At 41.3% G+C, this 115165-nt stretch overlaps 3 protein-coding genes and 2 non-coding genes across 6 annotated transcripts; 3 read left to right on the top strand and 2 right to left on the bottom strand.

Moving 5' to 3' along the window:
• The first annotated feature begins 11661 nt into the window (after window positions 1-11661).
• Window positions 11662-59991, top strand: TEX2 (testis expressed 2). The gene is made up of 12 exons (XM_034067500.1): window positions 11662-11774; window positions 32016-33667; window positions 40450-40650; window positions 42284-42620; window positions 43775-44022; window positions 45587-45736; window positions 47117-47216; window positions 51762-51894; window positions 55848-55970; window positions 57206-57415; window positions 57645-57765; window positions 57983-59991. The coding sequence occupies exons 2-12, from the start codon at window positions 32042-32044 to the stop codon at window positions 58103-58105; spliced, it is 3372 nt and encodes a 1123-aa protein (XP_033923391.1). The 5' UTR covers window positions 11662-11774; window positions 32016-32041; the 3' UTR covers window positions 58106-59991.
• A 915-nt stretch (window positions 59992-60906) lies between these two features.
• On the bottom strand, window positions 60907-61041 carry LOC115946048 (small nucleolar RNA SNORA76). Its single transcript, XR_004080194.2, has one exon. It is a non-coding gene; the product is annotated as a small nucleolar RNA SNORA76 (small nucleolar RNA).
• Window positions 61042-61220: 179 nt separating this feature from the next.
• Window positions 61221-61286, bottom strand: LOC115946047 (small nucleolar RNA SNORD104). The gene has a single exon (XR_004080193.2). It is a non-coding gene; the product is annotated as a small nucleolar RNA SNORD104 (small nucleolar RNA).
• A 2174-nt stretch (window positions 61287-63460) lies between these two features.
• Window positions 63461-95641, top strand: ERN1 (endoplasmic reticulum to nucleus signaling 1). Of its 2 annotated transcripts, XM_034067450.1 has the most exons (22): window positions 63461-63595; window positions 72633-72744; window positions 81232-81265; window positions 82293-82365; window positions 83363-83435; window positions 84505-84627; window positions 85461-85562; window positions 86071-86332; window positions 86978-87056; window positions 87604-87766; window positions 88101-88219; window positions 88533-88724; window positions 89233-89488; window positions 90267-90357; window positions 90697-90886; window positions 91330-91429; window positions 91843-92042; window positions 92283-92430; window positions 92848-92975; window positions 93318-93441; window positions 93610-93677; window positions 93891-95641. In XM_034067450.1, the coding sequence occupies exons 1-22, from the start codon at window positions 63518-63520 to the stop codon at window positions 94095-94097; spliced, it is 2922 nt and encodes a 973-aa protein (XP_033923341.1). In that variant the 5' UTR covers window positions 63461-63517; the 3' UTR covers window positions 94098-95641. The 2 variants fall into 2 exon arrangements, with proteins under 2 accessions (XP_033923341.1, XP_030902224.2); XM_031046364.2 differs by lacking the exons at window positions 63461-63595; window positions 72633-72744; window positions 81232-81265; window positions 82293-82365; window positions 83363-83435 and having other exon boundaries at window positions 84526-84627; window positions 85442-85562.
• Window positions 95642-97675: 2034 nt separating this feature from the next.
• On the top strand, window positions 97676-105463 carry LOC101868474 (sterile alpha motif domain-containing protein 9-like). The gene is made up of 3 exons (XM_034067645.1): window positions 97676-98065; window positions 99462-99506; window positions 100039-105463. Exons 2-3 carry the CDS (start codon window positions 99503-99505, stop codon window positions 104688-104690), a joined length of 4656 nt encoding a protein of 1551 aa, XP_033923536.1. The 5' UTR covers window positions 97676-98065; window positions 99462-99502; the 3' UTR covers window positions 104691-105463.
• The last annotated feature ends 9702 nt before the right edge of the window (window positions 105464-115165 follow it).

Raw genomic sequence — 115165 nt, 5'->3', positions numbered from 1 at the left:
CCTTTCCACAGCTCAGGGAAGTGCTTGCTCACACTAAGCAGGTTCAGGAAGAGGCTTACTCACCCTACAGCCTTGCTTGCTTAACTTTACGCTGTCTTTACTGTTGCAGAACAGAGGTCTTAGGGATGAGATACAGAAATGCTGTAAATCAACAGACTCTTCCTTCTTGCCACTGTTAATTTTGTTTTGTTTTTCATTTCCAGCAAACTAAGAGCTGCTTATTTTCTTGTCTAACTTATCTCTGTGTGCCCTTTCGTGGAATTATCATTGACGATGTGCTGTCTGGTTCGTGCTGGAAACTACCTGAGGGTACTGAACAGCGTGGCCGTCTGTCTGCTCCTGCTTTGGTGTCACCAGGCGAGAGGGACCCTGCCCGGAGCCCATCCTTACTGCTGGTCCCGCAGCACCCGGCGCTGATCCGGTGCTGACCCCTGGTGGCAACTGACCTTGGCTTCTTTCTCTCCCTTGTAGGTTAGTGAGTAGTTTATAAATGCTGGGGGACTACTTCTGTGCAGAGTAAATATCCTGCTAGTCGGTGAGTGAATAAACCTTAGAGTTTATTTACTTTTCTGGGGTGTTATGTGCTTGTTCTTACTGCTGCTTTTGTGAGTGTGGTTCAGTTCAAGTTCTTAATGTTGCAATTCATCACTAAGCTGTCTTGCATCATAAACCCGCAGCTTTTGGGGGCAGGGGTAGTAATGCTGTCAGACTGGCTACAGCTGATCTGTTGAGAGGGAGAGGTCAGCTACAGGGAAAAGAAACAGAGTTTGAGAAAAACAGAAGTATTGAGTGAAACACCCCCCCCTCCCCATCAAACTAGAAATCAAACAGAGTAATAAAGTATCAGCACAGAGTTAAAATGCTAGTGCATTTTGTTATTTGGTATTTGAAGGCCTTTCTGAATAGGCTGGTGAAAGCAGAAAAAGCATCACTTTTACTGTTATTTGGGAGGTAATAAGCAAGTTGTCATGTCTGAAGAATGACAAAGAATGGGGCTTATTGCCTTTGAAATTTCCACTCTAAATCACAGGTGCTGCCATTAGAAAAAGCTTAGAGTCTAGCAATCAGGAGAAGGTGGATTGCCTGGGAGGCTTCAATTAAATGCATTTATATTTATACAGGTAATTTGTTTTCTCAGCAGCCGCAGACCTGCCGAGTGGGAAGGCTGAAAGAATTCTCACCACTGCAGGAAATAATCACTGTAGTTAAATTTTAAATTTAATAGCAAAAGAAATCACAGTTTCCTCGGGGAGGGAGTCACCTGCAAAGGCTGATGACAGGCAAACAGAAGAGCAGCATGGAGCTGAAATGAAAGATTTAGCCCAAATCAGCAAAGGTCTAAGCAGCCACTGCAGAGGTGCTCCAGTTGACTTGGGGTCTGCAGTAGTACTGAACTGTCCAAGAAGACAGTCGGTTAATTTCAAGTGCTGCTGCCAGTGCATCCATCCTGCACAGGGACCTAAGGAGCCTGTCTGATACCCACCTGGTCTGACAGACTGTGATATCGACACTGGGAATGCACATCTCCAAAGAAAACATATTAAACTGTTGGCATAACCCAAGCCCTGTTCAGTGTTTGCAGAGGAACTGTGGCTGCTGAAATAGCCTGTTTCCACAAAGCACTTATCAACACTCACGCAGGGAGAGCTCAGCTTTCAATCCTCTGCACTGGCTTTTTGTTTATTCATTTTTTAACTACATGCAGAGCCAAGTCTCTACCGCAGTTGACACAGTTTCACTTTGCAAATCGAAGAGACCCTGCTACAGGGGCAGAAAAGTCTCACCTGTGAACTTCATGTTGTTCAGAGCAGCCAAACTGATGGCCCTGACTCTCTGTGGTCTTCATGGAGCCAACCTGTGGCTCTCACCACCCACCAAGGCTGTTCCCTAGAGGGACCTTCTGTGGTATTTCAGACTCCAGACAGCAGTAAGTTGTGGAAATGTCATCTCCCAAGTGCAATCACCACTTCCCAGCCCTGCCTTTTCCTTAGGGAACTCTGCTCTGGTTGGGGTGTTTCCAAGGCAGTGAAAATGGGAGCTGCTGGTCAGTCCTTAGGGGTGGTGGGGACAGGGAGGTTGACATCAGTGGGACAGAGGTGAAGGCTTTGTCTTAAGTGGGCTGAGTCATGGTATTACTGGAAGGAGTGAACTTTGCTTGGTGATGGGCTGTGAGAGCTAATGGAAGAAAAAATTGTCAAGTGTATTAAGATGCGGTCAGAGTGTAAGTCAGTTAATGATAATTACAGCCACCAGGTTATTAAATTAACATGAGATTGTCAATAAGAAATAGAGATTGCTTTGGAATCATTTTAAATTATTTAAGGCATGGCAATAGTGCAAATGTCACAGTCTCCATTAATTCAAAACTTGGTTTTGATTTTACTACTGTTTCAGTTGGTATTTTATATTGTTGTTTCAACTTCATGATCATTAAAGGAACAGGAGCTTTTAGGAGCAGGACATTCTTATTTAGGAATGTGAAAAGCTGATATGAGGCACAAGCTCAGAGATGGCTGAAGATGAGCTGTGATTCTGCAGTGTGATCCATGGCAGGGCTGAAACCAGGTAAAGCCAAGAGTGTCTAAATGTAGTCCTTGCATGCAAAATGACAGATCCAATTTTCCAGCCACCGATTGTGTCCCTGTCACTGTCAGGTGTTCAGCAGTGGACAGCCTGAATTGCTTCACTTACTTAGGCCATTACTTGTCACAAGCAAGCTGGACCTGCTGTGCCTGATGCTTCTGTAACGCTGACCACGTGGCCACTGCCACTTGAGCTGTGGCCTCTAGGTAAGGATTTAGCATTTTGCACTGCCCTGGACTCCTGGCAATGCCTGTGTATAGACCAAAGGAGCAGCAATGAGCTAACTCCCTGTCTGCAATTTCCAGAGAAATTTGGTGAGCAGAGCTCAGTCTGACTCAGGGCATTCCTCAGGACTGGAAGAACAAACCTGAATGTGCTTATAGCATGTGTTGGCACTCTTGAAAAACTGGTTCCACCTGTGGGTGCTGAGCCTGTAACAGCCTCTAGACAATCTGTCCTCCTTGGCTGGAAGTCAGAAACCTTAAGGGAGCAGAGATGGGAAATATGCAGGCTTGCAAAGAGAGATTCACATTCTTCCCAGGGACCCTGGGGACTAGCTGATCTCTGCACAAGGATGGTATGTTCAGCATGACTGAGAGTATTAGCTGGTTCAGCCCTGGAACCTTGGAACATTGTGTACACTGCTTAAATCCAGTTTAGTCATTGCTGGAGGGAAGCAAGGCTGCCCTGCTGGAAAACAGCCCTGACACACACCTGTGCTTTGTCAAACAAGAATACTGGAAGGGTATTCTTTAACTAGCTTTACTTCCTTTTCCCTTCTTTTTCTTTCTATTTTGTTTTCTGAAGCTGATCCTCTCCCACTGACTTGATTTCTTCCTGACTGCTTCAGGATGAATCACACCGTCCCACATGTCTGTATTCTGAATGGGACTGTGGAAAGCAGACCTGACGTCCCCTACAAGCCAAGAATGAGGATTGATGCTTTTTAATTACAAGTTTCCTGCATATGGTCTAGTTTTTCAGCTTATAATCATGAGCAGGGTAATAGAGACTTAAGTAAATTGCTGCCTTTTCCTCATCTGTAACATATATAGGTCAGATTTTAATGTTTAACAGTTATTATCTCTGACACTAATTATTGCACCGAGTGGCTGGCAAAGGTCACATCTGTGTTTTCTTCATCACATACAAACACGGATAGGGCTGCTCACACCAACTGATTCTCCTAATTGCTGTGTCTTCTGGAGTCATTTACACCAGCATAAAAATCACTGGTTTTACTTGGTGACTGCTTCATGCCTACTTTGTGTCTGTGAAAGACAAGGTTGAGGGCAAAGGGGTGTGAGCAGCCATCACACCTACAGCACGTGTTCCCTGTGCTGTGCACATGCACCTTGTTGATGCAATCACACTTCATGCATCCTTGACTTTTCAAGTGCTGTGCCATTGCAAAAGGATGAATTTGTTGCCTTTCCATGAGGAAATGAATGGAGCTTTTATACCCTGTCTTTGACCAAAGCACTTAGATGGTTTCAGGCCCAGTAGATGGTTTCTAATAGCAGGCAAATTGATCACTCAGGTGCTTTGATGCAGCCCTTTTATTTACAAAGAAAGTACAAAATCCTGTTTCCTTGAAGAGAGGAGGGATCAGACAATAGGAGACACTTTGCATGCAATTTCAGGCCTTTCAGCCAGCACTTTCCCACTCCACCAGCCTTTTTTTCTCAAGGTCATTCTTGTAGCATTTACCTGGTTCTGCCTGGTTTTGAGAGCCCCCTGCTCCTGTCAGACCGCAGGAGCACACAAAGCTCAACAGCTTCAAAGCTCAACGTTTTTCAGCAGAAAGAAACCTTGAATGCATCAACTTCTCCAGGTTTGCCCTTTTACCTGTTTCAGCTGCCTGCTTCTGTACGAGAGTGTTTGTTTCTTATACAAAAGAATATCCAGTGAAAGCCAACATTAAACCTGTTGGGGTCATAAGCTTTTGTCTGAGCACTGTCTGGATGGCATTAGGGTTGGATACCCTGCATGTGTCCCTGTGCTGATGAAAAGTAAGACTTTGCACACTAATTGTCTGTGAGGAATAGCAATATGTGATGGAATTGGGGCCTGGTGAGATTCTCACTGCCCAAATTCCAGAGTGCCTTCCCCTGCCTCTCTGTTGAGCACTCTCACAGATGGAGTTTTAGGTGGCAAAGCAAGGGTGAATAGCCATGGTGGTGGCACTGTTCTGGAGCTCACCGTGTGTAGGTGATGCCCAGCACCAGCTTTCTGTCCTGGCACCTCAGGTGTGGGAACAGGGGCTGGGTATTTGGACTCTGCAGAATACCCTGTTGATCAATAAGCAGTATGCATTGCTAATACTGGGTTGAATTTCTCTGTGTTCCTTGCCCTACTTATCATATTTAACCTTGGATTTATTTGTAGAGAACTGCACAGAAAGTCCTGTTTAAGAAAGGAAGAAAGAGAGAAATCCTGGAGATGGTGTGTTTTCTTGCAATATTTTCCTGGATAGTTTCCAGTCTCTTAATGAATGAACACTGACATCTAAATCATCCCCAGGGGAGGTTCAGGATCCATCTGAGTTCAGTAAGAGGTTCCTAAATAGCTGCAGCAAGCCCATACTTCAAAAGAAATAAATTTTGCTATTTTTAGAACATGCAAGTTTTGGAAGGCTTCGAATATCCAGATTAATTCTCTGTCTAAATGCAGTGGAAAGCAGCAGTGACTGGTGAGTTGCACTCAAATCTGGAAGGTTTCAATATTGTCTGGAATCTGGATTTGATGTTCTAAAACCTTAAGCTGTGTTTAGTGTACTTTTTTTCCCAGAGCAGACTGTCCATGTACTTACCTGATTCCTACTGTATCTCACTGGATTTATGTGAAAAGTATGTTATCTGTCAGTACTTGGAATTTTGACTCAGGGATTCTGATGTGATAGATTACTGAGCAATGTTTAACTGAAAGATTTAATGATACTCTGAACAGGACATGACTCATTCTTAAACAATAGGGAACAGCTCCTCTATATGAAAAAACCAAGGTCATATGGAAACAGGTATTGCCCTGCACGGTGTCATTCTATCTGCAGTAGGTAGCAATGTAAGATGACTCTGGAAGCTGAGCAGAAGGGTCAGGGCAGATTTGGAGACTGAATTATGCGTCTGGTCACTAAAATCACAAAGCAAGGCTGAGCAGAGTGTTCACAGTGCCTGATGTTAGACATCTACCTTGGATGTCTGAGCTAAGAGGCTACTCTGCTCTCTAGTAAGGTCACTGAGAGTCCTATTAGGAACTGCCCTTTGGAGCTGCCTGGTCCTTTCCACTACCTCTAATACATAGTCTAAGGAGCATAGATATCTTATTTAGCTACCTGAATGATTATGACAGTGAGATTGTATTTAATACATCTCTGAGCTGAAGTCCTTATCCTAGAGTGGTGAACAGTTAATTTCCTTTCCTCCAATAATATTATGAAGTTCAGAACAAGAATTCAGTTGGGGGGGCACTAAGAACACTTGGCTTTGGAGGCTGGGTCCAAATCTGTTACAGAAATGGGTCAGCATGGAGCTGTCACTGGCTTTTGGCTGATTGTAGGGAGAGGAAGACAGGGTTGAATCTTGGTTGTGATTGTTCTGTGTGAATAGACAAGCAGTTAATGGTCTATCAGAAGCAGTTCTTTAACATGAGAAAATGTCAGTCCTGTGTTTGCTTTCAGAGTTGTGCTCTTGTTTGTTCCGGGGTGTAACTGCACCTTTGTGTTCCCATTGTTTAAGCCTGGTCTCCTCAGCAAAGCTCAGTGTCTGACTTGCCCTGTTTAAAAGAAGACATTGCCTCTTGTCTTATTCCAAAATGTTGGACAGAGTGGCATAGACACTTGGGTTTATTCTATGACATGTGGGTGGGGGCCACAATGATGCTGCTGCTCAGTTAAAGGTTACTGATTACTGTTACAGAGATTGCAGTTCCTGACACCATGCAAAGTTCATGTAAATGAAGATTTTAGCAAAGTTCAGATTTTAAATTACACTGTCTATATCTGCACAACAGCCTAAATGGGATCAGCCTTATGAAATAATGTGTGTTGCACCTTCAGAACATGGGAAATGCCCTGACAGGCATCCGTCTATGCCAGTTCTCCATCTCAGTCAAGAAAGCAAAGTCTCTTCAGTGTTTTATCCCTCTTTTGTAGCTAAGGACTCACTTCATGCTGCAACTTCTCATTCTGTTTTACCAGGTATACATTCAGCTCTGGATCAAATGTTAATCCTCTCAGAACAAAGACACCCGAGCAAGATTTGCTATTTTTATGGTGGTGATGTTTTGACCTCATGCCAGCATGATCCAGGAACAATTCCCATTAAATCTATTGATGCGAGTCTTTCCTCAAAGAGGGACATTCAGGAAACCCTACCTGAATTATCTCTTAAAATAGATTAGTTAAATCCTGTTAAACCCCATGCAGATATTCATATTCAGAATTAAGTGTCGTTAATTGGGTTTAGAGTACTTCACTCTGAAACTGAAGAAAGCTAAATCAAATGAAGACCACTTTAATTCTGAGTAACAGCACTCATGCAGGACTCCAGTGTAACTTCACTAACCACTCTCAGGTCACACTTGTCATTCATTCAGATTAATATTTCTGACTTCCCCTGCAAAGGGAAAATAAAGTCATTATAGATGACTTGACCATACGTTCTGCTTCTCCCCCCAGAAAAACTTTATGGACCTAGCTCCTCCTGAATATTGGACAGTTGGGAGTTCTGGATCTGAAGGTTGCTGTTTGTTTCTAGTCCATAGTCAATGCTCTTTTCCCCTTACTAACCAATTAAATTAGGAACATCAGTGTGGAACCTTAGCATCTGTCCAGGCAAGAGCAGATGGGTACTGCTGGCTGGTGTTAATGTTCCTGTTGCAGAGCTGTGCATGTGGAAAAGTTGCAGTGTATGTGCCTGGTTTAAATATGTAGCTTCAGCTGTTCTGTATCAGGAGTACTAAATTTACTTGTAGATTTAAAATAGGTGAATGAGTTCGCAGCTGAAAGGTCAGGACATGTTGTTTATTTTGTGCTTTGCTTTTCCTGATTAATATAAAGTTGTCTGTAGCATCTGATGTTATTGTCAAGGACTTCTGGTGTAATGCCTGCGGAGACAAAATGTAGACTACTGCCAGTGTATCCCCAGCACCTTCCCCCAGCTTTGTATTTTGTCACAGTTGTGGTCTGAAGTACTCCAGCACTCAGCCAGCACATACTCTAACTCACAGAGGTCTCTGTGGAGGGAGGGGTATTGACTTCTCCATCATGTGCAGATCAAATTTCAGGCTTTTAGAGTTTTGTGCCTTTGCCAGGTACACTGAAATACAGATACCAGCTCTCACAACCTTCATGTGACTTTGGCAGCATGCACGTGGCTGCTCTGCAGGGCAGACAGAGTCACCTCTTCCCCAGGGATGGATGGCATCGCTGCTGTAGGTATGCACCAGCCATTTTCCCTGTGTGGGTTCAGTGCTGGGACGGGAGGTTGGCCTGTGTGAGAAGCATCAGGAGGGTTTTTTGCAGGTCTGGGGAAACGAGTGTGAATTCACAGCGTTCAGAACGTTTGACCTAGGCTGCATTGCAAAGCACCTTCCCTGGGAACAGTCTGCCTCTGGGTGACACCTCAGCAGCACAGCTCTAGCTCTGCGTGCCCTGCTGACCTTGCTTTAGCTGGTTCTGTGATGCCACTTGACAGCCACTTGGGCAGCCACAAGAGAGGCTGTGCTGCTGCCCAGCACCTCAGCCCACAGCTGTAGGGAGATAGGTGGAAGTTAGAACCTCCATGGCTCTAGAAATGTGTCTTTCCTGAGACACATTTCTTGATGTGAGGAGTATGATGTAGCTGTTCCTCCACAGATACTTGGCAATCTAGAAACCTTTAGTAAATTAAACATAAAATAAAGGACAGGGGAAAGAGGAAGATCACAAGGACAGATGAGGAGGAGAGGATCTATCTTCAGCTCAGCTTTAAAAATGAAGCAGCAATACAAAAAACAACCCACAGAATCATGTGCTTTAGCACAGGAAGCAACAAATGCTCAGAGCTTCTGAGGATCCCAGGGGCTTTTAGAAGTCAAGCTGAAGCTAGGCCCACATACCCAAGGAGAGTAGGACCTAGCTGTGCTCCTTTGTGCCAGCAAGAAGCCAGGCAGGAGCACTGCTGGTCAGCGGCTGGGATCAGCTGGTGGGGAGAAGTGATGGGTTGAAGGCCAAGATGGACAGATGGGTGACCTACTGAACTCAGGTCCAAGGCAACAGGAAACTATTGGGCAGGGAAAGAACTGGGAGGTGCTTAGGACACTGTTGCTTCAGTGTCTGATAAGCAGAAGGTAGGCACACAAGCACAGGAAGGAGTGTGGCATTCAGGAAGTTCAAGCTCTTCTCAGTACCCATAGTCAGAACCAGCTGGAGCCCACTGGGAAATGTTGCCCATGCAAGTGCTTACTGGGTTGCTGCACACCTTGAGTGGGCTGGGGGACTTGTTTTTAACGTGGTAAGCATCTTTCCATTGCATTTAACATTGTACAGATAACAACCAACAGTAAAGCTGTTCTCAGACATGCACACAGGACCACGTATGCCAAAATTCACATGTTCAGGCACAGCTGCTGCCTCATTCGTTCTAAAGCTTCTCAGCATTAAATTGCAAGCAGGTCTGTCCTGCAGCTCTCGGGTCTTCCCCAGGAGATCTGATGGCAATGAGAGGTTTGTGAAAACCATTTGGAAACCCAAATCTCTTGTAATATTCTCTACCCACAAAAGCACAAGCTTTAAACTGTCCTGAGCTGTGAAATTCTGATGGGGGCATTAGAGAGAAATGAACTGAGCCTCACAACAGCTCTGGGAGAGAAATATTACTTTTTATTTTACAGCTTGCTTTTAAAAGGCATTTAAATGTCTGCCTCACATATTCCAAGTGATTAAAGTAATTCTTTTCAAAAGCAGCTCCTGAGTACAGATACCTGTTTCTAGAACCTGCAGGCCTGTTGTTCCTCAGAATGACTGCATATTTATATGCTGGATCCTGACATGTTAGAAGTAAACATGCATTACTTCATATTCTCTTGTCTTTTTGTAGGATGGGTGGAAGATCAATTACCCAACAAAAGAATTTCCTCATACAGCACCGAATGATTAAAAAATGCAGAGATTCTTCCTTTTTCTCTCTTCCATCTGACTGGGACTTACCTTTAGAAGAGGATTCCCATATGTGCCACAGAGCTCAGAGGCAGGTAACCTGGTCAGTCACAGCTTGTGCCCAGTTCTTCCTAGTGGCTGGTTCCAGCCTCTGCTCAGCATATACCCCTCTATGGAAGAAGCCTCTGCTGAACACCTAAATTTAGGTACAAAAATATTCCTCTTGAGGTCAAGCCTTTAAGGCCACATGTTGCTCAAGTCAGGTGCAAATGCAGGGCAGGAAGAGCTTCAGAAACTCTAGTGAATTGTTTATGGTTTAACACAGCTAAAACCAAACCATCAGCAACAGTTTCAGCCACAGTCCCTGTTCCTGTGGGGAAAACCTGTTAAGAAACCAACCGTTATCTTCAGCCTTTGGAAACGTTAACATCAGCTTTGTGTAATGATTCAAAGGGCTGCCTATATACAGTGACAGCTATGACAGAAACCTATGCTAGATGATTGAATGCACTTTCACATATGTTTTAAATATGTTGTCTTTTTAATTAAAGATTGCAGGATATATAAAGGTGATGTAGTGATGCTCACACAGTGCAGCTTTTTGTTGGGTTCCTTCAGGTTGTAGAGACTCAAGACTGCCAAGTTTACAGCTTGGACATCCAACGGCTTGAAGGATTTGGCACTCCATGTGGTGAGCTCAGGCCTTTCCCTGCTGGAGCAGGCTGTGGTGGGCGCTGGCCACTGTCAGTACCTCTGGTTTTACAGCCACATGCAGGAATCCTGGTTTTAAAAACAGCCTTGAAGAACTCCAAGATGCTGGGTAATAAACCAGCACTGAATTGTCCCTGAAATGTAAAGGGAAAAGCAGGATGAGTGCTACTTGCACCTACTTTAGAACTAGGCAGCAAAACCTACTACCTACCACCTATACAATGCTTAGTGTAGTAAGGGCCGTGCCTGAGCTGTAGCTCTATATTTAACTTTTAACATTAGCTAATTTGGAGCAATTTGAATGCTGTGCACATATCCCACTAAATGTCAGCTAGTAAATAAATTAATTTTTGCCTCATCACCGCATAAAGTGTCATAAATCTGAGCACTGGTGTGAAATGAAGGGGGTCTGAAAGGTTTTGAGTGATTCGTCATGGTTTAAGTTCAACTGAAATTGTTAAAGAGGAACAAAGTGACATGACCAAATTAATCCATGGGGTGGCTAAAGAAACCCGGCTAGCTAAGGCCAACATCCATCTAACTCAGTGCAAATGTTGTAATCTCATTATTAACTGTCTTAGGAAGCAAGAGCAATTAAGTGAAGGGTAAAAGCAGTGGTAAGGCTGTAATTTATTGCACAGACCATTACTGGGGAAACAACCTTTTGACAGAGATATCTCTTTTCTTTCTCAGTCTGCTGCAACTTGGGAAATGAGGAGAAAATAAGAGTTCTTCTGGCACGGTGTTTCCTAGTGTGGGGCCTCGCTGGTTGGGGAACAGGTAATTTTTGGCTATTTGTATAAAAAAAGCTATTTGTATAGCAAAAGCTACCCAACAGCTGCATTTTGTGTGCTGGAGCACACATCTGCAGGCAGCAGCTGCAGTCAGGGATGTCAGTGGTCAACATTTGCCTTGGTGAGACCAACGCAGCCAAAGGCAGCGCTCCCTGGACCCGGCTGCTCCCTAACGCGGGGAACGGGCAGGTTGAACGCGGCCGCCGTTCTCCAGGCACGGGGGTGCTCACGTTACCAACACGGCTCCGGACCGAACCGTCACCGTTCCCCCGAGCGCCTCCGCGCTGTGGGGACCGTTCCCTTGCGTCCCCTGCCTGAAACTTCAGCAGCGGGGGGGGACCGGGCGGCTCCTCCCGCACGGAGCCCCCCCCGGCCGGGCAGGCCCCGCCCTCCGCTCCGTCCGGCGCTGCGGCGGCTCCGGCAGGCCCTGCCCACCGCGGGGCCCGGATTGGCGGCGCCGGGCAGCCCCTCCGCTCCTCCTCCCGCTGCCGCCGCCCGGCGGGGCCGGGGGACGCCGGGGCCGGCCCGGGCAGTGCCATGAGCTGCGGGTAAGGTGAGGGAGGCAGGGCCGGCCCCGCCGCGCAGCCTTGGCCCGCTCCGGCCGCGCCCGCCGGGCCGGGCAGCGCCGCTGCAGCAGCGGCCGGTGTGAGGCGAGGGAGGCTCCGCGGCGCTGGCGGCTGGAGGGGAGCCGGGGTCTGGCGGTGAAGGGAAGCGGGCAGGGCCGGGCCGGGCCGGGCCTAGGGCGGACAGGGGGCGGGTGGTCCGGTAGGGTCTGATGGCGGCCGGGAGGGGCCGGCGGGCGCTGCTGCCGGTCCGGCCCCGGGGCCCCGGGTCGGTTGTGGTGCTGCGGGGCCGGTTGTGGTGCTGAGCGAGCCTGGGTGAGGGGTTGTTTTTACTCCGGGCAAGGTCCGGAGGGATGGAGTTACTTCCCCTGCCGTCAGGGTAACTGAGCCGGAGGGTTGGCTGGGGGCAGTGTGCGGTCTGGCAGGAGCGCTGCTGGAGTAGACGCTTTACCTTAAACACACGCAGCAGGAGCAGCGATAACGTTTATTCTATGTGGAACCGGGGAGAGGATTTCCAATTGGCTTTTTGTATCTGGCTCCTAAAATCGTTTCAATCTCTGCTTAGGTGTTAGCTCTTTAGCGTCTGTTTCTCTTGTAATTCACCTCTCCGTTGCAGTTCAGTATCTAAATGCGTTTAACGTGTCTCTTCAGCATGTGCTAAAGTTCCTTCTAAATGTGTGCGCTCAGCCTCTTGATGATCTGTCAGCAGATATCTGAGGAACTCCTGCCCGTAATTGAGAGGAGTTAAGTGTACAGCTGAGTTTAAGTTGAACTTTCATGTTGTAACTTTCGTGTGTGTAACTTTCATGTTGTAACTCTTAGATCTGTGTAAGACTTCAGTGCTCTAAGATTATCTTCTGTTAAGATGCTTTGTCATACTCCTCTGTCTTCACACAACTCTTTCAAGAGGATCTTGCCTGCATAACAAGGGAAAACAAGGCAGGCTCAGAGTCTCAGGGGTGTATTTTGTTTACAAGAAGATGAAGTGGTTTTTTTTTCTCCTTAATTTTAAAATAACTTCATATTCCTAAACTGAATAAAATTTAGGCACTATTTCAATATTCTCTTAGTTGAAAATGTGCTAAATTAGAGGTAAAAGCACTTTAACTTAAGCAAAAAAGTAAGCAAACGTGTTTGATGTTAGAATAGACTTTTAAAGACTGACATCGTGTTTTTTATGACATATGAGCAGTTACTGTTCTGATTGACTTCAAAGCTGATCTAGCAAGCTGCTCTGATGTGGGTGACATTAATGAGACTCCAGGTAGGTGCTGAGGTTTGAGGCAGCATTTCCAAGGCAGGGCAGGGTAAGGTGCTTGAGCAAAAGACCAAGAAAGTGATTTTGTATTCAAAGCTGTGTTATACTGGACTCTCCCAGCATATGGTATCCCCTGTGAATTGTGTTGGTAAAGTGAACTTTACTTTGGTCCATGCAAGGAACGACCTTAAATGACTGATACTGCTTTATTTCAGAAAAAAAAGAGTAAGTTAATGAAATCCAAAGTGAAAACTTGAAGGACATGGCCCAATAAAGCACATCCGGTAATCACACACTTCTTTTTGCATGAGAAGAACACTTAGTAGTTTGAAATCTTAATAGCAAATGCTTAGTTGTTTCGAACTAAAGAACTTCTAATACAACTGTTTTACAAAGTAAAGAATGAGGAGCAGAACAGCTAGAGAATGTGTAATGCCAGCAATTTCCTTGTTGTGTTTATGTAAAACAAAGCAGTGGGAGATAGGGAAATTTATGTAAATAAAAGGTTAATGTAACTGAAATTTAAAATGATGTAGCTAGAGGACTGAAGGTATGTTCTAACAGCCTCTTAGTTGATAGATTTGGGGATTGTGCTGCTCTTGCCTTGCCTTTCTGTGCAAACTGGACCAAATCCATTAGATGAAATCAGAAAGCTTCTCTTGTAGCATGTCAGAAAGGCTGCCAGCCTTATGTTGTGTGAGTGTGCAGGTGATGAGTTGCAAGCATGGCAGTGAACATATGTAAGGCTATGTTTCATGTGCTGTTCTTCCCCTGTCCTGTTCTGAGCTTCAGCTTTTTATGGCCCACAAAATGAATAGGTTGCGGTGCTGGGCGCACAGAGTGTAGCCGATACCTGCCCAGGAGCTGAAGAAAAATTAAGGCTGTTTATTAGGATAAATGGTAGGTTTCAAAAGAGTGAAGAGCATGGTAATTTAATTGTGGTCTTAAACACAATCTTGGGGCTTGGAAAAGTCCCTCGAACCTCTGATTTTTATTATTTTCCTTTGGTAAGCTGGAAATTGTGGTATCAGATGTCCATAGTAAATAGTAGTGTTAATTGTGTGCTCTAAAGCACTTACCCTTGAATAAAGGCATCGTATTATAGAAGTCTTTGCTGCCCTAAATGAAACAATCAGATGGCAATGTATGTTGCAAATAAGAGTGTAGTGTAGGCTTAGAGATTAGAGAAACAAAGATAAGCGTTAATACTGTGAGTGTGTACTTGGTATTAGAAGAGATTTAATGTATTCAAAGTAGAAATCAACTCTGGAAATGCATAAGGTTGCCACATGTACCCAATAAAGGGGAAGATGAATGACTTTTCTTACTGTAGCTAATGTAAAGCAGACACTGGAAAGGATGGGTTGTGATTTCAAGGGGGAGGATGGTAGAACAGTGAAATAATGAGAGAACTTAGCCTGTGTGTCAGGACTGCTGAAGAATGCAGCACTTGAGGGGCAAATGAGCAAGTTAAGTAAGGCAGTGTTGGCTTTGTGCCTGCTGGGTCATGAGAGACCTGGTCAGGGAAAAGCCTTCATACAGAGTTGTCTGAACTGTGATGATTGCCTCATGTTGATGGCCCAAGATCTCTGATGTTCAGAACAAGACCTGTGGTACTGCATACAGCTGACCTTTGTCCTGGCATCCTCTCCTTGGTATAAAGCAAGAAGTTGACCCTGTGTTGAGCAAGGTGTTGGACCAGACTAGCTCCAGAGGTCTCTCAACCTAAACTTACATTGTGTTTCCACGGCAGTTACAGAGGAGAAATGACAAGCATAAAAGTAACTCCCAAGCTACTTGTAGGGCAATGTAGTTGTCAGATTTTGACATTCCAGATAATAAGCAGATAAATTGGTTAATGTCTTTTAAATGTTCACTTATGTTTTTGGGAAAAACAACCTATCTGCACTGGCACGTGACATCTAGGAACCCTATTCCTAGAACACTATTGGTTTTCAAAGGTGTTGCACAATGATGGGAAAACATGTTCTCTTCTCTAAACTGCTTGTATTTCAAGAGACAACAGATGACTAAATGAAGGAAACAGTGAGACAATATAAGCAGGCAATGATTTCAGTACATTACTAATATGATTATTAAACTTTTTTTAAGGCATCATAACAAAGGAGATACTTAAAAGAGAATTTGATAGCAGTTTAGTAGCGTTACTGAGTTTTATTAGACTAGATTCCTATAGTCTAATTCTCGTCACTAATTTTTCTGTGCAGAAAAACCTTTTATTCCAAGTCCCCTTTTGATTATTAGTGTTTTCCAGCTATTTTAACCTCTTCATGAATTTTACCAAGTCAATTCAATGTGAAGGCTTTGCCCTCACTGAGCAGTCTCTTCTTTCTTGCCCTGTGACAACATCTGCAGCTCTTACGGCTGTAGCTCATAGCTTTGTGTAGCTCACCAAAGTCTTGTTAAGGAAATACAGTTTGCAGTTTTAGATGTAAATTACCACATCCACAATGTGACGTAGTGCAGAAGAAGTCTTCATATGAAAAAAGTAGTACTTATATGAACTAATTCTGCTGAAGTATGTTGTTTGTAAGATACTGTTGACTTTCATTATGTATGTGTGAGACCTTGACATAGGTGTTTATCTCTGTAGTTACCTACTCAAGCACCCCGCCTGTGGATTTATGGAAACCAGTTAATCAACTCTTCAAGAGGAATATGTATTCTGTAAAGAAATATCTTATATGGGCTTTTAGATTTTATTTTTAGCAGTGTACTTTGAAGAGAGAAAATGCTGCGTGTTCAGTGTACCAGATAAGTGCTTTAATTACCTTAGTTCCATCTTCATCTCCCTTTTGTTTTCTGGCAGAGAATTGTCAGTTAGTATTCCGTGTAAAGTCCTTTCATGCTGGAGTTTATGAGAATATATTGCTAAGTGTGGTGAGAGAAAGGACTGCAGCAAAGTGAGGGAGCAAGCAGAGTGGTGCATCTTCATCGTTCTTGAGCCATCCTGACGTGAAGGCTTCGACATCTTGCGCTGTTTATTCCTAGTGCAAGACTAGGTCTGTGTGCTGAGAAGTAAGCATTAGTGTTGAGGGAAGGAAGGGATATGAAGGAGAGGAGGAGAAACAAGGCTGCTTAACTAGGGTAGGCTGGAGGCTTTTGTAATTAGTATTATTTTTTAAAGAGATCCTCTGGGAAACTCTGCTGAGACTCAACTGGTGGGAAACTGCACAAGCTCCAGGTCTTCCAGGCTTTTTCACGCTTGGGATCTTCTCACTGATGTCCCTTGGTGTCTCAGATACGCTGTTTCCTGTCTGGATCTTGTATTATTTGGAAATTGGTCAAATTTGTAACGCAGAGACAGTTGCCAGTATATTTTCTATGGTTGCCTCACTAGGTCTAAGTGTTTTCTTTTGTTGCTTTGTCTTGATTGTGCAGGTCTGTAGGGAAGGCTGCATCTTCATTAGGCTTCCTGGAAAAGGACATGGAATACAAAAACAGGCTTGTGTTTGCAAAGTCTCTTTCTTGTTGCAGACTGGAACGGAGATAGAAAATGTGAAGATTTCCTGGAAGATTGGGAACTGGTTTTCTAAATTGAGCTGAGTAACACCAGCATGGGTACCGTGGGGAAGAGCAGCATTTAACAGCTATGGAGCAAAGGCAGGACTGCAAAGTACAGTGCTATCTGTCCCTCAGAAGTCTCACTCTAGTGTAAGAGCAAGATTTAAGACCTCCAGAGGCACCGTGGTAAATAGTGAAAGCTTTAGGATTATTAGTTAGTATTCCCTATTCTCAGTTTATTCCTTCAGTGTATATCATTATGGTATGTGTAAAGCTGTTGTTGATTGCTGGTTTAAAAACCAAGAAGTGTACTACTTGTTTCGTTATTGTAGAGGAAATGGTTGAGATTCACAAAGATAAAGAGTTTGTGAGATTTTTTTTGTACTACAAGTGGTTGAATTCAGCTTGTTTCCTGGATGTGTGGGACAGAATCCCAAATACTGCGTCATAAAATGTATGACCTGTTTTTGTCAGAATTGTGAATTATCTATTTTTGGACAGCTTAACTTTTTTTAAGCTTCTGTTAACATGGCAAGCCCAGAAGTTTGAAGGCAGAAGGTTAATAGTTACTGCCCAAGACCGTGTTTCCATCCTGAGCCAACAAAACGTGGATTGCATGTTGGTTAGGAACTTCACCCAACAGCCTTAGCCTCTGTGTGTCTCTTCAGGCAGGAGCGTTGTGAAGGCTGAGGTGTAACCTGTAGAGTTAGTATGGTTTTCTTCAGAAGAACTGGAAATGAATGGAGTTGCTTGGATCAGGGACTAGCTTTGCATACTGTAGGTCCAAAAGTACCTACCTGCTTGGCAAATGAAATTTGAAGGCTTGTAAAGGGATATTCAGTTCTTTCATACAAGTCCTTTATTGGAGTAATTTTGCACTGGAGGCTGCCACGTGCTAACTTTGTTTCATGAGTTTTGAGCAAATCCCCTCTCTTTGGCACATAGTGTAAGACTTCCAGTCAGACCAGTTCTGTGTGCAGTATTTGCCTGCATCACCGTTTAATGGGGTCCTTGATGACAGTATCTTTGTAAAATAGAAGGTGAGTGCCTTACATTGTAATTACTCAAATAAAGCATCAGAGCTGCTTAAAACCTTCCTGTTGTGTTAGCCAAGACCAGTCCTGCACCCACTGGAAATCCTGGGAGACAGGAAGCACAGGAGCAGATTTTCACATCTGCAGTGTTCAGTAATCCATATATGTTTTTTTCTCCATGCTTCAGAGTTCTGAGGTGTCAGGTTATTTACCAATCATCTTTATTCTCTGGGTACTCAGAGCTATTGTCTCTGAAGCTGATTGTTGGTGTCTTTTGAGAGACATGAGAACATAATGGTAAAAAAGGGTTTATTCTCTGATCTTGCCTGTCTTTCCTTCCTGCTTTTCAAAATTCCTAGCTCATCGTTTTTCTCTCCTATTTAACTTGCTTCTTTATGATCAGCAAGGTGTGTTATTCTGCTGTGCAAAGTCCTAATCGATACGTAGTGCAGCAGTTAAGTTGGTGTTCTAAAAGACAAGACAACTGATGGACAAAAGATAAGAGGAGATCAATAAGACCTAGTAAATAGTGGTGTTTTCCCATAGAGGCCAGGAGGGTAGTGCAAATGAATTGTTATATGAATTGGGCTTTAATATTCATTATTTTGTGTCTCTGTGGTTTATAAACTGTTATGCTCTCTGACCCTACTGGTGTTGGATGACAGGAACATTGCAGAAGAATGTCCCTTAGTGCTGGTGAACATATGGCATGTCATGGACCACTTACCCTATCAATGCAGAATTGTTATCCTGAAGCTGTGAGAAGATGGAATGGTCAAGCTTTAAAAAGCATCTCTTAAAATTTAAGAGTATGAAAATTGAGGAATTGGGGGATGCTCTTCTAAAGGCTCTGCTTGAGTCTGAAAAATTGCTATATTGGGTTTTAGTAGCTTATGCAGAGGTGAGAGCTGTAACACTCTAGATCTTATCGTGGATTTCATGTGTTTTGTTTAAATTAACTTCAGTTGTAAAACAGGACTGCAAAACTGCAAGCACAAACCAAGCCACTATATCCTTTGATACTGGTAATGTCAAAGCAGGTGACAGGACTGAAACCTGTCATGAGCTGCAGTGAAGTTCTGATCTGAAATCAAACCGAGAGCTGCAGAAATAATTGTGTTTTACTGGAAGTCAGGATTAAGCCTGAGGAAATAAAAATGTCTGGTTTATGAGTTCAGACAGGCTCAAAGAATAAGGCTTCTTTATGAGGCAGGGAGATAGTCATGCTCACATACTTGTGATTGGAAATACTGCTTAACATGTGATACTAAAAGCAGACAGTGGAAGTTGTCTTAAGTTTGGATCTGTCTGTCTCTTGGCTTCTAGTTGCAGTGTGTTGCGTTACCTTCTCTGAAACTCCAGTGCATGGTGAACCTGCCTGCACAGAGCTCTGCCAGGGTTCCGAGAACATCCTCTGGCTGAGGCCAGGAATGGTAATCTCACAATAGCTGAGCATTGCAGAGCATTCCCACCTCCCACCTCTTGTTCCTCTCTCCCTGCCCCAAAGTGGCCAGTGCTCTGGGTGCCTTCCAAGCTGAGTATTTCCATTCTGCTTGCTTAATACATATCCATCATTTCTGTTGCCTGGAGGGGCTTCACTTTCTTTCCTAATACTCTTGTGTAATGTTTAGTGTTGCACACATAAATAAATGTACTTTGGTGGTAAATGAAAGTGATCCGTATGTTTATTCTGTTGTTTGTAGCTGCTGTGAAGTCTGATAAGGCTTATCTTTGTAAGACTTTCTCAGTAGCAGTTCTTTTTGTCTAATCACTTTCACACTTCTTCCTTTTCAACTTGAGTTGAAGTATTAAACATATGAACTGGGAGAGGAGAAGAGGGAGATAGTCCTGAATGTCTGTCAGCTCAAAAATGTCCCAGTTAATAAAGGCTTTGCCAGGTCTTTAATAAACCTTCTGAGCAAATACGTGACAACTTTACAAAAGTATTTTTATGAGGGGTTGGGGGAGAAATAATTACTGTTATTCTATTTATATGTTATTCTTGTGAATAACAAGAGATGTGGATAGAGAAGGGACCAGCTGTGCATGCAAACTGTCTCCTGCTTTGTAATTCCAGTTATTATTCCCTTTATAATAACAGGCTGGGTTTTCCAGGATGTCTTAACACTGTTTAGAGGTTACAGGCAAGCTGAAGATCTGTGCTGAACAGCTCTAGAAAACTCTTGAGTGTCTGAAAAGATGATTTTGGAGGCGTGTTATATTTAAGAACATAAGTATTTGGTTGTATGCATCTCCACTTCTTTTGTCATGCGGCTGTAAGGTGTGGATGGTAACTGGTTTTGATTATTGAATAGGTTTTATGAACCCTTGCTTTTCTAATGAGTTGGGACAACTTTTCCATTCCTTTTTTATTGGCCAGGTCTTACCAATTCTATCTAGATAACTTATTATTCTTTCTATCAAGCTAAAGCTTCACAATTAAAATGGTAACAAGTCACTGTGCTGCACCACAAGTGGTGTTTCAGTACTTTACTTTCTCAGGATCTCTTTAAGAAATGCTGTTTCTTGCATCCGGATGCCCAATGGGGTATGCAGCAATGAAAATTCTATGGGTTCACTGTCCTGCAAACTTCTTTCTAGTCACAAAACAGATACGGTGTGAACAGTGGCTTTTCAGGCCTCCTCCTCCACTGTCCCAAGCCAGATAAATGCTGTGTGATCTATTTAGATCTCACACTGTTAAAGAATCCTTGTCTGTTATGACCAGAGTTCCGACTCCTTCATGTTGCTCCAGAGAAATCTGAGAGTTTGTAGAGGCTGTTCCATGGTGTAACAGAGGAGTGTGCCTCACAGTGTGGTGGTGAATGCGAGGTGATGAGATTTCCATCCTATGTCTAGTTTTCCACGTATACGGGAGGGTTTCCCCCAAAAGATGAACCAATCTTGTCTCTAAAGCCTTCATTACATGTGGCATGGCAGAGAGAGCTCCTTAGGGATGTGTGCAGCTTCCTCACACTTCAGTCATCATCACTGTTACATCACCTTATCCTGGAAGACAGCTGTAGCTGCCACCCATGGTTGGCTTCTCTGACTTGACCTCTGCAATTAAAAGCCTTGTTGAAACAGTCACACCTCTGATGTATGGTGATGGATGAGGAAGTACTCACAGACTTGGTGCTTGTAACTCAGAGCTTGTGTAGCTGCTTGACTGTGATAAACAAATGCGTGGTGGATTTATTAAGCATGTGTATAAGAACACTGCCATATGCCTGAAATGAGAATTGCCTGTGTACTGCTGTAATTGAACGAGGCAGGATATGGCTCAAAGATGCCTATTTCCTGTTGCCCTTTTGAATCCATCTGGTGGCTTTTGCTGTTCTTTTATCTCCCAGCAAATCAAGACCTGAAAATTGATGACTTAAAATTAATTTCCTTGAAGCTACTTCAGTGACACTTCTCTTTCTATGCATGTGTGTGCACGAAATGTAACCCACTTATGGTGGAGGGCATTTGTTCTTGGCCTGTTTTATCAAGTAGTTGAGGCTGTAGATATTATTTCTGCCTACAACAGTAGAAACTTCTACAGTGCTGAAGGCATTTGCTGGACAAACATAAACCTGATAATACCTGGTTATTGAATAGCAAATATCATAGGATGAGAAAGAAAAGATGTTAACCCTTTTTATAGGGAAGTAACTGCAAAGAATGACAGTAGAGAGCTTGCATGGGTCCTACTTGAATTTAAAGTAGAACTGGGGTTCTTAATGAATTTAAAACCAAATTTAAGCTCTTCATATTTGGGGTTGGACAAAATGACCTTTGGGAGGGTCCCTTCCAATCAGAATTATTCTATGATTCTGTTGTGCTGTGAATTCAGGCAGCTGGGGAATTGGGGTATGTATTGCCACAAGGCACCACTTTCTGACCTTTTAATTTCCGGCCTGTGGGGTTTGTCATATGAAATTCCTGGAGACAACTGCATTGATGAACGTTTGCAAAAGGGAGATGTGTTTTACAGCTCCATGTGTAGCTGCCCAGAGTTCAGTATGTGCATCTCTGAAATAAACAGGCCTGGAGGAATGACTTCATTTACAGATGTTGCCCCATCTTAGTCTTCTACCTGAGATCTATTTTCCACTAAGATAAGGTCTGTATGTCTGTGTCTGCATGCTGTGAGAGTGAATTATACCATATAGGAACAAGTAATTGCTCTCTGAGCAGAGAGAATGAGTAATTCTGGTGCTCTCTGTTGCTTCGTGCATTATTGATCTTTGGGAACTAGTTTTCACCAGAGGCAGTGAGAACACTTCAAGGAGTGCTGAGAAGTTCAGAAAACTGTTCAGTAACTTAAACCTTTGAGGGATACTTTTTGCTTACGTTTTCTTTTACATCTGTGGCCTGATTCATCCAGTGAAGGACTACTGGGGTAGATTCATGCTGCTGCAAACAAAGAGAGGAGAGCACTGTTTGCATTCTTCCCAGTCTTATGTTTTTTGATGTATTTGCATGACAGGTTACCTTTCTAGGCATGTTAACAGTACCCACCTTGTGAGAGAGAAAACCAGAGTAAGAGGGATTCTCTCATTGCTCAGGCGTGTTTACGAAAGGGCTTTAAGATCTGTAAGGACCCCACTTTGTCATCACAGTATACTGATTTTCTTTCTCCTTACGAGAAATATGGTGTTTCTATCTAGTTCTATGTGAAATGATTCTGCTAATTCACATTGCCAGCGAAGTTGTTTTTCTTTTGTGTATCGACCTGCCAGAGTTTCTTAGCAATTAGGACTGAAAAATATGTTGTGGGAGGTGCTCATCATTTTCTGACTCAGTTGGTTTCAATAGGAGTCAAGCCTGTAAAGCAGCTGCTAAGGTCAGGCAATCTGTAATTGACCTATCATATGTTGTAATTAAAATGTATCACAGCTGCTAGAAGTAGGAGTTACCTCTATTGCTCTCAGGGGGGAAAACCACACACCAAAAAACCCTCCAACCCAAAAGAAAACCCCCAAACCACCAGAAGGGTTTAATACATTAAACTAATTCATTAACTATTGCTGTCTTCCGTGTCTAATGCAAGGGATGGAGAGGAATGCAAATCAAGCCAGTGGCTTTGATTTTTTAGTAGACCTCTTTCATGTTCTGGATAACCAAGTGCAGGGAACAGTCTTGGCAACATCTGTCAGTTAATAAGTTTACACCTTGAAACATTGAGTTATAAATACTCTGTGGAAAAAAATAAGGAAAAACATATTCAAATGAAATCACACACATGGATGCTTTTTGCCACATACTTCTACTTATTTTGCCATAATGTTTTGTGGATTTTGTAAAATACTTCTATGTACTGGGAATTTTATGGGTTTTGTGTGTTTTTTTGTCTTTTTCATAGTCCAGTATTTTTAATCATTAAATGCTTAAACCACTCTAGTGCAAAATTAATCTGTGAGATATTGTACTGAATTGTATATGACAGTTGTGAGGCTTGAGAAGCTTTTTGACAAGCTGAGAAAACCCCAAGGCCCCTTATGTGTTGATAGTTGGGAAGCTGGGGAAGTCTGGGGTGTCTGTCACAGTGTTTTTGATTGAGCCTCACCTCATATTGTTGCTCATTGGGGTTTGACAGTGTTTGTATGGTGGGGTTGTTGTTTGTTGGTTTGGTTTGCTTTTTAATACATAAAATCTTTGTCTTTAGCATGGGGAAAATCGTCAGGGACCATCTTGGTTCCATTCCAGTCTTGGGGAAGATTTTTGTATCTTGAATGTTCTTCTGTCCTCATTACTCTGCTGCATCCTCCAGCTGGAAGGCTCCAATGCTGCTCAACTTCTGCATTTCAGTTTCTGGGTATTTCAGTTGAACATAAATCTGACTGCAATGAGATGGATGTTGCTGTAAGCAGGGAGAGGTGTCTGGTACTTGTCAGTTCAGAGTCTGGCATTTTGTGTTCCTGCTATCCTTAGGACAGGCTTCAGAATTGACTTTACATTTTGTTAACCTTCAATGAGTCCTTCTATGAGTTAGAAGGAATTGAAAGGAATTAAATCATAGAAGCTGATATTAGTAGTTTGCGATCTCTGCATGCTTCTTGCATGGTTACATGGTTCTTCAGCTGCTGTAGCTTGGCTCTTTGTTGTTGTTTTAAGAAGTTAATGATACTGGATGGTCTTATTTGCTCAAAGGGCTTTGTGAGCACTGCTTTAACTCACCTCAGTGAAAGGTAACATTTTTCTCACCCTCCAAATAATACTGAAACAAAAAATAACAGGGTTTGTTATTTTGATGCGCATTTGAAGTGTGGGGGGGAAATGAGCCTGTGGGGCAACTCTAGTAAGCCATTTTTCATGTAGGATTTAAGGCAGCTTACTGTACTTAATTTTGGAAGCATGCTTCTCTGTAAACCAGGCCAAATTTCACCTCAAGACTTTACAGTGACCTGTAATTTAATCAGTGATGCAGGCAGCATTTTCAGCTGTGGCCTAATCTGCAGAGGGTTTAGATAATCTTTCATCAGATTAATGAGAAGTTGATTCTTTATTTGTTTCCACTGAGAGACTTCCAGTGCTGCAAAGTTTTCTGTTCTACCTCACCATTTATCCTCTCAATAGGATGTAATTTTTTATGCATAAGCTTTTGATTTCTGTAATAATAAAACATCTTTTGTCAAGATGCAGAACTTTTGTGGCACCAGCAAATTCTGATTTAGTCTCTCCTTCCTTTTGGAAGAGAACAAATGCAGCAGTTTTTATTGCTCAAGGCCAGTGATTTTGAGCTCTCTTTTGGCTTATCAGGGTGACTTAAGAGAGTGCTTCAGCCAGGTAGTGCAGCAGCTTTAGAACAGTGGGAAAAGCTGGCTTTAGACTCTGACAAAGTTTGCCTCTCTGTGTATGCTCTGGCTTTAATGTGTTTATTTCTAAGTCTCTTGCTGTAAGAGTTTCAGATCTAGGTCTGGAAACCTTTGTTTTTCTGGAGCTTTCTATTCTCACTCATGACCAAATTAGTTTTTTGGGTAATTTTGGTGCCAGCAACTAGTTACCTGGAAAAATAAGTATTTGAATGTGTTTTGAAGAGACAGCAGTATGTGATACAGGAAATTACTAACCTCCAAAATCCATGATGGAGGCAGAGAGGGGGGATTTGGTTGTTGTTTTGTTATTACTTTGGTTTGTTCTGTTGTGGGAATCAGGGAAGTAGTGAACGGTCCCTTTGAAGTGGTTAATGCTGAGTGTTTTGGAAGGAAAAGATGCTACCTGCTGCTTGCAGTTATGAATAATAAACAAGAATAAATAGGTCATAGGAGGAGAAGAATGGAGAAAGTCTAATGTGCTAGAACTTCTGTTTTCATTGTGCAAATGGGAGTAAATGTTCTTTAGTGACATTACACTCTGGTGCAGTTTGAATCTCTGCAAAAAGCAGAGGAATGTTATGTGTCATTTTGTGAATGTAGCCTTCAGGTTACAGGCCACAGGGATGAGGAGCGTGTCCTGCAGCTGCGGTTTGTTCTCTTTGCAGAAACTCCTGTTTCTGTGTTTGTGTATATGTTCTTGTTTGTAAGGAATAAATGTCACAATATGTAGCAAAATAAAGTGACTCTACCCCCTGTTTACTGTTCTTCTATGAGTTATTGCATGTTGTGTTTTAAGCTTTGATTTAACTTCTTTTACTTTTTACTCTGAGGGGAATGTTCAGTTTCTTACAAATATTGCTTCACTTCAGGCTTCAGAACAGCACTCAATAGGAAGAAGTTGAGTTTTTCTGAGTTTCTGGACATCCTTTGACTGCTTTGCTTTTTGTGGTTGTCAGGATCAAGCTGTAGTGCAGCTTTATGAAGTTTTTGGTGGAAGTGATGCATTGTGGAAGGAGAAGAGGAAAGAATACTAATGAATCTTTTATCAGCGAAGGCAGAGAAACTAATGTGGTAGCTGACCTTTCTTAGGTCCGTGGGGAAAATGTTAATGTAGAATAGACTCAGCTAATGTTAAACAGTTTGTATTTGGTTGGTTTTGAAGCACTGTAAATACAAGCTTGTATTGAGGATGTGATTAGCAACACCTGTCTTTGAAAGCAAAGAATTCCAGTAACTTTGAAGACACGTTATTTGCCATTGCAATTTTATTTGACCTTTCTTTCTTAGACTTCACTAAACAACCCCCCTTATTTGTCTCTGATAGGTTCATAGTTTTCATTAAAAATATAGTCTTATTGGCAGCACTTTAAAATCTTGCTTAGGATCTTTCATTTATGTGTCCCTGAGCTTCCCTGAACACTGGTTATTTAGCTGGGTTGGTCTTAATTTAAAAGTATTTGCACAAAAAAATATAATTTATTGATTCTGAATGAGGTTCAGAAAAGTCCTGGTGAAGGTATTTTAGCCATTCACCAGCTTAGTTGTGATAACCTGGTTGGCCTCTGTTTGAGGTATATACTGTGGGAGGTCTGTGTGTGTTTTATAGTCCATAGTGGGTGGCATCATCTAATTTGGCTGTGATCCCAGTGTTGGCTTCTGTTGAACACACTGGACTACATTCTCTTCATAGTACTCAACATGGAAGATATAATTTCTGTGCTTAGATTTAAAACAGGTTTTATTCAGGTTTTTCCCTCCTCTGTATCTCAGATCCAGTTGTGTGAACTTGAAAGGTGAAGCCAAACTTCCGTCTTACTCGAAAGTGAGTTTTAAAGTATTGTCTTCAGGCTGGGTAACTAGATCTCTGACACAAGGATTTGACAGGGCTATTGTGTGATGATACCAACACTTGCTATATAGTTCATTTAAAAGTAATGACTAGTGGATGTAAAAGGAATAATAGATGTTAACCATGGAATACATTAACTTGTGCACATGCCAGGGGAATTTAATTTGTCCTAATTAGGAATTTCAGTGGGATAGGAAAGGATGTTGAAATTTGGGGGTTGTATCCTTATTTTGTCTTTTATGGCATAAGTCTGCTGGATAAGTTTATAGTTATGTGACGGAGAATGTCCCAGCAGCTGTGATCTCTCTTCAGTGAGGTCATTCTGGGCTAAATGGGACCTCGCTTTCTTGACTACTTTTGTGGCAGAATAGTGGTAATGGATTATGGGAGATGTAAATTTCTGATGATTTAAAATGTTGCTGTATCCAATAAGGAGCACTAATACTGTGCTTTGCTTTGAAGGCCCTGAAATGAAGACTTCTAGCTCTTAGCAGAAGGAATTTTTCCTGCTGAGACCTCTGTTGCTTGTTTTAAGTAAATATCAAGAATAGCAACAGTCCTGTAGTTCTTGGTGTCAGAAGGAAGATACTGGCTGGGTCTGTAGTATATTGAGCAGACTCTATGAGTTCTGAGAGCTATTTCGGATCACATTGGCTTGTGCAGGTTTTCCCAAACTGGAAAAGATTTAGCATTCTTCTAACCTGGTCTGAAAATAGGAGCTGAATGCATTAGGGTGGTCCTGTCTGTGGTAACATAAGATCTGTAGCTCGTGTCACACCATGTACGTTGCAAAGATAATCTAAAATCAAATATGCTGCTTCTCCCTCCTACCAAACAGGGCATAGTTTTAGAGTACTACACATATATCTATCTTCAGTCAGAGACTTGGAAATGACTACTGAGTAACCCGAAACAGTAAAAATGAGCCCCAGCAGTCTGAAAGTACAACTGCTTCTTTCCTAGTCCTGGTGGTGGCTTTGCCAAAGCAGGAGGTTCCTGTTGAAATGGGTGACAGGGACAGAGGGGTCACTGGGGAAAGCAGAGATGTAACCAGTTAGAAACATCTTTCCATTTGAACAGTGATATCAGTCCTCATGAAGTCAAGTTGTGGCATTATCAACAATCAAATCAGTGGCTTCCTGAATAGCATTTAGAGCTTGTTCTTCTGATGCAACTGACAGATGAAGGGGAAAGTATTACAGTGCTTTTAATAACATGTATTACAGTGCTTTTAATAACATGTAAGACTTTTTCTGTACTTAGCAGGAAAGGAGTTTTTGTTTTGTGGAAAACACTTGTTTAGGTCTGTGTTTAGTAGCAATGAGCAGGGAAACTGCTCTTGCTGCTGATTCTTGTGAAAGCATTTTACAGCATACCCTTTCCTCTTGTGTAGATGTTGCATTAAGTAATAGCAGTGTGACTGGAGTAGTTGGCTGCTGCAGTTTAGTTACCCAATCTGTCCTGCTTCTCCAGCTGACTATGAAAAGCATTGAATTGGGCTACTGAGTATGCCTTTTTTAATTAGTAAATGTGGCTAAATTGAACTGTATGGATGAAATAAAGGGGGTGTTTGCCACTTTGACCTGTTCTTTTAAGTTAGTTCCTACTTTGGTGCTTTGCTTATTGACTGAAGCACTTAATAAATGGTTAATGTGAAAACATTGGTTTCTGTATGCTGTAGATAGTGTCATTGTCTAAACCAGGCACTTGAGTGCACCCTGTGTTTTCTCAGTGCTGTGAAGTAGGTGGTTTCTGGGGCTCAGCTGAGGAAGGGTGGGGTGTTTGCTGCAGGGAAAAGGAAGAGGGTTCGTCAGTACTGGAGAAGGCTGTTTATGCAGTTGGGCAGAAGGATGGAGTAGTTGGTGGTTCCTGTAAACACTCCCCATTAGTCATTCCTGGTGTAGGTAAGAGCACGTGTTCCTGTAGCAACTCTTATGGAAGGTGCTGTGGCCAAACGTGACCCAGTGCTGCCCAACACCTGGTCTCTCCCTGGGTGTCCTGGTTCATCATGGCGTGGTGGAGATGTGTTGTCACCTCGATAATGGCACATCCTCAGCTCCTGACTTTGCTTCCTCGCTGCTCTGTGATGAAGGGCTGGGCAAGAAATATTTGCCTGGCTTGCTGTTTCCTGTTATAGCACTTTAAAAGCAGTGCCTGTGGGTGAGGATTAGAACACTGCTGTTATGTGGGTAATGGGGGTGCTGTGCCTTAACATTTTAAGTGGAAGTTGGTTGGCAGCTTTCTCATTCTGCCCTACAAAAGTAACCAAAGTTCCAACCTTCGAGGGAAAGCAGTTGTTTTCTGAGCAGCCTCCTTCCCTTCCAGGTAAAAGTTAGTGTTTTGAATAATTTGAAGCCTGAAGATCTAAGGTTATTATTCAGGCCTGCCAGCCACATAAATAAAACTGATACCTCACGTCTTCAGAATCAGCGACAATAAAAACCTAAACAGGCAGCCAGCAAAGGTGAGGGCAATGTGGCTTTCAAAAGAAGGGTCCTATGTAAATACACCTACATCTCTGCAGGTATTGGTGTAATCTGCAGTTTCTTCAGATTTGTTCCCTTCAGATCAGGAGGCTGGGAAGGAATGCCACATCTTCAGACAGCTGGGAGAGGAGTTGAGGAGTAAGTAAAAGTGGGGGAAATGAGAGGAAAACATAGCTGGAAATCAGTAAGAAGTCAATCTGTTAGAGTGATTTAAGGGGTAAAAATGTATGGTTCAAGAACCTGAAGCAATATCTTTATCAAAACTGAACACCTAATGGGAGAGCTGTCAATAACAGAGCAGTGGAGGAATTGGGGGGTTTATTGTTGTATTCACTGTGGAAAAGCTTCCCAACATCTACTATGAAAACAAAACAAAAGCCTTCCCAACCAAATCCTTTGCAGCAAAAAAGAGGAATTGTTCTCAGGTATGGATTGGAAACATGGGCCTGCCCAGAGCAGGGGAAAATCCCCTATCCTGTGTTTGTAGGGAGAAATTACTCTCAGTAGGGCACCTGGTGTGTTGAGAGGGGTTAGAGTTGTTAAAAGCTTGGAATAATCCAGAAAGCATCTAGAATAGCATCTAGAAAACATGCTATTGTTGTAATCCACATTGATACTCAGAATGCCTGTAATGAAATACCTGCTGTTGGCCAAAACAGATGTGCTCTCTTAAGTAAATAGCATTGCATATATTTCTCCTGTTTTGTACACTCATTTGCTTTCTTTTTTACATACCAGTTGCTTGAAAATTTGATACAAGATGCAGCTTTGTGAAGCTGTGTTTGGGAGCAGCCTTGTAGCAAAACCAGCCTATAAACAGGGTTGATTTAGAAACTTTCAGCAAGATGAATGACTAAAAATGGTTATTGCCCAAATAAAAATAGTTACTCCTGGAAACCAGTCCCCTCAGCTGAAATATCACTTGGGCCAGATGTTGAGGGCTTTGGAAACTCTTGAGTTATCTTGTAAGTCATGGGCTGAGGATGCAAGTGCAAGCAGTTTGATTGTGTTGATGTTCCACTGCTGCTCTGTTGATAGTGTGGATTTAAGAATGCTCTTCTGTAAAACATAATTCATGGTATAGTAACATGTCTAAGGGTAGGCAAATAGTGGCTGATGAAGAATTTCCTTCCTTTCTGTGTTATCTACTTAATTGTGATGTAAAAAACCTCCAAACCTGGCTTGTTCAGTAAGCAGTAACATCCTTCTTCAGTACATTTAGTGTGTGCAAGTAGAATTCATCAGTTTCAGGTAATTAGCACTGCATTAGCACAACATGGCAACTGGTGTTTAAACACAAGGTAATTAACTTGTGCTAATAGTGTGCTAAAGAGCTAACTCAACCTGTGAATTTCTAGCTGGAGAATAGCACACTGGAAATGTTATTGGGGGTAGAAGGAGTAGTTAATGTTTTCCTCTTGTGTTGCTGGATTATTGATACACCCTTAGTGCTGGGTAGGCAGAAGGGAAGGAGGGGTCAGACATTTCAAGCTGGTGTCAACAGCATCGTGTGCAAGTGCAGCTCTTGTGTGGGTTGTTGCTTCCTCAGTGTATAGTGTTTTAAAGGCTTTGCTTTGCACTTGTAGGTTCACAACTGGCACAAAATGGGAGAGATGTGTTATGGCTGATGGTCCAGGACTAGGGTTGGATACAGTATTTCCTCTCTCCAAAATATATTTGGGTGTGTTTGTCTAAAAAACAGGGAAATTTCCAGTTTCAACTGTGAAATGGAACTGTGTCTGTAGCAAACAGATTCTCCGTGCTGGTGGCTTCCCAAGTGTGCTAATCCAACAGGGAACTGAGAGACAAGTTTCTTACCAACGATAACTCTCACCAAGTTACATATACAGATATGACTGATGAGGAATCACACAAATGCTAGAAAAAGGGAGGTATAAACTACTCAACAATTTGGAAGCCATAAAATGGACAACTATAGTGAGTAGGAAGCTGTGGATAGATACTTGTTTCTGTTCCAGCTTTACCCAGCTACTGATGAGCCGGGTAGCAAAGACCTGCTACTTTAAAATGTTTAACCCAGTTCTTTTTATTGACAAGTTAAAAAATGTTTGTAAGAACAGCTCCATCAGCAAGTCTGAAGGGCTACAACCTCTAGCAGGGAGATGATGACAAGCAGGTGGTACTGGCTTGCTGGATAATACAATCTGATATCACAACTGTTTGTGAAGTGCACATTTCTTCACCACCACAAAATCATTCCTCTGAACTGCTCTTTAAACGTCAGCAAAGGCCTCTCATTAATTCTGCCTGACAGTTTGATTACAGCATTTTAACAGCTTCTGACAAATAATTCTGTTACTGGAGTGGTAAACTTGCTGTCCTGGCAATGAAGATGGAGTGCTGCCTTGCAGCTGGAAAGGCAGAGCTAATCTCGTAATGAATGATCCATCTTTGTGTATGATCTTGAGTACCTTGCTTTAAACATGTGATATTTCCTCTCCATGTAAACATGCTAAGCCCACTTTTGTGGGTCCATAGAACGCTTGAAATAACGCATAGTTGATGTAGAAAGCAGGTGTGTGAGTGTATCTATTGTGTAAGCAGTGTGTGTACACTGATCTGATCAGATATCAGTGTTCTCAAACATAGTGTTGCTGTATCAGTGAGAACAGTTTCTTCTGTTGAAGTGTCCTACACATTCTTACAGCAAAACTGTTCAAGAAACGTGGAATCATAGAATAATTTAGGTTGGAAAAGCCCCTTATGGTCAAGTCCAACCATAAACTGTGATAACACTTACAATAAAATGCAGTTTGAATTTCTGCTTCCTACAGTTCAGTTCAAACACGTATACAAGAGATGGTACTGACCCCATACGTGAAGACTTACATATTTCTGACTGTATTTATTTAAAGGAAATAGAAAACATTAATTATTGTGTGTAGAAGGAGCTGAGAGTTAGGAGTGAAGAATTTCAGTCTGCTGGGGTGGGATGGGATTCCTTTGAACCTGTTCTTGCATTCAGTGATACTAAGAATGAGGTAGTTAAGCAGATGAGAAGTGGGTATTAACCAAAATACAGGTATGTTTTGTGCAATGAAACAAATCTGTGGTCAGTTTCATAGTATCAGTCCATAATTTGACAAGACAGCTTTCAATCCAGTCAGATGAAGAATGTCCAGAATGTTTTAATTTTCAACTGACTGACCTGATGTGTATAACTCTTGTTTGGCTTAGCATTTGGAAACAAGGGTGTTTTGGAAGAAAGTGGGGAAAAAGCATTTAACATAGTATTATGCTTTCTTTACAGACTCTGACACGTCTCTGGGACCTGCAATGACAAGTCAGAACAGTAGCCATGCAGAGAAAACTGGTGAAATGTCCTCAAAGCAGTCAACACCAAAAGTGCAGGTCCAGCGATCTGTCTCCCGAGAAACCATCACTATTCATTTCTCTGCATTTGGGAAGGAGGAAGAAGAGGAGGAAGAAGAGTTTAAGGAATTCCTTGATGAGGAACTAGATGACCAAAGCATTGTAACAGCACTTGAAGCCAAGGAAGACCTCTGCTTTGAGCATACTGGCCATGAATTTTCTGGTCCAGCTACCTCGCTTAACATGGCCAACTCTGCATCACTACTGTCCTCATCACCTGCAGTTCTGCCAACTGCAGAGACTGTAAACCTGTTGGATTCTCCTTCCACATCCCAAGTATTCAGTGCAGTGCCACTAGTCCTGTCTCCTTCATCACACTCATGTCATACAGTTAGCTCATCAGGTGCACCACCTGTGGAACAGAAATCCAGCCTGTCATCCTCCCCATCCTCATCCCCTTCCAGATCAGGTGTCTGCTCTAGTGGATCATCCACAGTTTCTAGTTCAAAGCCTTTTAAGGGTTTAGTCAAGTCCCTTTCAACAGATGTGGAACCAAAAGAACCCACCCCACCGATGCGACATAGACAGCTAATGAAAACCTTAGTGAAATCTCTGTCTACAGACACTTCCAAACAGGAATCTGAAACTGTGTCTTACAGGCCACCTGACTCGAAACTGAACTTGCATCTGTTCAAACAGTTCACTCAACCTCGAGCTACAGGTGGCGATTCAAAAACTGCCCCCTCATCTCCATTAACATCTCCCTCTGACACCCGTTCCTTTTTTAAAGTACCTGAAATGGAGGCTAAAATTGAAGATACTAAAAGACGCCTTTCTGAAGTAATCTATGAGCCTTTTCAGCTGCTCAGTAAAATAATGGGTGATGAAAGTAGTAGCCACAGGCCCAAAGCCTTATCTTCAAGTGCTTCAGAACTCTCAAACCTTTCCAGTTTGAATGGCCATTTGGAAAGCAATAACAACTACAGCATTAAAGAAGAAGAATGTGATTCCGAAGGGGACTTCTATGGAAGTGACTCTAACCTGAGCAAGAACGATCAGTCAAAAGTGGCTGAGGAGCATGCAAAAGAGACAGAGACCAAAAGCTCTCAGTCTGCAAGCACAAAGGATGTGAGTTCCAAAACGTCACTCGTACTTGAAAAATGTTCATTGTCTGCATTAGCAAGCAGAGAGGATGAGGAGTTTTGTGAACTTTATTCTGAAGACTTTTCCTTGCTAGAGGATGAAAGCAAAACTGATAAACCTGCTGAAACTTCGCTTGATCCCGAGATCACAGAGGAAAATGGTACTTTGCTCAGTAGTGAAGATGAAAATAATTCCTATGAGCAACAGCCTAAAATACCAGTGAAAACTTTATACTTCTTAACGCTGTTAGTCTATGCTTACCTTATTATCCCTCTCCCTGGCTACTTAAGTGGACTTTTATTTGGAATGGCCCTTGGATTTATGATAGCTGTCTGTGTGATTTGGCTTCTTACTCCACGTACTCATGAATATCTCAAATTTCATAAAAGTGTGAAAAAGCAATGGAATACAGGAGCTCTAGACATCAAAGAACCTGAAATACTGAAGGTGAGGTCATAACACTTCTTATGTGTGTGTCTGTGCATTATTTTGGGTAGAAGTAGTAAACTAGATTTATTCTGAAGGTGTAAATGAGCTGAATTATCCGTGCTTATAAACAGAGTATTGTTTTAGAGTCAGGCAGCTTTGGCAGGGACACACATATTTTGGTATCCAAGAATATGTAATACTTCAGTGTCCTTAAGGACTAGTAGAAAACCAGAATTGCTTCAAAAGTAGAAGGGGAAATTGTTTTGCTGATCCAGGGGAACTACTGAGAGCAAGTAGTGTCAAAGTTTAGTGTGTAAAGTAACATTTGTGCTTGAAGCTGCATTTTGGGAGATGTATTTTGTTTCTGGGGTATTTTACTGTCTACGCAGTAATTAGCCTGTCTTGTCTGTTCAGTCCAAGCAGATTGACAAGCACTGTGTTCAAGTAAAGCATCGGTAGTTGGAGAGCATATGAATTTTCCTCCAACATTACCTAATTACAACAGGAGGAGAAATGAGGTTGTGTGTGCTGCTATCTTAAATATTGCATTGTATGATATGGATTACATCGCAATAAAATGGGTGCCTGAAAGCTGGGTTTGAAATCAAGCTCTCAGGCTCCCTTTTGATATGTAAAAGAAGCATTTTAGAATGATGGTGGTACAACCTTCACATCACTTATCAGAGTTTTTGTGAATGTTTTCATGTATTTCTGTACATATTAAATCCATCCTGAGCTTTCTGAAGGTACATCTCCAGATGTGTAGGAACACAAAGGTTGGTGTTGATTACATGCTGTAGAATCTGTAGTGTATTGCTAGCTAATCTCATGTATCTTTAGGTAACTGGAAAGTTGGAGAAATGGATATAAAAGCCAACTTATGTTGAATTCAGGCAGCAACTGTAGGCTTGGCTCTGATTTTACCTTGGTGTTCCCTTTTCTTGAACAGTATGAGCTGTGGTCTGTTTGCTGTTGTGAATGCAGACTGAACACTCCTGTCTGCCCAGCTGATTTACCTGCTGCTTACACATACAAATCCTGAAAAACTTCCAGTTCTGTCCTTGGTAACTGGGTGCTGAGACCCTGTCTATAGATTTGCCTTGATACATGAAAGCTGGTGAAGATCCTGCTATTCATTATTGGCTAGTGGTAAACTGACTTTTTGAGATCTTAGGTGTTATTCAGGAACCTTTAAACTATATTTTAATCCTTTTATCCGGGAGATATATTTTATGAGAATGGCTGTAGGCAAGAAATAAAGTGCATGGAGAAGTCTGTATTAATGTAGATTATTGTTTTGTGTGAGTATGGTAAGTATTTATTTCGCTCAGTAGCACACAAAGTAATTGCCATTAATATGTAAAGCCCTATAAAAGGGCTTTGTAATGCTTCGGGAATTTAAAAACCAGCTCAGTGCCCATATTGTAGTGGAACATAATGTAATATGATTTAGCAGATTGCAAGTTATTATTCCTACCTCATACAACTATTTTCTATTTGCATCCGTCAGAATGAGCACTGGACAGTTTAAATCCTCTGAAAAATGAGATAAAGACCTAATTTGTAATAACATTCACTTGAATATAAGAAAATCAAACCTGATGCTCTTGCATAAAGATATTATCTTCAGAACTTGTTGGTCTTGTATTTTGGCCTGGTCTATTTCCATGCCACTATGATAAATACTATGAATAAGATCTCTTTATGAGGCTGTAGGAGTTGGGATTCTGCCAAACTACTGTCTGGCTATTTCTGTACCAGTACATGTGCATTCTCTCCCATGTAAATACCGTTTAAGAAGTTTGCATTTGCCTAATTTCAAGAACTAGTGGAGAATTCCCCATAGCAATTGCTGAAATACCTGAACATTAGTATTGCCTCCCCAGAATTGTTCCTTTGCAATGTGACAGAATAAACCAGTGCTGGGCAGGTTAGTGTGTGCTTAGTTCACTCAAACATCTTTTGTGGTGGAGGAAGAACGTGCCCCAACCAGAAGATGCACACAACCCCCCTGCATCTTCAGTGTGTTTTCTTCTATTTCTGTAGCTTCAGTTATCTGACTTCCTTTGCCTTTTTTTCTTCTGCCCACATCTTTTTTCTTCCTCTTGAGCTCATTGCTTTCCTAACTTCCTTATTGGCCTTCTCAGTTGTACATTCCCTTGTGTGTTGATGGCTGATACAAAAGGTTTTAAGTAACAGCTGAAATGGAAGTGATAAATTTACCCTTCTCCATTAAAAAGAACTTGTATGAGAAGACTGTTTTGGCAGTGCCTGCTCGAAAAATGAAGCTTTTTGAGCCACAGCTATACAGCAACAGGAGGCTTTTTACCAGTGTGCTGCTGCTGGATGTCACCCAAGGGATATTGTGTTTGCTAGCGGCCTCTGGCAAAAGAAAGTAGTTTTTTTTCCAGTTCAGGTGATGATTACTTCTGCCCATCTTAGATCTTTTCTGTGTCTTTAGATTCCCTGTCAATGAAAGCTCAAAATACCGCATTATTTTTCATTGTTCATCAAGCAAAATACTATTGAGGTATTATAAAATAGTGGTAATGAGAGGGATACTGATACAGTTAGTGTGATTTGGGTGATCAGCGTCTCTTGATGGAGCATTTGTCTGTATTATTTAATGATAGTGAATATTAATTAACCTGTTAATATCACTAATAAACTCTGGGACTAATTTTAATCCAGATCTGGGTTTAGATTGAAGTTGACTTGCTGATTCCTTTATTTATGTATTTGAAAATATCGTAGAAGTAATGATCTTTTACTTAAAATAAAAGATGTAGAGCCCAGAGCCATGAAAGGGGGAAAATAAACCAGGGTATGCCTTTTAAAGCCATTTTATGCAGGTGCCTGTTTTCCACGGGCCAGTTTGTTCCTGTTGGTAGCACTGCTGTGACAGAGGTGATGTGCTGCTCCCGGGAAGCCAGCTCCATCTCTGCCACCTAACAGGCAGGCCAGATCCTGTTAGCACATGGAAGGGATCATGTATAATAACTGTGACCTTTGCGGTACCAGCCATGCTGCCCAGTATCCTAACCAGAGGCTTTGCCAGGTTAGTTCCCAGTCTGATGGTGAGGCACTTTCCCCTGATTTCAGCTGTGAATCCAGAGCAACTGCTGACCTTTATAAATGGAGATCACAGGGTCAGTGTAAATGGCAAGCAGCTGCAGAGTGGCTTATGACTATGGTCATTGTCCTCCCTGAATTACTAAATTTCTTATTTTAACAACTTTGCTAGCACAAGAAAGACCCATCATACAGTCACTGCGCTCCTACACAAGGAAACCCATTGTTGTTTCAGTAGTTTGGGAAAACGTATCTGTTTCTAGGACGTTATGGTAACATAACTTCTCTGTTTAGATGCATTGCAAAACGGTTTCCGTAGGCTGTAAATCTTTTGTTCCAACTTGTTCTTGCCGAGAGCGGGGGCAGAGGTATTTCTGCTAAAATAGTTCATAAAATGCAGGAACTTTGGCTTAATTTTTGGTCTTGTTTTCAATCCTGTTTAAACAAAACAATTTACAAAACTGAAAATTGCTGAGGTGAGAAGTCAAAGGTGTCATCCCCTCCTTGAACAGCACTGGGGATAGGAGGGGAAGAAATTCCTGCAGCTGGTGCCTATTTTCAGGTGCATTAACAGAGTGAAGAACCATCATTTGGTGAAGTATTAACATGTATTATTCGCTCTCAGCCATGCAGTGTTTCTCTGGCTTACAAAATAACCAGAAAGTTGAGTGCAAAAACAAACAGTGCATCCTTAGAAGTAAGGAAACAAAAGTTATGTCCAAGGAAGGTTTGTAGTGATGTGGTAGGTATCTCTTGCATCCTGACCGGTGGCTAGGCCTGAAATAAAACACCAAATATTTGAATTGAAACTTCTCTATCTTTTGGGGTTTGGGCTGTGCCTCAAATACATGAAGCAGCTGATCTTTTCCTTGTCTAGAAATCACTGTGTAGGCAGCAAATGCGTTTGTCTTCTGTTGGTTTTAAATTTGGATGCTCAGTACCTTAAGCAGCCAGAAATGATTATTAAGTCTTAAGCAGATTCTTCAGTTGCTAAAAGCCTGATGGTTGTGCTATGAGAGGCAATGTTTGGAGTTCTGTTGGGTTTGTTAGGTACAGTGGGCAAAGGAGGTGGCAGCCCAGGATCTGAGAATTGTGTGTTTGGCAGATTATACAGCTAATCCTTTGTTTGAAGTGGAAAGCCTGGGCACATGGTAGGGATCAGAAAAGCAAGTGGGACTTTGTAGGGCTCCTGAAAGCCTAAAGAGGAGAGAGAATGTACAACCTGGGGAAGCAGAGTTTCAGTTTAGTTTGGTTTTGTCCTTTAAATTCACCATGTGTTGCTGATGCTGGGAAGAAGGTGTCAGTCTTCAAAAGGACTTTTACTGTTGTTTAGTTGCGTAGGGCAAGGAAATACGGCAGAAAGGCTAGTACTGGCACTGTTACAGAAGACATGGGATAGGAAAGGTTCTGGTCTAGTGCATGATGTGAAGGATGCATTCAGTCCCATGTGCTAATACAGATTCACTGGGCTTAAGTCAGTTAATGTAGGCTGGACCTGGCTCCTTTTTATTGCAGCTGTGGCTAGCTCAGTATGTGCTGGAGAGATAAAATTAGATACGACTATAAGGGTGTTGGGTAACAGTCTTACAGCAAAACTTGTGCATCTGATGTGTGTCCCAAGCACTCGTGTTGTCTCAGCTTTCCTTTGAAGCTATGTTCATGGATTTTGACTTCTTACTATGGTACACAGCAGTCAAGAGAATGCTGTGTAAATCACTCCTCATTCTCATCACTACATGTTGTCTGCTCAGCTCAAGTGCTTGTGTTAGAAAACTCCCATCTCAACGCTGGTTCCATCTCAAGCAGGAAATTAAAGAAACTTCAAGTGTATTCTGACCTTCCTTCTTGGGCACTGTATATACCTGGAAGTTGCTAATGCTCCTACTGAAAATAACATCACAGCTTATTACAGTTATGAAAAGGGCTCATGTGGATATCCAAGTACCAGCTTGTGTGGTCTTCAGCCTGGAAGACATCAGTAAACTTCTGAGGCAGCACATTTTCATCTGTGCCTTTGCCCAGCTGCAGTGTCCAGACTTTGGTGTCTGAGCTACAAATAGCTCAGAGATCTGATGCGGGGGCAGGTGGGAGTCTCTCCAGAGACCTGTGGGCCATATGGATATTCCAGTTCTGCACAGAGTGAGTGCCTCACAGTGGCTTTAGGCAACTCATGTGATGTCCTTGTGCTTCACTAAGTGCTGCTGGAGCTCCTGGCTGATGCTGTCTGCTCAAAGATGTCTTGGCTTAATGTTGAGGAAGGAAATGGGATGTGCTCAAACATACATCAGCCCTGCTGTGCAGAGCCTTGTTGGTCTATAGAAAACTCTCCCTCATGCATTGTATTTCCTATATGGTAGTTGTATATAACCCAATGTAAGCAAAAAAACCTAAACACAAAGCTGCTTCAAAGAGCATATGTGGATATAGGTATTTCTGTTAATAAAAGAGGTAGTCTGCTTTGGAACTGAGCAAAGGTGAGTGACTTAATCTTTCTGAACATTAAAGAAATGCTGATTTACAAGGGTTTTTTTCAGTTTCTAGTGAAAACGGAGCTAGATGTTAGAGTAAGCAAAACATCACTGTTACTATGGCACCTAAGACATATACTGTCTACTTTGAGAAATTATATAGCACTGAAGGAAATAAGTGAGAAAATACATTTTACATTTCTGTGTGTGGGTGGAAACTTATTTAAATCAGAATGTTGCAGTAAATTCTGGGATGTTTTGCATAAGGTAGTTACAACTTCTTTGTTTTGAAGAATACTATGGATGCTCCTTCAGCTCTCCCACCTTCCCAGCAGTGGATGCTCTCCCTCTTCTATACACACCTAGGTATTTGTAAAGGTGCCATTTTACTTTATGCTTTAGGGCATAGCTGTTTTCCGTCTCCTTTGCTTTCTGTTGACATTAGTGAATATTGAGTGTGCTAAATGAAAGTTTTGATATGCAGGTAGGAGTCATTATCAAAGAATGTTGTATGGCAGGTTAAGAGAAGGAAAACTTGTCATCCTTGAATGAGTGTTCTGGCTTGTCTTCTGCCCCATTTATTATCTTGCATTTTGTGTAACCAGATGCTAGAGAAGAGGAGTAACATCACCCCCACAGATAGAGTCAGCACTTGCAGGCTTGTTACAGCAGGGCTGATTTGGTTTTCTGCTTCTTTCACTGCACAGGAATAGATGCACATGTATGACTCCTGTGTTGTAACTGGGCAATTACACAACACATTAAATGATCTTAAGCAGTGATGGTGCATTAAAACAAACTCCAGTGTGGTTTTCCACTTGGTCCTTAACTGTCAGTGATTAAAATGCCAGTGCTGTCTATAAGCAGGTGCACTGTTTGCTCTGCCTTGTCTGTTGATGATTGAAATGTCCATGCTTGCTGCAAGCAGACTGGCTGCTCTGCAGTGTCCCCTTTGCTGGCTGCCCTTTGGCTTTTCCCAGCAAAGCTGCATCTGCAGATCTCGCAGTGTTTCATGAAGATGAGGTGACAGCTCACTGGGCTACATGGACAAAGCTATTTAGTCAGAGAAACAAATTGTGTGCTGAGAATACAGTCCTCATCTTATGCTCTTTCACTGGGGTGCTGCTTCATTTAGGGCATTTACTGTTTTGTTGTATTTGTGCAGTAGCAAAAGCATGGGTGATTTAAAACTTTCATGTGCGTGCTGGACTTCGTTTTCCAGCATTTTCAAAGCCTGTTAACAAGTGTTTTCTTCTCTAGGGATGGATGAATGAAATCTATAACTATGATCCAGAAACATACCATGCTACATTGACTCACTCTGTCTATGTGCGACTTGAAGGAAGCACCTTACGACTTTCAAAACCCAATAAAAATATCTCCAGAAGGGCCATCTACAATGAGCCAAAGCCTGAAGTCACATACGTCAGCCAGAAAATATATGAACTTACAGAGAGCAAGGTGAGTGCTTGTGAGTGTGCCCTTGCTGGGGTCTGATTTGAACAAAAACCACTGAAACTGCTTTTAAAATGGTGAATTTTCTTTCCCTCCTCTAGTTTCATGTTGTGTCATTATGTAAACAGAAGTGGTGCTGTGACTAACCAGCAAAAGATTGTGCTGGGGAGGGAGGTTGAGCATGGTTTAATACAAATCACATATTTGCACAGCAAGAGAAAAGCGTGGTTTTCCTCCGCAGCTCAGAGCAGAAGTCACCACATGGGAGTTCTGAGAACCGCTCCCCGTACATTAGATTACTGCATGAGTGTTCTGAAGCTTACAATGAAATGCATAATCTTTGGTTGTCTCTATTCCATTTCATTTCAAGAGGGAACATACATTGTATGTGAATGTAAAAGGGGAGAGTGAGAGGTGGCTGCAACAAACATGACTTGTAGTTGGTACCCACTGGCTAGGGAAGGAGGCAGGGATTTTTGCATCTGCAAAAATGCATCAAGAGTAATGCTGGGACAGTTTTTCTGCATGTTATGTGCCTCCCTCAAATCTGTGAAGAGTTACCATGTGAAGTTGATTCCATTGGCATTGTATTAAGTAATACATCAATACCTCATTAATAAAATAATGGATTTTTTTTAATGTGCTGCATCAAGAGAGGGCCTTGGCAGTACCAGATGTATGAGGAAACTGCTTCAGTTGACTATGGAAATTAGAGGGAGAGAGGGACCAAGGCAGTGGGAAGGAAAACCTCTCTTCATTTCCCTCAGTGTGGGAAAGGAGCCTGTTGTCAGCTCTGCTTTCCAGTAAAGGAAGATGGTGAAAAAGATAAAGCAAAAAATCAGATTCTTGTCAATTGCAGACTCATTTTTGGCATAATGAAGACAAGCAAAGCTCTCGCATGCTGCAAGGGCACTTGACTGACAACTGCTCCCCATGGTAGCTTAGAAACATTTCCAGTGCTTCCCCCCACAAGCCAGCCCCATTTGGTTACACAAGTGCCGAAGTGCCCTGCCTGTAATAAGCAGATGAGTGACTATTCTCCAGGGTATTTACCCACAGTTTTTGGAGAACACTGGTAAGTTCAGCCCAATGATAGTTTTTAACTCTTATCACTCTTCTCATCACTTGCATTGTCTCCATTCTCTCTCAATGTACTGAATTTTCAATATAGTGATCTGCAAATTGCTTCTGTGGCTTAATTCTTACATCCTCACTGTGCCTATTGCCAACTTTGAATACTTAAGTTTCATGAGGTGGGCCTGAAAAGTTGAGTTTGAAACTCAGTTTGGATTTTCATTGTCTATCCTGTGGTCACAAAATAAGTTTATCTTTTTTTCTTTCTATTTTCTTCATATCTGTGAGGATAAGATATTCTAAATGAAAACAGTTTCTAATCCACATGACTGTAGATGTCTAAGCCACTTAAATGGTCTTTGTTTTGATTCCAAAGCTATGGCTCACCAAAGACAGTGATAGCAGTAGACTGGACATCAGGCAGCTGTAAGTTAAGAGTCACTTAAACCCAGCATATCCAATGTAGGATCTGTATCTCTTGCATTCCTGTGTTCCTTATGAGAGTATAGAAACACAGAAGATGTAACTGGAAAATGCTAATTTAACCCTTTTGTTTATCCTGCAGATTTCCCTGGTTCCTAAAAGTCTGGCACGAAAACGGATTTGGAATAAGAAGTACCCTATTTGCATTGAACTCGCTAAACAGGATGACTTTATGGCTAAGGCCCAGGCTGATAAAGAGAATGCAGAGGAAAAGTTATCTGCGGAAAAAGCAGACGTGAGCAATGAAGAATCCAGGAAATCTCAGGGTGGAGCAAAGTACACTAGCCAAAAGGATCAAGTGCTTTATCTCTTTGGAAGGACTGGTAGGGAGAAGGAGGAATGGTTCAGAAGGTTTCTTCTCGCATCCAAGCTGAAGTCTGAAGCAAAGAAGCTATCCAGTCTATGTGGGAGCAAGCCAGGTATTCAGATTTCATATCCTAGTAAAAGTTTCTATTAAAAGAAACAAACCAAAGTTCTGTTTTGACAAAGGCAGTTGTAGCAACTGTGGAGCCATAGTGATCTCTATATACAAATAGTACTAAAGACACTTCTCTGCTCCTTATCTTGGCCTCTCATTCCCACCTTCCCACCCTGCCTTTTCCTCTCCTGGCTATACACTTGGCTATATGCCCTCAAGTGTTCCTACTATTTTTAGGCTATTTTATTCAGTAACTGTAACAGCTCCTGTAATTTTTGTAAGGATTAATTGTTCAGTCTTTGTACTGCTGGAACTGACATCAACATTTGCAGTATTAGACTCAGTCCTCTTAGTATCCATTCTTCCTCCTCCATCTTTCCTTCTACTCCACTCTCTTGGAAACAGCAGAGCTTTCTCATGGGTTAATAGGACAAGAAAACACATTTTTCTGTTTAAGTGAAAGTCCTGTGCTAATATATATTTATATATCTTAATCAACAAACATGTTAGTCAGCAGTATGGATTGAATGTTTGAGATACTAATTTAAAACCATCCTCTGATACAGTTTTAAACCTGAATGACTCAGGCTCTTCTGTCTTTATTCTCTGAGATGCTTTTAAAAATTAGTGAACATCATTATTTCTGGCACATAACTTCTTGAAATGCAAATGCAGAATTACTGGCTAATTAAAATTCTAATAGTTACATGCTGTTGACAGCCCTTCTAATTGTAACAGCCTAGAATTAGGTTTAAAAAAAAAGCTACAGGTACATTTTAATCACCTGACTTTTATTTTAGGCCTTCCCCAGCAGGGCTGTTGGGAATTCTGCCATATGTTATACATATGTGAGTGTCCATATTTAAACCTGCTATTGATCAGATGACTTTTCCAGTCCCACATCCTGCTGAGTCATTTTAAGTATTGACTAATATGGGTTTAGGCCCATGTAAGCACACAGTAGTGTAATTTACCCTTCAAAATGAGAAAGCACTACTCTTGAATGGTCTTCTTTTCAGAATAAATTGTACCTGCAATCTGATCTTGTTCCTTCAGGTGTTTGGTCATGTGCTCTGTATTGGTCATGCGCTCTGTATTTGGCTGTCAGGTTCCTTTTCTGTTAAATAGGTATTGTTCCTTTTAATTTGGATTTAGGGATCTTGCCAACACAGAGTAGAGCCGATAGTCAATCTGGAGTTCTCACACACAGCCGAAGCAGCAGCAAGGGAAGTGCAGAAGAGATTGCATCTCAGCCAAAGCACAAGGATCTGGCTGGCAATGTACGGCAGAAGATGCTTCTGGACTACAGTGTCTATATGGCAAAGTGTGTTCCACAGGAGAAGAAAAGCCCTGCAGGGAGTCCAGTCCTCAGTGCAGAAAGCAGCCCTACAGCTGTGAAAAAGGTAATGCTTTTCTCCCAAAAGATGAATCAGAGGTGGTGAAATATTTAATCTTGTTAACTATTTTAAAAACTAGTTATGTAGAAAGAAATATTAATTTCTTTAACTGTACATTGGACCTAAACTTTTTATAAAGCCAGTGTGAGTTTTCATGCTTGCCAGTTCCCTGTTGCCTATAGTTTATTCTTAATGTAACAGACAAGTTTTTCCTTGATTTAGTTTGATTTGCTATCTCCCAAGAATGTCTGTGCTTTTGCAGTGTCTTGTACCTGAAAGATTGTACAGCTGAAGGCAATATGGCTGTAGATTTCCTTCATTTGGGAATGCACAGATGTGTCCTAAAAAACACTGGTCCCAAAATAACTTAATAAACAAAAAATCAAACTTCCACAAACCTTACTTCCCAATAAAAGTAAAAAGTTTTTTTTCCTTTGTATATTCTAAAGTAGATTGAATGAAAAGTGTATTTTTGAGGTCCTGGCATGTTGAAACAAAATGCCTGTTGAGTATACATAGCTTAATAGTGAAGAGTGTATATAGCTCTGACTAATCCTTTGGCCTCTTGGACTGCATTTGAATCACTCTTAATAAACAAAACCTTAATACTTTAAGTATGACACCCTTAATAAGGGGATCCTTAATGTTAAGTCCGATCACCATTTAAAAGATGTAATTAACATCATGCATCTTTGTTGCCAGACTTCCATACAATGTCCAGAAAGGAGGAGGAGGCCTTAGTATAGCATATGAATAAACACATCTTGTCTTTCCCCAGGAAAAAAAAGATATTCTAGCCTGTGGCAGCCCCTGAAACAGTGCTGAATTTGCTGCTGAATCTGGCATATGTTGGAGATCATTCTATAAATAGATGAACAGGGCTGGCAGGAATCTTGCGTCACAGCAGAAGCTACTAACCCAGCAATTCTGCTTGCGTGAGGCTGCAGCCACTGCCAAGAAATGATGTTCAGAGCATCTGCTGAGTGCTCTTAGAAAGCACTGTGTTTCTGCTGGCTTCAGGATTTCTGCCTGTAGTAATGAAAGGTGGGGAATTCTCCTTTCATTGCAGGCAGTTGAGAGACATTTAATGTGTTTCCCTGTACTGTGTTTATCATCTATTTGTAACGGTTTTTAACTGAATTTAAGTATGTAAGATTTGGTCTTGCTTTCGAATTTTCTGATGAAACAAGGGAAGAGTAGAGTAGCTGCTGTTCTAGAGCCTATTGGGAAAAGAGAGCATGTTTCTACTACAGACACATTTCTAAGTCTGCCCACTTTGGGTTTATCTGCTTTTTCTGCCAGAGGTTCAATTACATACAACTTTCTCATTTCATTGCCAGAGGACAATCTGTATCTAAGTGGTCTCGTTCACTCTGTTGCATGTCAGCATGATGACAAGCAAGCTCATGTCAAGCCAGTTGATGTAGTTGTAAAGCTGCTCTCTGTGCTGAGCATTCAGTGTTCTTGACTAACCCGGGCTATAACACCGAACTTCATAGCGTAAATGCAGCCATTTCTAACATTAGCTTTTAGAGTTTATATAGCTGAATAAGTTGCTCTGTGTTTTCAGTTACCAGATGCCCATATGGAAGCTGAAGAAGAAGAACAGGAGGCCTGGGTGAATGCTTTGCTTGGAAGAATATTCTGGGATTTTTTAGGAGAGAAGTATTGGTCTGATCTAGTGTCAAAGAAGATCCAAATGAAACTTAGCAAAATAAAGGTAATCATTGTGGAGACTTGCACTACATGTCCTCAGTGGAGAAAAACAAGCACTTAGTCTGAGTTTTACAACAGTAGAAGAGATGCTTATTTTACACTTACATGTAAAAGACAAGAAAATAAATGTTCTACAAAGTTCCAGTTCAGTTTTGCTATCCATTTCACAGTAGGTTAATTTTGGTGCTTCCATTTCAAATGAACTACAGCTGGATTAACTATTTCTGTATGTGAAGTTTTATGTAAAAACTAAAAGTATATTGTATTTACTTTAGGAATAAATAGAGCTGCTTTTAAATGATGAAATCTGCTTTGGGAAATAGTAGATTGCCTTTAAGATGGAGATCGGGTAACCACAATTCTAATGTGTTCTTGTTAACTTCAGACATATGCTACTTGCAGGAGAGGTCAGTAAGGGTAATAGTCAGGGAAAGAGCTGTCTGGGGGTGATAGGATGTAATTGTGCATCAACTGCAGAAGCTCAAAGGGCGAAGGGAGGAGTGGTGCTTTTGAATGACTTCTGGATCTTCCCTTTCCATTCTGTAGCTCTGCTGAACAGCAGCAGTTAATCACAGGCCTGCTTAGCTCCTGATGTTTGGGGAGGAGTTTGCTTGTTCCTAAAGGCAAAGGAAGATGAAGTCTTGCTGACAAAAGCTCTGGAATTTAGCTGCCAGTACCAGCTGTGAGATAGTGCTTTCTGTGCTTTGGGTAATAAGCAGTAACCTAATTCTGCCCTGACTGTTTCCACAATTATGACAGCAGGGTACCCAAACATCTCATTGAAAGCAGTTTAAGTGGAAAGACTGGGAATGGGGGATGAATGCATTTTTGATAGGTTGAAGCTCTGTCTGTTCACAGGAGATAGGATTTCTATCAATTAGAAATCCATACAGTAAATAGATACCCAAATCATTGTGATTCTATGCTTCTATTATATTAAAATTGAGATGGAGATTTAAAAGTTAATGTGCTATGAAAGAATTTGCCAGAGACAAAAAAAGCTGAGACACTGCAACTGTAAAGTATGTGATTGAATTTAAAACGCAAAGAAGTCTTTGAGTTTTATTCACAGTAAAATAGGATTTGTACTTCATTCTCGAGCTTTTACATGCTTTGACTTAAAAGCATGCTGGAGTTTTGTGGTCAGCATCTGAACTTCAGTATAGTTTTAAAAACATTCCAAGTTCAGCTGCTGAATCTCTCCCTAAAATACTATTTAGAAACTAACTGTAAAATCTTGCAATTGGAAGAAATGTGTAATTGTGTTCTTTCACTGGTGGCTTTTCAGCTCAATCTGTTCCTTAAATTTAATGACCTTTCTTCTCTTAGGCAACCATGTTTAGTTCAATAACATGGGTTTGATTTTTGCATTCTGTTCTTTTAGCTGCCATACTTCATGAATGAGCTGACTCTAACTGAACTTGACATGGGGATAGCAGTGCCGAAGATCCTTCAAGCCTTCAAACCTTCCATTGATCACAGAGGTAAACCCATGCGTCCTCTTTCTGCTTGTGCCAGGTTCACACTTTTGTACCTGTGGAGAATATTATGATCTGTTTATCTTGTGGTTGTTTCAATCAGATTAAAGTGCTCTTAAGAGTTTATTCTGAGGAGACACAGAGTGGTCTCTATCTTAGTAGTAACAACAAGCTTGGTATAAACATAATTCTTTAGATACAGAAATATGAACATGTCTTTCGATTGGAAATAATTGCTAAACTAAACTAAAATTTGCATGCAAGGTGCAGACCTGTATCTGATATTCTGACATGGACTACAGAGAGCAGTGCACATCTCCTTAAGACAGATCTGGTTCTGTACCATACCAGAAAACAAATCTGTCTGTCTTCAAGGGTGGTTTCTCTGTTCTGAAAGCAGTGGTTCTGCAAATACAATTGTAATAAATAAAAAAATAAGACTACAGTGTTGCTTTGCAAAGAACCTTCAAAATACAACATCCCTTTATGCCCTTAATATTGAATATGATTTTTTTTAAGCTGAATGACTTTCCTCCTGCTGCTTTATTAATCATTAATCAGAACTTTCTCTTTCTTTTCTGTTTTTTCTTGCTTGCACATGGCCACAAGAATATATTTGAGGATACTTTTATCACTTTAGTTTCACAGAAACACAAACTTGGATTAATGTTATGTTGTTTATTTTAGCTTCAAAAGTATTTTCTATGTGCTGAAGAGAGGTGGATGCTGTGTTTGTTCTTATACATGTAACCAGAGTCGTTTTCAGTTTTAAATTGTTTCTGAGTTTATTAAGGATTTCTTAGCTTGTCTCCTCTCACTCCATTCACCTTTTTAGTTACTGTATTGTTACACTGGGGTGGAAAAGTTTCTAATTGGTCTAAAGTGAAATATTTCCTTTGAGAACTTGCTGTGGTGCAGCTATGGGTTGCATGGCAGACAGCTTAGTTTTGTTTTAAACTTCTCTTTCAACTCTTAGATGAAGATATCAAAATCATTTCTGGATGGTGCTACACCAAATAAACTGGTAGTGAGTTGAATGAATTTGCAATACTTTTAAGAACATTAAGAGCCTCTGGAGAAGCTCTAAATTAGAGGCCAGCAATAAGCCAAACCTCAGCAGGTCAGTTGCGTGCTTAGAACAATAAGAACAGACAGGGACAGAGAGAAGTTTGAACAGATAATTGGCTGTAGATTGTAACAGGATTAATCTTCACTAGCTCTCCTGTGCACAATATTTCTAAGTAAGGAACAGACTGTTGCTTTCTTTATGTAATATCTTCTCAGAGTGTGAGGGTATTGAACACACAGCAGGTGTATAGTACTGTGTCCTTCCTTGCAGTGCTGGTTGGAGGAGATTGCAGCACTGAACTCAGGGGCTTGAGGGAGGGGGGGTTCTATTCACTGGGGTGGCTTGTCTCTACAAGATCTCAGTTCTGCTCATTGTTCTTAAAGGTCAAGCAGCAGTGGTTCCCCAGGATGGAGAATTTGTCATAAATTCAGCTGTGCACAGTATGAGATAAGGAATCAGTTTTCTGCTTAGCAGCAAATTAGGCTTCGTCTTTGCTCATATTATATAGTTTTGACCTGGTATTTTTAAGGTAGATTTAACTGTAGATTTGATGTAAGACTCATTTGTCTGCCACTCTTACTACAGTGCTCTTCTCTCAGATGAACAGTTATCATCAGACCTTTGCAAGACTATCAGATGCAAGAAATTTAGGAGGAAATAAGTAAACTTTATCACCAATACTACAAATGTTATGCCATGCAAATCACTGACTAAAAACATGAGGTTAGTGAGTGCTAACCTTTCCCTCCTAAAAGTGTGAACAAAACAGACTTTGAGGAATTATTAAAATTCTCTTGGGCATACATAACATGTTAACACTGCCTGTTTTATCCAAATGCCATTGTTTGCCCTTATCTCACTTGAGACTGGCAGCTCTTTTGGGGAAGGCTTTATCTATAAAACACTGGGTACTTTGCTCTCAACTTCTGGAAAGAATGTTTTCCTTTGAGCTCTATAAAGGAAGCATATTGGATAAGAGAGAATTGTTTTGTTGTCACAAGGAACAAAACCTGTCTTTTAAGAGAAATAAAAATTCAATAGATGGAGTAAGCTCATGTGCAATCAGTATTCAGGGAACTAAAACACACTGCTGTTGCTTGTCATACACTTCCTGCGTTCTCCACAGTACCTGTGACATCCTCCTGTGCTCCCAATAGCCAAGTGGCTTTGCCATTGGTAGAAATTTTGAGTTGAAGAAAACAAAGTGAAAGCTCTTTGAAATCATGATATGTATGATGCTGTTGTGTCATGGTTTGTAATAAACTTGCACTTTGGGGTTCTTCTTGGAGTCTTTCCCTATGCCTGGATTTAAACAGTTTTTGAATTCTTTTCTCTGTTCTCCTAACTTTAGTTGTAACCAAATGCTGTAGTTCTAAGTCATGAGATGGGATTTAGGAGACTGCTGAACACTTGCCTTCAATGAATTGCCAACAAGGGCAATGAGGACAATTAACTCCTTCAGTTTCTTGTTCAGTTAAACTGTGACAAGGAAATACTTATTGTAGAACTTGTAATCCTTGTGACTTCTTTCTTATTGTCGAAGGACACGTAAGCTCTCAGGATCTGAGTTCTTAAGAATTTCCAGTGAATAATTACTGAAAGAACTTGGTTTGCTGTTGTACTTAAACTGACATGAATAGGGGGATGATAACTGGAAATGCTTGTTTTCATAAGGATAGGTTTTTGGTAAGTTGACCTATGAATAAACCACATATGGTGTAAAAGCAAATATCAAATTTCAGGCCAGTATCCAGAACAAATACTTCTTAAGAATTTTGTTTAGGTGTTTAGACAGTCATTTGAGGTGTTAAAATGCAGTAATTGTGATGTGCTTTGTTTCATCCGGACTATTTTACCAGTGCAGGAAGACATTTTTTTTTGTTATATGGCTGAATTTGTTAGCAGACAATGTTAGGGAAAATAATCTTGTTTCTGTTAATACACTCCTGTTTGGGTGACAGCATATGCTGTAGTATTTACTGTATTTCTGTCAAGGCTAGGGAACTGGATAACTCTGAATAAATTGTACCATCTGCCTAATTTCCCCCCCTAGTCCTTCTCACCTCCCTTTTCCACTCTGGAAGATGCATATGAAGGTTTTCTAGCCAGGAGGAATTTTCCCTCTCAGTATTGGCATCATTGGCTCAATTAGACCTACTGTTAAAACAACATTGATGCTTGAAGCATGCTGATTCATTTTGTCCAAAAGGTCTGTTTAGCTGTTTTCTTGTTTCTCATGATCTTACTGCTACTTTGCTACTCTGTAGAGGAAAAATCTGTATAAGCTTGTCTTTGAGTCCCTGTCTTTGGTTTTAGAACAGTATGATGGAAAAGAGTAATTTGGGTTAGTAAAGAAGCAGCTTGCCTTCAGTACTGCTTCCAACATGTAATCTCATAGTCTATCAGTGACCTGGTCTTTTGGAGCTGTGTGTGCTTCTGCTGATATAAATGTGTGGAACTGGGGACAATGCCCTTCTGATATGTTTGCCAAGTAGAAAATAGTTTTTCTTTAACTGGAAAAGTCATTTCTAGATCAAAGAAACCCAAAGGATAGTTACTATTACTTGTTTATGAATGAGTAAATAAAAGTAGAATGTGTTAAATAGTTGATGTGCCAGATACTGGTAGGGCATATTGTGTGCAGATGCAAGGTCTGGAAAAGGAAGATACATAATCTATGCTTAGTGGCTTCTGATTTCTAATCTCTGGATCACAAATACCCCACAGCTTTTTTTAATCGGTGGAGCTGCAGGGTGTCACTTAAGAGGCAGGACCTAATCTTGCCGTTATTCCCAAGACTATTCTTCCAGGGATTGAGATAAACAAATACTCTGCCTAGACAATAGGATGTAACTTAATACTATACGTCTAGAGTTGTTATAAGTCATGACCCTGTTTGCTGAGAGTTACAAGGATGCCTATAGCTGAGTTACTGAGCAAACCTTTATATACTTCAATACAGCATTGCTGACAGCAATGCTCCAGGTTGTGCAGCAGATACTGAAGGTTGTGATGTGAGACAAGAAATACTGCTCTGGGATTTCAAGAGCTTGCACAGGTTAAGTAATATACAGGAGCATCCCCATTACTGCTTGGCTTGGACCATTACTGTAAATAGGTTTGAAGTGAATCCCTGATTGTATTCTATTTTCTTGGTCTTCATTCAGATCTCTTAAGCAGTTTAAGTGTGCGTAAATCATGCTCCTTTTTTTAGATCATTGGCAGTACTGATCTCTCTTTCAGCATGACTTTGATATATGTCTGAACATTCCACTTTGTTCCATAAGCTTACTGTGAACAGAAAGCTTTGATAAGCCGTTACTTATTTGTGAGTTAATGACATAATGAGTTGACACAAAAGTAATTCTTCTCTTTGGAAGAAAGTGTGAAGTATAGACTTTTTGTAAGAGTTTAGGTTTGGCATGAAGATGAAATTATTGTGACTGCTCTTAAAGTGAAATCTTTATTATTGTTAATTTTAGGACTTTGGATTGATCTGGAAATGTCCTACAATGGATCTTTTTTAATGACCCTGGAGACCAAGATGAACTTGACCAAACTTGGTAAAGAGCCGCTTGGTGAAGCACTTAAAGTTGGAGAGATCGGCAAAGAAGGGTAAGGTGTTACAATGATACAGTCAAATGAGAGCTTTCATAGTGGAAAAAGTGGAATTTTCTTTGTATATGCAGCTCTGGCTTTGCAATAGACTGAAAGGAGCTGTGGGGTTTGCATACCCATGAGAGCAGCATCTGGCCATTCTGTGCAGCTTTAATATTTGATTACACCACTGATAACTGCCTTAATAAAAGGCTTTTGCAGTACAGTCAGGGGTTTTGTATATATTTTTGTAGGATTTTAAAATGTTCCGTGACTAAGTTTAGTTTTGTCTTATGCTTGAGTTGGGGCTTTAGCCAGTGCGACTTGAATATTGGCGGTGCACACATGCAGATATGGAGACATGCACATGGAACATGCTGTTACAGCTCCAGTTGTAAACCATGTAACAGTAAACAATGGTGGAAGGTAAATAGGCTGTAATTGTTGTGTAAAGACTTTTTCCAATAGCTTTATTGCATCATGAGAATAATCACACCCCTGCTTTAGTCTCCAGTTTCCTCATCTCTGACTTCCATTCACCTGAGCTAATTGGGAAACACACGTACTGCAACTTACCTAACTTGCACTTGTGCTTTCCCTATCACTTTTATGATATTGCCTGAATCTCATCAGTGTGTGTCTATTTGTATTAATCTTGTGACACCTGTCAAACATCCATCCCATCAGCTGTGGAGTGCTGATTCTCTTTTTGTACTTAAGAAATCTCCAGTTCCTGAGCAGAGATCTATGATCTATTGTACAACCACTGCCAACAAATCAAGACAATAATTCTCTAAATCTGGCCATGTGTTTAGATAAAATGTTGTGTTCTGTCAGAATTAAGACACGAGATGCTTTGTACGCTCATGTTGTAGTAGTTCTGACCATTTATTCTGAGATACCTTGAAGTAATGGTTACAGCAACATTGTATTATGGTGCAGTCAGGATGAAGAAGATAAATGTGAAAAACCTGATAGCTGAATGATCTCATACACTGGTAGAAATGCAGAGAATTTAAAATTGACCTAGATTTGTTGTCACTGCTTGGAGTAAATATTTCTGAATTTACATCAGTAGAGTTGATAGGTGTGATTTTCCTTGAATCCCTTTAATTTTGTCCACCCAGAAAATGGGGGCAGAGGAGGAAGTGTCTGTGCAAACTAAATTCTTGGTTTTCTCCCTATTTCTTCAGGATTCTCTGTGTGTATTTTCATAACTGTCCAGTGTAAGAACAGCCTCAGAAACCATTAGTGAACACATTGATTTAATATTTAAAAATCAGCTTGATTCCAACTGAGCAATAGGACCCCAGCAATACAAATGTAAATGTCTGTAGCTAAGCAACCAATTACTTGAGGGTATAACCATTAACTGCACTGCTCCTGCACATGCCTGTGATGTTTCAAATGCTCAGGGCCAGGTACCATGCCAGCTTTATGTAGGGCAGTCTCATGCATTCTAGTTGTGAATGAAGGTTTTTTGCTTGCTGGGTTGTTTTTTATAGATATTATAAACAAACAAATGAAAGATGGAGAAATGTAGAACAGTTTGCTTCTCATCTATGATTTCCATTATGTTAATTTTATTGGGCTTTTTAATTACCAGTTGACAGTTGCTGTGACAAATCAAACTATTCTGCATGCCCTTGCATCCACAGTGGTGTCATCTGTAAGTGATGCATGTTGGTTGCTTACACTCATTTCTATCCCCAAGAGCCTAGAACAAACACACCTCTTGAGATGCAGTAACCAACTCATCCAGAAAGAGGAAGGTGGGGGAAGCAGCGCTGAGTTTTAACTGACCTTGGATATTGTCAGTATAAAGCGAGACAAATGATTCAGTGTTTGCAGTCCAGTTCTATCATTTCTGCTGCTTCACTGTTTGAAATAGGAGTGCAGTGTTACACAGTTTGAGAATGCTGTCTTGCATGCACTCATAGGAAAATGCAGCTCTCAAAAAGGCTGGAAAATGAATTAATTACCAATTTCATAAAATTAATAAGAGTAGCAGGTTTTACCATACTGGAGATCAGGGAAATGCAGGCAGGTTAACTCAAGTTACTGCAGTGTCTTACATTGGTATGTTGTACCATGTAAAAACAAACCCATAACTGGCAATTCAAAAAATAGTGTGCAGTCTGCTCAGGAACAATACTATAGCTCCAAAGTGGTTTTCTGCCAATGCTTTTGTCGTATAAATGGTCCATTGTATGCAGAGATCCCCTGAAATCTCACTCGGGCTTATTTATTGTGGCTTTGTTTAATGCAAGGAGATCTTGTGATCTTAGCCAGTCAGTGCATGCTTGCGGAGGCACTTCACAGGGCCCCATTGCCTAGGCAAGTAGAATGCCTTCTTGTAAGAAGGTGACACCTTTGAGAGCCTTGGAAACGTACTGGGCATGCTTTGAACTGGGGGGTGTGACGTGCTCAGGAGAGTAAAGTGGGGTCACATGCAGGTAGAAAATGTGTAGTTTGAAACTGACCTAAAACTACGAATTTCTCTCTGAGAAGAGGCTCCAGCACTGCTATTTGGGCCAGTGACGTGAGCCATCCAGCACCCGCTGTGTCCTCAGGGAGGTGGTTCAGTTTGGTGTGCTGTTTCACACTTCTGCAGGTGCAAACTGCATCTCTGGGTGAGAAGGGGGTTTTGATTCTGATTCCTTAGCCTGGGTAGCAACTTACTATGTGTAGAGAGGTCAAGGAATTACTGCTCCAGATCTTAAGCAGGCAGTTAGTAAGGAGTATTGTAAACTGGGAGCTGTACTTGGACTGTCCTTTTACATTAGGGCTTCATGCAGCAATGAATAGTTTGTTCTATGTACAGAGTAGCAGGCAGTAGCCTCAGTCCATGCTCTTTGTGATGTTATTAAATGCTTCAAAAATAAAACAGGAAAGAAACTGCAGCTATAGACCTGCATTCTGAACAAGTGTGGAATATTACAGTCCTGGGTATAGTCCTTAGGGCTAGAACTATGTGCTTTTGAAGCTTGTGTTGTGTAACTATTTCAAGCTCTTGGGTTTGGTAGAGATCTGTTAGTACTGAAGTGTAGCCACTGTATCCTTCTCTCATTTCAAGCCATTTAAAAGATTTTCTTTCTGTGATAGTGCACATGAATTCTTCCATAGTTAAAGTCTAGGTATTAGTTACAAACCCTTAAATGCTAAAACCACCATTCACTGTGTCAGAGGAGTTTAAATACTCACAAGCCAGAAGGTCAGTTTCCCCACAAATAATGTAAGGGAAGGTGTAGTTCCAGCAAAGGTACTAAAGGGAGATCATAGCTTCAATTTGCATAGGACAAAAGTACCTGTGCAAAACATCTAAGAAATATTCCTTCCCAGGGTAATGCTAGGATTCTGTTAATAAAGTTGCTTTTTTCTACACAAAATTGGTTAGTGATGGCACACACTGGAGCTATAAAAAGGTGAATTTCTGGTGTATATTGTGAAGATAAAGGTACACCTCAGTTAACATTTGAGGGATTCTGGGGTTCAGTTGGTAGATGATGGCATTTTAAGTTGGAGTCCTGTGTTTGCTTTTAGTACAAGCCAGAACTGCATGTTTTCACTCTTCAGTGTAAAAGCATGTCTTTGAGTTTTAAAAAGAAACAGAACCCCCACTCCAGCCTGTAATGCTCAACTTCCATGGAAAGCCATGAGCAACAACAGACATGTTTTAGATGTATTTTGAATAATGTCTATATTTGATTTGAGTATGGAGAATAGCCATTCCCCATCCTCTTGTGTGCAGGATTACATTCCACTGGAGGAAACAAATTCTCTCATTTGAAAACAGTTCTGACAGACCAGCTTCAGAGGGGCTTCAGTTCTGTTCTTTTAGACAAGTTTATAAAAAAGAGGAGGGGACATTTCTGTCTCCAGTAGAAGTACATGTAACGTCAGCCAAAGCTGTACATAATGAATAGCTATTTAAGAATATTACATTTGACCTGGAAATTGTATTGTTTCAGTTTCAGGCCAAGGGCGTATTGTCTTGCAGACAGTGACGAGGAATCCTCCAGTGCTGGGTCTTCAGAAGAGGATGATGCTCCTGAACTGGCAGGAGAGAAGCAGGTGACTCCAGGAGCAGAAGGGTGAGCATTTGTTAATCCTTTTTTCCTCCCCACGTTTTCAGACTTTGTACAACTGATATCTTGTTCCTGTCCTGTAATTCTCATTGTCACACAGGATGTCAGAGTGTGAGTATATCCAAGTAATTAAGCAAACACAACTCACCCGTTTCTAGAGCAAAGAGCAGCAATCAAGCCATGTACTACAAATTAAAGGAAGCTGCTCTGCTGAGTGTTTTACCATGCTGGGAGCATTGTTCACCATACAGCACTTCTGCAGAGTGACCTATACAGAGCTATTAGAGCACCTAATTTCTTCACCAGTAGATTACAGAGAGAGACAAGTCTTTGGGCCCCATAGCCTATGGGGACATTCCCCAGCGTGTCTTGTCTGGTACCAGAACCAAGAACAGGATATTGTATGTAAACTCAGAAGCACTCTGATCTTGAAAATACTGTTTGTATAAAGTGTTATACCCATGCTGATCCTGCTGATCCCCTCTTTCCAGTGTGTTCTGTTCTTTAACAAAACAACCGCTATTCAATCCTGGCTTTCTTAATCAGATTTTTTTGGGTTTTTTTCTTTCCTTGTTTTTTTCCCCTTGCAGAGCTTTGTGTGTCTGGGCTGTGCAATGCTGCCCTCTGATGCTGTGCAAGAATTACAAAGAAAATTTCCTAATATCAGTTTTGCCACGTCATTCCCTGCTTTGGCTGCTGTTCTATTTTTCTGTGCTTTCTGTGTCTGATTGGAACTATGCCATGCAATGAGAAAGCTGTAACCAGCCTGAAATGTCTCAGACAATCACAATGTTTCCTAGGTTTGAACATATCTCAGTGGTTTTGCAGTGAACATACCAAGAGAATCTGTGACACTCAAAATGTTCCAGGGAGTTTTCTCAGTGTTTTATTCCTAAACAGTTTTGAAAACAATGTGAAGAATTGTTGGAATTATCTCAATAGATGCATTTAATTATCTTTTTAAAATACATGGATCATAGAAGTGTATCTGCAATATTAACGTTGTTTCCAATGTTGTCTGGAAGGGAGTGTTCAGACTAGCCAGAATTTCTGCCAGACACAGGTAGCTGAAAGAATACAGCTGCTGTGCAAAGTAGTGCTTGGACATGTGTACATGTATCTGTTTAGAACTTTAGTATCAAGACCTCTAACGATTTAACAGGACATTGATGGGTGTCTTAGCAAACAATAGGTTCAAGCAAATGATCAGAATGTACTCTTTTTCTGTTGTCTGTCTAAAGGTATGTTGGAGGACATCGGACAAGTAAAATCATGAGAATTGTGGATAAAATCACTAAGTCAAAGTACTTTCAGAAAGCAACAGAGACTGAGTTTATTAAGAAGAAAATTGAAGAGGTCTCCAATACTCCATTGCTGCTAACAGTTGAAGTACAAGAGTGCAGAGGAACACTAGTAATTAACATTCCACCTCCACCTACCGACAGAATATGGTAAGAGGAACTTACTGCAGAACTGTGCAATGTTTTGGGTGTGTGCTACTTAAAGGATTGCAACTAAGAACAAAAGATTAAGTGTAGCTGAAATGGGTTGTGGATGAGATGGGATACAAAGCAGTTATAAATGAGCTGGAAGTTGCTCTTAAGAGAAAATTGAGAGTTAATACATTCAAGTACATGCTTTGGAGTGTTTATAATAAAACCTATTGTGTTCTCTCTTAAGGTATGGCTTCCGAAGACCTCCCTACCTGGAGTTAAAAGCTCGGCCAAAACTTGGTGAGAGAGAAGTGACTCTGGTTCATGTAACTGACTGGATAGAAAGGAAACTGGAACAAGAGTTTCAGGTCAGTTTCCTGTACATTTTCCTTTCATTAATTATAGTTTTGGTCTATTAGAGGGTTTGGGTTTTTATGTTTTGCATGTCCCCTATTTCATTCAAAACTAGTTGGTATTCTCCACTGCTTCTGGTAAGTGGAAAGGATGTTAAGAACTGAAGTTAAGAAGTGAAACTGAATTCTGACATATGAAATTTAACTTCATTTAATTGCATCTTTTTCACAGAAAATCTTTGTCATGCCAAACATGGATGATGTTTATATCCCTTTAATGCACTCAGCCATGGATCCCCGCTCCTCTTCGTGCCCTCCTAAAGATCTGAGCACAGAGGCCCCTGATCAACCATGACATGTGAAGACTCTTGTAGTTTACAGTATTATGAAAGTTATTCTCATGGTTTTATAAACTGTGCTGTAGTTCTCATCCTTAACTTGTGCCACTTCCCCCTCTGAAGGACTGCCTATAACCATACCTTTGTGCTCACTTGCCTGGTTATTGTTCCTGTGTACTTCAGCTACATGAAGTTTCATTCCATTAAGCAGTTATTTTTGTACTGGCTGCCATCAGGATTTTAACTCGGAGGCTGAGATGACCTGTTCTTTGGGGGAGGGAGGAGGAACCTAGCTGTAATAGATCAAGGAGTTTGACACACCTTTTGTTCAGCTTATGTTTTCATGCTATGTTAATGTGCATTGAAGCATTGAAAGGTTGGCAGCAAAGGAACTGCGTGCCAAATGGAAAAAGTCCTAAGGAATGAATTTATAAAACTGGAAGAATATTTTTCTTTCTCAGGCAGTTGGAGGTGTAGAATGAACTGTTCAATGTTCTTTCACTTCTGCAGTCAATAGCTTGTGTCAAGCAATCGAAATATGAAATGCTTTCAGGATAAAAGAATGTAAATCGGATGTATGATGTATTGTGATTCAGTGTGGTATATACATACTTTTTTCATACAGAACTCATGCTTTTTTGGGGGGGAAGCAAGTAGCCATAAACACAACTATCAGTGAAGGTGGAACTGTCACATTTTTGTAAATGAGGAGATAAAAGTTGGTAAAGCCATGAGACCAAACCATAGCAAGCCGCCTTACAGTGAGTTACAATCACCTTGGTTCATGATTAATTCTGAATGTTTATAAAGACATGAGCACACATAAAATGTCAGTACTGCACATTACCAGAAGTACTTAGCTACCCTACTGTGTATAGAGCCTCTTGCTATGATGAAACACAGGTTTTTTTCTTATAGGAGTTTGTTGCTGTGAGTCTTTTCCATTGCACTGTGTTTACATGCAAAGCATGGGGCCAAATTCTCAGGTTACAGCTGTGCAACTCCAGGCATCAAATCACTTGATGTTTGTGGAACAGCCGTGACTGGGAGATTTTGCCTCCCATGCATTGGGTTTTTGGACTTTGTGGAATAGGAATTCAGGCATTGCAGTTATTCAAGCTGATCGTGATTAAAGACTGTTTGTGATCATTAATGGCCAAAACAAAGGGGGGAGGGGGAAAATGCCTTTTATTTCTCTCTGGTATGATTCAAGATGAAATGAATGCAGTAAATTCAATATTTGAACACTACATATCCACTCTTTTAACATGTGATATTTTTCTGGTAAGTGTTGCCAACTGTTCATGGATGTCAGAAAACGTTTTAGTTTACAAAGGTGAGTTTTGGCTCTCCTTTTATAACATGATTTTGTTTTTTTAAGAAGTAATTTTTTAAGAACTTTTTTGTATGTTGTGTTGTCACATTTGATGTAAATCGAGATTTCCATGTGTAACTTGATGATTTACCATCTCTAAATGAAGCTATTATATTGAAGGTTTTTTAAACAGCACCTTGCCTGAAACATAAAAGAAAACTAGCATTTAATATATTTAAAATTAATTCTATATTTGAACACCTATTTTGGTTACCTTTAATTGAAATATTAGTGGGTTATATTTGTTACCTGAACACCTCCTTGACCATTCCAGGCTGTGTATATTCTGGGGTTTGCTCTGATCATGTAGGCATTATTTGCCTCTAATGAAGTCTGCATGTCTTGTACGCAGTCTTTTATATGATTTAATTTCTATGTGCAATAACTAAAGTCAAAGGACTAGATGCACTAATGTGTAAACAAATTATGACTTATTACACAAGATTGTCATATTGCACTTCATAAACTGTGGGTAACTACAATCTGCTTGCTTTGTTTTATTAAATAAATTTATCCCATGTCAAACAATTACTCAGTTAAATTTCATTCCTACACTGTGCTTAGGCACTGGCCCTTGCACATTGTTTCAAAAACTTCATTAAAGGCAGCTTGCCACGATGACAGTGTGCTAGGTGCTTTTCAGGTATTTTTATATACCCAGAGCTGTCTGTATGTGGTGGTTATGACTTATAATTTTAGGGTTAACCAGTGATGACTTTTCTAGCTCTAAAAGGAAAAGCTTAAATTGAATTTTAATGTAGTTAAAACTGAACTGCACTGCAGCAGTTAGTGTTCACATCAAGGACATGCTTTAAAAGTGCTTTTTCCTTTTGCACCTCTGTGAACCTTGAAATGGAGAACCAAGAATTACAGAACCAAGGGGGCACAGATGACCCTCTGAACTTAGAACCCCGCTTTTAGTCTCCTAGACTCAGCTATTACTCTTTTTCATCTGTTATTAGTGAGAGTTGCAACTTTTCTGCCTACAGAAAGCACTGTCCATAACTTCCAGCCTGTGTCTGCAGAACAGCACATACCCAGCTGTTAAGCTGGAAGCACTTTAAATAGCTGCAGCCTAGAGTCTTGGAGTCAGCTTCCTATTTTGAGTTCCTTGCTGTATACATGAAGGACCCCTCTGGATGCGTTTCTCATGTCAATCGCTATCCTTCACCCATGCGCCGCTCTCCTGCAAGAGCGAGACAGGAATTCCAGGCCTGCTGCTGCTTGTTCCAGTTCCCCTTCACAAACTGATCCCTGAACGGCTTTAGGGAAACGCTGGTGCTCTAAGCTGTGTTAAAGCCTGAGTCAATCAGCGATAGATGGGTAACCCGGACCCCTTTCACCCTGCCACCGCCCCCTCCCAAGCCAGACGCGGCCCTCTCGCGGACGCCATTTTGTGCGGCGCTCCCTGCTCTGAGGGCCGGCAGGGCTCGGCCGCATTCGAGCTGTCACTTGCTTTTAAAAGCGCCGCCCGGGTCGGGCCGAGCAGCTCCAGTTATGAACAAGCACTTCGCTCTAGCACTACAGCTTGGCCGGCGGCGCCGCGGGGAGGGCACCCCGCCGGGTCAAAGGCAGTGCGGGGGAACGTGGGGACACGGGCGCAAAGAACCAGCCGGACACGTTTGTGCGGTGCACACTTTATTTACCGGGCCGCTCTCCGCCGCTTGCCACACGGGCCCTACAAGACACAGAGGGAAAACGGAGAGGTTACACAAGGAAGCACCGCAGCCTGCGGCCGGCTGAGCAGCAGCCTGGGCGCTCAGGAGTAGGTTTGCTTCATGCACATCAGCAGTCTAACACGTGTCAAGAGACATCATCGCGGCCCGGCCCGCCCTGCACCCACAGCGCACCCACAGCCACTATCGCCATCCTCACCTCCCACAGCGGACGCACGGAGAAAGGAAGAACGCTCCCCGCGCCCCTCTTTATACAGCGCAAGCCCCGCCCTTCCGGGCCTCGTCCAATCGGGTTCAAGCCCGGGGGCGGCTGCGCGTGAGGGTGGGTGGGGTTGCGCCTCCTCAGTGGAGGGGCGGGAAGCGCTGAGGCGGCGCTGGGAGGAGGAGGTAAGGCTGTGCCCAGCGCGGCGGGCAGCTTTACCGGTCCTCTCAGAGCAACAGTACTCGTTTGTTTAGTGATTTGTTCTGGTGTTCTACTGCTGTTAAAGAAGTACGGCTTAAGATTAGAGAAGTATAACCATTGGGCCCCACTCGGACCTCAGAGGGGAATCTCGATGTCTGAGGAGAAGTGCCCGGGGAGTGGGAGGGCGAGCGGTAACGCACGGCCCGGGTGGTCTCCTACGGCCTTAGTTCTGGTTTTTGCCTTTTCCTATTTCCTGTGAGGCTGCTGGGAGGGATTTGTGTTAAATAACTGTAGTTTGGTAGTATATACATGGTGCTCGTGTAGCTGAGAAGCTCCTCCCGTGATGTAGCACGGCATGGAATTCAGGTAAAGATAATAAACTCGTGTAAGTAACGGTACCTTAACGCTCACCCGCCGGTTTTCGTGCTGGGTACATGCCCTCTCTGGCGGGGGTGAGGTGCTGCCGCCCTGTGGCAGCTGTAGCGCCGGGAGCTGAGCGGAGGTAGCTGGGCAAAACCAGTACCTTCTGGTGTGCCTTTCGTGTGGGGTTTTTACACAGGCACAACTGATCGCGTTGATTGTCGTTGTGTGTGGTTATGAACACTTCAGATAGATTAGATAGGTTTAGATTAGATATAAGGAAGTTTTTCCCTGAGGCACTGGCACAGGGTCCCCAGAGAAACTATAACTGCCCCATCCCTGGCAGTGTTCAAGGCCAGGTTGGACGGGGCTTGGAGCAACCTGCTCTAGTGGAGGGTGTTCCTGCCCGTGGCAGGGGTTGGAACTGGGTTAGCTCTGAGGTCCCTTCAACCCAAACCACTATGTGATTCTGTGACTTTCTCTATGTGTCGTAGAGGTCTAGATGTGTTCCTTGTGTGTGCTGTTGCCCTGGCATGCACAAAGCAGTGTATGATATGGTCTGCTTGTTCTCAGATAGTGTCAATGCTTAAAATCCAAGACCTCCATAAGGAAACTTATCTGTCAGTATTGGAGAACTGCAATCACAGTCTGGTTTGTAGCTCCAGCATAGAATCATAGAATGGTTTCAGCCTGGCCTAGAACACTTCCAGGGAGGAGTCAGCCACAGCTTCATGGTTTTATATATTCAAACTTGCAGGTTAGATCATAATTATGTGTCCTGCTCACATCATCAAAGGCACACTCAAAGAGGGAGCTGCCAGAACTGATGTGCATATCGTACACTTAGTACTCGGTGTGCTCTGCAGCTCCATTAGCGATATCAGTATTAAAAAGCAAATAATATGTAACAAGGGCAAAGTGGCTTTGTTAGATAAATATGCATCTGAAAGCTAGACCTTTGCCAAGCAGTGTAAATTTACTTTCTGCTTTTTAAAGCTACTTCTGTTTGATTCAGTGTATTTTTTTATGTGTGTGTTTAATCTGTTCAGAGCTGCTCGGACCCGGGTTTCGGTTCAAAAAAGCATGCTTTTTGTGGGATTGTTTTTGCATTTATTTAAGACATTGCAAGGCACAGCCGGGTCAGAACAGGAGCTATGCCAAGTAAATTTGGCCTGATCTGCTTTGAAAGTGAAAAACCAGTCAGGAAACTGAGCGGGGTGGGGTGGTGCTGGAGGAGTGAGGCAATGCCTTACCCCTGAATTTACCAACAGAGCACTGGCTTTGCCCAGCTCAGTGCACCCCGCGGTCTGGGGGTGGCTGTCGGCCGAGCCCCCTCAGGCACGCTTCCGTTCTGCCGGGGTTCCGCACGGACGCGGCGGCTCCGGCCGCAGCACGAAGCCTCCGGCCGCTCCTGCCCGACCCTCCCGGCGCCGCAGGGGGGAGGTGTCCGGGGGGGGCCGGGCGGTACCTGAGTTCGTTGGGGGCCGCCCGCGGCTGACGTCGCTGGCCCAGGCCGGGGCGGCCCCGCCCCGCCGCGCGGGGAGCGCCGGACACGCTGCGACCGGCAGCCAGCGCCGCGCCGGTGGGAGCCGGCCGGGCCCCGCGGGTGGCAGCCATGGAGCCGCGGAGCTGCTGCTGCCTGCTCCTTCTCAGCCTGGGTGCGCTGTTGGTGCTGCTCTCGCCGAGACCCGGGGTAAGTGAGGCGCGGCGCGGGCTGAGCCTGTCCGCTGGGCCTGGGCATGGGGGGTGCCCCCGCGCCAGGGAGGGCAGCGGCAGCCGTGGTGCCCTCTGTCCGGCCGTGGTGGGGAAGGACGGGGACGGCTCTCCACGGGTCCGTGGAGGGCCGGGGAGGCCATGCCCCGTACAGGCCAGGGCCTCCGCTCGCAGAGAAGGGAGCCGGGGCTGGGGTGACACGGACGCCCCAACGGGTTCCTGCCGGGGCTTTCACAAAAGTTTGCCATAGATGCCTGCAGCCTGGGGCATCGGCGGTGCTTGCGAAGCCAGCACACTGGTCATTTTGCTGTCGTTAATGCCGTGTGTCCGTCTGTATGCGCAGGGACGAGGGGCTGCGGTGTACCAGCCTTATCAACAGCTGTGTGCCTGCCCACGTAGCACCATACCTGAGCATGCAGTGTATAAAATAATCCTTGAAATATAAAAATACAGCTGATTTCCCATAAGGTAATTGGTGAAAATAGGACAAAGAAACTTTTGGAAGCTGAAACTATGTAGGTGGATAGGTGAACTAATAAGACATGCTAGAAAATCTTTGCTCTGTCCCTTCACAGGTGAGGGGGCTTGAGTTTATGGTTTTGGGCTTGTTTTTTGTTTTTTTTTTTTTTTAACAAACAAGCACCCGCAAACGTTGTATATATGTTGACACCCAAATACACATGACTAAGTGAATGCCCTCTATATTGTCTTACCGCATTTTGATTTCCAGAGTAAAGATAGCCATGTGCACCAAATGTACACACACTTGGTTAGTATCCAAAAGAGACTACAGTTCTAAATTCAAAGGTGAGAGACAAAGTGCACAAGTCACTGCCCTACAAAACCTCTTAAAAAATAACCAGGCGGGTTATAAGGCATTATGTGGAGCAGTAAAAGCACAGGGAACAGTGAAACTGGTGCAAAGCAGATGGAATGCTGAGCAGATTATTTTTATGGAGGTAATAATTTTGAACAGTGTACTTTAAAATGGTTGCTCTCTGCTGTGTGTGTACTTACATAGACAACCAAGTCTTCAGAAATTCAGTTCTGAAAGGTGCTCTTCTCTGTAAGTTCTCAGGATCAGAGGACAATGAAAAGGGCAGCTGGCATTTACTGTTTCCATTATACTGAAGTGTAGCAGGGGAAAGTTTTAGGTTATGTGCTTGAAGGGGTTGTTCATTGTTACCTGAAAATGCTCGTGTGATAGATGGGGTTACAGTTACGGTTAAGTGGGGCTGAAGGCTTTGTTTTTCACCTGGGATATAATAGCTCCACTCCCGTTCTTTAAAAGGAAACACATTTAATAATGAAGCTGTGCAATAATACTGAGTGGTGTTACTTCATTAGGAAACTGGAAAAAAATAAATGCAGGCTGTTAACAAAAAATACTTTAAAAATCTTTATGTCTGTGTCTGGACTATAAGTTTGGACTAAGATCTCCTCAGGATCCTGGGAGGTTTGGGGTTCAGATTTTGCAAGTGAAATGCTGGTTTGCAAGTCCCAAAGTTTTAAAAATAGTTCTCAATGAGACTACTAAATATACTAAAAGTACTTTTCAAATCAACAGATTATTACTAAATTGTGTGTAATTTTACCTGTGTAGTCACAAAGACCTGGACTTGGACCCTGGTGGGATTCGGCCTCTTTTTTTCTTTAAATTTTACCCTCCCCTTGGTCTCTCTGTGGTGCCATCATACCTCAGGTTAGCACCTGATCTCAAGTTCTCCATTTCTGTTTCTTTTCTTAGTCCCAGTCATCTCACCTGTGGTTAATCCATGTAACTGGGAAGGCTCATTTAGAACTAGTAATGTCACTTGAGTAATAAATTTCCCAGGAAGAAGACTGTCAAATGAGTCTTGGTACTGAGATAATGTGAAAAACATGAGATTGCCTGAAGATTTTGCAGGTTGTGTTTTCTGGAGCTTTAAGACTATTTGTGATGTACTCCTGTTTTCTTTATAGATGTATTCTTGTTACTTTGTATCCCAAATTTGATATTGATTTCCTACAATTTATTCATACAAGGACTTCCTTTCCTGTCTTTTTACAAGATTAAATGTTAGCTCTTGTTATTTAAGTGATACAATGTATAGCTCTTGGAATTACCTTAGCAAGGTATTGGAACACATTATAAATTTTCCCATAACAAAGAACACATCTCAACTACAGCAGTGAAAAATGCACTAGAGCTGTCAGTACAATGTCAGTGGTCACTGTAAATGTTATACAATAATGTAGTTTGAAATGTGTATACAGTACATAGTTTTTAAAAAAACCCAACACCTTGGTTTTGTGAGGTGTAAACATTTCAAACTGTGCCTCTGGTGAAAATCAAACCCAACAACCTCTCTGGGACTCAGCGGAGGTTTAGAACATTGGTCTGTCCCCTTTGCAGCCTGTGGGGCTGGTTTCAGTGCTGTGGTTGTGTGCAGGCAGCACATGTGGGAAACCCCCAGCCTTTCCAGGTGCCTTTACTTGCAATGTGTTCTTTATCTCAGCATGAGCTGTTTGGCCAATTAATTAGCTGATAGGCATGAAAACTGAGACGGGAGAAGGGTTTAAAAACGACACCTTGGATCACCATGTTAACTAACACCTATGTGTTTTGAGTTGCAGATCTTCTTAGTCAGAAAATAGTATCAGTTTCTTCAGAGTTAGAAAATAGTATTTTAGGACTGGGGGGGATGCAAACTTGTCTTGCACACCTAAAATTATCATGGACAGCTCTGTCCTGGAGTGTAAACTCATGTGTTTATAACTGACCTTCTGCTCAGTTTGTTTACTGACGTTCTTGTGAATATTGACATACGTTTTGGTCAGAAATTATTGACATAAGTTTTAAAACTTAGCTGTGAGTTCATGATGTGGAGCACCACTCAAAGCTTGGTCAAGTCAAGTGACAGTTGGAGTTCTCCCATACTTTTCTGTTTTTCCTATCATGGTGCAGCAGATCATGTGAATGAAAAGTGACCAGAACGGGGCTACAGTGTTAATGAGAAATAGCTAACAAAGACATGCTGGAATTCAGTTTAAAATATCTGTTCTAAAGAAAGATATAATTTATTTTTGTCAACTCTTTCAGATATTAACTTCATTATTAGTGATATTGAAAAATTCCCCCCCGTAGTTTCCTCAATTTTACAGTTTCTTCATGGCATGTTTTTAATGCATAGTGAGTGTTAGCATGTAGCCTGGAAGTGTGATGAGACCGTTGTCGGAACCTGGGTAATGATGCATAGGCTATCTGTGAGGAATATGCTAAGTGCTTGCAGAGTGCCCTAATGTCTAAAAATATTTTGCTTTGCATCATTATTGGTTTATTGATTGTGGTTCTAGTAGCATAAATTATGGTACAGGCCTGTACTTCATGTGAGGAAAGTGCCTGGTAATATTAATGCTGAAGTTGTTTTTCAATAGTTTCTTGGTAAATTAAACTGATTATGGTTTGAGGAATATAACACACTCAAGTGGTTATGCCTTTTGTCAACTTCTTTGCTTGGTAAACCAGGCATTATCAAAGAAATTATGAGATTATAGTTAGCAAGCCATCCATCCTTTGTCATCCATCAGACCTTCCAAATGAAGTTCAGTGCATATGTATTCCTACTTAAGACTCAGAAAACAGAATATTCTTACCTGGTAACACATGGCACTGTGGTTTGCTTACAAGTGAGCACTTAATAATTTTTTGTGAAATCAATAACACTTCTCAATATACCATCACTCATCCAGTGCCACTATGAAGTGTTTTCCTGTTCTTTATTAATATTTGAAGATCCCTGTGTGGTATCACCACCACAGCAAAACATATTGTAGGTCACAGAATGATAACCTCAAGGAACCAAGTGGCCTGGTCTTCTGTCTGCTGTTTCCACTGACTTCACTGGGCTTTGTGCATACTTGGTGACCTGCATTTCAAAAGTATTGTTTTAAAGCAGATAAATCAATGGAAGAAATTTTTCCTGTGGGGATCGTTTTTCTTCTAACACAATAAAAGAAAACAGTGCATTGCTCTGCCTGCTAACTCTTAAAAACAATTGCAATGTTTCGATGAACAAAAATAATGTCGTCTTTGACACTGAACTGTGCCACAGACATGCACAAACACACCAGAACTTGTTCTGCAGCTTTCACTGACCTTCGCTTGATGCTGTGGGTCCTTCAGAATTGTTTTGAGTCACTTTGATACTTTGATATCTAAAATGTTTCATCTAAAGATGTGGTAGATCTGGACTGAGGGGAAGACTCTTATGCAAAGATTAACCAATATTTATACAGTGCATTTAAATGCTATTTCTATTCTATAGTCTATTTCTATTCTACCTTAAAAATGCTGTTTTCTACTTAATCCCAAATTTTAGGCTGTTCTGGATTGGTAGCAGTCAGCACTTGAGAGAATTTGTCAAAAGTTGAATTCAATGAGAGCTTGAAAATTTATCTTTTGTAGTTCTAAAGCAGTCCCCAGGTAATTCCAAAATCTTTTAAATCCTTCATCTAACATCACTGTTGATGTGGAAGATTATTATGGGTACAGACTGTCAAGGCAGCAGAAACTCACTGAATCCCAAAGAGGGTAGTTGTAAAAATAGTAGTTATTGCAGTTTCAGATAAAAGACCCAAACTAGGTTTTTCTTCTGTCTCATGTTCTCTGTCACTAATTTAAGCACTTTTTGCTTAGGTGTTTCATGTCCTGACAGATTTTTCTCAGATTCAGTTGTTTTATTTCCTCAGAAATAAAATTGCACTGTGAAATAAAAATCTGTTGCAAGAATTTGCATTGCATCACAATAGCTCAGACCGACCCTTGCAGGAAGGGCAATATCCCTGTATGCCAGGATGTATAAAGAGTCTATCTCAGGACTTAGATTCTTATGGGGTTGTGTGGCAGAGAATCCTCTTACATACTTCACACAGAAATGAAAACAAGGTTGGCTTGTACATACATGTTGTTAATAATTTTCATAGCTTTTCAAACAAAGCTACTTCCAGGCTTTGATAAATACACTGGTCAGTTAATTATAAAATTCTGTGTTCAAAATGAAGTCTGTTATTTGCAGCCTTGACACTTCAGTCTGTAGCCACTCATAAAAGCCACTGATAAATTCAAGAGAAAGTGGATTTTATTTGTGAGTCTTGGTGAAACACAGCTGATTATTGAAATATCATCTGTTGGGTTTTTTTTCTCTCTGTTGTTTTATGCAATTTGCAAGAATAAATCCTTGGTTCCATGCTGTTACACTAACTCCCCGGCCTTTCCTGCAAGTGATTACTGGAGATGTTGGTCAAAATAAATTAGCAACATTGCATTGCAGAGTATACCAACTCATCTGTTTGCTTTTGAATTTAGGTCATAAGCTTCAGCAGCATCAGTGTATTACTCAGCTGGTTAATCTCAACTGCATGATGCCATGCTTTGAAAAGTGTGAGTGAATGGAAAGTTTTAAATATATGGCATTTTATGTATTTGGTCTGGTTGCAAATACAACTTTAGAAGTAAAGAAAGAACTAATGGAATTTGCCCTATATTCAGTCTTTCACCCAGAGAAGATGGTGACTTTGACACACAGGGTTGCAGGGACCACATCAATGTGATCTTAATGGCGGAATATAGGAAAGCCCTTCAAAAGCAGTAAAACTTACAGGCTTACTGTGAAAGGGAAGGAAAGCATTAGAAAAAAGTGGTGTTAAGACAAAACCAGTTAGAGTGGAGAGCATGAGCAGAACTGGGCCCAGAGTCCTCTGAGGAGGTGATTTCTCTTGCTTGACAGACCTATCTGCCTCTCAGAGAACTGTTCCATTCTGTTCCCCTGAAGCTGGTGAGTGCTATAAGAAGCACTTGCCATCCCAGGAAGAGTTCACATCTCCCTGTTAATCACAAAGCAGTGGTAGGCATCATAAGAATCAGGAGTTGCTTTTCCCCCACTCACACCAAGGATACTACACTGAAAAGCTTAAAAAAAAAAAGCTATTGTAATTTCATGATCTTAGTCAGATCTGGGAGGTTTCTAGGTAATTCTGCCTGTGGGCAATGTTCAGGTGTTTGTCTGGTTTTCAACAGCAACCCATGTGAATAGCTTCTTCAGCTATGGTTTTCTTTCTTTATTGTTCAGTGTGTAAATTATCCGAAGGGGAGATGTATGGTAAAATTTTCATATTCCTGTGACTGCAAAATGTGCAGAGGAACACTTTCCCCATTAGTACTTTTTGGTTTGACCTAAACACTGGCAACCTTCTAAAATACCCATAATCTGGAAGACAGTATTAGTTACTGATGTTTTGCGGAGAGTTTCAGAGCTCATGCTTAATTCCATGATTTCTGTAACTTTGATGCCACAACAAATGGATATTCCAGTATTAAATATGAAAATGTTAAATCTACAGCTCTACAACAAGTAGTTTTCCAAATACTGTATATTACTGGTACTTAATATAAACCATAAATAAGGACAGTGGTTATTTTAGAGAGGCACATCTTTTGTGGTAAATGCTTTATTTGCTTCTCAGTAAGACAGCAGGAAGAGAGCATGCTTTGTGGTGAATATACTGATTCTGTAAGATAAGAAGATAAAAAGATAAAAACTTGTGCAGAGAGTAAAAAGTAATCTAGAAAAACAGGTTTAGTTTGCGTACATGGAAGATGTGGTGGATTTGCTATATGTTGTATTTGTAGCTAAACTTTAAGACTAGTCATTACTTTTTGGGTGTCGAATTCCCACCTGCACTTTAAAGGAACTTCAGTAATTTTCACTTCCTGCCTTTAGCAGTTGTGTGTTCTTGCTGAGTTTACTGTGTTTTGTTCTAGATGCAGTTTCATTGTATCTTTAAAGTAAAATTATCAGGTTTGAGTAATGGATTTATCTCTTTTAGTAGAAGAGCAGTTATTCCTGGTTTTTAAATGAAATGTTTTTGTTCATGGAGTAGGTATTTCTTGTGTTCCTGGTGGTGTTTAATGTGCAGGATTTATACTGTATACATTGTTGTGTTGAAATACTGCCTAACAATGTTTTCTGCCTTATCTCTGGTTCTGGTGGAAGAAGAATTAAACTCCGTGGAATAGGGATTTTTAGTGAGAAGAGCTGCAGTGAAAACACACATTTGTTTGGGTTGAGGAAGCAGAAATGTGCTTGTCCAAAGTCTGGGTAAAAAATAGTTTACAAGAAGTGGTTCAAATTTGGCAATTTGTTGTGATTTCTTCTTTGAGCTTGCACAGATGTGCAGTACACACTAAACAGCTGCCTGCAACATCTGACACTTGAGAATGATGCTTAATTAAATGCAGTTCACCTGATGGGCATTGTTTGTGCAGTTACTTGTAATTCAGAGGTGAGCTATTAATTCAATGTCTTTGGTTCATGTTTTGCTTCTATTTTGTAAGCCCAGAGCCCTGCAGATAGCTTTATGCAACTGAAGTTTTCAAGTTATTTATTACAAAGGTTCTCAGGTAATGTTTAAAGAAACTGAGTAACAGTTGCATCTTATCTAAAACAATAGCCTGGAAATATATATATACGTATTTGCGCATTAAATATATTTTCACTTAACATGAAACTGACTTTTCAACATTTTTGTGTATAGGAGGAAAAAATTCCTTACCTATCATCAATGACTATTAACCAGAATTGTTTGGCTTAGCTCTTTTTGTAAAATGGGTTGAGATGCTCAAGTGAAAGTCAGTATGAGTGCAAAATTTTACTGCTCTAAGGATAAATTGGAATAAATTTTGACCATTGTTAGTTGCTTGTTTTCTTCACAACTGTTTCCAGTATACTTTGAAATTTTGAAAATCGTAGAATGAGGAGCACTGATATGGCTCAGTCAGTACCCCAGTTGTTCATCACTGTTCCACGTGAGGAAGACTATACATCTGTACTTCTTAGATTATGAAGGCGTTGTACAGGAAGCAGTTCTCTTTTTTTGGTAAGAAGCCTTATCTTTTGCTTTAAGAGCAGCTACGCAGATAACTAGAATTCAACCCCAAGCTTCCCTTCCCTTCTTCTTGTCCAAAGCTAGTTTTATGAGGGTAGGTTGGGCCTCACAGTTCAATGACTTTCAGCCCCAAATGGATATGACAATGGAGTGTGGGTTGTGTCTTCCCTTTCTGCTTGCAGAATCTGTGGATCTGGCTTGTTAAATGCTTATTTAAGGAAGGTGGGAAGATTGGACTGCGTGTTTATAAATCAGCTTACAGTGTCATAAGTTGTTTTGGGAGTTCATGCACAAAAAGACCTAAAGTATGAGATTTTCATTAATTACTTTGATACAGTGGCTACAATAGTTTGTTTTAACAAAAGTTCTAATACCAAAGAATGGGAACTTGTAATTCTACAGTACAGCATACACTTTCATTTCGTGAGCTGTGGTAGGTTAAGAATTATATTTAACTGTGAAACTTCCTGCATGTAGCAGGTGGCATGCAGATGAGCAATGCAGAAACACTTTACAAATGTGAAGGTATTTGAGCAATAACGTGAGACTTGGTAGATGGAAATGTGTGGGTGGCTCTTAGGGTTTATGGGATCATGTTTAGGTAGGAAGAGTAGACATTAACATGTGTTTTCTGCTTTGTGTGTTGAAACACCTTGGACTTAGCCCCACTGTTCCTGTTTGCATGATGTCCTTTTAATTAAAAGTACGTGCTTTCCAATAACCAGGCTCAAAAGTTGCTTGTGCTGTAGGAATGACAGCAGGCACTAAATAGCTCTGTACCCACATGTGTAAATATGTTGCATGTATGTGCTCCCAGTGGCAGAATGATTAGAACTCAAATCGAGGTTGGAATTCTGTAATTAACTGCTTTCTGCCTGTGGATGTGTTAATATTTACAGACCGTAAACAGTTTTATAATGTTGACAGCAAAAAAATACATAAATCACTGAATTCAAAGGGAAAAGAATGTTGTCCAGTCTGTACAATTGAAAGAAGTGATGTCTAGACTGTGTACTGCATGATAGTTACAAGTAAACTCTGTAATAAATAATTACATTTAGAATATGTTTGTTTGGGTTCTTTTTTTCCAGAACACCAGCTCAGTAACTCTGCCAGAAACACTGTTGTTTGTTTCAACCCTTGATGGAAGTTTGCATGCTGTCAGCAAGCGGACAGGAGCAATCAAGTGGACTTTAAAAGAAGGTGAGCAGGAGGTGTTCTCATGCCTTCTACTCAGTAAGAACAATCAAATTGATTGATAATTCAAACTGTTGTAGGGCCTGGTAAATACTTTCTTTCCTGTTTTTGCTCTTGTTCCAGAATTAAGCTACAGTGTTTCTGGAGTCATGTTCATCTTCATATTTTCACTTGCAGATTTTTTCCAGGTTTATAGTTGGGTGGTTTTTGCTGGAATGTTTAAGCTGTAGTGGTATAATTTGTAGGTATTGAGCTTTATGAGCATGAGTGCACTATAATCAAGCATAAACAGAATAGAGTGTCAGCTGGTGGAAGTGGTCGCAAAAGGCTTGCATGATTGTGTCTCTGGACACCATCATTCACTGCTGCAGTGGATATCATGCAAACCTCAGGTCTTTTTTCTATAATAGACATTAGGAACAGCACAGCTTTTAAAAAAAGAACTGTACTTGTATAAAAAAAAATCTAACATTGCTCAGTGACTGGAAGTGATTTTGTGTTTATAGTTACTGAGCAGCAAGAGCTCTTTCTGTCTTCATGAAAAAAAATCAATATTTAATACAAATTTGTTTTAGTGGAACTGTGATTACATACGGTAGAAGTGATAGTAGCACTTTCTTGTCACTTCTGCAAATAAACTGGAAAGCAGGTCAAATGGGAAGGAGTCATCCTGATTGCATCATTTTGTCCTCTATTTTTAAACCTGCTGTCAGTTTAGTAGATGAGCTGAAATGGTAGGAAATGGATTGTGCATATCCATACGTGTCTACAGTGCAAACCAGTTGTTCATATTTATGAAGCCATTCATATTTGAATGTGGATCTAACAGACAAAAAGTTGACTTCATGAATGAGCAAAGAATGCTTTTGTAGCTCCTCTTGGAGTGAAAAGGGGTGAGCAAGTATTTTCTCAAAGGATCTTGGTTAATAGGTGTGATTACATTGTCTTCCCTCTCTCCTCTTTAAATTTAGACCTCTCCTTTCCCTGAACAGGCTTGAATAAAAAAAAATTATCAGCCTTCTCCTTCATTGTTGCTATAGGCTACCATGGTGTTAAATGAAGCTTTCGGGTTTTTGCTTGTCATTCAGCTGACATGAACATACACTGCTTAGTCCTGTCCTAGAACGATATAATAACAGTATTTTTGCTTGCAGCAAGACTTAGTAACTGGGAAGAGGTTTTTTGAGGAAGAAGTGAACATGCTTTGACAATGAAGGGTCTTGGTCACAGTGTATTGCTCAAGGAACTTCCCTTGTTTAAAAAAAGTTGTTGCCAAACTATTGTTGGTACAGTAGAACTGCCAGAATGGGCAGTCTAATTTTGTAGGACTTACTTATTCTCTGTTGCTAACTATGTATTACTCTGTATCTTACGTACATGAGGTATGTTCACTTGCTTTTTTTTGTCAAGCACTTCTGTGTAATAGAACACACATGGTTCAATGTAAAAAAGAAAGTGATAGTTGTTACTGTTATAAAATGCTTCAGGAGTTGACTTAGTTCTGTGTCCATGGGACAAGGGCCTCTACATATGAATTGATGAATTAATTTGTAATTGAGGGGTTTAATTTAGTTCTGCAAAACTGTGGTGTTTGGTGGGAAGCCAAATAAAGATACGACAGTGCTGGAACCGAACAGCCCATGAAAGTCCTGGGCTTATTCATATCCTATGAATAATACAGAATTCACTATTAATGTTGGTATATAAACACAGTTGTGCACTCTTGATGTCAACAATATGCTTGTATTGCTGCAGAGTACCTGGTGGGAAGTTGCAAGCAGTGTTTTTGCAGGTGTCATTTTACCTTGGTTGTCTGCCAGTGAACCATGTGTTGTAGTTCATATGCTTTGGGAAGCTGTGAAGGTCATCTGAAGTACTGCAGTGGCATTCATCAGGAAGAGAGGGTTTTATTACTGCACTTAAGCAGCAAGGTGTTTAACAAAGGAAAATCCATATGCATTTTATCTTCACTGGGGAGAAAAAAACCTGAGGCAGGTTTCATTATCAGGCAGTACTTAAACAAATTAAAATCTTGCCATTTGTGGTTTTTTTTTAATTTGGTACTGAAGCTTGTCTTAGGTATGCAGAGTAAATGAGCCAGTGGTTGTCACCACAATAGTGTGTCTGGGTTTCCTGCCTTCATGTAGTGTCGGCGAGAAAGGCAATCTGAATACGTGTGCTCCCCATATAGTAAGCAAAAAAATGGGTCAGTTAGTAACAGGACTCTCCATTAGTTCAGAAATAGTTTTCTCTGCAGTTACATGTGCCGAGATTGTTGACTTCTTTATTGAGGGTGCTTAATACCTTAGTATCCTGTTGGCTTCAATGGATCCTACTGTTTGACAGCTCTTGGGACTTTTCCAGTAGCCAGGTGACTGATGCTGCTTGTTCCCTGTGTCTTGGAAAGCTGGAATGAAATAGAAAAATATGCATATAGAAAGATGCCACACTTGTTTTTTCCCCAAGTTTCTGAGAGGCACCTTTGCTCCTGCTGTGACCCCACGAGACCACAATGTATTGAAATACATTTGTTTGGAAGAACTTTTGAAAAATGTGGCACATATTTAAGACTAAGGCTCTTCATGCCATCTCTGATCAATAAAGGAGCTGTCAGTTCCAAGTGACAGTTTGATAGGCTCCCTTGTTTTCTGCACTAGCCACTAGCAAGATACAGAGTGAGCATCCTCAGTAGGATTACTCATGGTGAAATCTCTTACCCAAAACTGCTGGAAATGAAACTTCTTTCGTAATTCCATACAGACCTGTTTGAAAACTGCAGGGGCACAGCACTTTAGGTTTGATTTTACATACAGGTAAAAAAGTAGACTGTGATAGAAATGGTAATAAGAAACTTGTTAGCAAGGCAGAATCTGGAGAATGCTCTTCTTGATGTCAAATTTTGTATCTACAAAATTCTGATTTCGGTGTGAGCTTTAAGGATGTGATTTGGAGACTGTCCTGCTCCTTCACATCTCTGTGAAACTCATCCTATATGTCTTTGTTAACTCAGGAGCTTGGGTTAATGAACAAAATGTTGAGCTTTGAGAGGTTAAGAATGTAGTGTTTCAAAACTACTATTGGTCAAAGTATTTCTCTGTTCTTCTGCAGTCGCTTCTGTGTGCCCTTCTGTATTGTTCAAAGTGATCTTTTTCTCATTTACCAGCTCCTTTGAAGCTTTTTCCCCAAAAACTAATTCCAAGTAATTTGTCAGAAGAATATATAGAGAAACTTGGGTCAAGATTTAGAGCCAGCAGAATCTTTGTTATGATCTTCAGTTCTCTGTAGCAATCAAAAAAACAATGTCCTACAATCAGTTTTACCCATTGATTTCTAATACCTTACTCATAACTGATGGACTTCAGTGGGCTAGTCATGATAATACAAAGATGATTAAAAACTGTATCTATTAATGGCATGCAATGTGCATATTTTGAAGGGCAAATCTGAGATCTGTAGGTCCTGCTCTAACAACAATGGTTATTCACAGGAAAGAAGAAATAGCTTTGTGTGTAGCTGTAAATAAAGATTGTTAAAACAAAGCAATTGTAGACCTATACTCTTTTCAGCAAATTCCATAGGGTAGTTTGTTAGTATCTCTAACCTCATTTACTGTAACTGCAACAGCAGGCAAGGACGACATGACCTTCAACTGTCCCCTTAGCCCAAATCTGATGGTGGGGCCTCAGGTCAGGAAACCATTTTTTCCAGCTCATTCCAGTGGGGCACCAACTCCTTTGCTGTTTCAGAATCCCTCACTTCTCCTTTTCAGTCATCAGTTCTACCTAAGGGCACATTACAGCAATGAAAATATGCAACTCTGTCTTCTGCAGAAGACTTGGCATTTGGTCAAAGGGCTAATTTTATCTTATCATGTGTTTGTGAAACATGAAGAAAAGTCAAACATATTTAGCATTATGGTTATAGTTTCAAATATTGTATATATGTATGTGGCCTTTTTCTATATATGTATGCAAAATATGGGTTAGAATTATTTCAGAATAACCTGAAGCATGTATAATTCTGCCCACTCACAAGCAAATGATAAAGGCACAAATATTTTCTGGCCGTGATGCAACTGAAACTGTTCTGGGGCATCTGCCTACTGCCAGGTCAAATGGGAATTTCAGGAAATCATAACTGTGCCAAATAATTTACTAAATGACTGGACAATCATTATGTTAACAGGTTTCTAATAGCTGTTTTGCTTGTGAATAAACTCTTGGAGGTCTAGAATAAATCTATACAATCTAGGGTCAATGCCCTTTTAATTCTCTTTTTCTTGATACAGTTATTTTACAAATCTTATTAGCTTGTAAAACTGAAAGTCTTTCAGTTCTCACAGGATAAAGTTTTTGAAGTTCTACAATAACATGGAGAGGTATCAGCAGTCTTTAATAATATTTCTGTTCTCCTTGTGCCCTTGAACTTCCTATGCTTGTGGGCATTGATGTACTTCGCTAAATTAATTGAAGAGTATCAGTAACAATAATGTTACTCATAGTGTGTGAATGTGCTTGTTTATGTACAAATGTGTATTACCAGATCAGAAAGCTAAAGCTAGTTTACATTGAGTTGTAATGTTTTGATGTAGGAATCATTAACATAATCTACCTTAGTGGAGGCTTTAGGAAAAACAAATTGCAAATCCATGGAAATATTTATAGAAGACTTGGCCTTCCGAAGCTCCAGCATTGCAGGTATTTACAGGATTGTGTCCTGCTTCTGAACTCATTCTCCCACATACTCCATCGTTTTTTTCTATACCTTTTTCTTAGTCTAGACAGTGGAAAGTTTTTTGGACAGGATATCATTCCAAAAGCTTCATGTAGGACATTGCAAGTAGTTGGCTTTTTTCTCTGCTACAGCAAATGCAAACCTAAGGGAGGGGCAGATGTATTTTTATCACATTTTCTCTGTAAGATTTTTATTCTGATAGAGAATACTTACTCCTTTGTTCAGTGGTTATTATCACTGTTGGTATTGGAACAGATTGGGCCTATTAGAATGAGTTACCTAAGTAGAGGGAACTGGAATTCCAGGAAGTTTTGAAAGCAGGATTAGTCTTTCCAGTCTTGGCGTGTTAACACTGGAGATAAGGCCTCCGCTCTGACTTTCGCAAGAGCTTTTTCCGTTTGCCCATTGTACAGCAAAATGTGACTTCAGTTATGACTTGTTCCTTTACTAGTCTGTAATCATGCATATGAAAACTATTGTAAAACCCAACAACAATAAATTAAACACAAGATTGTCTTTTTATCTCAAAGTGAATTCTTATTTCAAAACAGACTTTGAAATGAGGTTGGAATATGTCCCAAACCACATCAAAGTGAATGTGAAGAGTTCACTGTCTGTCTTCAAAGTGTCTTTGCAGAACTACAGGCTTAGTTCAAGATCATGGAAGTGTTAAGAAAATGAGAAAATCTACATCACCTCAGTAGCTAAAACTGTAGAGTAATGGCTCTCCACAGCCTGGTTGTCCAGGTGGATAGTGCTGGTAGTGAAAGAATTCCTTTCATTTCAAAAAATAAACTTCACTGTTAGCTTGTGTTCACTCCATTGTGAGTAGCCTCATGCATAGAAATGGGTCAGATATTGATACTAACTGCTTCTAACAGCTCATATACAACACTTCAGTGTTTCTGGAAGCCGTCAAAATAATCATGTGTTTGGTTCATGTGCCAGTAAGTACTAAAAAAAATTCCTGCAACTTTGTAACAACATTTTAATCTGTTCTATCTGCTGCTGCTTTATCTGTGTTAGTAAATCACATTTCAGTTACTGAGAAAAGAAATAAAAGCAGGGTATTTTTATTTTTTCAGTTCTGATAAAGTGCTATTGTTCTTGGTAGTGAAGACATGATGCCAAACAAATGTTGATGGGCTTTCTCATGAGTGAGCTTCTGTACAGCACATGCTGAACAGCTTGGACTTGTCATAAGGCTTTCTTTCATGTCTTGTGATAGGTAAGAGTGCTTCAGAAGTTGAAGAGGCATTCATGGGATTTCCAGCATCATTTATTGAATTGTAGGCTATGTGTGTTGATAAAGTTGTTCTAAGTTGGGGTTTTTTAAGTAGATTGCTCAGTTTCAGAAAGTTCAGCAAAAATAAGTTAGTTATTAGTCCAAAAATGCTGTTCTGTGTTAATGTCGTTCACTGTATTCTGGGGGGACAAGGGGAGCTATAGGAAAGCGTTACTAACCAGACTCCCCTGCAAGTATCATGGACAAACCAGAATCAGTTGCTAGAAAACAGAATTTGTCTTCTGAAATTTCCTGTCATTGTTCAGGTTTTCCTGAGCATTCTTTGAAAGTCACCAGAAATGCCAATATGTTTGAGGAAATCTCACTGTGCTGTTCCGCTGTAAAGCGCATGTGTGTTACATCAGTAACAGTGCAGTTATGCAATCTGGAGCTTGATTCAGGCATTACTAGTTCTATATTGTAATTTTATATAGCAAGTTCACACTTCCATTTAGTTCAGACAATAAGCCATCCTTTTATTAAAATTAGGTTTAAAGGTTTCTGAGGATAATTTGTACATGAAACTATTTTCTTATGCTTTGCCTAGGCTGACTGGAAAGTGATGTTAAAGAAAAGCTACATTACTGTGCTGTATACTTAAACAATGTGTATGCAGTCAGTTACCCCTTCAAAAACAAGTTGTGTGGCTTTGTTATCAGTAAGAATCGTTTGAGGAGATGTTTGTAGATAGGACAGAGTTGCTCAAGCCTGTTGAAGATTTCTGTTGTCAAGCAATAGTCATCATCACCACAGGTGACAGTTTATTTCTTTACCAAGTGAAACATTGTGTAATCAGTTCATCAGAAGACTTGCATAGTTTATCTGGCTTTTGCCTTTAGCAATGCTTGTAGCATTTGCATTGAATCTTGCTTCAGCTGAGGCAGGTGCCATTGTCTGCTGATTTGTGATGCTGTTTCTTTTGCAAAACTGAGCTTCCCTTCCCATAAAGCATTTATTAATAGCAGAAGTCTAGCCTGTATTCTTTGATGTCTCTTTATTCTTTTAGCTCATTTAACTTAGAGAAACATTTGAGTCTGTTTGCTTTTAAGTAGTTCAACCTAGCAGTTCAACTGCAGGGGCTGAACTAACTTTCAGTGGTCATTTATATGGCCATTGAAAGTATATATACTTTCACATATATGTAATGCTCAGCTAATACTTTTTCTCACTAGCCTTTTTGTGTAACAGAGAGATGACGTAAGTGCTCATGTGTTGCATTAGATATCATAAAGCTCATGGAATACTTGAAGCAAACACTGAGAAATAATTAGCATATAATCAGCCAAAAGTCTGGAGCAGGGGCTCCCTCCAGACATATCCTTGAAACCAGGGTCTTCACACAAGGGATAGAAATTAGTTTCTTAATGTAGCTAATAGAATAAAGTTATGGCTAAGCAGCATGCTCTGTAAAGACACATACGTAACGATGAATCACTTACCTCCTTTGTTTCAGTGTTAATTATTCTTAGGCCTTTTGATGTGTACTTGGGTTCTCAATAAATTAAATGGAGTTTATGCAATGATGTGGAGCTCTGCACTTGCATAGCGTTCCCATCTTACAGCAGTGAACAGTGGTAATGGTGATAATTCATCATTAGGAGAAAAGTTGCTCAAGATAGGTATTCATGCCATCCATCTTCTGTGACTGTCAGTGCCTAGGACTATCAGCTGAATTATCTTGGCATTTTTGCTGCCCTGTGTAGGAAGCTCCGAGTATAAGGTAGCATGATTCAGCTGTGTTTGGTGCCCAGTGGGTTTCTTCCCACAGCTGGCACTCAGCTCTGCAGGATCCCTGCATTAGAGGAAAGTTGCTGTGATGTGGAGGGAGACTGGTATTTGACACTCTGCCAGTGTGGGATATGCCACTGCAGTGGTGGGTAACCTCGTGCTTCTAGTAAGCGTGGGTAAAACCCTTTTCAAATCTTCATTCGTGAAGTCAAGCCATGATGATGATGATGGTGGGTAACCATGTGATGAGGAAAATAGGTAAAGTAGGAACTTGACATGTTTGCACCGTCAGCAGCGAGTTTGCTAGGTGCAGTATGGTTCAGTGCTTGAGTAGAGCACTGCTCCCTCTCCAGTTAGTTGGGTTGTTCCCAGAAGCTTAAAATGCTTTTGAACACAAATGTGTTGGAAGCAAGAGTTTTTATGAACATATGTACAGGCAGTTCTAACAGATGCTGAATGCTCTGTCCAAGTTAGGAGAATGCTCAAGGTACAATACAGTACTGCTACAGTACAGCTTTCTTGAAGTCTCCCCCCAGGGGTAGCTGGGGAGTAGTGTGAATAAAATTGAGTAAGGAACTTCGGAAGGTTTAAAACTTCTCAGGTGCTTTGTACTTTCCCATTTTATAAACCCAGCTTCATGATCCAAACAGGGGATTGTTGCAGGCCTGACCTAATCCTGTATCTGGTGAGTTCAAGGAATTGAATTTCCAGTATTATGACATTTTTTTTTCCTTCTGTTTTTGCAGATCCCGTACTCCAGGTGCCAATACATGTGGAAGAGTGAGTCTGTTGCCTTATCTCATTTACAGCTTGATTGATTATCATGATGTCTTGAAATTGGTTTAATTTGAACCTAAACTATGTTCTAGAAAAGCTGCATACTTTACAGAAGTCAGTTTAAGGTGCAGATACAGAAAGGATATAATTAGCTACATATAATTCTGCTATTTTTAGGGCTAAAAAGAAGCATCTTGGCTGCACTGTTGTCTCGAACCCTTGCTCAGGTTCTGAGATCAAGGGTGCTGACTGTGCCACAGTCTTTACTGAGCAGCTGTGAAAATGACAGAAACAGCTTGGGAGTGATCTGTGCTCATTCCTTCAAATAAAAAACTAACAATGATAAAGCATTGTCAACACTGTTATTGTTAACAATGATAAAGCATTGTTAACACTATGAAACTCCAACCATTACCACTACCAGAATCTTCAGATGAAACCCTCGAGCTGTTATTTCAGACTAGTTCCTCCAGCATAGCAATCTCACATTTAACTAGAAAATGTGGGGCTTTACCTATGTCTCTGAAGTCAGAGTCTTTTTTGTAGTCTGTTTTTGATGCTGGGGTCTGGGTTTGAAGCGTGTCTTCTGTAGTTTGGGATGGAGGGAGGATTGCTTTCTCAAAATTACGTGGTTCTGGCAATTCTTTTACTGTTCCTTGCCTGCCTTATGCTGGTTTTGTTAATTTATTTGCTTTGTTTTTAGTTCTGTGGCATTTTAAAAGCATACAGATCTCCTTTAAAAGCATATAGATCTTCTTTAAAAGCCTTCATCCTGTTTGCCTGTGTATTTGCCTGCCACGTTGGGATCTTTGCATTTTCAAATGTATCAGTAATCAGTTGATTCATTTCAGAACTGATACATTGTTTCATTTTCACAGCTAATAAATGAAACTTCAAAAAAAGGATCATATAAAGTAAAAAATCTAGTGTCAGATGAACTTCTCTGTGCAGCCAGTTCTAACCATAGATGCTTTCCTGTTCTCTGAGAAGCACAGTACTTTATCATTTGTAATTGCTGCTTAAATCTTAGGCCAGCATTTCTTCCTGACCCAAATGATGGCAGTTTGTACACACTTGGTGGCAAGAATAATGAAGGCTTGACTGTAAGTATATTTTTGTCTTCTATGATAACGTTTAGAAAAGTGCCCCAATCAGACTGACACGATGGATACTCCCTGAGGGAACCTGGTGCTTTCTTGGAGGTACTGGAAAGTTTTCCAGGCTTTTGTGCTGTTTAATACAAATGTACCAGTTTCTTGGAAAAGCTTGATCAGAGCAGCCAAAATCCAGCCTGTCAGTGTTAGGATACAAGTTTTTGGAATGAGAGTGCCCTGTTTTGTGTTGCTAGCACCTTTGCAGGGTGAAAACATACTTCATTAAAGTAGAAGGTTGCCATCTTTCTTGTGATCATCAGGACATAAATTTGGCTTGAAAATATCAACACTGCTCATGTGTTTTCCTCTTGTACTATTTTCTGTAACTTGCTAAAATAATGATGACAAATGAAATTTTTGCAGTATTACCTAAATACTGGATTATCTCTGTATGACTTGATGGGAAAGGTGCACCCAAAGTAATACAAATATCTATCATTTTCACCCAAATGCTTAATTCTTTAAACCCATCTGCCAAAAGGCTGGATTAGTGTGTGTTCTGTGCTGACACCTTTAGATACTCTTATAAGATTTAGTAAGCAGAGACAGAAATGCTGAACCCTTTCAGAAGAGTCACCGGTCCATGTGTAACCCATGGATAGTAGCTCACATTTGCTTCTCTTATTTTTAAACTTTGTGGGGATACTGGGATAAAATACTTGACTTCCCACAAGACTCTCTTCTCTGATTTCCCTTAAGAAGTTTAATATTAAGTATTGTAGTATTTACTAAACCACTCCCCTTATCTCTGGGTTTGCAAAGCATGGCCTTGACCTGAAATTCTGCATTCTCAGGCACTGCAATAGTACAAACAATAAAAACCTGTCACTTGAGATTGATGAAGTTTTCTGACCATCCCTTTCTGTGAACAAACATGACAACTATCACACCCAATGTGAATGAGCTTTTATTGTAGTTGGTTGGTGTTTGCTTTTTTTTCCACTAGAAACTTCCATTTACTATCCCAGAGCTGGTGCAGGCATCTCCCTGTCGCAGTTCAGATGGGATCCTGTACATGGGTGAGCTCAACTTTTATCTCTCTTAGACTCTTAAGATGTTCAGCAACTACAAAATGTCAATTCCCACATAGACTGCATGGAAAAATGCTTTATTTTGGGTATTAATGATGGTTTTTCATGAACCTTTCTAATGACAAAATCTGATTAATATAGAATTCCATTACTGGCTGAAGATCAAAAACCAGCTACTTTTCCTGAAGGACAAAATAGCTTTTCTAAGCAGTGATTAGCCTGTAAGGGTGGTTTTTGTTTCCCAAGATGCTATCTCTCAACAAAATATGACTTCTAATTAAAATCATCTTAAGCTTACAAATATGATTTGACTGCGTGACAATTGTAATTAAATTAGAAATTCCATTGCAAGACAGTTACACATCCTCCGTTATCTGAGATACAGTCAGCTCAATTATACTACAAATAGCAACAAATTTATGGCTTATTGTCCTGACTAATTCTAATTGCAGATGGATTTGCAGTTCTTACTTATCAGAGCAGTAAAATGTGTGAAGGATAAGGATGAACTTAGCATTGGATTGGTTTTGTTTTTAATCTGAAAGGCTGATACCTACTTCTGCTTCTCCACTTTGTGTCTCTACAGTAAAGGAGTGAAAAATGTTAATTTAAAGCTTCTAACCACAACACGTGTTTTAGCATCAGAGGAATATTTAAGGCCATGGCTCATGTGGTCTTGAATGGGATCTTAGGGTTACAGTCCTTAACTAAAGGCATAGACCCTCTTAATTTTTTTCTACTTACTGCCCTTCAACATTAGCACTTCAGTTTCCTCTTCTGCTAGCTCACTCAGAACTCTATCACAGTTTCAGTGTGAAATAATATAGCCAGTAGTACTTACTGTTCTAAATATTGTATTTAGGATTTCTTGTCAATATTTGGGATTTGGCCAGTAGTGCTAAGTGCTGAAACTGAGCCTGGCTATGAGAATTGTTTTATTAAAAATGCTTTATTCATGCTAAGTTTGAGCCTACCAAAATAAAAAGAAGCGTGAGAAGCTTGGTGGAAGTGCAGTTTTTCCAACTGAACGTTAATGTGGCTTGAACTCTGATTCTAGGTAAAAAGCAGGATATTTGGTATGTGATTGACCTCATGACTGGAGAGAAACAGCAAACCTTGACTTCCTCATTTGCAGAAAGTCTTTGCCCATCAACATCCCTCCTGTATCTTGGGAGAACAGGTCATACGCTTTTTTATTCTACAGCTTAGAATAAAATGTGGTGTTGTCATTGTACTTAAAGGTCAGGCTCATAATAAAGAACCTTGTGATCAGGTCAGGTTTTCAAGTTTGTTTTTTAAAGGAAGCTGTGTAATTTACAGTTTTAGGCTGCACACAGCATTATGAACTCTCCATAGCACAGAAGGATACTGGATCTTTCTAAACTTTCTCAGTAGGCATGGTCCATGATTCTTCCTGTTGACTGAGTGGCGTTTATATTCTGTCTAACAGCACATTCCAGTAGCAGCTGGGAGCCCAAGTTTGCTCTGTAACATACAGCTTTTATAAAAACCATTTAAAGAAAATGGAGATCCAGCATTTCCACTGAAACTTCAAATGTGGCATTCTAGATAATTGTTAAAATCAGACCAACACCATGTAGGTGTTGACTAGTAAAAAAGAGGAGGTGTTACAGACTTGTTCTTTAATCTCTGTATTAATGTGTTCTTTAAGTGTGATGGCACAGTTACACAGCATGGTATGCTGAATTTTAGAATGCAGAGTTTGGAAATGTGTAAAACAAAGTAAAACAGAAGAAGCTGTTCAGTAAAACCATGCTGGTAACATGGGCAGTAACTGTCTGAGGGGATTGTTCTGAGGTTCCTGTAGATTAGTATGAAGGGATTGGGTATTGTGGCCTTTAAGAGCTGTGAAATGTTTGTTTGTGTTGGGAAGATGAAATGCAGAGAGCAGGAAGTGGTTTGTGATGTTCTGAAGAGTGTCTCAGATTCGAGATGATTGATTCTATTCTCTCATAGGTTTTTTTGCTTCACAGACTGTATATTTTTTAACAGAGTACACGATCACAATGTATGACACCAAGAAGAAGGAGCTGCGATGGAATGCCACCTATTTTGATTATGCAGCTACTCTGCCTGATGAAGACATAAAATACAGTAAGAATTTCATTGCTGTCTTTCCATAGACACAAATTGGGCTCTGGGGTTTACATACAGGCACAAGTATTGATTTATTTTTTTTCTATAATTAGTAGGTCAAGCTGTCTGGTTGATTCTCATGCAGTTGATGTGCATCTGTCAGGCTTTATCCTTTATGTGCTGTAATATCTAGGGCCTGTTAGGTAGCTTGAGGTACACTGAATCAGTGAAGATACAGCTCTTTCAAATGTAGTGAAAAGTAGCAGGACAGGAAGCAAACCTAAGGTGTGGTGCACACTTGGAGGAAGCTATTGCAATGCTATTGCACTGTATGGAGATGCTGCTGCATTGCAACTGAACTTTTATCAGCCTAATTCTGATGACTGAGTCACTGATCAGCTATTCTTTTGCAATACAAAGTGAAATGGACTCATAGTTAACATAAGGCTTGAACTGTGACTATGTATTATTAACACGGCATGTCTGCAGTAATTCAGATAATCTCCTGTATATTTGTATATTGTAGAAATGTCTCACTTTGTGTCTAATGGAGATGGACTGGTGGTGACCGTAGACAGTGAGTCTGGGGACGTGCTGTGGATTCAGAATTACGCTTCTCCTGTGGTAGCTTTTTACATCTGGCAACTTGAAGGATTGCGGAAGGTTATGCACACTAACGTAGGGATTGAAACACTGCGGTACCTGACGTTCATGTCTGGGGAGGTTGGACACATTACCAAGTGGAAATATCCTTTCCCAAAGGAAACAGAGACCAAGAGCAAACTGACGTGAGCATGAATATTCTTGTTGTTCTCACAGTCTACTTGCATGAGCTTTGTCATTAAAACCCTATTTGTATACATGCAGTTAAGGATTATTCTACAAGTTTCAAAATGGTGAAAAGAATACATAAAAGCAGCTCTAGTAGTTCTCCAGCTGCTATTTTATATCATATTTTGATCTTTTACTGTCCAAATTCAGTGACAAAAAACCCACCTATCATAAATTTAGGATATGTTCATAAAAAAGGTATGTTCATAACTTCTGTTGATATTCTGTGTTGAACAGTTTGTTATAATGTGGAACAGGATTGGTTTTTTATAATGTGAAGCCCTTCATGTTATAAGAAATGTGCACAGCATTTTGGCAAGTATCAGTGATTGAATAATGCCGAAATAGGACTTGAGTTGCATCAAATGAGTAGTTGTGAATAATCAACTAATAACGCAGTCATAATAACAAGAATGGCTTCATACTGCAGCAGTACTTCAAACAATTTTACAGATCCAGGCTTTTCAAGTTACAAATATTGATGATTTGAAAAACTCCTGCATTGGTTCTGCAGGATTGTGTTGCTTGAGGGTTTAGCTCAGATGGGAAAACATCCATTTGTCTACTTCTTTCTAATCCTTACTGGTGTTTTTTTTTTACAGACCAACTCTGTATGTAGGGAAATACTCCACAAGCCTGTATGCATCGCCATCAATGGTGCATGAAGGAGTAACTGTTGTGGTAAGTTGGAAGCTGCAGGAGTTGAATTGACACCTGCTGAAAAGTGCCTTTACTGAATTTGTGCTGTCCTGGCTTTGAAAAATTACTGAAATGGAAAGATACCTAAAAATGTATTAAAAAAGGACAACTTTCCCATAATAAAATATGATTAAAATAAAAGATAAATCACTGAAGGCTGTACATCTACAAGAAATTTGGTTTAAAATTGCAGATTGCTATCAAGAAATGCATAGGGAATTCAGTATTTTATGAAACGGTTAACAGTAGGCCTTAGAATGCATGCTTGTGTTTCAGAAATCATTTCAAATCCTGTTTAACTTTTCAAACAAGAGAGTCTCATCTCCTGGGCAACACATAACTTAGGAGGTCTAATGATCAAGGCTGTTGGAGCAGTTGCCAAGGGTGCAGTGGCAATATGCACTTACATTGGCTTTGCTGCCAGTTATTTTTGTGTGCCCACCAGTCTTGACCTCCCTTATTTAGGTGCCTATTTAAATATTGTAGGGATGACGTGCTTCCTTAATGGTAACCCAGTCTCTCTTTCTAGCCCCGTGGCAGTGCCATACCCTTACTGGAGGGTCCAAAAACAGAAGGAGTCACAATTGAAGACAGTGGGGAATGTGTTATCACCCCCAGTACGGATGTGAAGTTTTCGGGCAGGTTGAAAGGAAAGAGCAAGCTCCACTATTGGAACGACTGGCTGTTAATAGGTACCTCTGTCCCCTTGGTTTGTGTTGCTGTCTGTCAGACTGTTCCAATCCAAACCTTGGAGATGGTTTTCAGCTGCTTTAAATCACTCACAATGAGTGCCTGAACTCAGGCAATAATTACTGAATTCTGGCAATCGTTTCTAATTTATCTTCATTTGCATATGAATTAATGTCTTCAAGTATACCCTGGATACTGTTTTTCTCAAGGCCCCAGCTTTATTCAGTGTGAATTTTTTCAACTTTATAGCTGCTCATCAGCAGAGATGCTGAGATCAAGGATATCTTTCTGAAAAATGGACAATGTTTTATTTCAACAAATGTGTTTTATTTAAAGGGCACCATGAAACACCGTTATCTGCCCCTACAAAGATCCTGGAGAAATTCCCAAGTAACTTACCTAAGAGGCCTGAAAATGTGATTCCAGCTGACTCTGAAAAAGCCACTATTGAAAAGGTTTGTGTTGAGAGTAATCATCTTACTGGATGGTAGAAGAATATAGAGGAGTAGAAAGAAAGGACTTTGCAGAAGGGGAAGGTTTCGTAAGGAATTTCATGCACTTAGCACATAGAATCACTGACAGGATGATGTGTCATTCCTTATTTCACAGTTAGGGCTTTCAGCTGCTTTATTTTCTTTCACATGCAAAACTTTCTTTGACTTTGGTAGAGTTAGAAATCATTAAAAATGATTTAGCAGAAAGACTGGCATGTAAGTGCTCCATTACCCATGAAGATACTGAGCTGACAGTGCTTCCTTTGTCTTTTAGGTGATTGATATCGTTGAAGGTTCCTCCACAGAAGTGCCTCCTGATGTTCCAAAGGATATTGAGGAGAAACCTGCTCGGCCTGTCCCTCGGCCAGAGGCTCCTGTGGACTCCATGTTAAAAGACATGGCCACCATCATCCTCAGCACCTTCCTGCTTGTGGGCTGGGTGGCTTTTATCATCACTTATCCAATGGTAATGCTGATTCAGCTTGATGGGCTTTAGAGTTTGAGATAGTTGCTAACATTTTACAACCCAAGAAATGGTGCAGGAGTTAGAAAGTAACACACTGCAGGGTTTTTTATCCCTCCCCACAGAGGCTACAAATCTGATGTAACAGGCTTTTTGTGTGTTACTCTTTTCATGAAGATGGTCTTAACACTCTTAGCTTCACTCCCCTCTTCCTCACCTGAATCACCATCAGGTTTTCTGGCTTTTGGATCAAAACCTTTATCCATCTGTGGTTTAAAGTCACTCTAGTAACAGCTTTTGCCAAGCAGTGCAGTTTCTCAGCTTTGCAGTGGAAGTGCAGAATGAGACTGAAAATGTGTCTGTGAAAGCTCCCCAGTCTGCTTGGCTGATAATGTCCTAAATTCCCCCTTACCTTTTGGATGTAGCTACCTCAGTAGCTATAGAATTACCTCTTGTGCCATTACTGTAAAAACCTCCCTTCACTTACATGACTTGAGATCCTTTCTTACAGAATGTCCATCAGCAGCAACAGAGGCAGCATCAGCTGGAAGAGAAGATACAGCTCTTGCAGCAACAGTCACTGCCCTTCCGTGGTCCCAGTGAGATGCCCCCAGAAGCAGATTTCTTGGACACCTCCAATGGACGCACAGAGAGCTCAGCTGCCAGCACACCGAATGTGTCCCCCAGAGCATCAAACCATTCTGCCTATTCCAACATCTCCACATCTGATGTTGGGAGCTGCCTCTCCACTGAGCAAGAAGATGGAGGTAAAGTTGATCCAGTGTCTTTTATTGTGGTTTCTGATTGCCCAGACTGTATGACGCTGCAGCACAACACTTGAAACACTGATGATACTTCTTAGAACAGAAAGCTGAAAAGGACCAGCAGTCTCATGTAGTCTGACCGCTTGTACACACAGTGCTGGTGTGCCGGGCCATGCCATGGCCTGACCTTCAGCAGGATTATTTGCTTTAGAAACTAAACACCCAGGTTATAACTACCAGCTAAGGGATTATATTGTCCATGGCAGTTTAGTTTTATAAGATGTAGCCACTCCAGAGAGGATCATTTAAACAAAAATATGTACTATTATGATTAACTGGAATCAAGAAATAAGGATTATGCAGGACCTGCCTTCCTGACTGATCTTCCAGGGCACTCTCCAGGCTCATCAGGGGAGCTGCTGGTAAACTGACTTCCATAACTGTCAGCAGCATTTCCTACACTTGACAGCTGTAAAACTTCCTAGAGTTTGTCTGCTGAGAACCACCCATTTCTTACACTGTCTTGAGACATTTACCTTTCAGACCTTATGTCAGGTGCTGTGTACAGTGTGTTTGACACTGGATGTTAGTCATTTGGTCATCACAGTTATTTGACTGCTCAGTGTGGGTACCAAAATGTAGATGTTCAATCTGTGTTGATCATCTGTGCTGTTAAATATGAGCCAAAAGGTTTTTACATTCTGGTCCTGAAGGATGTGCAGTTGTAAAAGCCTGACTTGACCCATATGAAACCAGTTCCTGTTTCTTGGCTTTTGTTCAGATGAAGATGCAAACAGAGTGATGGTTGGCAAGATCTCATTTAACCCCAAAGATGTACTGGGACATGGAGCTGAAGGGACAATTGTTTACCGGTAGGAGACAATACATGTATTCAGCATTAAACAGATCAATAAATGTCTTATTTGCATTAGGTCTTTATTTTAAATAAAATATCCCTACATATCTAATAGGAACAAATATGAAACTTTTTAAAAAAGTATTTTCCGTGTGTCTGGAATACTTTCATGCAGTGTTTCTTCACGAGCAAAAATGACTGTTCTTCACTTAGAAATGTTTAATGACCGAACGTACCTGTTTCCAGCATGAGAAATGCTTTAATGTGCCTCTGTAAACATCTGTTGTCACTTGCTTTGAACTTGCCGTGTCTACAGAAAGTGCAAAGGGTGCTGTGGCTTTCCTTCCTGCTGCAGGGGGACGTTTGATAACCGTGATGTTGCGGTGAAAAGAATTCTTCCCGAGTGCTTCAGCTTTGCAGACCGTGAGGTGCAGCTGCTGCGAGAGTCGGATGAGCATCCCAATGTGATCCGCTACTTCTGCACGGAGAAGGACCGGCAGTTCCAGTACATCGCCATTGAGCTGTGTGCTGCTACCTTACAGGAGGTAAGAATTTGTGACAGCCTTCTCCTGGAAGGCCTTCCATTTCCTTTAGCTTGGGGTGCTGAAGTAAGTGCCTGCTGCAGGAGATGTTCCAGTTACTCCCACCATCACCTCTGTGACAGTTACACATTCTTGCACCAGGGGTGTTTTCAGACCTGTAGAAAGACACCTTTCTACTCATCCTCCCTCTCCTGTCAGCTGGACTTTGAAAACTCTTGCTTTTGGAGTGCAGGGCTATACAGAATTCTAGTGCTGAATGACTGACAGTTTAGAGAGCATCACCTTCAGCCAGAAATGAAAGGTTCTTTTCCATGTGTTACCAGCTAGCACAAGTTACCCAATCTCTTCTTTTTTCTTTGTGAGGGGTACAGACTTACTACTAATGCAGAGGGTAACAATAAACGATTCTGTGGCTGAGTCTCCTGTTTTTCTATTGTCATGTATAGTACGTCGAGCAGAAGGCCTTCAGTCACCATGGCTTGCAACCCATCACTCTCCTGCAGCAGACAACGTCTGGTCTTGCGTACCTGCACTCCCTCAGCATTGGTAAGAATGCCTCTTGTTACAGTACTGGATGGGGAGCGTTGTCTTTCTTGAACTTACTTAAAAAAGAGAAGCTGGTCTGGCTCTGGGGGATTTATTCAAGCCCAAATAGTGTTGTAGAACCACCACTTAGTGCTGGCAGCAGTCATGTCTGTCCTCAGATACTGCTCTTGTCCTGTAACAGCCGGTTCCATTTGTTCAGGGCACTGTATTTGTTGGATCATGTAAAACACAGTGACCAGTGGTGATGGTATAAAAAAAGTGATGAGCTTCTACCAAAGACAACAGTTTGAGGTCAGGGTTTTGGTTTAACGAATGGTGGCTCAGCCTTGTGAAAGGTTTTCAATGCAAATGCATCAAACATTTACAAATATTGTTGGGTTTGCCTGGAGTGGATAAATGGGTGTTTGTAATAGTCCACAGGGATCTGAAGCCCCATAACATCCTCATCTCGATGCCTAATGCCCATGGGAAGGTCAAAGCCATGATCTCAGACTTTGGCCTGTGCAAGAAGCTGGCAGTGGGCAGGCACAGCTTCAGCCGCCGATCGGGTGTGCCAGGCACCGAAGGGTGGATTGCCCCAGAGATGCTGAGTGAAGACTGCAAAGAGAACCCTGTAAGTGTTCATCTTTCTACGAGGTACCCTGGGAGAAGGCAGCACAACCAACGGGTGGCACATGGTTGCAGTCAGACTTTAAGACACACGGTACTTGATGCCTGGGCATTCATGCTGGCTTGCAGCTGAATATGTGATTCTGGAACGTTTTCTTATGCTCTTAGATGCAAAATTACCAATGATCGAAGTCTTCAGGGGGAAAACAATGTATTATTGCTATTAAAGGTTGTTTATTTGCAGACATATACCGTGGACATCTTTTCAGCTGGCTGTGTCTTTTATTATGTGATATCTGAAGGCAGCCATCCCTTTGGCAAATCTCTGCAGCGGCAAGCCAACATTCTGCTGGGTGCATACAGCCTGGAGTCTTTAAATGCAGGGAGACATGGTAAGAAAAGCTCGGTAACCATAAAGCACTGCAGCTTTAGTGAACTTTCCCCAGGTGCTTAAATGCCAACAGAAAGGACAGAGCTATGACCACAGTGATTGCCAGATTTGGCAGTACTGACAGTTGTACAGCTAATGTTACTCTTCAGGTAAAGCTCTTAAAGTTCATACCCCACAGCATCTCTTGGATACACAATCTGGAACCCTGTGAGCTTTACTGTACAGTTACTTAATGCATTTAAAGGGTAAGAAAGAGCTGAACTTTGATTTTCATAATCACACTGACATTGGTGGCTGCACAGCACATCTATACAGGCAGTGCTTGAGCTAGTGGAGCTAGTGCTCAGGGAGTAGAGAACATACTTTTCTGAAGTACAGAACATTTCCCAGCAGCCTGTTGTCACCCTTTTCCTTGCAGAAGACATAGTCGCTCGTGATTTAATAGAGCAAATGATAAGCATGGACCCTCAGAAACGTCCGTCTGCCAGCTGTGTGCTGAAACACCCCTTCTTTTGGAGTCTAGAAAAGCAGCTCCAGTTTTTTCAGGTTTGTTTTGACCTTTTCCATCTTTTCAAGTTGTAAAGATGCCTGTAGGCACCTTATTCAGGTCTTGAATTCAGTCTGTCTCCTACCTTTGTGGATGTTTGAGGTGACGGACTCCATAATGTTACTATGAGGAATGAAGAAGCAAAGGTGTAATAGCCAGGTGGTTATCATGTTCTACTCTGTGATGTATTGGTAGCATTATCCCAGAAACTTTTGTGTCCCAGTCCCAAGCATAGCATTACATATTATGAAGTAGAATCATAACCCCATTATCAGGACAATTTTAAATTGTTGGGGAAAAGCTGGAAATAAAACTAGAACTAACCTGAATGTCTCTTCTAGGATGTTAGTGACCGGATAGAGAAAGAAACTTTAGATGGCCCTATAGTCAAGCAGCTAGAAAAAGGTGGAAGAGAGGTGGTGAAACTGGACTGGAGAGAGCACATCACTGTCCCTCTTCAGACAGGTAATGGCCCTTTAATCTAGAGTAGCGCTTTGCTGACAATAAAGTATGTGTTTACGTGTCAGAACACACCCATGTGTGCACATGACTGTGGGCAGACAGACCTGACTTGAAGCCAGCAACTAAAAGTGCACCAAAGCACAAGAAGAAATCCTGTCATTTCTTTTGCAGATCTTCGAAAATTCAGATCCTACAAAGGAGGCTCCGTGCGGGATCTTCTGAGGGCAATGAGGAATAAGGTAAAGGACTTTGTTCCATAAGTAACACGCACACTACACTTCTGCCTCCATTTCCTGTCAGTCTGCCTGTCTTATCTTGATTGAGGTATTGAGCTCCTTTACAGTCAACTAGCAGGTGGTTACTTTGTCCATGGGAGACAGCTCTATTTAAAGAGGATCTGTGAATAGACCCTCTCTGACTGAGCATTTCCCTGTTCTTTTTTTCCCATACAGAAGCACCATTACAGAGAACTGCCTCCTGAAGTGCAAGAGACCCTGGGCTCCATTCCAGATGACTTTGTATGTTACTTTACAGCTCGTTTCCCTCAGCTGCTCCTACACACCTACCACGCTATGCACATCTGCTGCCACGAAAGACTCTTTCAGCATTACTATGATGAGGACTCCGCAGAGCTGAGCCTTACAGGAGACACTGTTTGAGATTAGGCGGATGGAATTTCCTTCTCTAGGACCAACATTCCAAGCACAGGGCTGTGACACAGGCCTACCTTTAGCAGGGAAAAGAGGGACCAAAGAGCTGAATTCTCTCTCTTTGAAGAAACCAAGCTTCCAAGAAGTGCCTTGTACCTCTGCCTGCGCTGGACCAGGAGATGGTGGGAGCCCAGGGAGCAAGTGGTAACCTCAGAAAAGCAATGAACCCTGGTGATGGAGTTATTCGCAAGATGGTAAAAATGGAGAGTAAAAGCTGGATATAACCATCACCCAATATCCCTGTACTGTTCTGATCTTATAGCTGATGTGTTTTACTACAAAGAATCAAATACAGTGATTGAAATCATAGCATTGCTAGGGACTGGGATCTGCAAAAGGAGCCTTTTAGTTGTAGCAACTCGCCAGAACCTGCCACTGCATTACTGCCAAGTTAAGCATTAGGCACACCACAGTGATCGTAAAGGGCTTTATGATTATCCAAATCTAGTAGGGAAGAGTACAATTTCTGCTTTATACTAACCTGGAAGTCAAGTCCCTCGTAGCTGAGCAGATGTGATGAAGTTATAAAGATGCTGACTTGAGAAAGCCTTTAAAGGTTTACCGTTTACCTTTGAAAATAAGCCCCATTGTTTAATTATCAAGCAGTATTTACAGAACAGCTTGAACTTGACTTAAATCGCAGTATCAGTTCGACCCAGTGACATTAGAGCAATACAGTGCTCCCAGCTGTGAGCTGCTCATGGTGGCTAACCATGGCTACACAGTGAGTGTCCTGGGCCTGTGAAGCCAGGAGCACCAGAGCCAGAAGTAAGACAAGTCCTGAGGAAAACGGAACTAAATATTAAACGCAGGGCCTCTCCTTGTTTCCTATGTGTGACAAAGCTATGAAAGAACTGCCCCCACCCCGTTCCTGTTTGCAGGTTGCAGATTACATCAAGCCTCTGGTTTTAAAGATGCAGTATTTCTTTTCATTGGCCCAAAAGCTGTGACAAAGCATTGATCGTGCAAAGAAGAAAGAAATGCTGAATTCTAATGGAAGTGGGGTGTTCTTTTACAATATATTTATTTAATGTATTTATATTTATTTAATTTTTACTACAAAGTGGTATTGGATCCAAGTGGTACAAGTACAAAGCATGCCAAATCAGTCTTAATTGGGTTTGTGTTGATACTTAATCATGTTATAACTGGAAGAGGAAAGCGATACTGCATCTTTCAGTGAAATTCATTAAAGGATAAATTACAAAGTGGGAATTTGTATGGCTGAGCCATTATGTCTTACCAATAATCGACAGTACTGTAGGTACTGTACATATGGACAGTATGACTGGGTACGTACAGCTACTTTGTGGGAAGTTTTCTTTCCTCATTTTACAATGTACAAGATGCCAATGGTGTAAATTACCCATTTCTAAAGTTTGAAGCAAACCAATGGTAGTTTTACCTAGGAAGAGTCAAAGCCTATTTCATATTTTTATACTCCTCATGTAAAGCTCTTTTGTAAACCTACTAAATAAAGACTTGTACTCAGATTGGAAAAACAACACTGCTGCTGTCAGTGCTGGGGTGTGCCCATGGCAATGAGCCACTGGTGCACATGCGGCCAGCACAGCTTTGGAACCAGGCCTGGAGAGAGCCACAGAGGAAGGAGATAAGAAGGTGCCACTGCTGCGCAGGGCTTGCAGCCACCAGGTCCTGTCCCAGCACAGGGGCTGCTGCAGGAAACTACACACAAACACACGCTGACACAGACAGGGACAACACATGGACCAAGACAAGGGACAGAGGAAGGAGGGATGGAGGGACAATGGACAGACAATAAACTAATGGGCAGATGAAGAGACAGAATGACAGGTGGTACGAAAAAGAGATGAACAAGCAGACTAAAGGGCAGATGGACTGACTGAATGTCTGTCCATCTGCCAGTCCATCTGTCTGCCTGTCCATCCATCAGTCCAGTCCATCTGTCTGCCTGTCTGTCCATCTCTCTCCCCCATCCCTCTGTTCTTCTCTCCATCTTTGTCCTCTCTTGTTGGTTTGTCCATCAGTCCATCCATTTGTATCTGTCTATCACTGTCTAGCTGTCCGGCCATCTCTTGGATAGACAAACAGATGGACAGATGCATGGACTAACAGAAGGACAGACAGACGGACTGACAAGCAAATCAACATGCAGACAGACAGGGAGGACAATGGACTGACAGTGGACAGGATGGAGGGACGGACAGATGAAGGACAAACGGATGAAAGGACAAAGATGGACAAAGGACATACAGATGGATAGGGTGAGGACAATGGACAGAGGAATGGTGAAATGGATGTACCAACAGAAGGACATAGAGATGGATTGGTGGACCAATAGAGGGACAGATGGACTTAGGCAAAAAGACAGACTGATGGATGGAAGGATGGACACAAAAACAGAGGGGATGGATGAAGGATGGATGGACAGAGAGAGGAGAGACAGATGGACAAACAGCCAGACTGACAGACAAATCAACCAAGAGAAGGACATACAGAAATGGATGGATGGACAGAGTGACTGATGGACAGACTGACAGAGAGAGGAAAAGATGGGTAAATGGGTGGATGGAAAGACTGATGGTTGGACAGACAGATACATGGACTGATGGACAGAGACAGAAAAATAGATGGAAGGACAGATGGACAGACTGATGGACAAACTGACAGAAGGACAGACAGACTGATGGGCAAACAGCCAGACTGACAGACAAACCAACCAAGAGGAGGGCCAAAGAGACTGACTGACAGATGGAAGGATATACAGAAAGACGGATAGAAGGACTGACGGATGGATGGACAAACCAGCAGAAGGACAGACAGATGGACTGATGGCCAGACTGACAGACCAACCGAGAGAAGGACACACAGCAAGATGGACGGAAAGACAGATGGATAAATGGATGGAAAGAAAGGTGGACAGACAGACAAACTGCCAGACTGATGGACAAACCAACAGAGATGACAGAAAGATGTATGGATGGATGGACTGACAGAAGGATGGACAGACTGATGGACAGAGAGAAGTATGGACAGACGGGTGGATGGACAGAAAAGGATAAACATAATGACAGACAAGTGAATGGACAGGCAAACCAATGGACAAGAAGGATGAACAGATGGAGTGATGGGCAGGGAGAGAGGGACAGGCTGACACACAGAGGGATGGAGAAGCAGACTGAAAGAGGGACAGACTGACAGATGGACGGAGACAGACACATAGACATGTATAAACAAAGACACAGATGCAGGGATGGACACACGAGATAGGCAAACAGATGCACACCTTGACATGGACAGCCCCCCCCCCCCTTACCTGCTTGTTCTGGGAGCACTGACCCTCCCTGCAGGCCAGGATCACTTCCTTGTTCTAACAGGCCCCAAGGCGGTGACCAGCCCTGATACACACACCTAGGAGCAGTGACACACTCCAACCAGATGCCAGCGTGTTGTGAAACGGGGTTCTAAATAACCATGTGATTTACAGGAAAGCTAAAGCCTGTGAGCCCCCCCCCCGTAGTAAGTTCTGCTGTTCCATTCCTGCCTGTGTGCTGCTGATAGAGCAGTGAGGGTTGGATCTACTTGACCCAACCCAAACCAACCACACCCTTCCCGGCACAGGAATCCAGGCGGGGAGCAAGGATGAGTGGGGAAGGCAGCACCATCCAGCACCACCAGCACTGCTGAGAAAGAGACGGGCAGCGGAACACGGATGTTCCTCTAGAGCAGCTCCCCTACCTCCTGCTGGGTGGTAGCAGCACTGTTGCAGACCCACAGAGCACTGCAGGTATCCACAGGGCTCAGACTCCTTTCCCTGCGGTGCACTGATGCACGTTGGAACATCCTCCCTGGGCTCCTCTGGAAACCATCTCGCTGGAGGCAGGATCGGGCAGTCCGGAGCACTGGAGACAGTTGTTACCTGCAGGCTTGACAAGGTGAGCGCGGGTGCTGCTGCATGGGAGGTGAGGGGGTGACCGGTTATTCTCAGCCTGGCAAGCCCCAGAAAAGCCACTATCTGCCCCCATGGTCCCTTCCCCGGCACCACACGCACCCCGGCCCCTCCGGCTATATCCCACCCGGGGAAAGCGCTGCTCAGCAGCAGAAAACGGGACTGCCCGAGCTGCTTGGGTGCTTGCTGGGCCATGTGGACACCCCTGTCCCCACAGATTCAGGCCCCATCCCTGCCCAGCCCCACAGCCACAACTGTACCTGGCCCCACTGGAGTGCATGCAGGCTGCGGGGGCACCCCCCCCCCCCCCGAACTGCTCTTACAACCATGCGGGAGTAGACACCACCCCCCCCCCCCCCCCCCCCCCAGTTTCTGGTTCCCCACTAGTTTCGTTTTCCCACCAGTTTCGTTTTCCCACCAAGCACCACCCCAGCGGCTGCCGTCACAGCAGACGAGCGCTGGGAGGGGGATCCTCCATCACTGCGAGCACAGCCCCGGGAGGGGCTGCGGGGGCCAAGGCACCAAAAGGCCACTACTGAAGGGACATTCTTGGTCCCTTTCACGGCGAAGGCTGCAGCAGGAGTCAGGGCTCCATTTCCTGCCCTGTTTAGCGAACCTCAGAGAACACCACTGCCGCCTCCCGCACATCAGAGCAGTCCCGTGGCAGGCTCCCACAAGCTGTCTTCCCTGTAAGCATCAGTCAGCACTGTGAATGCACACTTGCTCGTTCTCTGTAGCATCCCCCGTTCTCCTGGGTCCTGCATCTCCCCCCACCACCTGCTGCACTCACCTCTTGCCAAGAGGTCCTGGCCCGTGTCTGCTCGCTGCATTCCCTCAGTTACAACTTCCGTACTTTGACCTTGTGCAGAGCCCCACAACCGCCTTTTACACTGGCTGTACTGGTCACTGCTCTTCCTGCATTTTAAGTCAGTCAGTGAGTGGCACTGCTGTACCATAAGCTGGAAGGATGGAACTGGCTGTTCTATAGCCACCTACTGAACCTGCACACAGAAACCACCACACACCACTGTGACCGTTGTTACCTAGTCCATAGCTCAGTGATGGCCAATGCTGACGTCAATCAGATACTCCTGGTGTGATGCTGAGAAAGCAAACGTAACATGGTCTGTCGTGCAGTACAGTCAATCTCTGTATCCCTGTAACCAGAGCCTGAGCAAGGCAGAGGTAATGTATCAGGCAAGGACACCCCACTTAAAAAGTAAAATCTTGTGGGGTTGGGCAGCAATTTGAACAGCTTACTGGTAAATCCAGTGAGCACCAGAGCTAGGGGGGAGGTTGGGAAAACCGAACAGATAACATCAGTTTTAACACGGGAATGTTAACTGTAAACCTGAACACAGGTATTTTTTCTCCCCCTCTAGGGTTTGGTTCTCTAACAGCAGGACATCCCTCATCAAAGGCAATGGGTATGTGATGCTCTTGCAAAGTGTCTAAAAAGCAATTTGCTTTTTAATATTTGCATTTTAAATGTTCATGTCTAGTGGGGAAACTGATCAGTACTCTTGACATCACCATAAGGATTGCATTGATTCTACCTTCATAAAAATAAACAGGCTCAGGTGGGTAAATGACCTACCTCAAAAACCTTGAGAACTCATTCCTGTCAGTTCTGATAACCTCATCCCATCATTCCCTTCAAAATAAATATTCCTGGTTATTTACACAACTCCCTTTGAGGATCACTCCCAAGCCCTCCGCATGATTTCCCCCTTCACTGATTTGTTAATCTTGCAGCACTGCCCAAGACTGCTTTTAATTAATGTTAAGGTTGGGTTTAGTCATCAGAACTGACACACGTGAGAGGACAAAGTCTCTCACTGTGACTGGTAGAAAGAATCTTGCATTGGATATGGTCAGTCTTGCAAGAATCATGCTGCCTGTGACATACATTGACATGTTCTTAGCTTGCATTACTAATACATAACTCTTAACTTCCAGACTACAGAACATTACATACGAGCAAATGGGATGAGAATCACGTCCAGTGTTGGCTGGAATCTATTGGAATCAAGAAAGAGTATGTAGAAAAACTACATGAGGAAGAAGTGACAGGTCCAGCACTAATGGAACTGGATGACTCTTTCCTCAAAGGCATAGGTATGAAGGCAGGCCAAATCCACATGCTAATCCGCAAGAGGAATGAACTTCTGCAGCTCCAGGAAAAAGCACAGCAAGGCAAGAGCTCCAGCAGCAAAGCAGCCGACAAAACCAAAGCACAGACAGAGCCGGTAAGCTCCACAGATGCCTCTCCTCAGGATAAACCCAGCAGAGACCACAGAGCTGCTGCTTCCAGCAAGAAGCAAAGAAGGAGCTTCCAACTTAAACATGGTGATGATGAATTTTTAGAACTCAGCAACTGTCGACCATTTAAAAGTCGAGATATGAATTTTAAATATGTGAAAGACAGAGTTCTTGCTCCGGAATCAGGAGTCTGTGATCTGATCACTCCTTGCCATGAATACAAATCTTTTGCCATCGCTGCAGAACTGAACAAAAATCAACTGAAATCAAAGTTTGCCTGTGAAGTGATACGATTTGCTTCAGCCTGCATGAACATTCGCACAAATGGCACCATCCATTTTGGCATCATGGACAGTGTTGAGGACAAGGGCTACAAACATGGGCAGATTGTTGGTGTGAAGGTCACAGAGCAGGAATGCTACGTTGATGCATTAGATCATATAGAAAAGTGTTTTCAAGAAAATGAACGAGAAATTGCAAGGAAATGTATTCACGCTCCTGTTTTTGTTGAAGTGATTTCAAAGGACTCTAAGGACCAAAGGTTTGTGGTGGAGGTTGACATTGAACCCACATCCACTTTAGTAAAGAACAGCTTTTTTGAAGTATATTTGCCAAAATACAATGAAGAGAGCCAGAAGGTGATTCTGACAAAAGAGAAAGCTATCTATCAGAGACTGGGAGCCAAGTCTGAACCAGTGAAACCCAACAATCTTGCTACTTTTATTCGGGGTATACAAGATAGGGATGTGCAAAGAGAAAGAGCTGAGCTCTCCAGCACAGAAGTACATGTAGAAGTATCTCAAAACTTAGGAAGGAAGTTAGCCATTCTACTTAATGATGGCAAAAGCTACATGGATGATTCCCTGTGGTACATCCTTGTCACAAACAGATGTGAAAAGGATAATCTGACCTATATCAACTTCTTAATGCACTTGAACATCTTCTGTGTCTTTGACTTCGATGAACATTCCAACGTGTCAGGGCTGTACAGCAAGTACAAAAAACACCACGCAACAAGGGCTTATTTTTTACAGGATTTCTCCAATGAAAGCAAGACTGGAAACCCTGCCTCTCAGAAACATCTGTGCCTGTTTGACCAGACCAGCTGGGTGTTCTGCAACGGGCGCAGCGACTTCCTTGGGGAGGAAAAACCTTGTGATGAAAATACGTGGATTAGAACAAGGAAAAAATACCTGAAGAAAGCAATTACTCGTATCTGTGACGAGATCCTGCCCAAGCGGTCTTTCATTGTGCTCTTCCTGTTGCTATCACCAGTGCAGAAAACACTTGTGGATACTTTCCAGGAATTCTACACAGAGATGAATGGTACAGAGTACATTGTTTGCATTGCAGAGTCCAAAGAAAATTATGAGAAGTGGGCTAATCTAGCTCAGGCAACCTGCAGCATTGAGACACTGGAACAATGCAGCGTTGTGGGCATGAAGCTAAGTCACGTAGATGCCACCATCCAAGCAATGCTGCCTTCAACAGCACAACCCAGACACCTGCCAGTTTCTACTAGAGGGCTATGCACCCTTCCCTTGCTGGAAGAAGAGAAACTCTTTTCCCTAGAAATCCTTTGTGTTGACCAATGTGATGATATCAAATTAGATCATTTGACTGAAAAAGAAATACAAGAAATAGAACAAAATTTTTACAAAGGAAGAAAAATCATCTGGGAAAACTTGTGGCTCGCTGACAAAAGGCGATGTGGGGAGATCATTGAACGTGAAGCATGCAAAGATGCCTGCAAACTGCTGGATGACATTTTACAAGGAAGCAGACACGACTGTTCTGTGCCTAAACTGAAGGTGTTTCACCACCCTGGAAGTGGTGGGAGCACAATCGCACGGCAAGTTCTGTGGAAAAGAAGAAAGGACTTAAGATGTGCTGTTATCAAAACCTCATATTCACCTGCAACTGTCTGCGAGCATGCACTTGTATTAAGAGACTATGAAGAAAAAGAGATCAGTCATTGTCTTCCTGTGCTTCTCCTGATTGAAGATTATGAAGAAGACTATCTAGAAGAACTAAGGAATGAGTTAATGGATGCTGTAACAACAACAAGGCAAGTAATTTCCCCCAGACCTAACTTCATCCTCATGTGCTGCAGACGATCCAATGATCCCGAAAGGCTTTGCAAGGCTTCTCCACTGGACACAGTTGCTGTCACTCACAAGCTGACAGACTCAGAGAAAAGTCTGTTCAGAACCAAACTTGAAAAACTGAAGCAGAAAGATGTCAAGCCCGAATTCATACTTACATTCGTCCTGATGTGCGAGGAGTTCAATGAAACATACGTGAGAGACTTCGTAGGGCACATACTACAAGACATAGACCGTTCTTCTCGTGATACGTGCCTGATGCGCTATGTGGCTTTGCTTAATTTTTATGTACCTAATTCATATATTTCACTGTCACACTGTGAGGCTTTTCTGGGACTTGGGGCATATACGGAGAGTAAATTAAGAGCATATGATTTTAAAAGTCACTTGAGTGAACAAGTAAGAATGATTTTTATCGAGCTAAGGGAAAGCACCACCTATATTTCATCTGTTCGGATAATACACTGTCTGGTTGCAAAAGAAATTCTGCATCAGCTTTCAGGGAATGAACCTCAAAGTCAACTTGCAATGACTCTTCTTCAGGAAAAGCCACTCTTTGAAAACAGATTTGGAAGAGAGGAATTCATAAAGTTCATCAGAGATCTGTTTATTCGACGTGATAAAAGAAGCAGGGGTGACGCTACTGACACTCTGTTCTCCCCGTTCATTGAACATGTCTGTAAAGCTGAAGACTGTGAAAAAGCTATAGCTATTTTAAAAGCTGCCTATGAGGTCTTTCGAGAAGATCCCTTTTTTGCTCAGCAGCTTGCCAGACTACATTACAACAATGAAAAGTTTGAAGATGCAGAACACTGGGCAGGGGTTGCAAAATCTCGCATGCCAAATGATTCTTATATTTTAGATACAGAAGGTCAAGTCTACAGGAAATGGTTTAGTTTCACTGTGGACAAAATGAAACAGGAGGACACTGCCCAGAGCATCATTCAAAAGATAGAAATTGCACTTAAAGCTATGAAATGCTTCAGGGCTGCACAACAGGCTGCAAAAGCAGAACATGACAGTATGAACAACGCTGGCTATTTTGGAGAAGTAGAAGTCGGATGCCGCCTCCTTAAATTCCTGTCCACACTTGATGTATTTCACAGAGATTCACAGGGGGAATACTCGGAGCTTGTGAAATACCTGATCACAGATTACATTCCTAAGGACATTGAAAAAACGTGGGCAAAGCTTCACTCCCGCTTAAAAGGCTTACGGCAGAACCTGTACAACTCTCTGGAATGGATTTCAGAAGACTTAAGTTATTTCCAAACAGACAAAAACCAAGAGAAGGACGAAGAAGATGAAAGAGATGAAAAGGAAGAACAAATTTATAACCCCAGAAAATGGCTAAAAAGACAGGCTGAGGTATATGCCAGGTTCTTCATTTCAACATCACTTATGGAGAACAGCAACAATGCCCTCGAGACCCAGCTGATGAGACGCATGAATATTTATAAGAGTGGTGGAGGTAATGTCACCAATATCCTGTCATTCTTAACAGATAAGAAAGAGGTCAGGTCAGCTGAAAAGCTAGAAAATATCCTTAGCTTCTATACAGAAAATCCACTTCGGGACAGGCTGGAGGACAACGATCTAATCAATTACATCTTGTGCCACATCACATTATCGTGCTTAGCACCAGGATCAGCTAAACTTCTTCCAGTGCAAACTCTTCGTGTCCTCAGTACAAGATTCTTCAAGGGAAAAAGATCCTTTCCAGCAAGTGCCCATTTTCTGCTCACCTTGTTGTACTGGCCAGATGAGGCCTTAGACAAAGATCCTAACCCAGACAAAGATGAAATTCTAAACTCAGCCCTTCAAACCCTGAAACGTTTATACGACATTAAGATGAAGGATGTTCCTACCAGAAAGAAAAGAATCTACACCCCCTTTTTCCTGGGAAAGGGTTATGGCTTAGGTAAGATTGTGCACAAAAATAAAATTGATAAATTAATTAGTGGGTCTTTAGATGAGAAGAGAATGAAATGGCTCCATGGAACTGTATGGAACATTGCCAAGATCCGTGACATCCTCAAAAGAGTTTCTGGCTGGACCAAGGACCGAAATCTATTTATACGTGGTCATGTGAAGGAGCTTTCTATCTTGCCACTCCATCGTGATTCAGTGCCCCCTGGAAATGAAAATGTGACCTTCTATTTAGGCTTTTCATTTAAGGGTCTTGTTGCTTTCAATATCAAGGTTGAAAATAACTCACCCATCAGCAGAACACTAGGTATTTAGTATGTTTGTGGTGCCTACTGCACTGTTGGAAGATACAGCACTGTCGTCACATTTAAACCAAGCGGGCTGTACTGGCTGAACACCAGGCAGCAAAGTAATCACACCTAACTACTACAATGATGACCAAATACCTGAAAACATCTGAAACCTACTAGTAAAAATACACCTTGAAACAGAAGACTTTGATAGTTTTGGAGTCCCCAAAAGCAACATACTTCACTCAGTAACATGTACCATGTATGAAATCTGCCAATCGCCACTAAAGGAACACAATAAGCAATTTTTAAGCCAACTTTTTACACATGACAATTCTCAAATTTTGCATCACTCTTACACTGCTTTTCCATGTAAATATTACAAACCATACCTGTATCTGGAGAGAGGTGCAGACACAACCCAGCAACAGAACAATCACGGCAAAAAAAGATTATATCTAAGCATTGTTATGATTTCACAGACCAAATGACTCCTGCACTTAATATTTAAGTGTCCACATACTACAGGACCAAATCTCTCTAACTGCAAACAGAGATATGCTTGAAAATATTGTCTGGCCTGATTTAGTAACATAAAATACGCAAAGGAGTTTTTTGTGACCGTTGGGTCTGCAACCATCATGTCCTTTTAAGCTTCTCATAACAAAGGTGCCTGTGGAGACAGTGTTCTCACAGGAGAATGGATATTTGGTACATGAGCTCTGAATAACTCCGAGGGATACAGCAAGGCCGTGGGAGGCCTGAGGAAGCTTAAGCAAGCAAGATAAGGAGAAGCTGTAATTCACTGAGTTATGAGAACTGTGGACTGTTGGCAAGCTTTCGAGGTCAAGTTCTCACAGCTGTGCTTAACCAATTATATGTTAGTCACTAAGGGTCTTCTAGACAAGTATCCAATCATGATATGCCAAATCGCTGTAGGTGTGTGTAAGCAATAGTATATAAGGAGTTAATGCTTTGCAATAAATGGCTTTTTGTCTGATCACACTGATCTCTGACTGAGACCGTTCCACGGCAGGTGCCTGCTCTTTCTAGAGTTTTACATTGTTGACAATATTGTGACTAAAATTTCCAGCTAACCTGTCATGTGGCTTAAGTTTTACTCTAATAAACATTCTTTACAAAGAATTACTGTTTCTATGTGAGCTTAAATTACCCTACCTGAAGATGCAGTTCTAACAGTCGCAAGGTATGATTTGGATTTTCCAATTTCGGCCAAGATTTGGGGCACAGCAAGAAACTATAGGAGGGACTGCAAGCCACTGTGAATTCAGAACAAACAGGATCAAAACAAAGATTATTCTATCTAGGCAAAACATTCACACTATGGCCTCAGGAAGTAGAAACAAAGTTTGCCACTGCTGGCCAGGCCATATCAGTCTCTTTCCCTTGCCTTCCATGTGGGAGACTCCACAGCAACGTAAACCCTTGCAGGGTTTGGCCAAGAGGGTTCATCTTGTAACTTGTTTTCTGCCTTCAGACACCCGATTCAATACTGTAACTAGCCCTTGCGCCCTGCAGCCCATACTACTGCCAACTCTCCAGTCTTTCTTTTTGAGGCGTAAGTAGGGGTGTTGCTTTGCAAATATACCCATTTCTACCTCTTACAAGCTAAAGGCTTAGATCCGAATGCTTCACTTCATTAGATGAACATCCTCCCCCTGTGCCCTGCAGAAAACAAATAAAAGTATAAACATACAGAATAGCACTCAGGCTCCCATAGTGCAAAATTAGCTGCTGAGGCTTACAGTGCAGAAAGTACAGACCCATCCTTCTTACTCCTTACCCAGTCAAACTCCCCAGGTCTGGTAAGTGAAACCTGGGAGTACTTCAACCAGCCAGAAACACACAACCCCCATTGCTCCAGCCAGCTTTTAGGACAAAGCAGTTCTCCTGTTTTTCAAATACCCAAATTTCCATAGAGCCAAAAGGGACAGAGGTCAAACTCCAATGAAGGGCTCATGTAAAGCAGCAGTCTTCCCTAAAGGGTCCTCTACTTGCTCCTCATTACATACATCCAAAACACCACAAATTGTTCCAGGTGGTGGAGCAGTAAAATAATGGGTTTATCTTCATCTTTTAGAAATTAACCTATGAGTAAACAGTGGTAGGTGAGACCAACCAGCCTAGCAGAGTAATCTGTTTATCCTGTAGGCAGCAGTTGCACACACTCACCTTCAAAGCCACCTCATCTTGCCATCCTATCACTCTAAATGAGTTTAGAACAGGCCATGTAACAGCACACTCACTTTATCAAGTTTTATAAAAACACTTTTAGATACTTTTTCTCCATATTCCCCAACTCTTACAACTTAAAATAGTCAAATTTTCTGTATAGACAGTTCAGCAGAAGGACAGCAGACCAGCAGCAAACAAAAGTAACAGGTTGGGAAGTCAGAATGCATTTCCTGTCTCTGGGTATAAAACACTTTAAGATAAAGGTCATGTGAATGAGTGTTTGCAGTTTATAGACAATGACAGATAGTACCAAGTTATTCAAACCACAGCAGGGGAGAAGGTGGATTTTATACTTTGGAAGATCTAACATTTGTTGCAATGATACTTTGAAAAAGTTCTCGAGGAGAAAAAAAAATAAGACAGAAACAGTGGTTCACTTCTGTTTAATCAGAGACTGTTACACAGTGGCAGACACACGTTACAGACTTGTATATGTGCAGTGATCCATTCCTGAGGCATACAGTTCACAGAAGGTTCCCAAGGGATGCAAATGAAGTCAGCTCCATGTTTTCTTTAAATCTTCTTTGTAAACTGAATGCTATAAAATTAAGCTAGTTACTGTTACTATTACTTGCATGCATTAAAATGATGCACATACTTACCAGTCTCTCACTTCTCAAATTAGATTCAACATCAGTATTTTGCCACGTGTCTTTTGAAAAAGATCAATGATCCCATCCCTTTCACACTACTTACACAAAAGCAGTATCAAGTTACAGAAAACACCTTCACGACACACTGAGAAGGGACACAACTCAATCACGTGCTTTAAGGTACTTTAAGGTAGGAAAAACAGTCTGGAGTCTGGGCTCATCACACAGTGACCAGAATCTGAAGGTGACTTGGTGTTATTAAGCAGAAGTCTAAAGGAAATAGTGTGAAATGACTCACTGTTCCATGTATTCCTTATCAGAACTGGGAAGGAAGACTCCTGAACCACATTAGACTGGACAGCTGCTGTAACGTTGCATCAGAAGTCGACCTACAACTTAAGACTGCTCATCTGGATATGAAAGCTCTGATTCCTGTATTGTTTTGGTCCCATCTCAAAAGAAAATAAACTTAATTCTAGCAAGAAGTACTATAATTAATTGCCATTAAAAGTTTCACAAAGAGATGACGTTCTACCAGAGCTCATATTAGGATCTACCAGGTACAAATGCACTTTCTGTTGATAAAATACTAGAAAACACCACTATCCTTTAGTTATCCCCACTGATTGCCAAGCTGGTGTACAAGTAGTGCAGGTCAGCATCCAACCACTGCCAAAACTGAGACTCACAAAGTAATTCAGCAGCCAAAGCAATCAGTTACTCATTCCAACTTAGTATAGAGCATTGCATTATCAACTAGGGCCAACCACGGAAGTTAAAAAGAAGATGCATACATTCTGTTAATAGGACAATGACCTCACAGCAAGGTATCCCTGTTTTTCATGCATATCTTCCATTAAGATTTAGGAAATACAGGCAAAGATAAGTTATACAATTTTATTGTACAACTTTCCTTCTTTTTCTAGGGAGAAACACCTATGCAATATTATTCAAAAATCTGCATGTAGCTAGTTTTGCAAAGCAATTTAGTGTAAGAGAACTGATGCAGAGAAGATGCCACGAGATGGGCTTCAAGTGTAATTATCCTAAAGCCTGGGAAGATACAATCCCCTTGAAAAGTTTTATGTTAGTAGGATGAATTCTGCAGTGTCAGGTAATACTTCAAAATTCTAACCTAAGCAATATTGGTGGAAGCATCAAGTCTCATGAAAACACTCTATGCCATTCAGATGTGGTGACAAACTGAAGTGTCTGTTCAGCTGCCACACTAGTGTGATCTTCCCAATGCCTAGTTTCTATATAATTAGCCATTAATGATGTCAAAAGCCCCTCAAATTCACCATGTGGTAACATGCCCTTGAGAAATGAATTATTTCAGCTCATCCATCTGTGAAACTACGCTATCTCCTGTGCTGATATGTAAGGATGAGGTACACAAAGCTTAACTAAAACCATGTGCAGCTATTCTGGAGAAGGCTGCATCTTTTATTCAATCACAAAGGATCTCTCCTATTTTCTTTTAAGGTGTAAAATACTCCATAAAATAAAAAAATAAAAAAGCCACAATTTCCAGGAATATGGAACAGGGCAGAAGAAAAACAAAAGAGGCAGAGCAGTAACTCTGGAGTAAGGTAAAACAGCTGAGCAAAACCACATTTGCAAGAAGCCTCTGAAGTGCTGAAATGGGCTAACAAAAAACAAAACGATAAAAGCCAGAGAACAAGCAGATCCTGGCTTACCAGCCTAACAAAGCAAAATCTGTTGTTAGGAGACAGTATTAACAATGACTAAAGAAAATAAAAATTACTGCTATGGATTCTTACCAACACAAATGCTTATTCCCCAACCCATCAAATGCAGTATCCTATAACTGGTTCACTGGTAAAACAGCCTCTTTTTAAATAAGCATGTTACTGAAGAAGTGACTTCAACTTTAGATCTTCACACTTTTCAGTAACACCAGTGGCTATCTGTTAAGTTTCTGTATAAAATTTTCCTTCTAAGTAGTTGCAGACGTTACCAACAAGAGCAGTTTAAACCACTGCAGATATTAAAAAACAAAACCAAAAACACCCCTCTAGCTGTTCACTCACTACTGGGAACAGTGGTAGATAACAGATACATTCACATTGCAGAGACCAAAATTCCCCTCATGTATTTAAGTGGTATCATTTGAACAAATTATTTCAAATAGGAACATCAGGTACTTACAGATTAAACTAACCTGTACTGGCAGTGCTGTGGAATTTTTCTTCTCTACCAGTAAGTAGCAAATGCTGAAATTCTGCTGCTAGTTAACAGAAACACAAATTGTGTTAAACCAAGAAGTTTCACCCAGAATTTAGTTTTTCATTAAAAAAGCTGCCAAACTTCAATTACCACAATTTGTTGCTTAAGAAAAGCATATGAAGTAAAGGCAACCATAAAACTACTTTCAATTTGCCCTTACTTTTCTGCCATAAGTTTAACAAGGTAATCCTGCTGCCTACCACAAACAAAAGAAATCACAATACTTACATTGCCAGGTTCCTTCATTAAACAGTCTCAAAGTGTGTTCTTATTCTAGACTTTACAAATGAAAGAGCAAAATGTATTTTCTTCCACTAAAATTTAGGGGAAAGAAGCTGAAGAATTCAGTGCAAGTAACATATATGCAATTAATTCAAAGAAAAAAAAAAAGAGTAAAAAGCTCTGCATGACATCTTTATCCCAAAGGATTATATAATTTCCTAAAATGGAAGATACTGAATTAGTTACCTTTGGCTGTATGGCATTAATTTCTGATAATTCAAAGTGCTGTTGGCAACAACAATTTATATACATTGGCTACTAAGGGCAGCAGAAGCTGAAGTTCTCTACACAGCCCCTTTCTGAATAGCACTTGAGAACACAGTTAAGATTCAGATAAAAGATCTAAGACCTGAGGTGTGAGAAGTAAGAATAAGTCAAGTTATTGTGAACTTGCTCAAAAAGGTGCAAGCACCTCACCATTCACAACAGCCAACAGATGAGTAAACACCAACCCTCACAGCCAGTTCATACCATGGATGGTCAATACTGACTCATCAGAATGCTATGAAAAAATGCCTAAGGACAACATCCTGGATCCTGGGGTACAAGACTCAAACTGTATTTTCTTCTAGTAGAGCCTTAATGAGACTGCACTCTGGCAGTCAAGAGACTGCATAAAGCTGCTGTTCACAGCATGTAAGAAAACTCTCACAAAGGTTTTCCTGAAACTCCAAAAAAGAATCTTGTACACATTACACTGTAGAATCACTTCAACTCTATCTTGATCCCTTGGAAGGCTGCCTCAAAGCTTTTGCTGAACTAGTATTTACCTACCCCCACCATTACAGGAAAATATGGTAGTCACCAACAGCTACATTGTACAGAACATGGTCACTACCATCATTTCACTGGTCTGATTATTTTGACTCCAAATGTACAGACTTTTAAAAACATTCTTCTGGAAGTAGACTAGTCCTCACTTAGGCTACAATCTAAGGCCTACAACTGTCATTAGGCAAGGCACAGAACACATTATGAACTCATCACACAATTCTAAAGCAAGCCAAAAATCTCATGCGTGTTACACACTTTATTTGCCACATCCCCTTTGCTTCTCTTGTTAAAAACAGTGGGTGCAAATTCACTCAATTTAGCACAGTATCAGTAATTCCTGCCCTTAAAAAAAACATAAAAGACCCTATATCTCCACTTAAGCTTAAACCCCACCCCAAACTCCAAAACCAACTTCCATTAGTACCTATAAAAGTCACTAAATCAAAGTCATCAACAGAAATTCCACAACCAGTGAGATGTATGACTTTGTGATACAGACTGCTGCTATCCCAAGAGCTGCAATACTAGCACGTCAATAAAAACACCACTGGCCTTCAAAACAAAGAGAACTCTTTTACAGTGTCAATTTTTTTTGGTCAACTATCCCCCTTAGATCCACACAAGGAGGCAGGGAGGAAAACATCACTAACAGAACTTCACAAAAAGAGCAAAATAGGAACCATGTGCACTGGATGAAGATTTCACAAGTTGTTTTCAAGATGTCAGGCCAGCTGGTCTAACTGCTGAGGAGATTCCCAGCTAAGAGCACAGAGCCAATACACCATCCTTGTGAACAGAAAGGCTTCAGCACTTAATTGCACATGGATCTTGAAGGACAAAACAAAAAGGAAACAAAAAATTCACATAATGACTTGCTACAAATTTAGGGACAAACATTAGTGTGTGGTAATAGATCAGAGTAACACGAATGTCATCTGCCCAAGCTACCAACTCCAGAGGAGGGAACAAGACCAAAACCTGGTCCTGTCCAATTCTTTAGAGACTTATAAGAAAAGAGAGGAATGTAAAGGATGGAAGTGAAGCATGTGTGAAGTACCCACCAGACATTACATGTGGTACTTGCAGTGTAGCAGGAAAACTCAAGAGTCAAAACCGCTGTAATTCGTACAATGACACACTGTGGAGTTGTCTTAATGTCAAATGCATCTTTCCTAAGTAGAGAACATGAAATTTATCTTGGAATTGTCTATATGCATCTTCAAGAAAAAAATATCCACAGTGATGTTGTGTGGAGAAATGCTGTTTTGCTCACAAAACATGCCAAAACACAAATAAATGGTTCATTTGCTCCTTAGTACACAGAGCTTAAACACAGTGAAAACAGGAACTGCATCTGGAGACATTTCTTCCATGAGTTTGTCAAACATAGATATCATCAACAAAAACAGATCCTTGATGCTGAACTAGAAACTTTTAGCTCTCACCAGAGTATCAATTTATAAAATATAACCCAAGTGTGGCTCTGAATAGGGCACTCGGCTGTACACAATATGCATCTCAATTTCAGCTTTGTGTTTGACAGCAAGCTGATTATGAGAAGCCAGATAAAAATTACCTAATGCTGCATCAGTCTTAAACGGAAACTGATAATGAAGTTCAATATCAGACATCTGATATTTGCCTGTGTTTCTTTTTGAGTTTCCAAGAGATTCAGATAGTTAAAGCAAGAGGTAAAAGCCATACAGCTTTTTTTGTTAAGTTTCCTTGGACATCCTAGGGAGGTAAGAACTAAGCCAAATGCTCCCAGACTAAATACGTGTTATATATATTATTTAATACTAAAATACTAGTTGCAGTACTGTATCTTCAAGTGTTGTTCCCATCTTCACTGTGATCAAGGGTAGCACAACAACAAGAATTAGAAAAGCAACACCACGCTCAATAATCATTTTGAAACCATTAACAGAGGACATGCCAGTTTTCCAGTCAGACTGGACTATTTGGGGGGGCTTCTACAGGAAAAATGCAAAGGGCAGAGTACAAACAGGAATGTGAAATACACTCTTGTAACTATGAATCTCAAGTCTTATCTTTTAAAAAGTTACTGGAAATCACACTGGGGGTCATTACTTAGCAGTCTATCCTCATCAAAAAAAAACACTACACATTCTAAAAATACCTCAAGAAAATATAAAGTTACAAAATCAGACCCCAAATTTGTTAGTTTTCTATTTCACTGCTGACGAGGCTGCATGACCTCTATAGACAGAACTTGTTCTTCTGAAGTTGAAGCTGTCTTTAAGCAACTTCAAGCATTCAAAGCTAATACATCTGAATGAATGAGCAGCAACACTAAAGCTCATTTTTCTCCACAAAGGGTAAAAGGTTTTGCTAGTCACTGTGTGAAAGAAGGAAGTTGACATGAGCACATATGGAAGCAGATTTTGAACATGTAATAAAATTTCACAAGGTTTCAAAAAAGCACAACTTTCTGTATTGTTGCAATAGACAAAATGTTGTCACATTTGGTGTGTTTGAGACACTAAGAGATTTTTCCTGAAATTGATGAACTAAAGAATCTGCACCATTTCTCATTCTTCTATTCTACTTTACCAGCTTGACTCTTTTACTTCTTCACAGGGCTCTACATTAATATTTGTTGTGGTGCAGCTCACATATGCAGCAGTATTAAACCTCCTCCAGAGAAACTGTATTCTGTAATTTAGGCTACACAATTTTGTGACTATAAATGTCACTTACTAGCTAAAACCTAAGTATTTTAATCACTTCGAAAGATACATCTCAGAAGAGGAAACATTAGTAACTGCTATTTACATGACACTAGTTCAGAGACTACACGAAGTCACATTACCAAACCCAAAAACGAATACCGCACAAATGCAATGCAGGGGAAGAGGGGGAGAGGGCAGTGTGGCTGAAGGACTACCTGAGCAGCCGCGAAGGAACCGTGCTCCGGAAAGAGAAAAGGTACCCAAACATCTTAAAACATGTTCCCTCCCCCTAAGACTCTTAAAAACACAACGATAATAAAAAGATAAATATTAATATAGAGCCCATCTACCAAAAGAGAATAAAAAAACCTAAATTAAAATAAATTTAGGGGCCTTCACCAAACTTGCTGCAAGTTTGGGGACATAAATATCCAACAGCCATAAAGCTGTGAAAGCCCCCAGAATGAATAAAATAAATCCCACTTGCCTCAGACTGAACAGGGCAACACTGAGACTCTGCCTCAGCCTGTCCTAGGGCAGGGCTATAGGAAGAAGAAAAATTTAAATTTTAGAAAAAACATGACCCAATTAAATGAAAGACATGCATTCAAAGTCAACAGAATTCCAGTGATCAAGCAAACAAAATGATTGCTATAGCACCTGTTTTGGTAGGCTCCAATTTACAGCCCATAGATATATCTGAATTGGACTGTTCTGCTTTGTATCTTGATCAATGGAACTAAAGTCAGTTGTCTTGGGGCATTTTTCCCATAACTGATAGTATTTACTGTACTAGTTCACAAGAAGTAGAGCTAAAGATCCCGCCAGCCACTGGAAACGTTCACCCTCACCTTAGTATTTATGTAGAAGCTAGACCAGTACAATTATTAAGACATTTACTATTACTTTTAAGTGTCTTTAGTTACCACTTTAAATTGCAGTGCCAGCTCATGGACTGGTGTATCAGTTTCAATTTAACTGAAGAGCCATAATGCCCTTCTTGCTCTTTATAAAACTGAAGTAATCTTGGTATTTTCTTTTGTATCTTGTTTGCAGAATTCTTTGATTCCTATCAAGTAACTGCAGGTTATATGTTCAATTTTATCCAAGTTTTAAGAAAATAAGTTATATGGTTCTATGTAAGTACTGTTCAAGAGCTCCATATGCTAAAATAATTGCAGAAACCATAGAGGGCAGATGCAGCTACATGTGTTTCTAGAAGCTTGTGTATATTCTCTCATGCATGCACAGAGCGAGGAGTAGTTATCCACTGAAATTATAACATATATATCCCAGCCTCAAATTTATTAGCAGCACCAAAAATCTCTTCTGCAGAAGAATCAGAAGCCCTTTTTAGTCTATACCAGCCAGCTAAATCTTAAAGATGTTATTTAAAGCAACCTCTGCCAAAGGCAAGAAGATATTCCACAGGAAGCACAGGACAGTCTTATGAAGACTTCTGAAGCCTGGGCTTTCTCAAGATTCCTTCATGCCAGTATCATCCCTTTTGCTCTAAAATTCAGACGTGAGATCAACTTCTCATAATGATACTGAGAGACCATGCATAAAATAATTTAGAACCTTTTAAACAAGTTCTGGATGCCATAAACTCCAAGTATTTTGCTAAATATTTTCCCACCTGAACATTTTCT

The sequence above is a fragment of the Melopsittacus undulatus genome, chromosome 11, assembly GCF_012275295.1.
Source record: "Melopsittacus undulatus isolate bMelUnd1 chromosome 11, bMelUnd1.mat.Z, whole genome shotgun sequence".
Classification (NCBI taxonomy): Eukaryota; Metazoa; Chordata; class Aves; order Psittaciformes; family Psittaculidae; genus Melopsittacus; species Melopsittacus undulatus.
This window is presented reverse-complemented; position numbering and strand designations above follow the sequence as displayed.

What these genes read in the sequence shown, in the direction of transcription:
- TEX2 (XM_034067500.1), top strand. Translation starts at nt 32,042, where the DNA reads ATGACAAGTCAGAACAGTAGCCATGCAGAGAAAACTGGTGAAATGTCC. An exon ending in CCACCTACCGACAGAATATG is followed by an intron (nt 57,416 to 57,644) that starts GTAAGAGGAACT and finishes TTCTCTCTTAAG; the next exon opens with GTATGGCTTCCGAAGACCTC. An exon ending in AACTGGAACAAGAGTTTCAG is followed by an intron (nt 57,766 to 57,982) that starts GTCAGTTTCCTG and finishes TCTTTTTCACAG; the next exon opens with AAAATCTTTGTCATGCCAAA.
- ERN1 (XM_034067450.1), top strand. Translation starts at nt 63,518, where the DNA reads ATGGAGCCGCGGAGCTGCTGCTGCCTGCTCCTTCTCAGCCTGGGTGCG. An exon ending in TGATGAAGACATAAAATACA is followed by an intron (nt 85,563 to 86,070) that starts GTAAGAATTTCA and finishes TGTATATTGTAG; the next exon opens with AAATGTCTCACTTTGTGTCT. An exon ending in GAGACCAAGAGCAAACTGAC is followed by an intron (nt 86,333 to 86,977) that starts GTGAGCATGAAT and finishes TTTTTTTTACAG; the next exon opens with ACCAACTCTGTATGTAGGGA.